The 116,009-nt window shown below is 39.6% G+C and overlaps 3 protein-coding genes across 6 annotated transcripts in view; all 3 read left to right on the top strand.

Annotated features, from left to right (window-relative positions):
- The first annotated feature begins 5,976 nt into the window (after positions 1-5,976).
- Positions 5,977-24,228, top strand: serinc2 (serine incorporator 2). The gene is made up of 10 exons (XM_067425766.1): positions 5,977-6,132; positions 6,596-6,757; positions 11,556-11,743; positions 11,947-12,026; positions 14,091-14,228; positions 14,789-14,958; positions 15,674-15,764; positions 17,045-17,195; positions 18,841-19,059; positions 20,605-24,228. The coding sequence occupies exons 1-10, from the start codon at positions 6,094-6,096 to the stop codon at positions 20,741-20,743; spliced, it is 1,377 nt and encodes a 458-aa protein (XP_067281867.1). The 5' UTR covers positions 5,977-6,093; the 3' UTR covers positions 20,744-24,228.
- Positions 24,229-27,066: 2,838 nt separating this feature from the next.
- hivep3a (HIVEP zinc finger 3a) lies at positions 27,067-99,758 on the top strand. Of its 4 annotated transcripts, XM_067426262.1 has the most exons (9): positions 27,067-27,277; positions 59,744-59,818; positions 77,650-77,713; positions 79,392-83,546; positions 84,042-84,181; positions 93,919-94,094; positions 94,585-94,707; positions 96,809-97,482; positions 99,007-99,758. In XM_067426262.1, the coding sequence occupies exons 4-9, from the start codon at positions 79,761-79,763 to the stop codon at positions 99,577-99,579; spliced, it is 5,472 nt and encodes a 1,823-aa protein (XP_067282363.1). In that variant the 5' UTR covers positions 27,067-27,277; positions 59,744-59,818; positions 77,650-77,713; positions 79,392-79,760; the 3' UTR covers positions 99,580-99,758. The 4 variants fall into 4 exon arrangements, with proteins under 4 accessions (XP_067282363.1, XP_067282362.1, XP_067282365.1 ...); XM_067426261.1 differs by lacking the exon at positions 77,650-77,713; XM_067426264.1 differs by lacking the exon at positions 77,650-77,713 and having other exon boundaries at positions 27,068-27,277; positions 94,606-94,707.
- Positions 99,759-115,060: 15,302 nt separating this feature from the next.
- The window catches only part of edn2 (endothelin 2), a 2,313-nt gene continuing 1,364 nt past the window's right edge, over positions 115,061-116,009 (top strand). Inside the window, exons 1-2 of the mRNA XM_067425992.1 lie at positions 115,061-115,201; positions 115,761-115,914. Coding sequence (XP_067282093.1) covers positions 115,141-115,201; positions 115,761-115,914 — 215 coding nt within the window. The 5' untranslated portion in view covers positions 115,061-115,140. The remainder of the gene's footprint in view (positions 115,202-115,760; positions 115,915-116,009) is intronic.

Genomic DNA, 116,009 nt, shown 5'->3' with positions numbered 1-116,009 from the left:
CCTTTGTCAAATGGTGCTATGTAGAACCCATAAGAGGTGCCATATCACATTTTATTTCTTCCTCAATAATGGTGCTAAACTGCACCAAAAGTAGTTATTTGGTGTGTAAAGAACCTTTAAAAGGGCTTGAAAGGTTCTTTGTATGGCAGTGGTGCTATATAGCACCTTTATCACCCCAAAGAACCACTGAAGAACCACTGAAGAACCATACAGGGGCTTAACAGGTTCTGTATATGGTAACAGTGCAGCACTTCAGTCATCCCAAAGACTGGTGAAGAACTGCTGAAGAACCACTGAATCACCAAGAGTTGGTGCTATACAGCACTTAAAGTGGTTCCCCTATAATTACAAGCCAAAGAACCACTTTTAGTAATATATAGCACCGTTTTTTTTTTTAGAGGGTATGAGTCATGACTGTGAAGAATGAGACTTGTCCTCTGACTCACCATCAGAAACTAGAGAACTGGAGCAATGGTTAAACGGGTTTTTGTGCATTCCTGTATCATTCTCATCTGTCATTCTTACTTTGTGTTAGCAGACTTCAGCAGTATTTCAGTCTGAGTGAAACCATTGTGTTAGTGTGTGCGCAGACTTAATATTAGCAAATGGTGATACGGTTTCAGCACCCTGGACAGCTCTACACGTCGTCTCTCTGAAGCGTAAAGTTTGGGAAAGTCCTGAGTATTACAGTTATATTTCAAATCTCTAAAGCTCAAACCACCAGACTATTCCTCTAACATAAGAGTTTATTTATTATTGATACAATCTTCTATATCGAGGATTCAACATTAAGATTCAATCGATTATTGTGTTCACTTTATTCCTGTAAGTCACTATGGATAAAAGTTTCTGATAAGTACACCAAAGAAAATGTTAATGCATGAAGCTTAGACATGCTTCTTCGACCTTTATGAAAATTCTTAAAAATCAACAAGGATCAAATGCCAGGTTGGGTTCCAAAGAGTTAAATTTAATCTTTAGGTATATATTTCAAAAGTGAAATCATAGTGGAATGAATTGTTTCTACTTTCTTCAATATTGGAACATGTTATATTGGTTTCATGACTGTGGATAACTTTATTAATCGTGATAAGAAAGATCAGCATTTTGCTGAGGTGGGTTTAATGAAACATCAAGAGTTAAATTCCCACCCATATTACAAACATATCTGAGAAGCTGCATTTATTTTAGCGTTTTTATTCTACATCTGTTGTGTGATTTTGTACCAGTTCAATCCACAGGTGACTGACATGACTGCCCTCTGGTGGATGCAATATGAAGATGACCAGCAAACGCCAAAGACCTGACGCCAAAGACCTGTAAGACCTGTTCATCCTCGGAACACAGTTTAAGATATTTTAGATTTTAGACCGAGGCCGTTCTGTCAAGTGTATGCCCACGTGCTGTCCACGTCCAGAAGGGAATGAAAACATCATCAAAGTAGTCCATATGTGACATCAGTTGGTTAGTTAGACTCTTTTGAAGCGTCGACGATACATTTTGGTCCAAAAATAAAAAAAAAATACAACTTCATTCAGCATTGTCTTCTCTTCCATGTTCCTCAAATAAGAAAATCAAACGGCCATGAATCATGATTCAGATAAAACTAAAGACTTTTCGGAGATATGAAGGATGCAATACTACTCTAGGTAGTCAAGATTGACATGAGATTGACTGAATCTGAGTGTTTCACCCCCCCCCCCCCACACACACCCCATAAGTCCATTATCCAGCCTATCCCCAAATCTTCTCAAGCTGATCCAGAAGTCCCCCTGAATTACAGAAGCATCAGTTTGATAAGTACAGTTTATTAAGTGTTCTCTGGCATCTTCAACAATCGGCTTTGTGAAATTCTAGAAATTAATAAAATCTTGGTGGATGAGCAGAATGGATTAAGGAAGCGTGCATCGACCACATCTATGTTTTATTCTCAATGGTGAGAGCAAGACTGCAGGAAGGTAAAAGTGCTTTTGATTGTTTTGTTGATTTCAAAAAAGCTTTTGATTGGACAAACAGAGACCTTTTAGAATATAACTGAAATTATGCGTGGCATTGATGGTCGTTTTTATAAATCCGTTAAAGCCCTGTAGGCCCCATTAGCTTGTATACAGGTGAATGAGCTAAGGACAGGTTGGTTTCATACTCCATTTGGAGTGAAACAAGGAGACGTCCTCTCACCAACTCTATTTGCAGTCTATGTGAATGACTTAGTTCAAGAAATAAAGAGCGTTAACATGGATAGACATTGATGATTTGAATGTCAGCATATTATTGTACGCTGAGGATATTGTTTTGATTGCTGATGAGGAGGCAAAACTACAGGAGATGTTGGATATTATGTATAAATGGTGTAACAAATGGAGACTTGCAATTCATGGTGATGAAACACAAATAACTTTAGAAAGCCTTTTGTACATCAGAGTGATTATTAATTTTATTTTGGACAAACATTTCTCATGTATTCTGTAACTTCTGTAACTGAAAATATGAATTTTTCAGAAGGCAGAAGAGTGTTATCAGAGTCTGCTGGGAGGGCACTTGGAGCTGTGGTTAATAAGATGGAGGTTTGCCCTGAGCTGAGCTTTGACACATTTACTAAATTGTATGAGTCAATGGTTCGATCTGTGCTGTTCTATGCTGATGGAACAAGGGGCTTTGAAGATGCCCCAGAATGTTATATGGTCCAAAGTAGAGCTATGAGATATTTTCTTGGAGTACACAGGTTTACAGCTAGTGTGGCCATAAAGGGTGACATGGGCTGGGAGCCTTGTGTGGTCACACAAAGAGCAGAAGTCCTTAGGCTATGGAACCGCCTTGTGTGTTTACCAGAGGAAAGACTCACACGAAAAGTGTTTAACTGGGATAGAGCTCACGGACATCCCTGGTCCAGCTAGGGAGGTCCTTGAGATCTTCTCATTGGTAAATTTACAACAATAGTTTTTGAATAGTATAAAGTGCAAGATCACCAATATTAGACAAACATTATTTGATACTTATAAGGGACAGTGGAAATTGGAGATATTACGGAAGCCTAAGGAAAATCTCTTTACTGAAGCTCATGTCAAATATAATTTGAAAAGACAGGTCTCAATGTGCTCAGCTAAGAGTTGGTGTGCTGCCCCTAGAGGTGGAAGTGGGGCGCGTTAAATGAGTCCCAGAGGAGGACAGGTTATGTTCTGGATGTGATTTGTGTCGTGGAAGATGAATTTCATTTTATGTTTCATTACCCACTGTATACTAATTTAAGAATTGTTTTGTATAATATGATGCAACAGAAAACCCTGGATTTATTTTGGTTGCCCGAAGGTGAAATTATGTTTTGGTTATTTGAAAATGATTTTTTCTTTTGTAAGGCAACCTTTGTTGAGAAGGCATGGACATTACGACAAAAGTCTTTGTACTCTGACAGGAGGCAATTTAGTTCTGATAATGTCAGGATGTTGTGGCTTAAAATTGTATATTTAAAATACAATTTTGATGGTCATCTTTCCTAATGATTGGATAGTGTCATATAAGCCCATGTGTGGGCTGGGCACCATGCATGACACTTAAATAATATAACCAAAAAAAAATCATATTCATATAAAAAACACCTACTTAACAAATCCCTCCAACATTGCAGTTCATCATCCCATAGGTCCAGTTCAGTTTAAACGGAATATAACTGATCCCGTTCATCAGTCCTCCTTCTCTTCATAACAGCAGTGTCCTCAGGTAAACGTCTTCCGATCAGCTGCCGCAAGATGGCGACAGAGTCTGTACTTGCGTTCAGAATGAAGCAAATGTGAGCAAAGGAATGAACATCCCAATATATATATATATATATATATATATATATATATATATATATATATATATATATATATATATATATATATATATATATATATATATATATATATATATATATATATTCGGTGCATGTTTTGTGCATGTAAACAATCTGAAGAATTTTCTACAACTTGAACTACATAATATTATACATAATATTTGGCATATTATGGCAAAGCATTCTAGTTTCATTATGCCCAACAATGTGTACTTGGTTAGACAAAAATCTGGTAACATGAATGAAGTGTGTGCCATTTTGTGCAAAAGTATAAAGAATAAAGAGTAGATTTACTTACTTTTCTGGACATCAAGGCATCAGTCTTGCAGCTTGAAATCCATGTGCTCCCCCGTGAAATTAGGTTACCATGGCTACCAAATAAACTTTTGATGAAAAAAAGCAGGAAATTGCCTATATGCAGTGTTGATAATGACGGCCAAACCATGGGACAGGTAGAAATTGAGCAAAATGAAGTACAAAATGCATATATATGCTTAATCTGTGCATGTAGTTTTTTTAGTTCAGGTAACATTTCATTCATTTGCATTTTTTTTAAAATTAATTTGTGATAAATAATGTTTGAGATATGGCATATCATGTGAAAACTCTGGTGTTGGACAACACCAAAACACAGATAATGTACCACAAAACACAAATAAAATTAGTTACAATCATTAGTAAGAGCAGCCATAAAAAGTCTAGGCTTATTTATATTAATTAGTGGTGCAAAAAATTATTAGATTTAAGAAATTTTTAATAGAATTACACACTGTGGACAGAAATAGGCCAGAATTCTGGGAAATACCCATATATATATATATATATATATATATATATATATATATATATATATATATATATATATATATATATATATATATATAAATATATATACAAATATATATATATGAATATATTCTTCATATATTATATATATATATATATATATATATATATATATATATATATATATATATATATATATATATATATATATATATGAAGAATTTTCTACAACTTGAACTACATAATATTATACATAATATTTGGCATATTATGGCAAAGCATTCTAAAGATGACAGTGTGTTTCATTATGCCCAACAGTGTGTACTTGGTTAGAAAAAAAAAATGGTAATATGAATGAAGTGTGTGCCATTTCATGCAAAAGTTTGATTTTGATAATGCTATTTGTAGGTTTGGTTAAAGACACGTGCTTTATTTTGCAAGATTTATGAGGAATTTTGCATGACTATGTGCAAAATAAGTGATTTGATATAACCAGCCTAGTTTGCAAAATTGTGTGTTAGCAATTGGAAGAAAAAAAAAACTGTAATGTCCTCAAACATTTGTAAAAAGATTTGCATTGCATTTGTAACATTACATTGCAGACACATTTGCACACATTTATATTAAAATTAAAAGAGTATCATAGGCTATCTGAGAGGTGCTGCCCATATCTGGTGCAGGAATAAGCAATTACAGTTTAGACGTAAGTTTGCGCTGAAACTATATTTTTCTTTTTTTAACCTGCTGAGAAAGGAGTGTGAACTACTAGCCTATTTAATACAAATGTAGATATATCTGAATATTTAATGTAGTAGGCTATTGTGTAGGCTATCAAATGCACATTGATATCAGATTTATTTGTATATATTATGAATAGATACATATATTTATATATATTTAAAAAAACATTTTTAAATCTTGTGCTAAGCTAATAAATGGCTATTAAATCCCGTGCTAAGCATGTTACAATTTAACAGTAAATGCACTTTTCTTACGAAGGTAGGCTATCTTCAGCAAAGTTTCACTTATGGTTTGTGTTTAGGTTTCAATAGTTGTGCAATTTCAAAACCTTTGCATCAAAATCCATATTATGGGATTTTGCGCCATCTAGTGCATCAGACAGACTTTTAGAGTGCATCATGAGACAGACTTTTGCTGATCTCAAAAGTTGCTTTAATAAAAACATAAATATGAATGTAATGCAATTCTAGAAACTGAAATGTGGATATCAGACGCATGCAAAGTTATAAATGGTCTTTGCTTGCGAACCCACCGCGATGCGTGGTTACGCTTACATCCGATTGGTTTCTTACTTCCTGCGATTTTTCTGTACCGTCGTCTGATTGGTCCAATAGTTTTGCGATGTGTCCACCAGCCAATCATTGCTCACTTTTTAGAGTTATTTATAAGAAACCAGAATGTGAAGGAAAGATTGACTTCCGTGTTTTTACTTTAGTTTCGGTGTTTTCTCCGTCATCATGGGCGCGTGTATGGCCTTGTGTTCGCTGGCGAGCTGTGTAAGTCTAACATAATCGTTTTAAAACCGAATACTTTTTTCTCACTTTATGTTTTACAACGTTAACGGGTAAAGACAGCAGCGCATTTTCCAAACATTCGAAACTGTCTTCTTCATAGAGGAGTTTTAGAGACAGTTTCCTTGTTTTGTTTACTATAAAGTTTTAAGAAAACATAAATAAATGGCTGGATATGTGGATATTGCTGACAAATGTTTTCTCTTTGTTTTCTCAAAACTTCATAAACCAATGTTTAACTTTTCTTCACGAGCTTTTCACGGCCATTTGATTTTACACGTTCATTTTTAGACTAAACATTTCAATTTTACCAGTACAGTTTAATATAAATGTTTAACAGGAAGATCCAAACTACTTATATAGGTGACATATAGTAGGTTGTTCCCCCTGTAACAGTTATGACATGGAAATGTATTCGCTGTATTGAGAGAGTTGTCTTGTCCTTTAGGCGTCCTGTCTGTGCGGCTCTGCGCCATGTCTTTTATCAGGATGTTGCCCTTCTTCATACAACTCCACTGTGACCCGCCTGGCCTTCTCCTTTTTTCTGCTGTTGGGCACTATAGTGTCCATCATCATGATCCTGCCAGGCATGGAAACACAGCTGAAAAAGGTACACAGACCGCTGGTGTCGTTCTCGAAGATTCAAAGTTTGAATCTGGCCAGTGTTCTGTCCTGGTCCCATTTCCTCAGTCCAGTTCTTAAAAATAAAAATAATAAAAATAAAGCAATAAAGACCAGTGTCAGACATTGTTTTTAGTAAAGGGCTAATCTGCCTCATGAAATTTCAATCTAAGACCACACTGAAGATTTCTTAATTTAAACATAGAAATAAACACAAATCTGTGTTTATATTTTCACATGTTTATTCAACATATATATATATATACAGTACAGGCCAAAACTATTTGTAATGTTTTTGAAAGAAGTTTCTTCTGTTCATCAAGCCTGCATTTATTTGATCAAAAATACAGATTTGTATTATTATTACAGTTTAAAATATTTGGTTTTCAATTTATTATACTTTAAATTATCATTTATTTCTGTGATGCAAAGCTGAATTTTCAAAATCATTCCTCCAGTCTTCAGTGTCGCATGTGACATCCAGTCTATCACATGATCCTTCAGAAATCATTCCAATATTCTGATTTATTTTGAGTGTTGGAAACAGTTCTGCTGCCTAATATATTTGATGAATAAAAGGTTCAAAAGAACTGCATTTATTCAAAATAAAAACATATTTTCAAATAATATAAATCTCCTTTACTATACATTTTTTATCAATTTAACACATCCTTGCTGAATAAAATTATTGATTTATTTTAAAAAAAGAAAGAAAAAAAGACTGACCCCAAATTACTGACCAGTAGTGTATATTGTTGTTACAAAATATTTTTATTTTTAAAACATTTGCTTCTTTTTTATTTTTATTTTGTTTACTTTTTATTCATCAAATTATTATTAAAAAATATCACAGGTTATGAAAAAATATTAAAAAGAACTGTTTCCAACTTTGAAAATGAATCATCATATTAGAATGATTTCTGAAGGATCATGTGACACTGAAGACTGGAGGAATTATACTGAAAATTCAGCTTTTATCACAGAAATAAATGATCATTTAAAGTATAATAAATTGAAAACCAATTATTTTAAATTGTAATAATATATCACAATATTACAAAAATTGTCTGTATTTTTGATCAAATAAATGCAGGCTTGATGAGCAGAAGAAAATTCTTTCAAAAACATTATAGATAGTAGTGTGTCCAAACTTTTGGCCTGTACTGTATATTTTTCAGATTTTTAAAAATATCAAACTGTTCTTTATTATCTTGATTGTGCTATGCTTTAATAGCTTAATGAAAATATAGCAAGCTTTTTATTGCAAAATAAGTTATATAAAATGATAGGGCTGCACGTTTTCAAGTTTTTCATTAACCGTTAACCGAGGCCCTTAGCGGTTAATACTCGGTTAACCATAGTGTGCGTCAGGGTTATTTTTAGTTTATAATTTGACGACCGCCATCTCCGTAGTGAACGCGCCTATAGAGAGAAATGCACATCATGGATTACCTAATCAGAGAGTAGCCTATTTCTTTTCGTTTTAAATTGTTAAAAGACATTTCAAGCTTTCTTAAGATATCTTTCATGTCTGTGAGGCCTACGCGGAGTTTCGTTAAATTAGGATGAGATGCGCTCCAGTTCACGAGCAACGCAAGTGGCCGCGAGGGTGTCTGCATGATTAGGGCATGTAGTAAAATATGCAGCCGAGAATGATTCACACAGCGTTTGACTCGCGCGGCTGAGCCTCTCCCGGCAGAGAGTTCAAGCATCTGTGGACTCGTTCCTTCAGCTCTGGCCATCTTGCTTTCAGTCCGCGATAAGCTTTTTTTGTTTTCTTCATTACAGTTAAAGTAACGTCTGCTTTTCTTTCTGCTTTTCTCTAGTCATTCACAAGTTTCTTTCTTCAAACTTTGTTTCTTCTGCTCCGTTATGCACAGCGCGCGCGGCTCCCGCTCTGCTTCTGCCCTAATGCGACTTATAGTCCAGTGCGACTTATGTTATTTTCCTCTTCATGACGCATTTTTTGACTGATGCGGCTCATACTCCGGAGCAACTTATAGCCTGAAAAATGCGGTAAGCACTGCATTGCAATACTTGCATTTTGCCCCGTCACTCTCAATTTTAAAGTGCTCCCACGCTTTCTTTGCCCGCTTCATTGCCCGCTTAGAAAGCTGGTCATGACTTCTTCTTGTGGATATTACAAATGTCTGGGAGCGCTCTGGCGGTCTCTAGGAGTGCAAAAATATATTACAACTAAATTCAAAGCACGTCATTGACGCCACTTAACCGAGCAAAATGTTTCACTCGGTTACACAATTTTTAACGGTTAATCGGTTAACCATGGACACCCCTATAAAATGAAACACGGGGCCATACAGACATAATCACAAGAATGCCAGAATTACAAAAATCAGCATGAAAATGTAAAGGTTCTTTTCAACAGACTCAAGGATGTTATACACTTTTAAAGGCAGCTGAGACTGATTCTGTTGGCAGTATTACTTTTTTGTGTGCATTATTATTCATTATCTTAAATGGAATATTTTTTAGTACTGTTCATTAAAGGGATAGTTTACCCAAAAAATGAAAATGATTCCATGATTTACTCACCCTCAAGCCATCCTAGGTGTATATGACATTTTTCTTTCAGACGAATACTATAAGAGTTATATTAATAATGTCCTGGCTAATCCAAGCATTATAATGGCAGTGAATGGCAGCCTAACATTTCAAGCCAAAATAGTACATCCATAACAAACATACTCCAGATTGCTATCAACATGGGGTTAATAAAAGCCTTCTGAAATGAATCGATGGGGTTTTGTAAGAAAAATGTGGCCCTTGACCACAAAACCAGTCACAAGGTTATTTGAAATTGAGATTTTTACACATAATTAAAGGGGGGGTGAAACACTCAGTTTCAGTCAATCTCATGTCAATCTTGAGTACCTATAGAGTAGTATTGCATCCTTCATATCTCCGAAAAGTCTTTAGTTTTATCATATTTATAAAAGAAATATGGGCTGTACCGAGTCTTTCCGGAAAAAACCGAGCGCCTGGAGGCGTATCGTGTGGGCGGAGCTAAAGAATGACAAGCGCGCAAAGCGGTGACGTCCTCAAGCGTGGAGAAACCCATCTATCTCAGCTAATACAGATAATGATCCACAATCAAATCTGAGGCTGAAATAAATTGAACAGGAGAAACGGCAACATCAGGATGTCCGTCTCTGTGGTATGTACTGTATTTAGGGGCCTTTGTGTGCAGTTTATGAGGACATGATTCGGTTTATGGATTATTGTATGTGACTAGACCTTAGAGGTAGCAAGCAAAACGGTTTTGCACGTCAGAGTCAGAATAGTGTAACGTTATACAGAACAACAATGGAGTAACCGTTAGCGCATTTGAATGACGAAGCACGCGATCGTATCGTTTACTGATGTTTACTCATGCGACGGTAGCCAATAGCAGAGACATTTGAAGTTGATTTACTCACCGGCATCTTCCAAAGCAGGACCGCTCTGTCAAAAACACACTTCTTTGGTATGATTTGGTGAAGTCCTGTGACAGCAGTGACCGTGGAAATCCACTTTGCGATGCGACTGAAGCGATGCCTTGAAGCTTCCCGTCATTTCTGCGTTCAAATCGGTTCAAATGCAGCGCTGCCTTCCCGGAATGCTGTGCTGAAGCGTTGAAGTCGCTCGACGTCACCCATAGGAATAAAGTGGAGCGCGGCGCGTCATAAGTGTTCACGGACGATTGGATCTGCACCTGAGAGACTGTTTACAGCGTGCATTTCCTCTCTCTCCCTCTAGTCACGCGCGCGCACCCTACCGGGAGAAGAGCCCGTACGGCCCATACAAGGACCTTCCGCTCTATTTAACGTCAAGTAGACCCATACTCGAAAAAAAACTCGCCGAAACTTGTGAGAAACCGGAAGGAGTATTTTTAACACAGAAATACTCCATCAAACGTCCAACATTAGTTTTTGAAACTTTGTCTATGTTTAGGATGGGAATCCAAGTCTTTAAAGGTGTAAAAAGCTCAGTATGCATGAAACAGCATTTCACCCCCCCCTTTAAGCTTACCATTGATGTATGGTTTGTTATGATATGACAATATTTGGCTGAGATACTATTTCAATATCTGGAATCTGATGGTGCAAAAAAATCTAAATATAGAGAAAATCACCTTTAAAGTTGTCCAAATGAAGTCCTTAGCAATGCATATTACTAAATACATTGTGTTTTATATATTTACGTTAGAAAATGTACAAAATATTTTCATGGAATATGATTATGAATAATATCGTAATGATTGTTGGCAAACGAAAAATATAATTTTTAACCATTCAATGTATTGTTGGCTATTGCCACAAATATCCCCTTGTGACTTATGACTGGTTTTGTGGTCCATCCATATTTAACTTCATAATGTAAAATATCCAGCTTTCGCCAGACCGCCTTCCGTATTCAACTTTCGAAGAAAGTTTAGCACCTCTCGCAGTTCAAAATGCTTACAATACGTCCTCCATCATATGACAGTTACGCTTTTTCCTTAAGTCAAATAAAAAATTGTGGGCTGCCATTTACTGCCATTTATAATGCTTGGATTAGCCAGGACATTTTTTTATATAATCCTAGAAGAATGTCAAATTTTCATTTTCATTTTCGGGTGATCTATCCCTTTAATATCTGAATTTTGTTTTATTTATTTTTTAATTTAAACACACCCACAGGAAGTTTGTAAGATGTTATTGTTAAAAGACATTTAGGATGTGATTACATTTTTTTTTTTTTTTGATCCCTGTGTAAAATGGCAGACTTTTTGGTGAATTTATCCACAGATCCCTGGTTTTTGTGAAGGAGGCTCTTCTATACCTGGCATTGAAGGGAAGGTGAACTGTGAGATCATTGTTGGTTATAAGTCGGTCTACAGGATGTGCTTTGCCATGGCCTGTTTCTTCTTCCTCTTTTCCATCATCATGATCCGTGTGAGAAGCAGCAAGGATCCACGAGCTGCAATTCAAAATGGGTATGTTTTATCTGTTTGCTGTTCCGACTGGCATTCTCACAAAATCTTTACTAACGACAATCTTTTCACTAACAAGTGTTGCCCTCTGCTGTTGAAAGCTGGGTTTTTCAATAAATGGAAATTTGCTTTTTGCACAATAGTTTTTTTTTCTAGGAAGCCTTACATAATGATCCATGCCAATGTGACTACATTTTTTTTTTCAGTTTCTGGTTCTTCAAGTTCTTGATTCTCGTTGCTCTTACTGTTGGAGCTTTCTTCATTCCAGATGGAGCATTCAACACAGGTACATAAGCTAATAAATAAGAAAAAGACCAATAATAATAGTTCAGTAATTGTATGAAAAAAGTTTGTTGCTGTTTTTAATATATTTTTTGTTATGGTAGTTTTCACAAATATCTTTTCACTCAATACAAGTAATGGTAAATGGGCAGTGTGGTCTTTGTGTGGCTATTCTATTAAAGGAATAGTTCACCCAAAAATGAAACAGAAAAGAAGATATTTTGAAGAGTGTCAGTAACCAAACAGTTGATACTGTCAACAATACTGGCCCATCAACTGTTTGATTACCCATATTCTTTAAAATATTCTTCAAAAATTAGTTTGTGTTCAGCTGAAATTCATACAGGTTTGGAACAACTTGATGGTAAGTAAAATGATGACACAATTTTCATTTTTTTGGGTGAACTATACCTTTAAGGATAAGTCACTCTATATTGACATTCACAGCTACCTAGGGTCATTAAAAACCTAGAAATTTCAGGGAATATTATGAAACTGATTTTCAATAAGTCAGTGTTTGGTAATTAATTATAATCATAAGTCATGAATTTTATAATGTTCTCTGAGGTTCACGTATAATGTTATCAATATTTTGAACCCATTAAGTCCTACTGGACCTGTGTCCGCACTCCCATTTGTGTGTCTCTGTTTAAGAGGCAATAGAAACTGAAACCAAATTGGTAGCTCAATCATTCTTTTTGCATACCAAATCAGATGTTTCACCTTCAGATCAAGCCTCCAACATGCTCCTGTTTAGAGGTTTCCAACCTCTAATGAGTCTGCGCAAATTGCGTAAAAAGGTTCTCTTTAAGCCAATACGGAAGTAACTTAAACTCAAATTCACTGACTTGCTGCTAGAGACAGTGGAGCCTACTTCTGGAGCCTATCTCATTGAGCCCCATGTTAAAAAGGCCCAACTTTACAGCAGAAAAAAACGTTTACAGCCTGGTCCAAATTTTGGTTTTGCAACTAAGGGGGTGAGGGGGTGATTTTTAATTTATTTTTTATAACTAATTTATTTATATTATATGAAGACTTAAAGTTCTGCATAATTAAGGGTGTGGCCACTTTGAGTGACAGGTGGATTGTTGTTTGTCTGCTGTCTGTTAGTCGTCACGTCACCTCAGCTGCGCCCATGTCCAGCCTCTTTGCCCATTGTCGTTATCCGGGAGTGACGACCAAGCTAGGAACGGCCAGCTCGACCATACTTTACGCCTCAAAGCTGCTCTTCAGAAGCCTATGGGTGACGTCACAGACACTACGTCCATATTTTTTTTTTAACAGTCTATGATTCAAACGCATGCGAATCCGTCAGACCAGAAACGCAAGCTCGTGTGAAAAGTTTCACCTTTCCTTGCGTTGCATAGTTCAAGCTTGGGAAACTCTGAGCAGTGAATTTGCATCATGTGATGACGTATGACCAGTTGAAGATCGGTTATTTCCTGTCTCTCTTCGTGAAAAGCATATGGTGTCTTGTTTAAAAATGAATCAGCAGAAAAATGAAGCAAACAAACGAATAGTGTCTTACTGATGCGACCTGGAACTTTATTAAAATGAATCCACGCTATCTTAATGTTAGGATCACAAGGATTGTAATACAAGTTGTTTTTCCACAACTTGGCATATCAAAATGTCTTGTACTCGTCTGGAGTAAACTTGGTCTTATTTACTATTACATGACATGCGCAAATCTGTGATTTTTCGCGGTGGGCGCGGCTAAAGAGGCAATGATGTGGAAGTCAGTGTAGACCTTCTGCAATAGGCGGTTTGTCGTCTCACTATTACACCATATTGCTTGGTTTAAATAAAACCTGTTTTTGGACTAACTAGTAAGTTTTGACTGGTTAGGGTTAGGCTTATATGTCAAAAGATCAAAGAAAAAAAAGTATTTCTCAATTAATGACTCCTTTAAAATGTCTTTTAGTTATGCTTAGTTGTGACATATATATAAAAATTGCTCTTTGTAAGTGCATAAAATACTTCAAGTTGTCATGAACAGGCTGGTAAAGTCATGGCAGTTCATTTTGTCTAAAGGAATGGATGTAAAATTATAGTTTGTTCGTTGCAGTGTGGTACTACTTTGGTGTGGTCGGATCCTTCATCTTCATTCTGATTCAGCTCATTCTGCTGGTGGATTTTGCCCACACCTGGAACCAAAAGTGGGTGGAGAACGCAGAGAACGGGAACCGTAAATGCTGGTATGCAGGTATGTTCAGCAACATTGTTTCTGCATGACTAAGTTTTAAAACTGATAAAGGTGAAAGCTGAAAGCAGGCGAAAAGATAAAGTCGCAAGCATTAAAAGCTATCTTTAATCTAAGCTTGTGTCCTAACCAGCTGCAGCATTGAGAAGTATTTTAATTTGTTCACTTAGCTATGATAATGCATTTTCACAGTTACCATTATAAATCTAGGAAACATACTTTTTTTTTATTTGACGTGATATATAACACTGTACATTGTGTAATATTACTTTGGCATTACATTACGGAAAACTAGTTAATGCTGCAGCATGAGTGTTTCTTATACAACGGTTGAGGGAGCAAATTTCATTTTTCTAACCAATGTAATAAATCTCGCTATTTTGTTCCTCTTTTGTAAAGTCATAGAAATGCTATCATCATTTATGTATTTTGCTATTTGATTAAATGGCAATCAAAACTTATATTTGTTGTAGTTTCCGTTATTCACTATTGATGTTTAACCATATTTATTAATTTACATATTTAGAAATGTAAATATTGACAGGTGTGTGTTTTCTCCACAGCCCTGCTCTCTTTCACATTAGTGCACTATATCTGTGCCTTTGCTGCCGTGGTTTTGTTCTATGTATTCTACACACAGCCGGATGACTGCACAGAACACAAAGTCTTCATCAGCCTCAACCTCATCTTTTGTATTGTGGTGTCTGTGGTGGCCATCCTTCCAAAAGTGCAGGTCATTTCAACACTCATTTGATCCATTTATGCTTGCTTGCTTTTCTCTCTTTCTTTATCACTCTAAAGTTGTGTGTCCATTGCAGCGTCAATACATCCCTCAAAGTTCTAAAGCTGTTCCCCTTCGGGCTGTGTCTGAAGCGAGTGTGTATAATTTGCCCCCTCCCTCGACACACAGCATATATAATTCACGTATTCACTTGATTACTGTTGGCATGATGCAATATTAGTTTCCGAATGCCCAAAGTAAAGATACCGTCTCATTTTATTAAACCTTGGTAAACGCTGACCGTATAATCACACGAAAGCATCCAAACCGCAATATCTAACTTATGTATAACAACTGCAAAGCATCCAATGTGTAAATATGGTTTATGTACTAATTCCAGCAAAAACTCCAGCACGGTCTGCATATTTTTAAATGTTTAAAACAGACATCACTTCCTAAACCTCAAAGATATTTGCTGGCACCTGGTGTTATTTTTATAAGATTGAGCATTTCTCAACATTTCGCTGCTCTCGCCCTCTCTCTTTCTCCGGTCCCCTGTCAATTTTGCAATCCACTGTGCGAGTGTAAAGCTTGGCTTCCATAGGAAGGAACTGAAAACACCCTTTTGCTGCGCTCTATCCAGTGGATGCGTATCGGTGGTAAGAATTTTTACATGCGACAAAACATTGTCTGAAATGTGAACATTTGCATTGTATATGTGTTACAGGAAGTCCAGCCGAGTTCTGGTCTGCTCCAGCCATCTCTCATCTCTCTCTACACCATGTATCTCACATGGTCTGCAATGAGCAACAACCCCAGTAAGTCACACAACCAGATCACATGTCCAACATGAAATTCACCTCTTTAATGCTCTTTCACTTTTATTTATTTTATTAGATGTAGTGACTGAATTACTGGACTGTATGTTGACCCTTCTCTTTGAAAGAACGTTTCAGAACAACACTCTCAGTTGTTTACATGTACAATTAAAAAGCTGATACATTTTAAGAATTTGACATTCAAGGAGCCATTTTGACATTTACATTTTTTTTTTTGTACTTTTTTTTTAAATGAACAAATCAGTAAATCAGATGAAAAAAAAAGGATATATTTACTAGGTTTGGGTAAACGTTAAAAATAACACAATGATCTATGGTGGCTACATAGGTTAGAGTAAATTAAATAGCTGTGATTATTCTATCCAATTTTTTAAAATCATTTTTGTATTAGCCTTTATTTACTTTACGCCATGCTGTTAAACTACCGAATAATCATATTCCTTAACGTTATCTCTATTCTGAAATACCAGATGGCCAGACAATGATGTAATATTTTATGAATCATTTATCATTATATTATATTTTATTTAAAAGCGAACCTTAAATGTCTAATAAGAATAAAGTGGTTAGGAAGCAATGTGGGAGAGAGACACAGACAACTGACTACTCTTAATATATTTTGTACATTTTTGCTTACATTTCTGTAATATATTTCTACTTTTTTGCTAATTAACACAGCTTGCTAACTTCAACCACACACACATTCTCTTTAAAACATCAGCCTCCAAATGTGCAAAATGAATGACAAGCAATTATATACAAGCAAAATTTATAAGTATTATTGTGAAATACTATTCTTATATGTTTATAATACAATTCTATTTATTTTTGTGATAACAAAGCAGATTTTTTTTATTTCATATGATATTTTCAGCATCATTACTCCAGTCCTGGACATGATTCTTCAGAAATCATTTGAATATGATGATTTGCTGCTAAAGAAACATTTCTTATTATTATCAATGTTAAAACAGTTGCTGTGCTGCTTAATATGTTTGGAAAAAGGAAACCATTAACATTATTTTATAATGTTCCTTAAAGTTCAGAAGAACTGCATTTATTTGAAATAGAAATATATTGTAACATTATAACGGTTTTGATGTACTAAATGTTTCTTTGCTTGCTGAATGAAAGCAATAATTTCAGGCATTAAAAAAAAGATACTGGCCCCAAGCCTTTGAACCGTAGTTTATATCATTGTCTGATGTTCTCTAAATTATAAACCCGTATGACGCAACTTGTTTTCTCTCTGTGCACAGATCGTAAGTGCAACCCCAGTCTGTTGAGTCTAGTCAATGGCGGGCCAACAGCACCCATTCCAACCAGTGCCCCTGGTATCCATACACAGTGGTGGGATGCTCAGAGCATTGTGGGTTTGGTTATCTTCCTCCTCTGCACACTGTATGCCAGGTGAGCTTATAAACATCTTCCTTACCACTGCTAGCAACAGACAAGGATTATTTAACCATTAGTTAAATGAATACCAGTGAGGCTGAGCATCTATATACAATATTTGTTTACCTTTTGATTGTTTTCAAATAAATATCTGTATTGATGTATTTGCTTTGAAATGGCTTAGTTAAATAATTACAAATAAATTATAATCAAAGCATGAAAACATCATCATAATTCCCTCATGCTCATTACTTTGTCTACTACTCATTAAATGTCCACATATATTTGTAGGAAATACAATGACCAAATAAAAAGAAGAATTGATATATTCATGATATTTGTTTATTTTACATTAATGCTTAAATTTTGATTTAATGATTTAAGGTTTAATGTTTTTTTAAAAGAAGCCTCTTATGCTCACTAAGGCTGCATTTATTTGACTAACATGACAGTGATATTATAAAAATATGATTTATTTTGGTGACAATTTAATGAGATACACATATTCACTTTTAAGTACAACTGTTACCTTAAACTCCTAATTTACTGTTTATTAAAGTTTAGGTATTAGGTAGGATTAAGGGATGTAGAACAAGATAATGCAGAATAAGGCATAATACTAATAAAAAGCCAATATCATAGTAATATGCATGCTAATAAGCAAATAGTTAATAGTGAAAATGTACCCTTAGAATAAAGTTTTAACTTTAAACTGTTAAAGTTGTTGTTGGCAACTGTTTTCTGTTTTAGTATAATTTAAAATATAGTTTATGCCAGGCCAGTACTCTAGTCTTAGTTTCACATGATCCTTCAGAAATTATTTTAATATGCCGATTTGGTGCAATGGATCAATGTTGAAAACTGATGTGCTGCTTTATATTTGGAAACTGTGTGATACATTTTTTTTTTTACAGCTTAATAAATGATTAGAAAGCTAAAAAGAACAGCATTTATTTAAAATGGAAAGCTTTTGTAACATCATAAATATATTAAATTGATAACGATCAATTTAATACATCCTAGCTGAATAAAAGTATACTTTTTTTTTTATCTTTCTGACCCAAACTTTTGAATGACTGTCTATATCGGAATCAAATCATATTCAGTATATTGTAAATGTTCATTATATCGGCCAGCCATATGTAAAATATAAGTTTGATTTATAATGGGAAACAATAGTATACAGCAATACACTCTAAAATAGATACCGATTCTGTTATTAATTTTACACATGCTTACTGGGCTAGAATGCAATGATTCCGAGTTAAAGATGAGGGCCAATAAATGGGACAGTTACACAACATTTTCATACTGTGTTCCACAGTTAAAATGCCCCTTTAAAGTTTAATTGCATTAAATCCTATTACATTTGGCCTGGAGGTTGCTGAGGTTTGTCATTTTTTCCATTCAAGCAGCTCCATGTGTTTGTGTATGCCTTATTTCCCAGCATTCCCTTTTATAAACAAACAACTGGCGTCTAGAATTTTTCCGATGGCTTTCCGAGAATTGATTTGTTCTTTTATAGCTTTATTAAGCAATGGCATGCAATTTTTTTTTTCTGTCGTAATGGAATCATGTAGTGTGAGACAATTATTTCGTATTTTTTTGTAAAATGTCTTAACTAAGCCACATTTGACATGCTTTTTTTCTCTTTTTCTAGCATTCGTTCCTCAAACAACAGCCAGGTGAATAAGCTCATGCAGACAGAGGAAGTTCAAGGTCTGGCGAGCACTGATGCCGGCGAGGGCGTCTCTGAGGACGGCGTGAGACGAGCTGTGGATAACGAAGAGGACGGTGTCACCTACAGCTACTCGTTTTTCCATTTCTCTCTCCTACTTGCATCCCTCTACATCATGATGACCTTGACCAACTGGTATCAGTGAGTGTCTAAAGCAAGGGTATTCACTTAAAGTTCCAAGAGGTCTGGTCTAAATGTTTCCTGTATATATGTATATTTGGAATAGTTATACATTTCCATCTGGGCACCAGTAGTACTTTGTAAAAAAAAAAAAAAAGAATGAAGATGAGAGCCAAAGCATTGGCATCTGATCATTTTTCTCTTAAAATAAAACATTTAACCAGTTGAACCCAATTAGATATGAAGATTAGAAGGTAAGATTAGATGTTTTATCAAGCTATTATTGTTTTTACATGATACATGGCAGAAGGCCAAAAAATACTGTAGTCTAGGCCATTTTTATATTTTACTTAAAATAAGTATCTAGTATCTAAAATAAGTGACAAACAAACAAAACGCCCTTATCATGAGTAGAAAGAAAAAATAACTTGTAATTTCAGTTTAAGTTGTCTTTCCTTGTCATTTACAAATAACTTTCCCAATTAAAACATTGTTTATTATGAAATGCTTTACAATGAATAATAATGCTAAATGTAGATAAAAAATAGTCTTGTCACAAACTTGGCTTGAACAGTCACACCAGATGTGAATAAAGTGATTAATGTTAGGTCAATGCGAAGACGCAAATTGACATTCTGCGGCACAAACTGAGCATTTGACGTGCAAAAAATGCGTGATTTGTGCACTTCGCACCGCTTTAACCAATCAGGAGCTTGCTCTAGCAGTGACATTGAGATGACTTGGAAAAAGTGTCCCAATCACCCTGAATTTACCCTAGTAAGACTTCAATCTAGATAAAGCCGGCAAATTGAGTTTATTTGCCGTAATTTAAAATGATCCATGTCACCATTTCACAAGACGAGCCGCCTGGCAGAAGCCCCTCCCATGATGCGAGTAAACTCAAAATGTTCAAGCGTCCAATTACACACGAATAATGCGATTTACTCTCTTCATTCACGTCTGGTGTGAACGCCACATTAGAGTCCTATGTATGTATGACAGATTTTTTTAAAAAGGAATATTTGCAGCATTGTTGTTTTCTGCAGCATTTTAGCGAAGGTATCAATCAATTTTACTGCTCACTGTGTTTCTGCTACTGTTTTTAAAATAGCAGCGTCATCTGCCGCTCTTAATGTGGCGATTCAGCATCTTTAGCGCGAGTTGGAAACAATGCATGGAATGGGTAGGGTTCTGAAAGGATATAGTGCCAAAAGATCATAGCCATAAACGATGGCTAGAGCGCTTGTGGTGTGAACCGCTCCATTGTTTTTTAATGAGTTGCTCACTTTAATCTGTAGAAACTGTAAAATGGCGCTACAGTTGTGTCTCGTGGTCTAGTTGGAACAGTCTGCCATTAGAAAATGCTTGGTCTAGTCTCTAGAGAATAATAATCTCATTAATCACTTTTTTATGGAGAAAATAAATTGGGTGTTAACCTTAATTACTGGACTTAGCATTTTTGAGCTGAGTACTGTGTATATGTTTATGCGAAAAAAATTAGGGATTGGTAGAGGATTATTCCATACATTTTCTGTTCTTTTATAAACATTTCTCGTTCCTTCTCAGACCTGAAACAGACTACGCTGCCATGAAAACCACTATGCCATCTGTGTGGGTGAAGATCAGTTCGAGTTGGCTGGGACTGGCGCTGTACCTCTGGACTCTTGTGGCTCCCCTAATTCTGGCAGACCGAGACTTCAGCTAAACACCCATTAGATCCTACAAGTGGCTTTATACCGAAGTAATGTATGCTGAGTTCACTTATACCGTACATTACTGAAGTTTTTGTTTCTTAAAATGTTCTGAGCTCTGGAATTATGCACACTCCAAAAAAACACTTTTTATTTACATTTTTGTTGTTACATAATCATAAACCTTTACCAAACCTTTTCAAATGTACCCATAAAGCCTTTCATAGACGATGCTTCTAAGTCTATGCTATGTATAATGTTTTCTGTTTTAAAAATCACATATTAGCCACATATTCTGACATCACACACTTTTATTTTATTGTACTTTATATCTGTCTTGGGTCCAATTTTGTTACAAATTGCACTACGTATGATCGAATCAAAGATGAATGTTCAGTAAAAAATTAAGATTGCCATATATATATACAGTTTCAAAGCTTTTTTCTATGAGCTTTATGATGACGCTGTTCCTAACTAAAACGTTTTTTGTTCTGTTTTGTACATATATTCATTCTTATAAAAACTGATTATTAAAAAAACACAGGTTCTTTAATCCAGTTATTCACAGCCTGTTATTGTGATACACCAAGTTGTTTCCTCTAGATGGAAGTGTTGTTTTTAAGTACACTTCCCTTACCCTGAAGAGACTGTTTATTGAATGGTTCTTTATTGAACAAGTGTAAGTTACAACTGTTTATACTCTAGGGTTACGGATTTGAACAAACCTGTACAAGTAATAAGACTAGGGGACTCCATTTAAGAGCAGTTTAAGGAGGGAGCTAGACTGTTTTTGCTACAGACATAAATTAGCTTTGCAATTACTTTTTTGTACAATATATATATTGTACTGACATTTTTCTGTCCAGAAGGCCTATAAACCTTCAGATTTAAGGTCTTTGCACACTGAGTCCGAAAATATAAAGTCAGAATTGCGAGTTATTAAGAATTGTGAAATATTAAGCCAAAACTGTGAGATTTAAAAGGTGCCCTAAATTGAAAAAATGTATTAACCTTGCCATAGTGAAATAATAAAAGTTCAGTACATGGACATCATATACTGTGAGTCTCAAACACTATTGCCTCCTCCTTCTTATGTCTCGTGCATGGAAAACACGGAAAAAATAGGCAAATCTCAACATATCGCAATCGCTGGGATCATTAATATGTACGCCCCAACATTTGCATATCGAAACAAATGTTCATTGTCAGGCAGAACTTTGCAGCTTAATCATCAGGTATAAAAAAAGCGTCACGCAAGGATAGTGAAAATGGCAGATCATTAGACACAAATATGATCCAGGCTGTCAGGGGACGCGAGGACTTTTCATACCCTTCCCACAGATAATAAATGTCAAAAGTCATGGTTGATGTTTATTATAATCGGATACCGCAACAATTTAAATCAAAATTGTTCATTTGCTCTGCCCATTTCACCGCAGACAGTTTTTCTAACCGGACAATATCAAGCTTCCCGCACTGTCTAAACTGAAGAAAGGGGCAATTCCAACTATATTACTGCAAGCAGTAAGTAGTGATTAATCCACTTAAATTGAAAGATTCTAAGAGAGACAGCATTATCTAGAAAACGCAAGATGCTAGTACAGTAACAATAGGAAACTCCAAGTACCATACACAACTAAATAGTGTGTCTAATGACAAAGGTTAATATTATTTTTTATTTTATATTATCTTATTTTTCAGAGTATATCACAGTCTACCTAGTAGGCTACATTGTGACTAACGTTATATAAACATGCAATATCGTTGACCAAAAAGATGAGTCTAAAATATACATTTAAAAAAATAAAAGCGTGAACAAAAAGCACTGGTTTTGTCGGGGGGAAAATAAGTCTATCCGGTGTTTTACCTAGACGTGCAATTTGGCAACCGCGCACGCCCCATTGATCTGAAAACACCAATAAACAAGTAAGCGGCATTTTAGCAATCTCCATTTGAGATGTTCTGCTCAAAGTGTCATTCAGTCGGTCTGTGTTCTGTCAGGGCTCAGAACAACTGAACTTGTGTGAGCTCCTGAAGTAAGCCAATCAGAGCAGAGCTCAACATTAATATTCATGACCCTTCCAAATAAGGCAAAAACAGCATTACATCCTAAGGACAATTTCTAGCATTGTAAATGGACCTGTAAAACTGTATCTGGACAATTTTTGCCCTTAAATAAGCCACATACCATCTATGTACATATCAGCAAACAATTTAACATATTGTTTCAACTCATTCTAGGGCACCTTTCAGTCAGAAATGCAAGATATTAAGTCCGAATTGAAAACCCATAACCTTAAACTGAAGGAGAGACCTCAAGGATGACATCTCAAGGGTGGATTCTTATAGTGAATAGTATATATTTTAAAATAATTTTATAGACTATATCTATTGTACTGACATTTCTCTGTCCAGAAGACCTATAAACCTTCAGACTTAAGGTCTTTGCATACGGAGTGTGACATTTTTGTATGTCGGAATTGAGAGATATTAAGTCAGATTTGCAAGATTTTAAGTCAGAATTGCGAGATATTAAGTCAGAATTGCGAGATAGTAACTCAGAATTGTGAGATATAACGTCATAATTACGAGATTTTAATTCAGAATTGCAAGATTTTAAGTCAGAATTGCGAGATATAACATCATAATTGTGAGATATAACGTCAGAATTGCGAGATATTAAGTCAGAATTGCAAGTTATTAAGTCAGAATTGCGAGATATAAATTCAGAGATGTGAGATATAACGTCAGAATTGTGAGATATTAAGTCAGAATTGTGAGATATAACGTCAGAATTGCGAGATATTAAGTCAGAATTGTGAGATGTCAGAATTGTGAGATATTAAGTCAGAATTGTGAGATATTAAGTCAGAATTGCGAGATATTAAGTCGGAATTGCAAGCTATTAAGTCAGAATTGCGAGATATAAATTCAGAGATGTGAGATATAACGTCAGAATTGTGAGATATAACGTCAGAATTGTGAGATATAACGTCAGAATTGTGAGATATAACGTCAGAATTGTGAGATATAACGTCAGAATTGTGAGATATAACGTCAGAATTGCGAGATATTAAGTCGGAATTGTGAGATATAACATCAATTGTTAGAAATTTAGTCAGAATTATGAGACAGTCAGAATAGAGATATAAAGTCAAAATTGTAAGTTATAAAGTTAGAATTATAAAGTTAGAATTGCGAGTTATAAGGTCAGAATTGAGATTTAAAGTCAGAATTGCGATATATTAAGTCAGAATTGTTAGTTACAAAGTCAGAATTGCAATTACCTTTTTAATATTTTTATTCTGTGGCGGAGACGAGCTTCTGTAGTGACCGATTGTACCTCTTTGTAGTACAACTGAATATTTTTACTGAACAGTCATTGCTATGCATGCTTGTTTACTATATGATATTGATTTCCTCTTTGTATATGGTCTTATAGTTACTTGTGTTTTTATTCTTATTATTTAGAAATGCATAATAAAAAACAAAAGTTGGATCAATGACAACCAAACAAATGTTTTAACTTGTTCAAAACCCTGCAAAATTGCAACACGTGCCATTATCCTTGAAGAATGCAATTTTGCTAGTGATGTAATATTGCGATCCTAAAGCTTTATTGTGTGACGTGGCTGAGGATCCGTTTCCCCTTACGCATCACTTTGCGGTGACCTCACTAATTGTGCTCTCTCTCACTTTCCACCCGGCGGCTGTCCCACTGCGGGTATCTCCCTGTCTATCTTGTCGTTATTCCTGATGGTTTTATGTCAGCACAGCGGTGCGCACAAGCGCACACACACACACACACTCACTAGGGAGCAGTAGGCAACACTAATTCTGTTATATAACCAGTAACTACACCACAACATAGTTTAAAGTGGGACTGCTTGAGTAAGGTGGCTGCCATCGGGCCGGCACGGGAAGCTGAAGGCCCTAAACGGGCTTTTCACAATATCAAACTCCCTCTTAAGGGACTGACTCAAATAGAGGATGATGCACTGGCTAGGGACCCTATTGCACTGCCTGGATCTGTGTGTTTGCCGTCAGGGTAATTAAAGGTTCAGCTGCCCTGCCGTTGAGACTCAAGTGGTGTGTGGGGAGGCTGCCATGGTTATGTAGCTGGAAAAACAGCAACCCGCCATTTACACCAGTTTCATTATAACAACAGTTATTACTCCTAATGGTGTTCATTGTGTTGGCCATTTGAGCTCATTTTAGGACCTATGGTGTGGATTTTAGTGGCTCTTTTTTAATGTCAGCATGAAATGCTCTTCCGGTGACAAACTTACATCACATGAAGCTAATAAGCACACTGTTAAGATGTGCTTTTGATTACTTTCAGAACAATAAAGGATGTGCCCATGAGAAATGCTAAGCAGGTGCAGCAGTTAGGTGCTTAAAGTGATATAAATAACATGACCAAAACCCACATTAGACCGCAATCGGAAGTTATGGAGAACACTCAACTGTGGTTTAAAGTGAGTTTTGAGAAAAAGCATTGTATTAATCATACGTCTTTGTGCTCATTTTAGCTCGAATGCACCTGCCTGCACAAACCTGTGCCATGTATTTTGTCAAAAGAATTCAGAAGTTTTCAAGATATTTTTTTGTTTTCAATTGTTATAAAGACTTTTTATATAGGTGGATAAATGGATTATGCAATCAAAGCAATGTGAATTGTTTTTTTTCTTTGACATTTTTACAAGTATGCAACTATTTTTGGCCCTTATTAAAAAGCTCGGGCACCTCTGGTTGAGACTTTTGATATTGTGTGTGACAGTAAGGATAGTAATCACATTATACACTTTTTAGATAAAATAAGACTTGGACCTGAAGTTAAACCTGTACAGAAAAACTGGACAAACTCCTCCTATGATGCAAATATCATAAATTTTGCGCCATCGGAGGAATTGTTGTCCAGAGGCTAAAGACTACAGCCAGCAGAGGGAGCCATTTCCGCATGTTTTCAACTCGCGTATTGGGGGATGGGAGATCACACTCACAGCTGCAGCAGGCATTCATGTATAAACGTGCGGCCAGCAGAGCAAAGTAAGTCTTTTAACTTCTCAAACTAATTCCTATGAAAGTTAAGCTTTCAAAGGCATGAACTGAAAACGCGCCAGACTGAACATGCGCTGTGAATCTATGGCGCTGACGCGTTTACCTCAGCTCTCATCACGAGCTCATCCATGTCTGTCAATATATCTGACTCCTGCAGAGTTTTGGGCTGTGAGACTCCCTCAGTGGCTAAATCACATATTGAACAGACACGTTCAGTTTTTAATTGTAGTGTCTGTTCTTAAACTGAACTGATTTTATGAAAATGAACGCGGTCGCGGTGGGAAAGTGATCAGTGATTCAGTAACGTTAGTAGCTTTGCAAGTGGCCTCATAGCGAAGCATTCAGGGAATTATCATGAGACAAAAATACATTTTCTGTCTTTTCTCAGTCTAGAAAGATAATTTCATTATTTTAAAAAATAATTTACTACATTAATGACCCAGTTTAAATACAGAGTCATCCTCCCAGCGCTGAAGTAACCTACTCCTTTAAAGAATCAGCGTAGATAAGCTGATTCATAACGTTTCGAAGCTTTACAAAGCAGTGTTGAAACCGGCCCATAAGTCGTTATTTAGTTGTTGTTGTTGTTTTTGCGCACAAAAACTATTCTCGTCGCTTCATAAAATGATTGTAGAGCCACTGTAGTGAGATGGGCTTTGTAACGACGTCAGTGCCTTTATGGGTCTTGAAAGAGGAAATGACATGGTCAATGGAGGCCTTTGAGACATCAGATTTTAACAAAAATATCTTCATTTGTGTTCCGAAGGAGTGTTGAACGGAGTAATTAATGACAGAATTTTCATTTTGGGGTTAAGCAGTTAAAGCAAGTTAAAGCAGTTAAAATAGTAATTGTTGAAAAGTTAAATTAATAATAAAAAATTGAAGCTATGGTATTGCTCAAAATGAAGCTATGGTATTGTGTAGTTTGTGAGTGGGAATGGACTGTCTAAACATGCTAGGAAGCCTACTGAAATTGAGAGAAACTGACATCCATTAGAACAAGCTGATTGAAAGTCAATGTGGCTCACAAAAGCGAAGTTAGTTCTGATTAAAGCTCTTGCAGCAATTGTTTGTACATGCCTCTCTAGCTATGTTATCTGATTAATTGAATAACATTTTAAGTGACATCTAAGTATCCACACGCGTTTCTGGGCAACTGTAGGTCGGAATGGAAAACAAACTCGCTTAACGATTTGAAAGCATGCAGTGGGACAAGCGCGCGTCTTCACTGCCACTGACAGCTCATTGAAGGGGGCGTGGCGCGGGCCGCTCAATGGTCTCGTGCGGGATAGCGTAGCGCGCGGCGCTTGCGCTCATCGAAGCAGCGTGTTCTGCGCGAGATTGCAGTTCTGCCTGTGCCAGCCTGGACGAGGGGAAAGGCATGTGCCAGCATCTGACAGACCTCTCTGGACCTAAATGCTACAAGGTAATCGGTTGACCGAGTCGTCGTGGGATAATAGATGGAGAGGGAACGGCCACGCTGTCAGGTAAACGTCTTTTCTGACATTGCTTTACTGAGGTTTATTGTGTACACAAGATCTGTCCTGCAGGGTACAGTAACAGAAACATTACATCTGAAGAACCCAAGTCTGCCCCATGCGGTCTGTAAATATTCTTTATTCGGAACATCTTTTACACCGACGCCAAACGTAAACGTTCAGTGCGTCAATTATTTAGATTCCCATGTCTTTGCAGTGAAATCACATTAGCGGTGGAGGGCACATCACTCTAGGTGCCAAGGCACAGGGTGGGTATGTTGCATTGTCAGTGGTGTAAAGGGGGTCACTAAACATGTTCAGTGGCTTCGGTAAGACGACAGTCATTTGTTTCCCAGCTGTTCTCTTGTTGATATCTATTTTAACATGCAAGCTCTTTGTTAGCGGGAGTAAACGTTAATATAGTGGAGTTGAAGTAAATGACATCATCGCTCTTTTCTTACCGTTTATGATTGCAAGTGCAGCTTATACGTCATCGGGAAATCCAGACCCCCAGCACTGAGAACTTGAAGCATTAAATGAAGGGCAAGTGCAGATTATAGCAAATGTAATATACAGAATTCATATAGCGGCTAGTCATCTTTGTGTTATGTCATTTTGTCGCTACCACGCAGGACTGAACTATTGGAGTAGGCTACAGTAGGCACACAGAATTCCCGGCATTGTCCAGAGCGCGATGAAATCATCAATAATGTTACATAATCGCAGAATGCGGGATTGGGTTAAACGGGGGTCGTTGCGTGCCTGTCGATCCTAGAAAGATGCGAAATGTCACTTCATAGACGATTAGTATCAATCTAGCTGTCGTTTGTTCATCGCCTTTGTTACATCGACATGCGCACAGTAGTGCAGCACGCACGTATAGAGTGATTCTCTTCTTTATTGCACGGGATTTCGAGGCGAGCGCCTAACATAATCGCTACGCGACACAAGCGTCGATGCTAAAGGAGCTTTCACACAGCGCTAGTTTGAATTGCTGGTCTCTGTACCCAGTCGCGCCGTTGCGTCGCGTTTTGAGACATTATCGTTGCGGTTTAGACGAGGTGTAATCTCAGAACCAGTTCTGAATGGAACGTTCTGTGTGAAAGCTCCCTAAGGTTAATAGTAGGCTATACGCTTTGCTGAGAGCGTTGTATTTTTGTCGCGTCGCTCTCGCTGTAGATGGGATGACGCTAATATCTCATGTGATTTATGTTAATGTGGCCTAATTATAGCCACCTTTTTGCCACTTCAAGCCATACTCTGCCTGAATAAGTCAATGCACATCATAAAATGAAAACAATATGAGCAAATGTTGTTGAAAAATGAAACCAAGAGTTTGGATTTTATACTGTAAAACTCATATTATCACACAGAAACCTAGACGTCTGGGCTGTCAGACGGAGAGCAATTCAGGACAAACAACCTACATTTCTCGATACCTACAGGTTTTGACCTATTTGTTAAAAAGGGCCTCTTGGTTGACTTGACATCAGTGTAGGTTATGAGAGTATTGTTGTGTATTGTTGTGTTTGAGAGATGTGATAGGCTAAATCAGATTTTTAAAAAAAAATGCATGTTGTGCTTTAATAAAATGTCATGATGTGAATAATAACTGGAGTCCTAGAAAAATGATGTCATAAAAGTGTTCATGATTGGCTGATGATACAAGAACACACACAGTCTCAAACCATTCACTACAAGTAACTGGGAATTGGAGACATTTACACTCCTATTATTATAGTTTTATATTGTTACACAGACAAATATATTTAAAATGTGACCAAAGCATGCAACATGCGAGATGTTCCATGCCACATTATCATGGATTGTTGTTACATATTTTGTAGCCTTTATTAGAACAAATCTTAAAAGTATATATTAAAAAATGTGTTCTTGCAGATAATATAATATCAATGAAAAGAGACTTATGTGTACTTCAAAATAGTACATTTTCTAATAAGTGCAGCCTACTATTTTAAAGCTACAATGTGTGATAGTTCCCCCATCTAGCGGTGTAAAGGAATGCGACAATCCAGTGAATATTAGTTTCTGTTCCTCCTAATTCTGATTTCGTTATAACTCCTACGGTGGTCGATTTAGTCCAAGATTCATGGCAATCCCCCTCTTCATATTCGACACGGTGCCATCGAGTGTTAAAATGCGAAAGGCGAAGCTTGAATTTACGGGTATGTCCCTCTTTGGCTAATGTACTTTCAAGATGGAGGGGCAACATGGCGACCAGCATTCGAACCCCTCACCCGTATGTATTTTCAATGGCATATTATAAACTTACGAGAATACTTTACTTTATTACTTAAAAGAAGTAAATATACATTAATTAGCACATATATTTTTGAACTAAGTGTTTTTAGCTAAGAATAAACTAAAAAAGTTACACAGTGTAGCTTTAAAGGTACACTGAAATCAAAATTTAAGTTTTTTAGCTTTTAGTATGACTGTGTTAGCTTTAAAGTTATGAATAAGCTAGTATGTTCCAAAACTATGACAAAAATTTGCATTTAGGAAATATAAGCATTCAAAATTTACAGTCTCCCACTTCCTTTAAAACAAATCTCAGATTTTGGTGACATCATCGCAGACTTCACTTTCTCGTCTAATCTTCTGTCCAATCAAAATGCACTCTAGAATCTAAAGTCTGCTCCCTACACTGCTGAAGCTGCCGCTGAAGTCGGTCAGTTGTTTACACACATTTACTAATTTCTACATGGTGAAAGGCACACTATATATGTGATAGGAAACCATTCAGTGTAAATATGCTTTCATTTGAGGCGAATTAAGTCTGTTTTCACGTTAGCTTCACACACCGCAGCCGTGCACACACCCCAACGGCTCTGGTCTAAATTTAGACTACAGACACGAGAGCGCAGCGCGGATCATATGCACGAGTCCGCGCAGACAACAAACATATCGACCCATTTGAATTCTGCACAGAATGCTGCATTTCAAAGCGATATGGAGGAGATTATGATGGTAAACAGTGTTAGAGGAAAATGGCTTTACCAAACAGAGAAAGGTCCGCTCTTGCGCTCTAGTCAAACTGTATATTAAAGAAACGCTATTGGCTGTTTCAAAAAAGGGGAGGAGCTGCTAACAGCTGAAGCCATTTCAGGGGAAATTACGTCAACACGTTGAATAATGCAGCTCGTTTCAAGGCACTTCAGTGGGCCTTTAAAGTATACATAAGCGGCTTTTATGTTAAGACATGTTACTGTTTATTTACACAGTAAAGTACACATTTGAAAAGGCTCATTTTAAAAGTTCAGTTAATGTCAAATACAGTTTAAATCTGTGCTTTAATAATCTTGTGTCGTGCTTTAGAGAAGTACACTTATTTCGATATGTTAACTAAAGCCTGTGCAAGCTTCTTATTTTTAATTTTTACAGCATTGTTTCAATATTACATTTAAAGTTAAAGTATTTTAATTTATTGGCAGTACACTTGAACCACATTTCAAAGACAATAGAAGAAATTGCATATAAATATGTACTTAAAGGGTTAGTTCACCCAAAAATGAAAATGATTTCATTTATTACTCACCCTCATGTTGTTGGACACCCGTAACACCTTCGTTCATCTTCGGAACACAAATGAAGATATTTTTGTTGAAAGCTGATGGCTGAGAAAGGCTTCAGTAGGCCTCCATTGGCATTCAGTACATTCCCACTCACAAGACTCATAAAGGCGCTAAAAACATCGATACAAAGTCCTTCTCACTACAGTGGCTGTACAATAATTTTACAAACGACGAGAATAGTTTTTGTGAGCAAAAAAAAATCTAAATAATGACTTTATCCGCCAAATGATTGTCTTCCGTGTAGGTCTCGGATGTGAACTCACGCAATAGCGGTGCTCCTCCTCTTCTGGGTCATGTATCCGAACGGCGGATCTGCGTCATATTCTCGCGTATGCGTCAAGTTCACATCAATAAGTTGGTGGATAAAGTCGTTATTTAGATTTTTGTGCGCACAATAACTATTTTCGTCACATTGTAAAATTATTGTACAGCCACTGTAGTGAGAGGGACTTTGTATCGATGTTTTTAGTGCCTTTTATGGGTCTTGTGAGTGGGAATGTACTGAATGCCAATGGAGGCCTATCTGAAGCCTTTCTCAGCCATCAGCTTTCAACAAAAATATCTTCATTTGTGTTCTGAAGATGAACGAAGGTCTTACGGGTGTCCAACTACATGAGGGTAATTAATGAAAATAAATTTTTATTTTTGGGTGAACTAACCCTTTAAGTTCTACTTAAGTTGTCCCTGTTAAGTTCAGTTTCATTGTCTTGGTTAGTTTAGCCGTGATTTGCTTTGTTACTGTTTTCCCAGCAAGTGTACTTATTTCACATAATGACATGAAAGAATAGTTCAGCCAAAAATGAAAATTCTGTCATAATTTAAGCACCCGACATGAAATATTTTTTGAAGAATATTTCAACTGCTTTTATTAAAGTAAGGGGGGTTCTATACAACACTGTATCTCTGACTTTCATTGTGCAAAAAAAGTACATTAAATTCATACTGGTGTTGAATTACATGAATGCGAGTAGATTTCTTTTATTTTTATGAACTGTCCCTTTAAAGTATTTTTTTGTGTGTAGATGTTCCATTGGCTGTTGTCTCTACAGTTCATTGTAAATAATAATAAATAACCAATAACAATCCAATAAATTCCTGTTATTAATCAAACCCAGTACACCCATGTGAGCCACTAGCCAGGAATGTGGTGTGATGGAATCGGTTCTTCCATGAAGGGCCCACAAAGGCACCTTTCCTTTTGTTTCAGATATCCTGGCTTGCTGACATAAAGATAAGGCAGTCTAAATGACTTTCCAATGAAGAGAAAAGGGGGATTTTTCAGATTGCTCTAAGTCGGACAGGCCATACCTTCTCAAGGAATCTCCCCAGTGGCTACCAGGAAAGCCTGTGCCCATATTTATCTTTCACTTCTTTTTCTAAGAGGCATCCCAAGAGAGCATAAGCGCAATGTTGCTCAAGAACGACGGGGATCTTGCCTCACACAGCTTACTTTCTGTCTACGGCACTGAGCTGCTCCTTTTTGTGCAGTTGGCCTGCAGTTCTCAGCTCAAATCCACACGCAACATGTCAGTCGAGTCATGGCCGAAGTGTATAAACGACTGGTAAACAGAGTCCAGCATTAAAGTAATAGAGGACGATGTGGAAAGGAAACTGGTTTCATAATGACAGCCTTATATTGTGTGTAAAGTGAATGGTATCTGGTTATGTAACCAAATATAAAGATATTTCTTACATCGCTCAATGGCTACCTCAAATAATCCCGATATTCTCTTAAACTCAAACCTGATGCTTAACTGTCCTTCCCGTAACTCCCGTAACTCAGCTCTCCTCTTTGGTAAATGTGTTCTGCCAGCATAAGGTTTAGCTCACAGTGCCTTTTCTCTTTGAGGTTATTTAAGACAATCCCTCTGTAATCATACTTAAAGTCTCAGCCGTTATAGTCCAGAGGAATAAAGCCTCGATTGTGAAGCTGATAGGCCCAGAGCCCAAATGGCACTCTGAAGGTGTGTCATCAGAGCCAATACGGAGTTTGATTTCTTGATACCTGATACAGGCGCAGTTCAGAAGGAATTAAACCCATACTATCCAGACAAGAGCCAAGCAAGGGCCAAATCTGCTTTAGTGCTTGAGCTGTTTGATAAGTGTACGAGAGGGATGACAACATGACTCATATTTGGTGGTGTGCACCATGCTCAAGATCTGGCTTTGATATTGACTCTGCCAAAGTTGAAAACTTGAGGGGATTACGGTAAATCCAAGTTGGCCAAATATGTTGCATTTAGGGTTACCCGCGATACCAAAATGTCAGCAGTCAATACTGATGCCAGTTCAATTTCACTCTTCTTGGTCATTTTAATACCACAGCAAAACAAAAACACTATTGAACTAAAGTGTAAATATTAACAGATACAATTAAAACACAACTTACTGAACTAAGTCATGTATTACATAACTATAAGTACACTTTGAATGCCTGTGTTATTTTGTAAAAAGACTACATAATAATAAAATATAAAGCAAATTTCCTTTAAAGCATTATTTTATTACACAATAACACAATCATTATTCAGTTAATTTTCAATAATACATTCTAGCACAAGTAAGATATTTTAAAGCAATGGATCAAATAGAAACAGCAAAGCAAAGATAAGATAAGGATGAGGAAAAGTAGACATCAAACGATTTTAGTTTTTTTTTTAGGTTTCGGTGTGTCGGTACTGCCGATACAATGATTTTTGCATCATCTTTGTTCTGTGGTTGCATTAATTATGTAAAATTTACCCACAAATATCCCTCAAATCAAAGCAGCTACTGAATTATGGAAACACTACTGTCTATGATTTCAAAGGTTTGGGTGTAGAGCCAACAGCAAATTCCAGTAAAGTCTATATTGATATTCATGTCTCATTCACATGTTGACACTTTGGGTAGCTGTCAGTCAGGTGGACCCTTTGGAGAACTTAGACTGGAGTCCAGCTGTGCAATGCACCGCACAAGAACAATAGCCAGCTGTGCTGTCAACCTTTAACCCCTCAACTGGAATCAGAGAGATGAGTTTCAATATGCACGGCTGAAATTTTGTATATATAGGATAGGAAACTGTAGTTGTGATAGGTAATTGAAAGACTAATCATTCTTAAAACATTGTACCCAACAATTAAAGTTAGGGTAGACAACTGCGGAGAGGCTAGCAATAGCAAGATAGCTTCGAAAGCATGAGATCCCACCCTCCTTCAGAGCCGTCTCCAAAGCCACGCCACCTTTAAAAGGCACAGTAGAGTTTGCAAAGCATCAAAAGCTCTTACTTGTGTCTCCTGACTACTGGAGATTTATTTCAGCATTGGTAGTGTTGACATAGAAAGGCAGGGTCTGAGGACTCGGCTCTGGGTGGAACGTAGGGCTGGGCAGTATGGCTGAAACCTGTATCACGTTATGTTTCATATAGGTCGATATCGATAATTATTGATATTTGTTATAACCTATTTAAAATAAAGACCAGGAGAAAAATATATCACATTTAAACATTTTATTTTAAACTTAACCTTCCTCTGATTCTAATCCCCTTATAAAGGCAGAAATGCCTAGAAATCTAGACGCACCCTAGCGGCAGCAAATTTAATCTGCCCGCAAGTGTCGTCTAGCAACTCTCAATACCCTTCTGAGCTGTATTTCCCAGGGATGTGATTTTTCCGGATTAATCCGGAATTCCGGATTTTCCGACCTGAAAATGTGACCTACGTAAATCATGCAGATCTGTAAAAAAAAAAAAAAATGGCGGGGGCGGGGGGGGGGGGGGAATTGGTGGGTTGACCGTCATCTCACAGCCGTCACCATGGTAACCCGGGTCGAAACCACGATCGCGGGATGGGCAACAAGGACTGTATCGTGACAAGAACATCACCGGATTGGATGATCTGGGTATACTATTTCTTGTGTCTATATATAACCTATAAGTTACTAATTTGACTTTGTTGTCGATTGATTAGATGATCGATTTTGATTGATTTTCCACTATGGCAGGATGTTTAAGCTGCATTTAACATTAACTTGACAGCTAACATTACTTGTATTTGCTAGCACTAGCTATATATGCAAACAGCGCGCTTTTCGGCGCCCCCCGCTTTTTTCACGTCAGTTTGGGTGACAAAGTCATCTGAAGCCATTCCATAGCTTAACCCTTAAATGCATGACTGTTTCGCCAAACATTCTTACATATTGGGGACCCGGTTCTATATTTAACATGGATAACGTTAGACCTCTACCTGTCGCGATAATATATACAACTCCTGATGTTAGAGTAACAGCTACAGAAGAATAAAATAAAACGTATTTCGTTACCTTTTGGAGCTTGGAAGGGTTCAGTTTGAGCAGATGTTTAATACCATCATCATATTTCCTCGTCAGAGCTGGTTTCCCAGTATATTCAGCATCTGCCTCATATTCGCGATCTCACGCATATTCTCCAACTCATTTTCAACGTCTTCAAAATCAATATTTTGCTCACTGACAGCTTCTTGACCACATCCATCATCAAGAGACAGTGACACTAACATATGATTGTGTTTAGTACTTGCTCTCTGCAGTAAAACACTGAGTCATTTCAAGTTTTGCAGATTATAATTATTATTGTTTCGTTTTCTGTCAGAGGTAACTATGAGTGAAACGTCACATCATCATTGTGTATCAGACATTGCCACCTTGTGGAATAAATGTGAATTGCACCCTCATTTCGTCATTATAGATTAATTTATCATCCCAGGCGCAAATTCCAAAAGAAACGTGTAGAGGCTCTAAAAAAGCTTTCTACAAAGGCTAAAGAGTCATAGAAAAATTGAGGCCTTCTTTTGACATGAAAATGTGCATGTTGCACATTTAGCTATTAAAATTGGGTAAAAATGCATCCACCAAATAATTAGTTATTTTCCATACTGTACAAAAAAGTTATTACAATAAAATGTATTTTTTTTTGTTCAAATAAGTTGTTATGGGTCCTGCTTTACTGTCCGTATTGATCCGCCACCAGTTTGTTCGGCGCGGCGGGGGTGGGGTTGGTCTATATTATAAAATATGGTATATTTTCCTGCTTTTTTGTCCTTAGCCAATCACATGCCTGATTTCCCTAACTCTTGCCGGGCCAATAACATCGTGTATAGAGTCGGTGGGCGGGGCCATAATGATGACGGCCGAGTTGCGTTTGCGTGCTTCTAGTAAACACAGAAACTGGCGAACGGCAGCGGTCTTTCGAATCAGCTTTGACCGCGACTCTGGAAGACTTGGAGTTAAGCTTTTCTCTGAGAAAAGAACAAAGAACGGCACTGAAGTCATTCTTAAAAAGGGAAGATGTGTTTGGAGTTCTGCCGACCGGATACGGCTAATGTTTAATATATCAACAAGCTCCGTTTCACCTTCGTTGCTCCGGTTGGTTGTAGCGCTATCCTATCGCGTGTAGAGGGAGTTTGAAAGACAACCGTTTATCCCGCCCCTCGGATAGAGCCCTGTCAATGGTGAGTTTCCAGACCAAACATCTTGATGTGGGTCTGGCTTGTCAGGCTAAGAAATGGCAACACAACCATGGAAAACACTCAAATAATTAAAATGTAAACATAAGTCTAAAATCACAATGAACACTTAACAGTGCTCTTATTTCTTTGTACCGTTTAGATTCTTTTTTTATAAGGCACTGATGCAGAGTAACGTTACCTCCATATAGTTTCAAAGAATAGCACAATGGCGAGAACGTTGAGTATAAACCATAGACTGTAAAAAAAATATGGACGTAGTGTCCGTGACGTCAGCCATAGGATCCTGAAGGGCAGCTTTGAAGCATAAAGTAGAGACGAGCTGGCCGTTGCCATCTTGAAAACGCGTCACGCCTGGATATGGGCAAAGATGTGGGATGTGGGCGGAGCTGAGGTGACGCGATGACTAACAGACAGCGGATAAATGGCTATCCATCTGTCAATCAAAGTAGCCACGCCCTTAATTATGCAGAACTTTAAGACTCTATTTAATGTAAAAGAATGATTCACCCCCCTCGCAGTTGTCATGAAGGGAAAAATTTGCGTAGAGACCCAAACCACAATTTGTAACAGGCTGTAAATATGTTTTTTTTTTTTTTTTTTCTGCTGTAAAGTTGGGCATTTTAATATGGGGCTCACTGAGATTCTGCTCCCTTCTGGAGCCTGGCCCTAGTGGCCAGTCAAGGATTTGTAGTTTAAGTCACTGCCGTATTGGGTTCAAGAGAAATTGCGGGAGGTTGCCGCTTGGTATAAACACATCTCCAAAAAGACAAGGCACATGCGCAGTCAACGGAGGCTCACGCTGTGGGGCCAGACGAAAGTATAAACAAGGCTTAAGGTGGTAAAATATGTTTGTGGTATTACCAGTCTTGGTGGGGACGACAGTCTTGCATAATTTGCAGACGACATTGGTCTGACTTAGGTCAGACTTATAAAATCCCAAAAAACTGCCATACTGGCGAGCTGACTTGTTTCCTGCCGTACTCTGTCGCTGCGGCACTCATTTTCAGGTTGATGTCCAATAGGGATGCACGATATTATCGGCACGACATCGGAATCGGCCGATAAACGCTTAAAATATACAAATCGGCATCGGCCGATATGAAAACATTATGCCGATATGATAACGTGTTGATATGCGCCTGCAATAACTCACATGTGCAAGGAGTGCTACAGCGATAAGACCATGTCAGCACTGCGGTCATTCTTCAAGTGAAAACAAGAAAATACTTTGCATGTACAGTGATTTATATTGACTGTTTTTAAATGCTGCCTTGAATTTCTGAATGCAGTACAGAAGGACGTGACCGTCAGCAGCAGATTTGCCACTTTTTCACAACAAAACTAGCCCAAAACAAGCCCAATCGCGTCTCCCCACTCTCTAGCACGTGCGGCAGCCTCCACAGCAGCAGAAGCTCCTCCAGGTCCCAGTGCCCTCCAGCTAGACCGCTATATATTTATACATGTAGTGGGGGCGCTGTTGTTACAGTAATACAAATTAAAAGTAGAATACACAAATAAATTGAAGTTACTTCTTGTTCTGAATAAACAAATCAGTAATGATGTCATAAATCACAAGCATGATACTTGTAAATTAAATACTTTTATATACAGTGTATTAATCTGTAATAAAATTTTACGAAATGGATGCTGAAAAATATTCCAAGGAGCGCTACAAAAATTGTAGAATTAAAAGACAGCATCAATGGATGTCATGCCACCCCCACTTCATGTGCACAAACGTTAAATCCAAAAATACAATATTTAGGTTACAGCTGCATCTGGGGTGAAAAATTACTGACTTTATTATTGTTATTTTCAGAGCTTTTAATATACTCTTATCATAAAAAGAACTTTATTAACATTTATTTATCTTCAACAAGAATCCTTTTAGTAAGGATACCTCAGAAATCTGAAACCAGAATGAAAAAAAATAGTTTTTGCTCAAAATGGTGTTGTTTCCAAACAAAGGGAAAAAAGAAACATATATCGGCATCGGTATCGGCATCGGCCAAAATGTCGGCAAAAATCCAATATCGTGCATCCCTAATGTCCAAACTTGATACTGTTACATGATTGGCTGTTAGTGTGTCACTTAGAGCTGGGCGATATGGCCCAAAAAAATTATCACGATATAATTTTCCATATCAGTCGATATCGATAAAATCACGATAAATGTAAACATTTTATTTCTTTAAAGTTTAAAGGCATATTTTTGCTCCTGAGGGAAAGATGTAGAAAACAGACAGTTAACTGTGGTTTTAAACTATCCTTTATTGTCAAAACATGACAAACACTTCCCAACAGGAGAACATTTATTAAAACTGAGGTAGATTTATTTATCAAAATATTATTTGTGGCAAGCATTTTTTTTACTCTACATTGTATATCAATAATATCATCACTTAATTTTGTAAGTACTAAAGCGCTAAAAATGCAAACAGGCAAAAAAGAAAAGAAAAGCGTTTTAAGTTAAGAAACATTTTGAGTTCCCCCTCTCTTGCCTCACAGTGGATTGGTCCACTGTGCATCGCTCTCTCTCTCTCTCTCTCTCTCTCTCTCTCTCTCTCTCTCTCTCTCTCTCTCTCTCTCTCTCTCTCTCTCTCTCTCTCTCTCTCTCTCTCTCTCTCTCTCTCTCTCTCTCTCTCTCTCTCTCTCTCTCTCTCTCTCTCTCTCTCTCTCACACACACACACACACACTCTCTCTCTCACACACACACACACACACACACACACACACACCTCACCGACAGTGGGCCAGTCGGGAGATGAGGGAGAGAGAGCAAAGTTCAGTATTTGCATATCTCCAGATCTTTGTCTAGTCTATTTTATTCATTTTAAACATCGGATGTAATTATTTCTCTTTTGATACATGCGATGCTGAGTCATTAATACATCACCAAAGACAAACAATTATGATAGCGATGTACAAGTCCGATGTTATAGTGATTATAGTTTGGTAGTGTTAGCTTGCAAGTCACCCTCTACAACTAACAAGGTGATACGCCTGCTGTGCGTGAATGAAGTTAATGTAGATTTACCGCTGTGTTGGGCTCAATGTTATATGGAAGAACTTCGAAGAAGCACAATAATAAATTCCACGTGGTGAACCTATGATACACAGCCCACGCACGTCGCTCTTTTTTATGTCGGATGGGATCGCCAAAATATCTCCAAACCACTGAAGTTGAGCAAACAAACTAACTTGTCAATGATATCTGTGTCCTCCGAGCTGGTCGTGAGCGCTGCATTTTCTTTACTATCGCTCATTTTTCTCGCTCCACTTCACTCCGATCCTCCAAGCCTGTCAGTCACTGACTGTAAACAATAGCGCGTGCAGCACCCAGAAGCCCGTCTGCAATAAGTATGCGCAGCTTTACGCATAGCGTGTAAGCATTATATCGAGAATTTATTAAACTGTTCTTATCGTTTTATCGAGGAAAATTATATCATGATAATTATCGTTATCGTTTTATCGCCCAGCCCTAGTAGAACGTCACTGGTTGCCATCTTGTGATTACGATTAAGTAAGTATAAGCTCATTGTTTTGGTTTAAGAGGAACTTTAATAAGTGGCTACTGTTTGTTTTTGGTGCTCAGTGACTGAACTCTACATAGCCTGTTATTGATTGCTATCAACCAGAATTACAAAAGGTGTTTTTTAAACAAACTGGCTACCCTACCTTTAAAGGTCCCATTCTTTGCGATTCCATCTTTCAAACTTTAGTTAGTGTGTAATGTTGCTGTTAGAGCATAAATAATACCTGTAAAATTATAAAGCTCAAAGTTCAATGCCAAGCGAGATATTTTATTTAACAGAAGTTCCCTTTCAAAGCCTACAGCGAACGGCCGGTTTGGACTACAGCCCTGCACTTCCTGCTTTAATGACGCAACTAAAACCGTTTGTTGACGAACCCTCCGCCCACAAGAACACGCAAATTCGGGGGCGTGGTCCTTTTGCTCTCGCACGTCGAGAATAGGAAGCGTTGTTTTTGTAGAGTTTGTTTGTCGCCATGCCATTGAAACGCTGTTATTTTCATCCCGGAGTCAAATCACCTTTGTTTGGCCTTCCCACGGACGCTGTACGTAGAGATCAATGGCTACAGTTTATGGTTAACTCGGTTCCGGAAAATTATAATCACAATTTAAAACTATGTGCAGCACATTTTGCTGAGGACTGCTTCCTCAATCTCATGTTATATTGCACACTGTAAACATAATCAAAGCTTCGAAAACACGCCAAGAATGGGACCTTTAAGCCTTTACATTTGACAGATCTGTTTAAGGGGGGGGGGGGGGGGGCACACTCAGTTTCAGTCAATCTCATGTCAATCTTGAGTACCTATAGAGTAGTATTGCATCCTTCATATCTCCGAAAAGTCTTTAGTTTTATTATATTTATAAAAGAAATATGGGCTGTACCGAGTCTTTCCGGAAAAAAACGAGTGCCTGGAGGCGTATCGTGTGGGCGGAGCTAAAGAATGACGAGTGCGCACAAAGCGGTGACGGTGGAGAGACCCATGGCTATCTCAGCTAATAGATATATGATCCAGGCTGAAATAAATTGAACAGGAGAAACAGCAGCAGCAGGACGTCCGTCTCTGTGGTATGCACTGTATTTAGTGGCCTGTCAACATTTCTGTGTCTTTACTCGCAGTTTATGAGGACATGATTCGGTTTATGGACTATTGTATGCGACTAACGTTAAACCCTAGCAGTAGCAAGCAAAACGGTTTTGCACGTCAGACTAGTGTAACGTACAGAAAACAACAATGGAGTCCGTTAGTGCATTTGAATGATGAAGCACGCGATCGTGTCGTTTACTGATGTTTACTCACGCGACGAGCCAACAGCACAGACATTTTAAGCAGTTTTACTCACCGGCTGCTTCCAAAGCAGGACCGAACCTTTATCGCTGCGACCGCTCCATCAAAAACACACTTCTTTGGTATGATTTGGTAAAGTCCTGACAGCAGTGAACGGTGGAGATCCACTTTTAGACGCGACTGACGCGATGTTGTGAAGCTTCCCGTCATTTCTGCGTTCAAATCGGTTCAAATGCAGCGCTGCCTTCCCGGAATGCTGTGCTGAAGCGTTGAAGTCGCTCGACGTCACTCATAGAAATAAAGTGGAGCGCGGCGCGACCGTAGGGGGCGTCAGAAGTGTTCACAGATGACTGGATCTGCACCTTGAAAGAGTGTTTATGGGGCGTGCATATCCTCTCTCTAGTCACGCGCGCGCACCCTACCGGGAGAAGAGCCCGTACGGCCCATACAAGGACCTTCCGCTCTATTAACGTCAAACCGACCCATACTCGAAAAAAACTCTCCGAAACTTGTGAGAAACCGGAAAGAGTATTTTTAACACAGAAATACTCCATCAAACGTCCAATATTAGTTTTTGAAACTTTGTCTATGTTTAGGATGGGAATCCAAGTCTTTAACAGTGTAAAAAGCTCAGTATGCATGAAACAGCATTTCACCCCCCCTTTAAAACAAAGAAGAAAAAGTCTCTGGCTGGTAAGCACCTTCAAACCATTGGTCCATGGTGATAACGTAATAGGTAGGTGTGCTTAGCGTCTGCTTTCTTTGACGTGGAAATTTTCTATGGTTCATTTAAGCTTAGATGTGAAAACACTGGAGTTTAGAGAGCTGCTTTATAGTAGAAACTGAAGTTGTAATTCTAATTGGAATTAATTGTTCAGGATATTTGTTAACAGTTTACCGCTATTTGGATTTTTACCCCTGAGCGAAAAAAAATATTTTGATTTTGTTTATATTGGGGCCTTTAGAAGGTTATCTACTACAAATTTAAAGTTATATTATTATTGATTAAATTCAGTCTCCATTGTTTGCCATTTAGAGTATCTCTTTATCTTCTTGCCTTTTCCTTAATTTATTGCAGATTATTGTTCAGTCCAGAGGATCCCTCCATCCATCTGTCTTATTGTTGCCTAGAAGTTTTATGTCTAAAGCAAGATGAATCATAAGGGTCTGAGGACCTCATTCAAAATGCTCTCGACTTAATCCAAACTCAAGTGGGACCCCTGGTGCTCCTTGAATTCCTGTTATGATTAGGGATGAGTAGTTCAATGTGCATGTTGTGTCCTTGGCCCGCCTGCTTTGCCCCTGTCCACGGTGCTGAAGCACATCTTGTTTAGAACCCATAATAACAATGCTGACAAGACCGGGGCTTGACCAGGACTGTCATGATTTCGTTGGGTCATATTTTGTCCCATAAATAATTGCGAAATGCAATATTATCGTAATTTTAAGACCATTTTACGCCACGCAATATATACTAATAAATAAACATTTGCTAACAAAAAGTGCAAAATAACAAGTAGGAAAAAACACTCTTGCACGTTTTTCCATCTATTTTCCCTGAACTTCTTTTCTCAGTAAAGCAAGGGAATACGAACCCTGTCCATATGAACACAGGCACAGATGCATCAACAGGCCATATCTGCTACTAAATCTCTTTTTTTAGAGACATTTTTTTAAAAGCTGAAGATATGCAAAATTCTGTCATGAAGCACTAATAGGTCCTTTAACTACCTGCTTGTAATCACATTGTCATCTTCAGGGCACAGATGATTGGTTCCCACTGTAAAGCTGCAGCATGTCTTACTTGCTCACAGCAGCATGTTGTGCATGTATTGTAGCAAGTCCCGTACTTACTCTACAGCAGCAGCAGCAGCGTAGCTATTCCACCAAGACCAAACATATCAACATTGTCATACTCATTACCAGGCCAAACACTCAGAGAGTTGTCATGACAGAACTTATTTTAACTCAAGTGGCGTTTTATAGTGGCGCGTCATGCTTGAGATGGTGCGAAAGAGCCTCTGAGCCTTCTTGAGCCTCTGCCCCTTTAATCGTGAAAGTACCGCATTGCCCCAGCGAACGCGATTTCTTGTCTCTACAGGAGGCGATTTAACCAACACCCCTAGAACGCAAATCTTACTGAGATCCCATACAGGATTGCCACAATGCTAGCATTGAGCATACACCATTTTGTCCTGTCATGTTTAGATTTGCACCAGAGTACATTTGGACTTAAAGGTGGGGTAACTGTTATTTCAAAACCGTTTTAGAAAAGGACTCGGGCCGAGTGGAATAACAAACTTGTAGTCAATCAGCAGGTAAGGGGCATGTCTACTAATGATGGTGAGAAGAGCGCTCGCTCTGTGCACGTCATTATTCAAAACACACGAGTCACGTGACACATGACGGACAATAGGGGAGAACTAGCCTAATATATGCTGGCTTTTGCTTGACTATGCTCGTGTGTCATGTTCACTTGTTTGTCCATTTGTGATCATGTTGTGGTGGCTCACTTCAGCAATGATAAAGACCCGGCCATTTCCACACTGTATGGAGCATCTAAATCTCCTCCCTGTGTGCTTCAAGCATCAGCTCACAAAATGTGTCCGATAAGTAAGATACAATACTCCTAATATATGTTTGTTTCCTCATTTCATGATCTATATAATGCTTATCCGGTCATAATTGTAATATGTCGTTAGCTGGACTGTCATGCTCGTGTTCTATAGAGTCATTCATGAGAACGGTTTGTGTTTTTGTGATTGAAGGGATGACTTTTTCATTGAATACTCGACCTGGATTAGTTACACAGAGATTCTGCCTTAGTCGTTGCCTCGGTTTACATATGTGTGGGGTGGAGCTATCAACCCTTTTGGGGGTAGGGGCGTGTTTGTTTTGGTGATTTGAAATATCAACAACGGTTACCAGATAGCACTTACCCCAACTTTAAGCTTGCTACACACTCCACAAGAACAAAGAAATGCATTTGTTTTCTCGAGGTTGCAAGAACAAGAACAAAGTTTGTTCTGGCTAGGATATTCCATACTTCACGAGAAATGCTGGTTCCGAACTTCTGGGTAGTCCTGCATTAACCCCGCCCCCTTTAGATTTATGACCAATCACACAATAGTTCTCGGACACCCGCAAGAAAAAAGTTCTGCTCAGATTGTGTGTCCAGAACTAGCTGTGAGAACTCCCAAACCAGGGCTGTGAGAACAAAATGACGTAATTTTGTTCTCGTAGCCCACTCCTCGGATGAGGTCTTCTTTTCACCTGTCGATGTCCGCTCTGTGTATGAAGGAGCTGCATGAGCCCAGCTGATTATCGCAACAGGCATAAGCTTGACCTTACAATTATGTCATATTCAAGCACTCACAGCATATTTATCTTCCCTTTTTCTCTGTCTTTCTCTCTGCTAGACAGAACTGACCGGTAGGCAGAAGGAAATGCAAAAAAGCACCACAGCACACACATTTCCATTATGTCACTTTGATTTAAAAATACTAAAAAATCCTTTTTCTTCATTGTCTTAGGGTTGCTCAAATGCTTCACGATAACTTCATCAAAAACAAATGCTCATGGCTGTTAGTATAACAATAGTATGCTATTTCTTAAAAAAATAAAAAGATTACAGTATTAAAACAAACAGTTGCAGTATTCATGACTGTACTTATCAAACCCCCATCACCCACCCTAATCTATCTCATACTATGAATGCTATAGATTTCAGGGCAGGAGGGATTTGGAAGTGTGCCATAGCCTGTCTCTTGGTTCAGTGTGGGTGAAATGAGAGAACATATGTCTGGTCCCTCTCCGCATGACATCACCTTGCCATCAGAACTGATCTGTTTGCCTGCGCTGCTCTCGTATTTTCTGTGCTCTCAGGAAAGTCAAAATTGGAATTGTTTTTTTTTTAGAGAATAGATTCGAGCTGCTTTTTCTTTTTACGATAACACCAGTTGTGGCATTAACAACCCAGGCGCATTGGAAAATGCCCCTTTACCTACATTTTAGCAAAATCGGAAATATCGGTAAACATACAATTCACTGCAGTTTCCAGATATAATGAAAACTAGTGGCAGTAAAACCGCAACAACTTTACACAAATTATGATTATATGGACAGACTATTGATTATTCCTTGCACAATACTAGATTATGACCTCAAAATGCTTTTAAAATAGTGCATTATAGATGAATACATTTCCACATTTGCATCAAATAACTCGCTCCTTATCTATGGCTTTTCTGATCTAAACTTTCTTGGTACAGCATTGAGCTCTTTTATAAGCAAGCTAAAATGGTTAGACCAGCTAATGCATTTTTATTTCATGTTATGTATCTGATTTATCTGAACCTCAGCATTATGTACAACAATACACATATTAAAACTTTGCAAGCGTCACATTCTTCTGTTTTGGATAAAACGTAAAAATGCTTTTAGCGCCACTCACTGGACATTTCACTTTGAAAGTGTCACAAAACCCACAAGAAGCTGAAGAATATCATTTTGCAGAACTGTTTCCTCAGGCACGTTTTTCTAATGTGTCTGGGTTGGACGTTACGCAGTGAACGTCAAGATTCAAGGTTGGATCTGACACTGTTTAACGTTAATGCATCCTGCCTGACACCATTAGCATTGATCTATTCAATGGCTCATCTGAAGCAACATAGACTGAGCATATTCAGACAGTTTCAGACGATCACCTTGTGGTATGTTACCTATATACCTCAATCTTGTTTTGCTTTTATATTTTTTATGAATCAAATCACGCTTTATTTTCAGCTCAACTAGTTACTCAGCAGTTGCTCTAAAGACAATACTATATGTAGTTGATCTGCACGTCCATTATGTGTGTGTGCAGGCCTGATATGACGTGTGAAGCAATAAGCTTGTGATTTTTGGATAGATGTAGATTGGGAAAGCTTAGCATAGTAGATTTGTTATACTTTTAGTTCACCTGAGTTTGTCCTTTGCATCTATCCAATCCAAGTAAGCACACACACACACACACACACACACACACACACACACACACACACACACACACACACACACACACACACACAGACACACAGACACACACACACACACACACACACACACACACACACACAGACACACACACACACACACACACACACACACACACACACACACACACACACACACACACACACACACACACACACACACACACACATTTGTTTTTGTGAAATGTGGTGACATTCCATAGGCGTAATGGTTTTTATACTGTACAAACCGTATTTTCTATCCCCCTACATTGCCCCTGCATTTTTACCTTCTCGAAAAACTCCTGTATGATTTATAATTATTATAATGGGTAATGTCCTCATATTTCACCCTCTCCTTGTAATACCTGTTTGTCATACCCATGTCATTATACACATTTGTTTGATATTTCACAAAAACACCCCCCCATGTGGTTTATGGGGACTCTCCATAGGCGTAATGTTTTTTGTACCATACAAACTGTACATTCTATCTCTCTACTGCCTCTACCCCTAAACCTACCCATCACAGGAAACATTCTGCATTTTTTCATTTTTAATAAAACATTTAGTATGTTTTTAAAGCGATTTCCTGTGTCCTCATAATAAAAATAGCTTTAAAAATATACTAAACAATGTACTAGTATGCCACATTTACGTTGTAATACCCATGTCATTATACATTTGTGTCCTCATAAATCACACACACACACACACACACACACACACACACACACACACACACACACACACACACACACACACACACACACACACACACACACATACACACGTTTGTTTTTGGGACATATGGGGACATTCCATAGGCGTTATGGTTTTTATACTGTAAAAAGTATACAAAAAGTATACCCCTGCCCCTAAATCTACCCATCACAGGAAACATTCTGCATTTTTACTTTCTGAAAAAACTCATCCTGTATGATTTGTAAGCATTTTGAAAAGTGGGGACATGGCCAATGTCCTCATATTTCACCCTCTCCTTGTAATACCTGTGTCATACCTGTCATTATACACATTTGTGTCCTCATATGTCACAAAACATGCCCACACACACACACAGAGCTTGCTCAAAGGAACCGCAGTCATTTCCTGTGAATTGAACCTGCAACCTTTGGGTTACCAGAACATTGCCAGAATTAAATCTGTTATCTTATTATTAGTATACAATTATTATATGTTATAAATTAAGTAAGTATACAGTATTCTTTCTAAAATTTACTGTGATTGGGTTGGAATGGGAATGCCCGCATATAAACCATATTTATCTGTATGCTTTTGCATGTGTATAGATTTTCTTTTGATTTTTGTCAAAATAAGTGTAAATATTTTATTTGTTTAATAGTTATTATCCATTACAAAATATCCATTCTAATCCCCACCCACTCTTTTTTTAATGATATAAGCAATTTCCCTTTTTCCATTCAAAGCTTCTCAGTTTCAGTCAGTAACCTACCAGTGTGTTTAGTGTTTAACAACTTGTTCCAAAAACATTTTAATGATTCCCATCCTACAAGTCACTAAACTATAACTTTGTACACTGTAAAGATGCTGAGCATCCCCTTTGGTAAAATAATGAGGGCTTTTCCAGTAAGTAACCCAAGAAACGAGTGGTAAGTCAGGAATGGGACTGTTAGGGTGCTCAGTGAGGCTCTTTACTGGAAATAAGGTGACTCATATGTGATGATGTTTCTTTTTTTTTCTTTTTTTTAGTTCTCCTACACTTTCTGGTTGGATACAGTTGGTATAATCCATCCTGGTTTAATCTCCCAAGGTCCAAACGTGTGATCCTGTGCTGTGGCAGCATTTTAACAGCAGTGACAATAATATGCTGAGCCCACCTTTTCCAAAGACAGACTATATTACTATTGGACAAATATTGGCAGTGGTACATACTCACGTAAACAGTGCTGTTTTTACAGTCAATAACACATCTTCCAGAAAAGCCCCACCACAAGATATGTTGTGGCTACAATTATATGTTTGAAGTTCAGGGGTCCCTTCGTGTACTCATGTACTTTTTTTCAGTGGTCCAGTCTATGGTTTTCTTGTTACATTACCTGGGAAGGCCATCATAACCCCAGTCTTAAGGCTGTTTGTATCTGTGCATGTACATATTTCCGTGTATTAGTGTATGTATGTGAGTTTATAGACAAGGGGTGTGACTGGCCAACACCTCAGACGTCTTTTTTTTTTTTAGCCCTCTCAGGTGCCCATCTGGATGCTTACAAGGAAATGAAAGACCCTCATTTATTGTGAATGCATGGCACATGCACATACACATTCTTTAAACAAACACAGATATATGTTAAAATCGTCAGCTACTGTGATATACACACACTACCAGTAAAGATGTCTGACACATTTAACTGAATATGTGTTTCTCAATATCTTGGACAAGACAATAAAGGTAATTTTTGCCAAAAGTGTCATGCATACATGAAAAATCAAAGATGCTAATTACAAACAACAGGACAAAAAAAAAAAAGGGCTTTAAAAGAAATAAACAGTGCTTTATGTGCTTTATGTATTTTTTATGTATTCAAGTAAAAATATTAATAATCAAACAAATAAGACTGCATTGTCTTCATTGAATTAAATATACATAGTTTAATATTAATGCTATACAAGTTATTCAGCCAAGAGCAGTTGTCCTTTGCTGATTAATTAACATTAAGGGGGTCATGAAATCCAGTGTTAATTTTGACAGCAAATTCAGATTTAGTCTTAGTCTTAGTCTTTTGAATAACACACCATTTAGTTTTAGTCCCATTTTAGTCATCTGAAATCTTTTAGTCTTAGTCTAGTTTTAGTCGACTAAAACTAGACTAAGACTAAAACTAAGAGTTTTAGTCTTCTCACCGGTCGGTTTGTATAACGTTTTAGGTTCACGGTTTCAGTACGGTTCGGTATTTGCTATGTTCACAGAATAAAGGACTATTAAAAATAAAGAAGATAAGAGCAAATAACTTAAATACAAGCAGTAGCATAAATAAATTCTATTAAGCAAAGATACTGATAAAATGAACAATGCATTTCCTGTTTTTCAGGTAGGTCTAACGTTAGTTTTAGGTAGAGAAATAGAATAAATAATCAAATGTAAAATAACTACTTATTTAACTGTTTAAATGAAAGATTAATCCTTATTAAACTTACACAAGCTATTCAATCAAGAGCAGTGAGTCCTCATATTTTCTTTGACATTAAAGGTTGCTGCCCCTTTAAGACAGGGGTATGCGTCGTCTTTCTCGACTGTATAAAGTTCACTTAAGGCATATTCAGACTATGTCTGCTTGGATACTTAACAAGATGGACATGTTGACATACTTTTTGTATGAGTTTGTCCGTTCAAGCGCAAGACTTGAACGATAACTGAATATTTGCGCGCTGTGGGACGCGTGCGCGCTCTCGGATGACAGATCTTCGTACAGCGCGTGCGCGCTCTCATTCGCGTCTTCTGGCGAATATACCCGTCCCGGGTGAGGACGGCGAAATGACTGGACAAACGGCAGCACTCGCATGCATTGAACACAGTTTACAAAGAGAAACCATTTTGCCAGTTTTTCTTTTATTATCGTTGTTGTAGTGTAGCCTATCACTGAGGAGCCAGCACGTGTATCCATCGACAGAAACATACATAAAGCATTATTTTCAAGTTACAACCCATATCAAAGATGCGTCATCATCAGATGTAAGATGGACCGCGGTGCAAGTGCGTTCCCTTTCGAGAGAGGTTCCTCGTATTACGTATGGGAAAAACTCCTTTTCTCGAGAATGTGAAGCAAAACTTTTAATAAAGGTATCTATGTAAAGCGCAGTGAGCTGCACGGCCATAGCCCAGCGCGAGGAGCGCTCTGATTGGCCGGGCTGCGGCAACTGCAGGAACCTATGGTGAGGCGGCTGAGAGGAACGAACCAATGGGGGGCGTTCCAGAAGCCCGCCGAAAAAGGTGCTTATATTTGCATACAGGAGGCTATATAAGACCCTAATTCGCCATAGGTGTCAGATTTTATCTCCTTCAGCGATACCTTCGCTGTCTCCGGAAGAAGCACCGCCGTTGAAAAGGCACCAGCGGAACCTGCAGCTGAGGACGACGGACTCCCTCTCCGCCTTCTCTGCCGTTCCAGCTACGCCATCCGGCGTTATATATCCTTTAAACTGTGTCTATGTTGAGTGTTATATGTGTTTGTGTGTGTGTTGCCGCTAGAGCTTACAGGCTTGTTCTACTCGAGGACTCTCTCGTTCCGCCGCGTCGTTAAGCGCCGCGGAAAGACGGAGCTCTTCTCACTCTCCCTCTGCTCTCGTCCCGTCGCGCTGAATAGCGCCGCGGAAAGAGAGAATGTTAGAGGACATGAGCACACTCAAGCCGAAGCTCTCTTCACTCTGCCGCCGCCGCGGCTCTTCTTCCGCCGCTGCCGCAGAGTTGTCCTCACTCTTCTCTCATTCCGTCGCGCTACAGCCGCGGACAGAGAATACTAGAGTGAATAGGCGAACTCGAGCCGAAGCTCTCGTCACTATACCGTCGCGCTGAGGAGGCGCCGCGGACAGACGGAGTTTTTCCTCAGTCTTCCTCTTCTCTAGTTCAGTCGCGATATCGCCGCGGACAGAGAATACTAGAGTGAATAAACAAACTCGAGCCGAAGCTCTCGCCGTGCTAGAAGCGCCGCGGACAGAGTTTTACCTCACGCTTCCAATTCTCTCGCCCTGTCGCTCTATCGCCACGGACAGAGAATACTAGAGTGAATAAACAAACTCGAGCCGAAGCTCTCGCCGTGCTAGAAGCGCCGCGGACAGAGTTTTACCTCACGCTTCCAATTCTCTCGTCCTGTCGCTCTATCGCCGCGGACAGAGAATACTAGAGTGAATAAACAAACTCGAGCCGAAGCTCTCGCCGTGCTAGAAGCGCCGCGGACAGAGTTTTACCTCACGCTTCCAATTCTCTCGTCCTGTCGCTCTATCGCCGCGGACAGAGAATACTAGAGTGAATAAACAAACTCGAGCCGAAGCTCTCGCCGTGCTAGAAGCGCCGCGGACAGAGTTTTACCTCACGCTTCCAATTCTCTCGTCCTGTCGCTCTATCGCCGCGGACAGAGAATACTAGAGTGAATAAACAAACTCGAGCCGAAGCTCTCGCCGTGCTAGAAGCGCCGCGGACAGAGTTTTACCTCACGCTTCCAATTCTCTCGTCCTGTCGCGCTATCGCCGCGGACAGAGAATACTAGAGTGAATAAACAAACTCGAGCCGAAGCTCTCGCCGTGCTAGAAGCGCCGCGGACAGAGTTTTACCTCACGCTTCCAATTCTCTCGTCCTGTCGCTCTATCGCCGCGGACAGAGAATACTAGAGTGAATAAACAAACTCGAGCCGAAGCTCTCGCCGTGCTAGAAGCGCCGCGGACAGAGTTTTACCTCACGCTTCCAATTCTCTCGTCCTGTCGCTCTATCGCCGCGGACAGAGAATACTAGAGTGAATAAACAAACTCGAGCCGAAGCTCTCGCCGTGCTAGAAGCGCCGCGGACAGAGTTTTACCTCACGCTTCCAATTCTCTCGTCCTGTCGCTCTATCGCCGCGGACAGAGAATACTAGAGTGAATAAACAAACTCGAGCCGAAGCTCTCGCCGTGCTCATTCTACCGCCGCCGTGCTGAAGCGCTGCGGACAGAGAATACTAGAGTAAGTTAGACGAGCGAGCTCGGGCTGTTGGGTATGTCAAGAACAATGTCGCTGCAGCGCGCGCTTACTGCCAAGGAAGTTGTAATGGCTGCCTTGTCATGATAGCGCGCGCCCCTTCCACAGCGCGTTGCTGACTAGAGCGCGGCTTACGTCATAGCACGCGCTCACTGTCAGAGCATAAGGGCGTCGGAAAATGGCTGCCAAGCTAAGCCCTTTTTTCACTCTATCACTTCCAGTCCCCTTTATTCAGGCGGCTGGAAAGGTTTTTACACTGTAGACAAAGTGTCCACTACACAGTGTGCACCCCTACATAAGCACTGTTAATTCAGCCTCACAAAATCACAAATAAATCCCGCCGCGGCCGGATTACACCATATAAAGTCAACTAGCCTTATTGCAGTCAACTAGCCTGTGGTCAAACACGCTTGTCTGCATGCGCGCTTTCAGTCTAGACTAGAGCATAACGGCATTGTGGAATGGCTCACATACCACCCGCACTTCCTTACATTCTCCCAGTTCCCTTAAGTTAAGTGACTGGAGATGAAATATTGCAGTCAACTAGCCTGTGTTAAACACGCTCGTCTGCACACTATGCTGTGTGCGTTTACCCCTGTGGATTTGCTCACTGGTTTGCACCGTGGGTATTCTACGTAGGTTGTGCGCCACTGCACATTGTTTACACTACACACAAAAGAGCTTTCTATGTAGGAAATGTGCCCACTTTACAGTCTGCACTCCTGCACCCAAGCACTTTTCACAAAGTTCACTCTCGCACACACAATATAAATGTGAGGCGTGCGCCCACTGCAAAGCCTGCACCGCCAAAACTAACATTATCCCCACAGTGTTACAAGCAGTGTTACAGCACAAGCAACCCGGCTAACAGGCCCCTATTACTAAGCGGCCAGCCCCCGAATCTAATTCAACCCCTGGCTTTACGAGCCCAGGCCTGGCAGGCCATTCCTGGTATATAATATTGGGTGTTGAACATATAAAACGAGGTTCTCGCTACAGTTTTGCTCGCAGACCCCGCGATTCAAGCCGTGGTCGAGCCCTCTGTAAGAAGCAGTGTCAGTCACGTGCTTCTCGCTGAGGCATTGAGACTGTTAAAGGAGAGAGCGGCGAAAACAGTACACCCGACGCTAGCGAGTCAGGTTTTTACTGTCGCTAATTCCTCATGCCGAAAATGGGTGGCGGTCTCAGGCCCATTTTCCAGGCATCTGAACAAAGCACTTATGACACGCTCGTTTCAAGGTGCTGACGGTGAAACAAATCCTCGCGCACATTCTCAATAGATCTGAAAAACGCATACTTCACGTTACGATAACCCCCCCACCCCCACTACAGGCCATTCTTGAGATTCGCCTTCGAGGGGCAGGCTTATCAGTACAGTCATTGTCATAGACTCAAGACTTACGGCATAAGAACCGTGCATGGCTAAGCATCTCCTTTTATGGGCAGAGCACAATCTGAGCTCCCTAAGGGCGGCTTACGTGCCAGGTATTCTGAATCAGGGTCCGGACATGTTATCCAGAGGACCCATGTCCCCAGGGGGATGGTCCCTTTACCCGCAAACAATTCAGCTCGCACAGCACACGCTGCCCAATATTTTTTCTGCAAACGCAGGGATGCCCTGGCCCATGTTGGCCCAGACTCCCTCTATATGTTCCCTCCGATCGCGATCCAGCTGCAGCCTGTGCTTTTTAATAGCCCCACTTTGGAAGAACCGCACATGGTTCTCCATACTGTTTCAGCTGTCAGACACAGCCCCATGCCTATTCTGCCAATGAAAGGGAAGGTCTGGCATCCCAATCCCGAGCTGTGGGCCCTCCACGTATGGCCCATCAACGGTATCCGGGAACCTCTCTGACAAGTTATGAACACTATTTCGGAAGCTAGAGCCCCTGCTATCTGGCAGCTCTGCTTTGAAGTGGTCAGTGGTTTTCTAACCAATGTGCTACGCGAAACATCGACGCACACGCATGCGAACTGGCGGAACCGCTCGCTTTCTCCAAGAGCTAATGGATGCGGGTCGTCCCCCCTCCATACTCGGGGTGTGTGTCTCCGCCATAGCAGCTAGCCACGCTCCGATCGCGGCACATTCACTAGGGAAAAGTGATCTTATTGTGTGTTTTCTTAAAGGGGCCAGGAGATTCAGCCCGCCTTGCCCCTACCTCGGTCCCTATTTGGGACCTCGCCATGGTTTTGGAGGCCGTGAAGGGTTCCCCCTCCTAACCACTTCAGAACACGAGCTTGAAGCACATATCACTCAAAACCGTTTTTCTGCTGGCTGTGGCCTCGGTTAACCGAGTGGGTGGCTTACCTGCACTCTCCGTGAGCCCTTCCTGTCTTGAGTTTGGGTCCAGCAACTTCAAGGTTGTGCTCAAACCGAGGCATGGTTTTATGCTGAAAGTGCTATCAACCCCTTCAGTATGCAGGTCTTTGCACTGCTTAACCCGCGTCTCAGAGAGAATAAGACGCAAACCTATTCTGCCCAGTCAGAGCATTGAGATTGTATCTAGAGCGCTCCGCCCCCTTCAGGCAGTCGGATCAGCTCTTCATTGCTTCGGTGGCCGCACTAAAGTTTGTGCTGTCATGAAACAGTCTCTCACACTGGATAGTGGATGCAGTCCCACTAGCATATAGGTCCAGGACCTAACCTGTCCTACAGGCATTTAAGCCCACTCCTCTAGAGGCATGGCCTCATCTTGGGCTTGGTCGTGTGACATTTCTTTGGAAGATATCTGTGCGGCGGCAGGCTGGGCCTCTCCGTCCACTTTTATCAGATTCTACAAGTTGGAGGTTCCAGCTCTACAAGCAGGGCTTCTCTCCATCTAGGCTCTATCTTGACCCTGGCAAACAGATTGCCTTACATTTTGGCCTGTACACATTAGTCCTTAAGCACTATTCATTCATCATAAGATCCGACTATGTCCGATCAGCTGTTCAAACGAACCGACTCTTCCGGTTCTTCATTCCCCTTATAAGCCGCCTCTGTCGGTGTCTCGGGGGTTTATAACATGTGCTTTGGGTATACTGGGTCAGTCAGCACACACGGCGCTTTACATTGTGTTCCCATACGTAATACGAGGAACCTCTCTCGAAAGGGAACGTACTCGGTTACTTTCGTAACCTCGGTTCCCTGAGAGAGAGGAACGAGTATTACGTTCCGTGCCGTGTTTATGCTTCTCAGGTATCGCTTCAGTCGATCTTAAAACCTGACACCTATGGCGAATTAGGGTCTTATATAGCCTCCTGTATGCAAATATAAGCACCTTTTTCGGCGGGCTTCTGGAACGCCCCCCATTGGTTCGTTCCTCTCAGCCGCCTCACCATAGGTTCCTGCAGTTGCCGCAGCCCGGCCAATCAGAGCGCTCCTCGCGCTGGGCTATGGCCGTGCAGCTCACTGCGCTTTACATAGATACCTTTATTAAAAGTTTTGCTTCACATTCTCGAGAAAAGGAGTTTTTCCCATACGTAATACTCGTTCCTCTCTCTCAGGGAACCGAGGTTACGAAAGTAACCGAGTACGTTTTACACGGCACCCCGGTTGGAAACGCTGGTCTAATCAATACAGGTCAGACGTGGTTTTCTTTAGCTTCTATTTTATTCCAAGTTTAGCAGCTAGCGGAAACACGGTGGTTTATCTGATAAAATAAACTTGGCGTGCGTGCTTTGGCATGTAACTCATGTGCCTCTGACATTTCTGTTCTGTCTTTTCTGTGTAACTGCTGCTGCGTTTGTTTAGCTGTTGCGCTTGCATTTGCCGCGGCTTTTTTAAATGGCTCTCGGCTGCTTCTGCAATAGATCAACCTACCCTCAAAGATTCGCTCTGATTGGATTTCTACCCAACACGGCCCACAAAAAGAGTACTTATGATTGGATCTCTTCTCCATTCGTCCCTCCCATATATTTTCGTCTAATTTTTATTCGTTGACTAAAGTGCCAGTTATATTTCGTCACGTTCTTCGTCATCATATCTGACTTTTTATTTAGTTTTTATTTAGTTTTCGTCCGTGAAAAAGGTTAGTTGACGAATATTTTTCGTCATAGTCTTCGTCAACGAAATTAACACTGATGAAATCAAATTTTCCTTGAGCACATATAAGAGGTCATAAGGAATCAAGAATATCCTGTAAGTTTCAGAACTTGTTAACCCCAAAACAGCTTTTATTGTAACCAAGTCCAGCAAACAACTCTTTGTGGAATTAGCCTGTCTATAGAAAGAACGCCTCTGTAGAAGAAAATCAACGCAATCTATCAATCATTACAACTTTGTATGTGTGCGTGTACATATTTTCATGTATTAGTGTTACACTAATACGTGTTACACTGACATGTTAGTGAGATGATGAGGAGAGAAGAGCAAAACAGGATTCACTGGACTAAAAACAGCATTACCAACATTAAATATGTGGTTATTTATTTTCAACAATGTGAATGTCTCAAATGAGCATTATTTATTTGTATTCTGTATATTTCACTGCGGATTCTTTGGTAAATCAGGTCGCAATTTCGGCGCAGGCTTTGCAAACAGACTTTTACCATATGGACTGAAGTAATGTGACCGTTACGTGTTGAGGGTGTAGTAAGCGCACAACGCAGTAGATCTAGGCCATGTCCACTCTAATACGTTTGATCTAATTACGTCATTTGAAAACGTATATTTTTCTCTCCGTTTTGGCCTTCCGTCCACACTGAGACAGCCTTTTAAGTCAATGGAAACGTATCCTTTTGAAAACGCTCTCCAAAGCGGATACATTTGAAAATGCCGTCTTCGCGCCGTAGTGTGGACTGTGAAAACGGAGGCTTTTTAATACAATGATGCATTTTTAGCCATGTGACGCAGTCATATGACCAATTCAGCCAAGATGGTGACCGACATTGTACAGCAGTTGTTTTGTATGCTTTCTGTTTTGACAGCCTTGTTAAATATTAATGTCAGTTATTAATGTACATACTGTTAAAAAAATCATGTCTTTTCTCGACATTGCCGCAAAATTTCATAGAGTAAATAAACGAGTAGCGGAAATGACGCAAGTCAAAGCGTCTTGGATTTGCTCATGCGCAGTACGGGGATGTAAGCGTTTTCAGACGTTTCAGTGTAGATGAAATTTTTTGTGAGAACGATTGAAAATGATAGTGTGGACGCGGACCGTTTTTAGACGAAAACTCAGTTTTTAAATTTATCCGGATTAGTGTAGACGTAGCCGAAGATACTACACAGACTTTAATTCTAAAGGAAAAAGAATGTTCACAACAGACGTGTACAACCAACAACCGACGGGGACTGAACAGAACAGGGAGTATAAATACACAGGGTGGAGGGGGGGACTACTAAAACATAGGTGGAGATAAACTAATCACAGACAAACTACCACAGGTGATGACAAAACAGAACATAATTGTGACAGCGACAACGTGTTAACTAGGTTAATTCTGCCTGATGCCTAATGCCTGATCTGTGACCAGAGATTATTATATTTACAGTCAGATGTTCTATGTGTCAGTAAATCAAACCAGTCACTGCTAACTGTTAAAAAAAAAAAAAAAAATTATATATATATATATATATATATATATATATATAACAATCAAAGAATGCTCCCTTTATAGTCACTGGAGCTGTGGGCTCTCTGTCTATTGACTCTCGTCAAAACTCCTGTAATAATCAAAAATCTCTTATTAACATCATGTTTGCACTGTTAGTTATGATGAAAGCATTCAATAGTGTGAAAAAAATCGAGGTGCAATGACGAGATCACTGCATTCATGCGCTCAACATCTGTAATCAGGCTAAAATGCTTATAACTGCAACCTTTCATGCTACAATCAAAATAGAATGCCATAGTGAAACCCCTGTGCCTTGTTGTGACGATAGACTATTGTGCAGGCTATTGTAGAGAGATATCGAATGCATCAGCTATCTATGTATAAAAATTATTATTATTATTAGAGTAGGCCTACTTTTATTATTAAAGCTACACTGTGTGATATTTTCCCCCATCTAGTGGTGAAAAGGTATATGACCATCCAGTGAATAATAGTTTCTGTTCCTCTCAATTTCGATTTCGTTTCAACTCCTACGGTGGCCGATTTAGTCATGGCTTCCAGTTCGACCTCTTTGGTGAGTGTTGCGTCAAGTGATGAGGTTACTTGTGAAAACTATTATAATTTGCAGTTATTTAATTTGCCAAATGATCTATGATCAAATTAATCTATGTAAAATAGTTTTATGTTTTTGTTATTTTTTACCATTTCATTGCTAACATCAGCTATCAGGTTCCCAGACGAATGCAAGCTAATCTTAGTAAATTAACTTTTATCAGTGCTATCGTTATTCTGTATATTGTACGACATCACTAGCGTAAGGCAAACAAATTATAATGCAATTAAAATATTAATCTCATGTTATCCGTCATAGAACACGGATTTATGTTATAAGGTAAACAATACTTTTTCATCATTGACGTGAGGAATACTATCCTAGACGTCGTTCTAGTGTTATGCACAGCACACCATGATATAATTAGCCAAGCAACAATACAACTTCCAATATACACAAATAGGCTGAATTAATATTACCTGTCGAGAAGAAAGCAGGCAACGTCGCCGTTCTTTTTAAAATCGTTGCTCCTCATGAGCTCTTTCCATCTTGGAAAGGCCACTCCAGTATTTACTTTTGTCTTGTTGATTTGCCTGTTGCGTTGCCGTCTTAATTCTCTTTTCCGCTTCCTTGGCAACTCAGATACATATCCCGCAATGTTAGGTCCCCGACCCGGGTCGAATTCGGTAATCAATTCCGGGACGTGGTTGCTTTCACACAAAAGGCGACCCAGCAATGTTCCGGGAATATTGCGGGTCCGATGTGCAGTGTGAAAGGGGCTTAAGAGTGATCCTCCATCATCATATAGCAGCCTCAAGCAATCCTCCTCTTCACATTCGACACAGTGCCATCGAGTGTAAAAACGCGAAAAGCGAAGCTTGAATTTACGGGTATGTCCCTCTTTGGCAAATGTACTTTCAAGATGGAGGAGCAACATGGCGACCACCTTCCGAACACTCAACACGTATGTATTTTCAATGGTATATTATAAAATTACGAGAATGCATTATTACTTGAAAGAAGTAAATATACATTAATGAGCACATATATTTTTGAAAGAACTAAGTGATTTTAGCTAAGAATAAACTAAAAAAGTTACACAGTGTAGCTTTAAATTGATATTACATTATAAAAGGGGGAAAAAAATTAATAATGTGACTTGACATTGTGTCAAATGATGGACAACGGTTCACATTTCCCGTCATAAAATTAAGTAGAAGTAGGCTTAATATTAAAAGTAAATAAACAGCTAAATAAAGTGTGAAAGTAAAACAAGTAGCCCTAAATTAATGATCAACTAGCTAAATTAATAAAAGAGGCACTGGATATGCTATACACGGTGGTTAAGAATACTTATTATCCATTTTACAACACAAACTGGAGGCACAACAGTTTACTTATTTTATTATTTGATAGCTTCCTACAGAACTTAAAGATCTCCCTCTTTTCATTTTCTTTCTTGCTGCTTTAAAAATGAAATGTTTCAACTTCTGCTTTCACGCAGGCGCAATGAGGGAAAAACGCTCCAGCTTAAGTACAAAGCAAATGAGAACAACAAGGTGAATGATATAACTATTTAACAAGACACAGCTAGGACAAATTAACTAATGAGGGTAACCATGGGAACACAGGGGTGGCGGGAAAATGAACAAAGGAAAACGTGACTGAATCAAAACACAACATGACAGGGGGTCTGTAACATCTAAAAAATTACAAACCCCTGGTTTAGACTACATGTGACAGTGATTATTGCTCTCTGTTTTGCAGGTGACATTGAGCCCAGAGTTTTCTCCTTTGGTGCAAAGTACAGGATTTTCAGACAGACCCATCTGGAGTACACTGGTAAGACAGACTCACCTTGTGTCTGATGTTCTAGTCTAATGTGACATGACAGGCAAGGACGGGTTGATGTTGAGTAACTTAGAGTATATTTATTCTGTCTATATCTGCTGTGCTGTTATCCTAGTACACATCTTATAATTGTGTAATAATATGTATTATGCAGGGACTATGCTTTTACACTGTTTTTTTAAATATACTTTTGTTTTTGTAAAATGACTAGTAAATTTGACCGTTGCACCACATCTCATAGGTGAGCGCACATTTTTAATAACTTGTTATTAATAACCCTTCCACACACCGGTCTAATGCTATTTCATGCATTGTGACTTATTTACACTGTTAAAGAGCTTGATTATCATGCTAAACATGGACAAAATTTCAAACAATTAGTTGGACGTATGACAGAGTATTTCTGTTCCAAATACACACCTTCAGGATTCAAACAAGTTTGAGAGAGGGTTTTTTTTCCAAGTATGGCCATGTTCCCTTTATCGAGGGAACTCGCACTGCGTCGTCGAGTGACAACGCTCTGGGAACGCCCCCAGCTTTACGCTACTGAAGCATGAATGAAATTTATCCAACTGTGATTGGTGCTGCGTCATGACATAGTAGATGACGGCATAACCGGAAGATACAAAGCGACGCTGACACACACACACACTAGCTTTTTGCTCTTCAGCGAAGCGCTCTGTGTTTGAATTGTTTGTCTATTTGGTGTTTTTTGTCCAAAAAAAATAAATATTTTGTGAAGCTGGCAGGCTCGCGTCTGTTGAGGCAGCGCGGTGGCGATCAGTGGGCTCGCAAATGAACTTGTCAGCGGGTCTTGGGACTGCGGAGGCACCTTCTCAGCCTCGCTGACAGTTCAGATGTTCTCCTTCCCTGCGTGGAAGCCCGCGTTGCGGCCTCTTCCCCCGGGGTGGAGAACCCGATGCTTGAGCAGTCTGATTCTGAGGAATTAGACGTGCACAGTATCGAGACAGTTGACGTTAAAGCACCCAACACGCCACTTCATTCATATCAGAGACCAGCATCGGAGGCTGGTTCCCATAGTAGAGTATGTCGGTATATGGTTATGCCTCCCCGAATATAGCTAATTTGGCCCTGTGCACCGTGGGCAAAGGGTACAGACTGCAGTTCAGTGTACCAATACCGAAGTCATCGGTGTGGTCTGAATGGTGGTGTGCCCAGCCCTGCTGGCCAGCCCCCTCTCCCAGGGGGCGATCAAGGTCACCTCCTCTGTGGAGTTTTCTGGAAGTCGATTCTGCGATCCGCCGTCTACGACGCTCGGGCCACATTGACTTCCAGCGAACGCATGCTGCTCCAGCCGCCTCTAGGAAGACTTACAGCTGGGCAGCGAATGCGTTCGTACACCGAAAATCCTCCCCGACTAAGCTCTGCCGGGTGGCCACTTCAGGGGGTCAGGCAGGAGGCTCGGTGGGTACCAGAGACCAGCATCAAGAGGCTGGTTTCCATAGTAGAGTATCTCGGTGTATGGTTATGCCTCCCGAATATATGTACTTTGGCCCTGTGTACCGTTGGGCCTGGATGCCATGACACAGACATGGCCGAGGCTACATCTGTATGCATTTCCCCCGATCACTCTGCTCCCGGGAGTTCTGGAGTGGACCGCCAGGAGGGTGTCAACCTGCTCTTGGTAGCACCCTGGTCGCCATCCAGAGTATGATTCTCCGACATCATCGACCTGTTAGACGGCCTTCCGTGGTAGGTCCCTCTGAGGAGGACCTGCTGACTCAGGCGGGGGCACGATATTCCACCCCTGGCCAGAGTTGTGGAACCTATGGGGCTGGACAGTTCATAGAGGAGGGTCTGTCAACAAGTGTCGTTGAGACCTTGCTCAGCTCCAGAGCTCCTTCCACCAGGAGACTGTACAACCTAAAGTGGAGTGTTTTACTCCACTTGGTGTAGAGGGCGTGAGGTGAACCCAGATAACTGCCCAGTGGCTTCAGTGCTGGAGTTTCTCCAAGATCGCTTCTCCGCCGGGCTTACCCCTTCCACACTTAAAGTGTTCGTGGATGCCATTGGGGCTTTCAACTCACCTATAGGTGATGGACCGTTGGGGAGGCATCATCTGGTTGTACGGCTCCTCCGTGGGGCTTGGAAGATGAGGCCTGCGGCTCATTCCAGAGTCCCAACCTAGGATCTGGCAGTGGTGCTCGAAGGGCTGGCTGAGACCCCCTTTGAGCCGCTGGAGTCGGCCGAGGCAAGGAACCTGACCCGCAAGGTGGCTTTTCTCCTTGCTATCCCCTCTCTGAGGAGAGGGGGGGATCTCAAGGCCTTGGCTATCACGCCAACCTGCCTGGAGTTTCCCCCTGGTGAAGTGAAGGCCATCTTACATCCTAGGAAAGGATTCGGGCTATGTGCCTAAGGTGCCATCTAATGTGACGGCGGAAGAGGGAAGACTTCATCTGCATTGCTAGCAGCGCTCTAAGAGTTTATTGGAGAGGTCTCCCCAGTGGAGGAAGTCAGAGGTTTCAACAGTCTGCAACTCCCAGCGACACATGGCAGCTAAGTGCTCGCGTCCTAAGTGTGCCTGGTCCCCCAGCTTCACACTGGGACGAACGTGATCACGGTGTGGCATAGTGGGTAGTTCGTTCCCAGAGTGTCGTCACTCGACGACGTAGTGCGAGTACCCTCGATAAAGGGAACGTCTCGGGTTATGACTATAACCCTGAAAGGATCGAGACACTGCATCCCGTCGCCACACCTATCACGGGCAGAGCGCTTGCTTCATCGCAAATAAGCTAGTGTGTGTGTGTGTGTGTCAGCGTCGCTTTGTATCTTCCGGTTATGCCGTAATCTAGTACGTCATGTCACAGCACCAATCACATTTGGATAGATTTCATTCATGCTTCAGTAGCGTAACGCTGGGGGCGTTCCCAGAGCTGTCTCGTTCCCTCTCAGGGAACAAGGGTTATAGTCATAACCCGAGACGTTTTTCGACATAAAGGGTGGAATTACTATGTGCACGTCTCCCAGATGAGCGCATGCGCACACATCAACTTGCTTTATTCGGGTTACAGAAGCCGTCGGCAGCGATGTCATTTTAGACCATGAAATCAGTGACACTAAAGATACTAGTGTGTTTCTAGTTGTGAGGGAAAGATAACATTGTTCAGCTTCCCAAATAATCCAGTGTTAAGGAAACAGTGGATGCAGTCTCTTTTTCCAACAGAGTTCTGCTGTTTGTTTGTGTGTTTGTTTGTTGACGGTCATGAGTAGAAACCGCAGGCGGTGAGTGAAACTCCATCAAATGTCTGTGTTTTGTTGGCAAGCAGCACGTGCATATAATGTAAACACGAACGTATAGTAAATTGAAAGTTATCCAGGGATAATGTGATGATGAATTGTGTGTGTGTGTGTGTGTGTGTGTGTGTGTGTGTGTGTGTGTGTGTGTGTGTAGGCATGTGCTTGTGAGTGACTCTTTAGCTTTGCCCACTGCTCGTGCTTATAAGTTTAGCTGTTTTCAGAAAGAATCGATACATGTATCTGTTTTTTATAAATATGATAAAACAAAAGAATCTTCAGAGATATGAAGAATGCAGTACTATTCTATAGGTACTCAAGATTAATGTGATTGGTGTGTGTGGACGCATGCTTAAGACACCAGCTAATGCAAAGTGTTCCCATAGATTCAACACCATTATGTGCTAAGTACCACTGAACGGGAACAAGAGCTGTCTGCTCTGGAAATGCCTGATGTAGTCATCTGCCATTGACAGACATTCTATTCTTGTGTTTGTTGCATTGCACAGTGGCTCTGGTTGAGCTATGAAAAGAAGTTTCTGATAGCATGAAATAAATTAAATTAATTTCAAAGAGTAAACAATGTGGGGAGCTTATTTAGTAGCTTATTTGAGTTATGTCATTATTCAGAGAGGTTTAAATTTTCCCCAGTTCAGTACCAGCATAAGCACCAGCCCCATTTCAGTGGAAAAGGTAAGTGTTTACTGAGGACAAAAATTTAGTCCTAGCGCTGTTCATACTGCTAAACCTAACTCGACCCATGAATTATCCTTAAAACCAGAGGGAAATGATAGATGAATAACACCAATGTAGAAGCAACTAGACTTGACGTAAACCATAAACTTCCATCAAATCTGATTGGTTGTTTGGAATGTTGATCCAGGAGTAACAAAGATGTGGATCCAGGAACATGTTGTACTTGGTGAAATCACGTTCACATAGTTAGAAGGAAGAAACAAAACAAAACTAAGGCTTCCGGTAGTGTGACGTCTGACCCAGATGGAGCCAATGTTTCGAGGGAGTTTCAACGCCCGGCAAGGCCAAATACCCGACGGTCACTGCCGGAGTTGAGGGTGGATAGAGCATAGGTGACCGGTCGAAGTGGACCAGAGCACTCTGAGGCTGAAGATGGAGCCATGGGCTCATCACACCCAGGAGGCGATGGTTCCCAGAAGATCAGGGGTATTACCACATCCACGAGAGAAGGCTAAGGTAAAATTGAGGGGCTGATGGGAGACAGCGATGACCGGGTGACAGGAGTTGGTTGAGGACTGAGGAGTAGAATGGAGAACAGCACAGAAACCAACCAAAAACAATGCCTTCTTAATGGAAGAGGGAGTGGGAAAGGGATGCTAGGTGGGGTTAAGAGGACTGAAGAAGATAATGCACCTTTATCTCTCATACATAGATTTCCCTTTAAGTCCAGGACGATGACGATGATTCACAACCCTGGTCAGACTCTTTGAGATGCTTCAGCTCCAGGGGGGCGATGGTGGGCAGTGTTTTAACAGTTTGTTTCCCCCCTAACGGGGGAGCATTAATGTATACAATATCCATATTTTCCCATTTTCAGGTTCTATATTTCGTAACACTAAAAGTAAGATCAGGAAGATTAAAAGTCCACAAAGATTAAATTAAAACAAGGTTTTATTACTAAACTCAAAGGCTGGTAAATCCAAGAACAAGTAGGCATGCAAAAGAGTGATAAGTGACAACCTAACAGAGATAATGAACTACTGTAAATGATAAGCAGCTGTGTTGATTATTCAGTGTCCATAGAAACTAATTATTGGCTGGAAACTAAGAAAAAGGGAGAAGGCATGACTGAAAAAAAAAACCCAACCTAAGGCACTGTCCACACTAACATGGGTATATTGAAAACCACAGCTTTGGTTCTCTATGTGAAAAATTGTAGCTGTTACTGACTCAAATCAACACTCAGATAAAAATCTTTGAAAAGTATTCAGAAACACCAAAACAACCTGAACAAGCATTGAACTCATTCTAGTCTAAACTGGTCTTTTCAACAGAGATGTGTTTCAAGTTTGCCCTTTCTTACCCAGCAGCCTATTACCCTCAGTACCGCACAAAGTACTGCACACTGAGCTTCAGATTCCTTAAAACCGTATGAATGGAAAGAAACAGAAAACTGTGGTGATGTCAGAGCTCCTGATCCTATTTCAGCTGGAGAAGAGGACATTCTCCAGAGCCACTCTAACTGGACCCCCTTTTTTCCACCTGTGGCCTGATTCTTTCCATCTTGTGCAGATTCAGGGCTGATGGGAGCAGCTGAAAGCTCAATGGGAAAGTGTACTACCTCACTCTCTCCACAATAGAAAAAAACAAACATAAAGATAAAAATAACTAGAAATGTCCAGTTCTGTCCGGAATGAATGAGGGAATCCTTACATTAAATATATTATTTAATGTAATGTAAGCTGAATGTCTCGGACATGTTCAGGTTTGTGGACTATTTAGGTATTGGGTTCCGTTTCCTTTGTTTCCCTGATATGTTTCCATGGTTATTGATTTAATAATGCACCTGTCTCTAATTCTGTCAATGATCTAATGATCTAAAGTGTGCAATCTCGTGGAATGTATATATAAAATGAGTTTTGGCGTGCATATGCTATGCAGTTTTTCGCGTGCATGTGATACGCACTTAATGGCGTGCATATGACACGCTCTTGGGTAGGTTGAGGGTGGTGGGGTGGCTGGTTCATACGCATAATACGCTATAAATTGCGTATCATATGCATGTAAAAAATAACGTACCATAAGCAGGCCAAAACTCATTTCGGCGTATACATTCCATGAGATTGCACAATCGTACTATTTATACGCATTTTCGTGAGATCGGGCTAGTAATTTCTGAAGCTAAAGTAGGCATCCATCAGCTTAACAGGTTGACGGCTTCATTGCTGTAGACCAGGGGTGTCCAAACTTTTTTAAAGGGGCCAGATTCAATGTTGTGGATATACCTGGGGCCCGGATACTTCTCCTTCATTATTGTCACATGCTAGCTTGACTTGTTAATCCACCAAAGATACTTGAATCAGAAGAACAGTGAAATCAAGACCAAGAACAAAGGTTAACCAAAGGTATAAATACACAAAGGGAACAACAAGTTAAGTGAAAAACAGGTGTAGGGGATCATTTAACAAAGTAACAAACAAGGGTTTCTATGGAAACTAACAAGTTTACAACGGAGATAAGGGAACAAAAACTAAAAACAGGAACTGACAAAAAAGAATATCAAGAGTCCATGAGAACTCACCACCACCAGTCTGACAGGCAGAGAGTTCATAGATGGCCTCCTTGGTCATGACAGGGCAGGTTGAGAGTTCATAAATGGCCTTCTCGGCCATGACAGGGCAGACAGAGTCATATTCGGCCTCTTTGACCGTGATAGAGATAACAGCCTCAGGATGACCTGTAGCAGCCGTTGCTGCCTGTGGAAGTGTTTGCGGTGGCACAATATGACGCTAGCCATCACAGACAGTGCAGACAACAGTGGCAGTAACTCTGGGACCACATGACTTGGATCACTGTACTAGAAGGCGCTGCGACCACTGGACTCGAAAGTGCTTTGTTTGGAAATGTTTTTTCTCTTGGAAATGTACATGTAGTAAAGTTCGTTGTGTATGGAAGGAAGAAGACAGGGGTCGGCTTTGACTGGGACTTGCTTTTATTCAGTCTCTTTGAATTCAAACAAAACAAACACTCTGTGGCGTGACTCTCTATTCCTTCTATCTCGATCGTTCCTTTAAGGATCCTCTTTTAACCGCTCAGGTTCACTTTCTCAGTTGCAAGCAGTCGCGAAGTCCCAGTCCAACTCTCTCTCCCAGCTCTCTCCTGGCCGCTTTAAATGCGCTCTCTCCCTGCCAATTACTGCAATCAGAAACAGGTGTTCGTCATCTGTGCTTGACCTACTTACCTGCCGCTCCGCTCTGAGCTCTCTCTCCCGCTGCAGACCTCGCAGAACCACGCCCCCTTTGCCACATACCCCCACCGCCCGACTCAGGCCGGGGAGCCATCCGGCCTGCAGCCTCCCCCCCCCCCCTCCCCGCCTACGGGAGAGGAAGTCAGCCGCAGCCATCTGAACACCCGGCCTGTGGATCACCTTGAACTTAAAAGGCTGTAAAGCTAGATACCAACGGGTGATCCGCGCATTGGTATCCTTCATGCGGTGGAGCCACTGCAAGGGGGCGTGATCCGAACAGAGGGTGAACTCCCGCCCCAGGAGGTAATAGCGAAGGGTGAGGACGGCCCACCTGATGGCCAAACACTCCTTCTCTATGGTGCTGTACATCGTCTCTCTCTTAGAGAGCTTTCGACTGATGTACAGCACCGGCCGTTCCTCCCCCTCCACCTCCTGGGACAGGACCGCGCCCAGCCCCCTGTCCGAGGCGTCAGTCTGCAGAGAAAAAGGGAGAGAAAAGTTAGGAGCTTGTAGGAGCGGCCCACCACACAGAGCCGCCTTTAACTGAGTGAAAGCCTGCTGGCACTGCTCCGTCCACCGAACTGTATCTGGTTCTTCCTTTTTAGTTAGATCAGTCAGCGGGCTGGCGAGGTCCGAATAATTAGGTACAAACCTCCTATAATATCCCGCCAGCCCCAGGAACTGTCTAACCTCCTTTTTGGTCTTGGGTCTTGGGCAGGCCGCAACCGCTGCGGTCTTATTAATTTGGGGACGCACCTGCCCATGACCCAAGTGGAAGCCCAGATATCTTACTTCCACCCGCCCAATTGCACACTTCTTCGGGATGGCTGTGAGCCCCGCCCTTCTCAGCGACCTGAGGACTGCTCGCAAATGCTGCATATGACGCTGCCAGTCACCACTATAAATGATGATATCATCCAGATAGGCAGCGGCATATGCAGCATGCGGCCGAAGAATTTGGTCCATCAGACGCTGAAAAGTCGCGGGTGCCCCGAACAGCCCGAAAGGAAGCGTAACAAATTGGTGTAATCCAAACGGCGTGGTAAAAGCGGTTTTTTCTTTGGTTACTGGAGACAAGGGGATCTGCCAGTAACCCTTTGTCAAGTCCAGTGTCGAATAAAAACGAGCAGTACCTAGCCGATCAAGCAATTCGTCAATCCGTGGCATGGGATATGCATCAAATTTCGACACCGCGTTGACTTTTCTGTAATCCACGCAGAAACGGACCGAGCCGTCAGGTTTTGGAACCAAAACGATCGGGCTCGCCCAGTCACTGTTGGATTCTTCTATAACCCCCATCTCTAACATTGCCTCTAATTCTGCCTGAACCACTTTTTTCTTGTGTTCAGGCAATCTATATGGTCGGCTGCGTACAACCACACCCGGCTCGGTCTCAACGTGATGTTGGATGAGGTCTGTCCGACCCGGTAGGGGCGAGAACACGTCGGCGAAATCCGCCTGTAATTGTTTGAGGTCTATGAGCTGGGAGGGTGAGAGGTGATCTCCCCCCGGGACCAGAGCGGGAGATTGTGACTTTTGAACCGCCTCTGGTCCGAGATCATCCTCTCCACTCACTACCGTCGCCAGCATCACAGCCTCTGCCTCAACCCATTTTTTTAATAAATTGAGGTGGTATATCTGACGTGCCCCGTCCCTGTCGGATCGAATTACCTCATAGTTCAGATCCCCTACTCGTCGTGTGACCTCAAACGGTCCTTGCCACTTGGCGAGTAATTTGGAACTAGAGGTGGGGAGTAATAGCAGTACTTTCTCTCCCGGTGAAAATTGTCGTAATCTAGCCCCTTTGTTGTACAGCTGTCTTTGTTTGTCTTGAGCCTGTAACAAATTCTCCATTGAAAGCCGCCCCAGTGTGTGGAGTTTTGTTCTCAGGTCTAACACAAACTGAATTTCGTTTTTACTAGCGGATGGTCCGTCCTCCCAAGCTTCCCTAATGACATCCAAAACCCCTCGGGGCTGGCAGCCATAGAGAAGCTCGAAGGGGGAAAACCCCGTGGAGGCTTGGGGGACCTCGCGGACAGCGAACAAGAGAGGTTCTAGCCATTTGTCCCAATTTTTGGCATCTTCGTGAACAAACTTACGAATCATTGTTTTCAACGTGCGATTAAATCTTTCTACCAGCCCGTCTGTTTGTGGGTGATAGACGCTGGTCCGAATAGATTTAATGCCCAATAATTCATAAAGTTCGCGGATTGTCCGTGACATGAACGCCGTGCCTTGATCGGTGAGAATCTCTTTTGGGATTCCCACCCGGGAGATTAGGGAGAACAGTGCACTCGCAACACTTTTCGCCGAAATGTTACGCAGTGGCACTGCCTCGGGATATCGTGTTGCATAATCCACTAGGACTAATGCAAAGCGATGTCCGCGGGCTGACCGCTCTAATGGCCCGATGAGGTCCATACCAATTCTTTCGAAGGGGACCTGCATCAACGGGAGGGGGCACAATGGTGCTTTTGGTTGGGCCGGTGGGTTTACCAACTGACATTCACGACAAGACGCACACCACCGGCGTACATTCTCGTGAATGCCCGGCCAAAAGAATCGGGCCATGAGGCGGTTTAGTGTCGCTGTTTGCCCTAAATGCCCGGCCATCGGATTGTGATGAGCCGCCTGGAAAAGCATTTCCCGACGGCTTTTAGGAATTAACAACTGGGTTGTAGTCTGTTTTGTCTGGGCATCTTGGGTCACCCGATACAACCTGTCCTTTATCAGAGTAAAATAAGGAAAGGTGAGCGGTTGATCAGGACGGAGGGGATGGCCGTCGATGGCACAGACCTGATTGAACGCATTTTTGAGCGTTTCATCCTGGGACTGTTCCAGGGGAAAGTCATCGCGTTCCGAAAACACTGGCGTTTCCGGAGCGCTCGGTTCCCCCAGATCAGTGCCCAGTGGTCTCGGTTCCACCTCCCCCGCCTGCGCGACCGCCACCTTCCCTTTCTCTTTTTTCCCCCAAGAGGCATCCACACACAAACATCCCAATAATTTATTAAAACCTGGCCAATTTGTCCCCAAAATCAGTGGATGCCGGAGGTGTTGGTTAACGGCCACCTTTTGACCCCTGAATAGAAAATCCAACGGGACTAAAGGGTATTCTCTCACCTCCCCGTGCACACACCTCACCATAACCATGCGGCGCTTATCCCATGCCCCGGATTGAATCAGGCTTTGGTGTATGGAGGTCTGGTTACAACCTGAATCCACCAAAGCTTGATAAATACCCCCCTTGATACTCACGGGTATTTGGTACAGGCCAGCCTGATCGGGGGCGGCGTGCGGTGCGTCGGGGATCCGAACCAGTGTCCCCACCTCCATCCCCAGACACTGATCAATAAACTGTCCGGGGTCCCCGCAACGCCAGCATGCCGGCCCAGGTTTCCCCGCGGCCCTAGTGGCTGGCAGTGGGGTCATGAATTGGCGTGGAGAGAGCGGGTGCCGGGAAGGCGGCAGACCGGGATCCTGAGCTCCTCCCCCTCCTCTCGCTGACGGCTGGTAGCCGGCGGCTGGATCGGCTGGAGCTCCCGATCTCCACCGTGGAGCCGGCCGGGGCGTCAGCGTACTGTGGGACCTGGGTAGAGGGACAGGTTTAGAGAGAGAGGAGGGGGAAAAAGAAGAGAGAGAGAGAGGGAGAGAAGCTGATGGTAGGGTTTCGCCGACCCCTCGGCACGCCACCATTTCGTCCTCCGCCAGCTGGATGGCCTGGTCTAGCGACGCCGGGCGGTGGCACTGGACCCATTGTGCAGTCCTCCTTGGCAGCCTTGCCACAAACTGCTCCAGTGCCACACGATCGATGATGTCCTCGACGTCACTCCCAGCCGCCATCAACCACTTGCGGCAGGAGTCCCGGAGCTGGTGCGCGAAGACGAAGGGCCGACCGAACTCGTCCAGGGTTAGCGTCCGGAACCGTTGCCGGTGTTGTTCCGGAGTCCGGCCGACCCTCTGGAGGATCGCGCGCTTCAGGTCGTCGTATACCAGGAGATTCGGGACTGGCAGTTGGTGGGCGGCTACTTGTGCCTCTCCGGACAGTAGAGGCAGCAGCCGCATTGGCCAGTCCGTTTTGGGCCATTCCCAATACCCGGCCGCCCGCTCAAAGAGGTCCAGGAATGCCTCAGGGTCATCCTCCGGACCCATCTTGGCTAACGTCATTGGGGCGGCCGAGTCGATGGTCTGTCTCTGGGGAATGGCCCGAACCTCCCGGTCCATCCAGCTCCGGAACAGCTCGCGGTCTTCATGCTGGGCCGTGAGGAGAGCTTCGAACCTTTTCTGTTGTTCCTCCCTCACGGCCAGCAGGTCCTGGTGGTGTTCTTGGTGAAGACCCACGAGCGATTGGGCAATGTCCGCAAGTGGCGTCCTCGGCGGAGTTTGCATGGCGGCGGCTCTCTTCTTCCTTCCCGGGTTTCGGCACCAGTGTAGTAAAGTTCGTTGTGTATGGAAGGAAGAAGACAGGGGTCGGCTTTGACTGGGACTTGCTTTTATTCAGTCTCTTTGAATTCAAACAAAACAAACACTCTGTGGCGTGACTCTCTATTCCTTCTATCTCGATCGTTCCTTTAAGGATCCTCTTTTAACTGCTCAGGTTCACTTTCTCAGTTGCAAGCAGTCGCGAAGTCCCAGTCCAACTCTCTCTCCCAGCTCTCTCCCGGCCGCGCCTTAAATGCGCTCTCTCCCTGCCAATTACTGCAATCAGAAACAGGTGTTCGTCATCTGTGCTTGACCTACTTACCTGCCGCTCCGCTCTGAGCTCTCTCTCCCGCTGCAGACCTCGCAGAACCACGCCCCCTTTGCCACAGTAGATTTGACAGTAGATTGAATCGGCTATAGTTTGGGACGCAAATGTACATTTATTTTCATTAACACAAACAGTACCATGTGTAAAAATAAACAACCTCATTTTAAAAGGTACAATATAACTATTCTTACTGAGTAAAAACTATACTCTTATTAAAACTAACCATTGGTCTTCCATGTATCATTCATTTATATAATTATAACCACAGTTAAAACACACACGACACCTCACTAATATAAAAAGTAACAATATGGTTGTTAAGAACCTTTTATGCTAAAAAGGTTCTATAATGACAAGAAAAAACTTTTTTGGCACTTAAAAGGGTTCTATATACTTGAACCTTTTAAGGTTATATATAGAACCTTTTCTTCTATAATGTAGACTAGTTAGAAAACCACTGTGTTCGCTTTATTGCATATTTGGCTCCAACAAGTAACCTTTTGGGAAGGAGACCTATAATTAATTTATAATTCTTGCACAGGAGAGATTTAGTGATGTTCTCTTAACGAGGGAACTCGCACTGCGTTGGAACGCTGTGGGAATGCCCCTGCATGATTGCGTCATGAAGCACTCGTGAAATTAGTCCAATGGCGTGCACGAACGTCACGGGCGGATGACGTGATTGACCAGGAAACTATATATAGCACCCCTGAACCAAACAGTGTCAGCTTCTGTGTCTTCACAAGCGCTCTAATTGAAATTGTTCTGTCTATTTATTGTGTGTTTGTCTCTCTCTAAAAAAAAATGGCGAATCAGTTCATGCAGTGTTTTACTTTTTGCCCTCGTTTCATTACGGGTGGGGATACACACGAGCTTTGTGTAATGTGCCTGGGACCGGAGCATGCCCAGGCAGCTCTTGAGGGGGCTGCCTGTGTGCATTGTGAGAGCAATGAGAACTCTGGTCCCACCGAGCACTCTTTGAGGAGGGTGCTTCGGCTCGCGTTCCCCAGGGGGCGGGTCCCGCTGCTGCCGAGGCACAGCGAAGGCTTTCTTCCTGGGGTTCGCAGATGGATCTAGCGGCGCGGGCTAGCGACGGGTGATCCCCTACCTCTGCCTTTACCCGCTAGATCTGACGCTTCAGTTCGCGAGTCAGAAGCAGGCGCTGCGGTTTCTTCTGCTCGTGCTGAAGCGCAGGTGCAGCGATACTCTAGCTCTGAGGAGCTGGATGTTGTGAGCCTGGGTGAAGAGATTGAGGATTTTTCACCACCTCAATTACAAAGCACACACGCACAGGAGGAGCTTATTGAGGTTGTTACTCGCGCTGTTGCCAGATTAAATCTAAATTGGCCAGCTGATGAGCGGGAAGCCCGTCAAACAAAAAGCAAACTAGACGAGCGCTTTCTGCCATCAAGAGTGCAGCCTCAAAAGCGGGGCTTACCGTTTTTTCCCGTGGAATAAACCAGCATCATTTAGAGTTTATAACCCTATAACATCAGAATATTCAAATATTGTGGGTTTAAAGAAAAATGGTTATGCGGCGATGCCTCGGGTGGAAGAGAAGCTCGCGAGCTATCTCTCTCCCAAGTCTGCATCATCGCTTAAAGCCCCGCAGCTGCCCACTAAGCCAGTAAAAACAACGTCTGTCTTAGTGGGTAGGGCGTACTCGGCAGCAGGTCAGGCCGCCAGCAGTTTACACACTATGGCGGTCCTTCAGGCATATCAGGCTGACCTGCTGAAAGACATAGATGATGAATGTGAGGAAGTGGGGAGAGAGACCATAGCAGAGATTAGAAGGGCAGCTGATTTATCTCTCCGGGCCACCAGGGAGACGGCAAAATCCATCGGCCGCTCTATGGCAGCACTGTTGGCCACGGAGAGACACCTTTGGTTAAATTTGTCTGATATGAAAGACAGGGACAAGAAGGTCGTTGTTAATACGGTCGTTGAGAAGTTTCAAGTGGCAAAAAGGCAGGCGGCAGCATTCCAAAAGTTTCTCCCCCGCAAAGTCTATGTCTCTGGCGCTGCTGGGCGTGAGTGCATCCTCCTCCCATAGAGCACAACAAAAAGTGAGCGTGGCTTCCCGAGTAATACCCATACTTCTGATGGCTCCCTTCTGATGGACTTCTCTGGCTCCGTTAAGACTCCAGGGCATCTGCGTGCTGAATTATATAGACTTTGGCTTATCCCAGCAGAGTCGGAACAGATGGCGGTCAGCATCGAGATGCTGTCCTCGCCCATATGAGAAAGTTGGGGTTAAGGCTAAACAAGAAGAAAAGTGTGTTGTCACCCCTTCAGGTCACCACTTTTCTGGGTGTAGTGTGGGATTCGAAAACCACGAGGGCTCGTCTATCGCCAGCCAGCGTCGATTCGATACACCGTACACCGGGTCCTGATATGGGCTCAGGGGAAGTTATTGTCAACTCGTGCAATATACATTCCGGGGCATCTAAACAAGGCGGCAGACTTCCTGTCGAGGCAGGGGGCTCTGCCAGGGGAATGGAGACTCCACCCTGAGGTGGTGGGTCTCCTCTGGGATCGCTTCGGGCAAGCTCAGGTGGATCTGTTTGCGTCGCGAGAGACGTCTCACTGTCCATTGTTTTATTCCCTCATGCATCCAGCTCCCCTGGGGCTGGATGCCATGGTGCAGACGTGGCCGAGGCTGCGTCTGTACGGCTTTCCCCCTCTGCCGTTGATTCCAGGAGTTCTAGAGAGAGTTCGCCGGGACGGGGTCAGGCTATTGTTGATAGCCCCGTTCTGGCTGGGCCGAGTATGGATGTCCAATATTGTGTCTCTCCTGGAGGGTCCTTCTTGGGAAATTCCGGTCAGGGAGGACCTCCTGTCTCAGGCGTCGGGGTCAATCCTGCACCCGCGTCCAGAGTTGTGGAAGCTGTGGGCCTGGCCCCTGAGGGGGTTCAGTTCATAGGCTCGGGTCTCTCTACTGAGGTAGTTGAGACCATGTTACATTCTAGAGCTCCTTCTACGAGGAGGCTTTATGCCCTAAAGTGGAGAGTTTTTGTTGCGTGGTGTACAAACCATTCGTTGAATCTGCTTAACTGTCAAGTCAATTCAGTGCTTGAATTTCTCCATGAAAAGTTACCCTCAGGGTTATCCCCGTCCACTCTAAAAGTGTATGTGGGGGCTTATCAGCTTACCATGTTCATTTGGATGGTGCTTCGGTGGATAGACACCCATGGGTAACTCGCTTCCTCCGTGGTACTTTGAGGTTGAGTCCTGCGGCACGTTCAAGGGTACCGACCTGGGCTTTGGCTATAGTCCTAGAAGGCCTAGCATTGGCTCCCTTTGAACCAATCAAAGAAGTGCCGGAGAAATTTCTTACACTAAAAACACTTTTTCTTCTAGCTATTTCCTCATTAAAGTGAGTAGGGAATCTACAAGCATTGTCAGTTGCTCCTTCTTGCTTAGACTTTGCACCGGGTATGGTGAAGGCGTCCCTCTCAGGGAACCATGGTTACATACGTAACCTGAGACGTTTTCAAACAAAGGGAAGAATATGTATGTTTGTATAAGCATTGGCTATCGCCAAGTGAGTTAAAAAGTATCGATCAGATATCGACAAAAATATAATATCATGCATCCCTCATTAGAAGTATGACTTTAAACCTATTTACAATTAATAATATGAAAATAATTTTTTTTTAATATATAATATGAAACATTTAGATATTTTACTACACAAGATTGCCTGGACAACTGACTATCAACATTATTATTGGTCCCGACTGGATGTCATGCTTCACTGGGAGAAAAAAATGACAACGAATATATGATATCTGAGCAAATATATTAATCTTTGCATTTGCTCACTGACAGCCTTTAAGATTTAACAAAACAAGTCATAGGATGTGGTTAATCAAAGTCTTTTTGCTTATCCATTCGATTTTTCTTTGTGCTTGTGTAATGAAATGTATTTCTGAATGAAAACAAAATGTTCAATGATAAAATAATGTAGACAGAGACTTGATTTTGTCCATGTTATGCCAGGAATTGACTATATTGCGAAAAGTAATAATAATAATAATAATAATAATAATAATAATAATAATAGATTTTATTTATAATGCACTTTTAATTTCAAAGAATCTCAAAGTGCAAAAAAAATTGGACAATACATACTAGGATAAAGCCAGTCCTAATTGCAAGTTTGCCAAAACGTTACCCAATAGATTGCATAGCCTATATGTGACGTCAGTGCAAAAGCACATTGATTTCTGAGGCAACAACCAATGAATTAACATGAATTGTTCGCAGTAATACCAGGCGATGTGTTAAGAAAGTAAACATGGTGCTTTTTTAATCCTCCCCCCCCCCCTTGCCCGCTCACTGAAAATATATGTAACATTTTGCATTGATAAGTGGCGTCTATGCCTCCCCACTCATAAAAAATCTTCACTGTCCATCCACAGTAAGCATAATCTCACCTCCCCTTTCCCTTACGGTTACCGTGCTAGACTACGGCACTTCATTCATACATTCAGCCTCTCTCTCTCACTGTCTCTCTCGCTATGACTCACTCGCTCTCAGCCTCGCAGCCTTCACTCAAAGCTTGACTACTCTCACATGTTAGCAGGGCTGAAGAGGAGACCTGCAGCTTCCAGGTAAATAAAAAAACAATGATGATTACTAGTCTAATCTGCTTAATTAACAGATTTCATACACATCCACTTCTGCAGAGCTCGCATTAAAAGGGTTTTAATGCTGCTTATCTTAAATGGCTCTCAGCTATCTGTATGGATCGTATTATGTGTTATGCTGAATTGCGAGAGTTTTATGTCTGGTTGTACAGTATGTACTAACTGACGTGGAGTCTGGGAGGCTGTGTGCTGCCTGTAGTGTACTGTGCGTGTGTTTCAAATGGCTGCCAGTACAGAAGGCAAGCAAAGAGAGAATGAATGGACTGACTGTACTGCGTATGTGTCCTCCTCTACGCTGCTCTGCCGTATGAATGAGACTTGGGGCGGATGGATGCCGGGGGTGGCCCAGGGCTCTTTCACTGGAGGGAGGGGAAATTTAAATCCCGGGAGATGGACGTGAACATGAAGTCATTGGGATTGGGCTTATGATTTGCTAATGTGATAAGCGTAAGGTGTACGGAAGAGACTTGAAAAAATAGATGCATAGGAAGAAGGGTAAAAGATTGCTTATCTGGAATGCCCGACACTGGTGTTTAGTGCATCAACAGATTCAAAATGACTGCAGAGCATGCTTTATGTAGTTTAGCTATGTCTGCATGAGTAATGTTTATGTAATGTGAAGTTATACAGAGAGATTTCAATATGAGTGTGCAGTGACTGCAAGTAAAAGACAAAAAAAAACAAAAAAACACAACTTGATCTTTTTAACTTTTGACCATGTAGGCGACCATTTTAATGCTGTGTTTATTATTTTATAGAGCCACCATATTCTTTGGAATATCTTTGCTAATCCTGGGATGATAATTTGTTTTTAAAATGAAAGAAATCCTAAAATGATTTAGTTTTTGCATTCATCTTTTAAAATTGAATTAGAAATGTATTTTATTTTATATGAAAAGAAGTACTAGATTCTGAAATAGTTTTTCTTGTCCGTCACCTCGTGTCTAGAGAGATAGGGATTTTTGGAGGGAAGAGGGGCACCTTGGCTTGTCAGGCGCTCACTCTGTAGTCAGTGAGGATGCTGGGAGATAAATTTAGCCCTCCAGCTTTGCTTCCATCTGCCATTGCATGGTTTAGGGCCGTTGCTATAGGAACCACCATGGGTGCCCATTAGTGAGTGAAAGGGAAATTTGGCGAGATTTCTAAAATGTATTTAAGCAACATATTTTAGATTTGGTTAAGTACAGTGTAAAGCTTCTGTTTTGTGTGTTTGTGGTTTTAACAGAGTGGACGGAGCTTTATTCCCAGTTTCTAACCATCTGAGCCTGGCAGGGTTACGCTGTGGTTTGGTAAGACTCGTCACTGACCTTGTTATGAAATATTTTAAAATGCTCACAGGTGCCCAGTGACTATTCACAGTGCAGCTGGATGATTCTCTTTGTCACATACAGTATTGAATGTTTACATGTTCTCATGGTTTTCTGTACAATTATGGCCCATGGTTCTTCCCTTTTGCTGGCACAATCCCTTTAAATGTTCGTTTCATCTGCGGTCTAGGAGAACATCATGATTTGAGCTAATTACCTGCAGAGCTTTTATGAGTTCACCTCAAATACTTCCTTGTGTGTTTCAAGTTAAATTGGAATCCTGTCTCTTAATCAAGAACATATTTGAAAAAACAGTTCAGAGTCAAGAACATGTTTGAAAAAAACAGCTCAGAGTCAAGAACATGTTTTGAAAAAAAACAGCTCAGAGAGGACCGATCAGTCTCTCTGTTGAAGCAATATGTGTAGTTTGAATACAGAATTGTGGAAGTTATAGAACTGTGTTCGAGCTAAAATGAGTCATTATGATGTGCCACTGCAGTCTGTGATTCAAGGTCGCCAGTGTTTTTGAGTGGGAGGACGGAACAGGTGGTTCTAGAGAGATGAATGCTTGCTTGACTCACATCCAAGTCCAGACAACCACAATGTTTTAGGCCTCCTACACTATCTGTCCGACCTACATATACTCATCAAACCTAACAAACCATGAGCCACAGAATGACATGTGAATACAATCCGGGTAGTTTTATCTAACTTTGTTTAAAGTCTTCAAATCACAGTGCCCTTTTGTTAAAACAAAGAAGTTTTTTTTAAACATTTTTCCATGAATCAAATCTTTTAAATATAATTGTCCCTTGTCACATTATCTACTCTCCACAAAACAGGTTTCTTAAATCATACACCCATCAATATGTTCCGTTTTAAATATAATTGGAAGCCTGTGATCACTTAGATTTGGATTCACACAAGCATTGTGCTGGAATGTATAGTTGGCAGGGATTTTGATATGTACCAGCAGGATCTCCTGTGATTCCACACCTAACCGCCCCCTAAAGCAAAGCGTGGGTGCCAATACCAGCTGGTCAGTGAGTGGGATGCCTAATTCCTTATTGTGTTCTAGTGAAAGTAGTGTCAGAGTCAGTGAGTGCTTTATTAAATTGTGCTTTGGTACCAAAGAACCTGTAGTCTTCATTCGTTGTTACATACTAAATAATTTGTATTCTCTTTTATATGCACATACATGTACACAGACACTTCAGTGTTACTTTTAGTCCAGTTAAACCATTTTTTTAACCATTTAACCATGTAACAGTCAATGTAGACAAGTGTATGTCTAACAGGAAGAAGGTTAGCTATGATCCCATTAGATGTAGTTCATTAAGTGATTTAGTGATTTCAGAAGTTTTGGTACTTTGGTACCAAAGTCGACTAAAATAAAATAAAAAAATTAACATGCCAGTCTTTCTGCAGTACTGGTAATGCCTAGTACAAACTCAGGTCAATAACTTTGATCTGTCTCACTGACAGGCTACTGCTTTCAAATGCTCACATATTTATTTTGTGTGCATGCTCTGTGTGGTCTGGAGGCTTTGAGCTTTGCTACACACATGAGTATAGGGTGTGTTGTGTATTGTATTCTATCAGCAATTATTATGTAGAATTGACAGTCTGACTAATTCTGTTGCTTTCTGGTATTCCCCAGAATTTGAATCGCTGAAGTGGATCATCACCTGAACCAGGCATAACATAAAGCATCTTCAGAACACAGGAACTTGAGAACCAGGCAGGGCACTCATGGGAAAACATAGTTGCCATGGATTTCCAAGGACAAGAAAGCACAAGAAACAGAAGAGGCAGAATTATCTGTAACTGAAAAAAAAAGTTTAGCACTGGTATTCCATACAATTAATTTGAAGAAACTCTTCTCACACCAAGCAATAATGTATACAGAATGCTCCAGTTGTGACAAATATGTACAATCCATGTATATGTTTAATGAAACAAAGTGTTAAGGGATGCTCTGAATTAATTTAATTAATTGGTCAGTCATAGTCTGGATTAATCCCATTTTATGGAGGCCTTGCATAGCCAGTTGAACACAGGGGAGCAATCTGGAGGTTTAGAAAAGCAGAATGAGACTCCAGTGGACAGCCCCCAGCCACATTCAGTCCCACAGTATCATGAACAGAACAAGGTTACCAACCAGCAGCATCATGCACAACAGCAAAAACGTATTAATCTTGAGAGAAAGCGTCTCAGATTACAGAAGAAAATTGTTCAGGAGACAGACACTGTTGAAGAGGGAAAGCCACCAAGGGCATCTGGCGGTTTTGAATATCTTGATGATAACTTGAGGCAGACTAGTAAAATGCCATCTGGAGCTTCATCATCAGCAGTATCAGCTATACCATCCTGTTCCATGGATGAGGCCCTTGAAGGTACACCTAGACAAAAACGTGAGCGTAAACCTCAAAAGCCTGGAAAGTATGTGTGCTCATACTGTGGCCGTGCTTGTGCCAAGCCCAGTGTGCTTCAGAAACACATTCGTTCCCACACTGGAGAGAGACCTTACCCATGTGCACCATGTGGATTCTCCTTCAAGACTAAAAGTAACCTGTACAAGCACCGGAAGTCACATACTCATAGGGTGAAAGCTGGTCTGACTGCAGACAGGGAGGGACCAAGTATAAGTTGTTCAGAAGAGCCACTTACAGAATCAGATGAAGAAAGCCTACAATCTTCCTTTTTAGAAAAACAAATGATGCCCATTCAAAAGCAAAATACCCCAGAAAAGTGCTCTGAGGGACAGTTACAAGGTACAGAGGATTCCCATGCAGTTAAAAAGAGACTTGCAATGAGACTTAGCAGAGGAAGACGTACACCTGTAGGATCATCTGATGAAACATCCTCGTCATTTGGTCTAAGTAGCAAAGGTAGCACTGAGTCAGGCTATTTCTCTCGATCTGAGAGCACAGAAGTCTCTCAAGATAGTCCACCAAACACAAGTGCCAAAAGCTATGCAGAGGTCATCCTTGGAAAGTTTGGACGTCTTGGTCAATTGCAAAGGACTGCTCATCAGCAACATGCCAATCCTGTTGGACAAGAAAGTACAAGAATTCCATTCTCTGTGCCTAAAAAGCAAGTTATTGACCACATAACAAAACTCATCACCATCAATGAGGCTGTGGTAGATACCAGTAAGATTGACAGTGTCAAACCAAGAAGGTTCTCACTCTCTAGGAGAAGCAGCACAGAACTGAAGCCAGCTTCTTCTAAAGAGCATTTTCTTCACAGTCCAAAAGAAATAGATGCGAGTACAAAGAGTAGTGGTTCCATTACTCTTGGTGTACCTTGTGAGAAATTTCAGCAACATTCTTTCAGTATGCAACAAACTGACCCAACATCAACTGCTCCTCTTCTGAGAAGTCACTCCATGCCCTCAGATGCAAGCGTTAATGATGTGTCTGAAACTTCTCGTAGCCTTCGCCTTAGCCAATCCTTTGACGACCAGCAACCAGTTCAGAATCGGCGTCATGGTATGCTAAGACGACAGCCAGCCATTGAATTGCCTATTGGTGCTGAAATTACCATAGACGAACATCCCTATTCTAGCTCATCATTTCATCCCTCAGTTTCTGCAGTGCCTAATCCCAATCAGAAACAAGAGCCACTTGAGTGTGATGCATGTGGTATAGCTTTTAATGACTGCGAGAGATATCAAACACACAAACAACACTGCTGCACGGTTCATATTTCTCAACAAACTGAAATTCCAGTCTATCAAGCGGAAGAACACACAAGAACATTCACAGCACGTCCTGGTGCTTTTGCATTTAGAAAAAGAAGAAAAGAAGAGAGTATTGAACTTGACGATCCTTCTTTACCCTCGGTTTCTTATATATCACTTAAAGGATTTACACCATCTTGTGAACAGCCTATTAAAGGGACTATTGAATTAGGTCAAGAACATGGTACAGAATGTGTTTTGAAAGGAATATCTGTCATACAGCATACTAGTTCATTTGAGAAACATGATAGTACTTTAAAAACCACTGGACCAGATGAGGTCTCTCACTCTCATGATATATCCCATTGTTCTCCTTGCTCACAATCAAAGGAGCAGACAACTAAACCATATTTCCGTAAACTTGTACGGCAACACAATGTCCAAGTGCCAGAGATTCTGGTCACTGAAGATTCAAACACCAACACCATGGAAGTATCATCCCCTCCAACTGTCCCTAAAATCAAGGATGCTGAAAAGGTCAGTGAGTTCCAATGGCCCCAAAGAAGTCCAACTTTGGCCCAACTTCCAATTGAGAAGTTGCCGCCTAAAAAGAAACGTCTCCGTCTTGCAGAAGCCGCCCAGTCATCAGGGGACTCAAGTTTTGAATCGATGTCCCTGCCTCACAGTCCAAGTCAAGACAGTTGTGTGTCTCACACCTCCAGTCGGTCAACATCATTTGAAGAGGCTTGCAAAGCTGATGCCGATATGACACCAACTAGGAGATCAAGAGCCACTCATACTTTGACAATTCCCACAAATTCTCACAGAGAAATGAGGCGCTCTGCATCTGAGCAGGCACCCCATGTTCCTCAACATGTTAACCTTATTAAGGAAACTCGCAGTAAGTCATTTGACTACAGCAGTTTATCTCCAGATCGGACCCCTGCAGGATGGAGAGAAAGGCGGAAATGCCTTCTAATGAGGCATAGTGCAGTGAGAGAACCTGAGGAGGAGGATCAATCTTCTAAAGTCTTCAACACCAATTCTCAAGCTCAAAAGACTAGTACATCACCTAGCCATAGCCCAAGCAGCTCTTACAGTCCAACCACACCCCATCGTGTGTCTTTAAGCAATACTGTACACTCATTTAGTGAGAAGCAGATAATACAATCACAGGATGTTTTATCAGAGAATACCCAGCAGAATGTGTTGCAGTTGAACCCACTGATTCATACTGACCAGCCCACAACAATGGGAAGTCTGCTTTGTCCATCAGGTGCTGCAAGAGCTCATTATTCTTCAATGTCGACAGGACTCAAGCTTGAAATTCCAATGGAGAATGACATGGTTAATTCTGATACAAGGATCAACCAACCATACCTCACTCATTATCGCCACCATCAGAATCTTTGTTTTGATGTTACTTCAAACACAGAACTACTGAGACCTTTACCAGCCCAGATAATTCCAGTCCGTCTTGATTCATACCTTTCACACCATTCAGGCTCTATATATACTACAGTTTCACAAACATTTGCCTCAAGGTCTCAGGAACCTTGCTGCTCTGGAGTCAGTTCAGTTGCAGTGGCCTCAAAGTTTGAAATCATGGACCAACAACCAATATCTGATGGATCGAAATCAGTATGTGCTGGATCAACCAAACGTGTGCTGTCCCCCACAAGCAGTGAGGAGCTCAGCCAAGAAAGTGAGCAACAGCAGAAACGGGTAAAAGAGGAGGAAAACAACCAGGAAAATGAAACGGGAAATGATGAAGTGTTGATTGAATGCAAAAAGGATGAAAGACTGGGTGAGCAAAGTGTCATCTTACCAACAGAACACAAAGAACCACCATTTCTGACTCTTAACACTAACCTTACTTTTAGCTGGTGCTATCTAAACTACATAAAGCCCAATCCATCTATACAGAGTGAACAACAAAACTCAGTCTATTCTTCATGGTCTACAAGTACCCGCAATCCAAACCCTCCTGGCCTGACAAGCAAGGACATGCTAGCCCTGTTGCACTGCAGGCAGAGACAAGAATCACTCATCTACACCATGGCAGATATGTCACCCACTCTGGACAGGAAACAAGATACACCTGAATCCCCAAAGCCTGACGTGACTGAGGTAAATGTAACAACTCTTGCATTTATTAACAATTATTTCTGCCCTGCTTGGAAATTCAGCGTAAGCGTGTAGCTGTGTTTTGGAACATAGTAGCTGGTTTCTAGCTGCTCCAAGCTGGTCATTAGTTGGTTAACCAGCTACCAGGTTACCAAAACAGCTTGACCACTTTAAACTAAATTTTCAATAACTGATATGCTAGCTGACATTGATATTATTAAATTGAGGGATTATGTTTTTTTAGCTCAGTATTGTTAAAGGCAGTTTTTACGTAATACAAAACGGTAAGTAGCTAAGAAATCTTACAATTAGCTTCACAGTCCCCACTCATTTAAACTGTTGTTAAATTTAATCTTCACAAGACAACGCAAATGTAAACTTGTTCATTTTATTTATAAAAGTAATCTTAAAATGTTGAATGAGACTCCCCCCCATCTCTGTCTCCCTGGGCACCTGGAATAGGGTTGGTGAACTTGCCCGTGTCTCTCTCGAGTGTAGGTACATGCCACTCAGCCCACAGAACCGAAAGAAGCCCAGCACGCTGAGTTGACAGAAGTAGAAAAGAAAACATTGGTGGAGAAGGAGGACCAACTATCTACCTCCAAGTACAGCTCACGGGTACAGATTTGTGAGGGAGGGTAAGTATTAATAATACATAACACTTGTATAAATGCAACAAAAATAAACTGAAAAGGCATAATGAATGATTTTTAGTATATCGATGTTACTGTGTTTGCAAGGCAGAATTGTATAGATTTTGTTGTTGCTTTTCTACACACTTGTCTTCAAGAAATTCAGCTTAAACATACATTTAATCTTTGTTTTGTAGATACATTTTATTCCTAGGTGTACTGTAATGTGCTGTCTATTTTTGCTTTTGTAAACATTATACTTGTAAAAGTTAATAAAAATTGACTTACATCATTAGAATTTGGCCATTCAAAATGAAACCCAGAGGGATAATGACATTGTAATATTGGCATACTTGTTTGTGATTCATCCTCTATGTTGCATTTCTTTGCATACTGAAATTATGCAAATTATGGTCTTCTTTCTTGCATTTGTTTTTGGTCGTTTCTGTGTTGCATTTATTTAACCATCTATATCTGTCTTGACACTGGAAGGGTGGCTCTGATATACCATTGCTTTTAGCACCAAAAACAAATCTATAGCTTTTCTCTTTTCTTTTTTTTTGCTGCCTTGCCAGCAATGTTTTTTTAAAGCAAATCCAGTGTTTAATACTTATATACAGCAGCAATGAATGTCCTCTTCTCCACACCCATCTAAAAGCTAGAATCTTTGTAGTTCCTGCACTGTGTATCCTGCTCATACTGTATGTGTGGTGGCTTTCTGTCACTAGTTTGTCAGTATTTTGAGCAGTGTTGTTCTTGCCCCGCTGCAGGAGATCGGTTGGCTGTCAGAGCCAACACGGACCGTCTGTTACACAGCCCGAGCCAGGAAACTACCTAGCCTGGCGGTCACTTCCTGTGGAACCCCACAGAGTCCCATTTACACCATACTGCATCAATGATTTTGGTCATTGAGCCGAAGGCATATGGAGATGGCCAAGAGGCAGTAGAGTCACATTTTGAGGTGTTTTCAGATGAATGAAAAACCAACATCTAAGATATTGAAGTGGTTTTCAGCTGGATTTGCTTTAATACCCAAATTATCAGTGGCAGCTAAACACAGTACAAAAATAGTTTTTACAAAAATTTAAATATATATTTATTAAAAACTGCATAGGCTCAAGAAAATGCACAATTATTTACATGAATAGCTGATTAAGAAATTTAGGTCACAAATTTTGGTCACGTCATATGCATTTGCAGGTCAGCATTCACCAAAACTTAAACTTTTTTGCTTGCTACACACTGCAAAACTTCTTTGCATTAGGTTATGTATTCGGTCTCCCATGTTAGCATTCATATGAATGAAAGACAATTGAGGAAAAAATATAGTGTGGCTGTTTTGACCACTCTTTTTAACCCTTGTTGCAGTTGAACCCATATTATTTAGATGCAGTTTGATTGGATGCGTGGATATGTATAGTATATATATTTTTTCAATCAGTTAATAAGCCTATTTATTTTACTCTCTTACTTTGCACAATTATACAGTAGTTACTTTTTATTATTATTTTGCATTTAGCATTCTCAGTCCTGTCAAAACCTACTTGTGACCTACTTTAGGTCTTGACCAACCAGTTGAAAGCTACTAGTGTAAAGCCCAAAGTACACTTCTGTTTTAATTTGAGCACTCAACGTATGCATACAGTTGAACGCATACATCCCAGAGTATACTTAAGTTTTCACATGAACACTAGCATATGCATACAAATGGATACATAAGCTTTCAAAATATACTTAATTTAATGTCTATGGAAGTTAAAGGGATAGTTCACCCCAAAAATTTAAATTACCCCATGATTTACTCACCATCAAGCCATCCTAGGTGTATACTGTGTGACATTCTTCTTTTAGACAAATATAGTCATAGTTATATTAAAATATTTCCTGGCTCTTCCAAGCTTTATAATGGCAGTAAATGGCTGCCCAACATTTGAAGACCAAAAAAGTGCATCCATCCATTATAAAAGTGCTCCACATAATAACATAATAAAGGGCATCTGAAGCAAATCAATGGGTTGTTGTAAAATAAAAATATTCTACGATGACGTCAGGTTTGAAAGGTGCTAAACTTTTGTAAGTTGAATCAGATGGTGGTCCGCTGGAAGCTAGATACAGTGCATCCATATTAATGGCTCTTCACTTTTTCCACATTTTGTTGTTACAGCCTTATTCCAAAATGGATTAAATATCATTTTTTTCTCAATTCTACAAACAACACCCCATAATGACAATGTGAAATATGTTTGTTTGAAATCTTTGCAAATTTATAAAAAAAAAAAAAAAAAAACTGTGTCCATAAAGTATTTGCAGCCTTTGCTCAATACTTTTTTGAAGCACCTTTGGCACCAAATATAGCCTCAAGTCTATTTGAGTATGATGCTACAAGCTTGGCACACCTATTTTTGGGCAGTTTCTCCCATTCTCTCTGGCCTCTGGCTGGGCCACTCAAGGCATTTACAGAGTTGTCCTTTAGCTACTCCTTTGTTATCATGGCTGTAGGGTCGTTTTCCTGTTGGTAGATAAACCTTCACCCCAGTCTGCTCAGAGCAGGTTTTCATCAAGGATGTCTCTGTACATTGTTGCCATCACCTTTCCCTTGATTCTGACTAGTCTCCAAGTTCCTGGTGCTAAAAAAAACATCCCCACAGCATGATGCTGCCACCACCATGCTTCACTGTAGAGATGGTATTGCAAAGGTGATGAGTGGCGCCTGGTTTTCTCCAGGTATGATGCTTGCCCTTCAGGCCAAAGAGTTCAAATTTTTGTTTCGACCTGAGAATTTTGTATCTTATGGTCTGAGAGTCCTTCAGGTGACTTTTGGCAAACTCCTGGCAGGCTGCCATGTGCCAATTGGCCACTCTATCATACAGGCCTGATTGGTGGAGTGCTTCAGAGATGGTTGTTCTTCTGGAAGGTTCTCCTCCCTTCACAGAGAAACGCTGGAGTTTTGTCAGAGTGACCATCGGGTTCTTGGTCACCTCCCTGACTAAGGGCCTTCCCTTCTGATTGCTTTGGTCGGGCGGCCAGCTCTAGGAAGAGTCCTGGTGGTTCCAAACTTCTTCCATTTATGGATGATAGAGGCCACTGTGCTCATTGGGACCTTCAAGAAATTGTTCTGTACCCTTCTCCAGATCTGTGCCTTGATACAATCATGTCTAGGAGGTCTACAGACTATCCCTTGGACTTCATGACTTGGTTTGTGCTCTGACATGCACTGTTAACTGTGGGACCTTATATAGACAGGTGCGTGGCTTTCCAAATCATGTCCAATCAACTGAATTTACAACAGCTGGACTCCAATCAAGTTTTAGAAAAATCTCAAGGATGATCAGTGGAAACCGGATGCACCTGAGCTAAATGTTGAGTGTCATGACAAAGGCTGTGAATACTTATGTAAATGTAAATGTAATGTTATTTATATATATATATATATATATATATATATATATATATATATATATATATATATATATATATACATTTGCAAAGATTTCAAACAAACTAATTTTACAATGTCATTATGGGGTATTGTACAAGAAAATATTAATTTAACCAATTTTGGAATAAGTTACATAACATTTTGTCACATACAAGTCACATACAAGTTACATTTTTGTTACATAACAAAATTTGAAAATACAGGCATCTTCTTTGATGCACTGTATTTTACTTTATAACTTACTGTTTAATTGTATTTTACTTTATAACTTGTTAAATGTGGATATTTTTCTTACAAAAACCCATCGATTCATTTTTTTTTTTTTTTTTTTTTTGGTCTTTATTAACCTCCCAACGCTGAGTGGATAACTTTTATAATGGATGGATGCACATTTTTTGTCTTCAAATTTGTGCTGCAATTCACTGCCATTATAAAACTTGTAAGAGCCAGGACATTTTTTTATATAACTCCAATTCTTATGGGATATTGTTAATTTTTGGATGAACTATCCCTTTAAGTATTTGTATCTGTTTAACCCCTTAAACCCAAAGTGTACTGCCGGCAATTTTACTTAACTCCTAAGTAGTGCTGAGTTATTTGCTGTAAAAAAAAAAAAAAAAAAAAAAAATGCTCTCTTAATTTATGAAATACTTTTTTGTACTACTGTAATATGTCAAAAACATCATACAACAAACATAACTGTCACGTTTTTGCTCGTAACTTTATAATTTTCATTATTTTCATTATTTACATTGCATTATTTGCACATATTCTCATGATTAAAATTAGTCAAAAATCAACATAATCCATTGCATCAATTAAAAGACTTGCTCACTGAGAACAAAACTCAGATTTCGACAGTTGGGCTGTGTTAATGACAAAATGTGTGCACTTTAAGTATACTTGCATGCATACAAATCAAAGTATATTTAGTCTGAAGCCCAAATGCGCTGAAGTATTCTTAGGTACTCGACTAGGAGTGGCACGGTTCACAAAACCTATGGTTCGGTTAGTATCACGGTTTTAGGGTCACGGTTTTCGGTTCTGTACGGTTCTTGTTGTTTTTTCTTTTAATTGTTAACACTCCAGAAATTGACTTCAGCAAATTATATATAGTTTAATTATCCACAATTTAGGATACTAAAAAATGTAGTATTTAAAAAAAAGTTATATCTAGTAGAAGTTGCTTCCTAACTGGCTGTCTCCTGCTTACGCTGTCCAACACATTGGCGTAACATTTGTCATGTTATCATGTCATTTTTGATCAGAACAATACACTGTGGCTTTAATTCAGTGTGAGCAGCTTTTTGCCACCGCTTAAAAGGCCTGTTTAAATTATTAAAACTAGAATCTTATCTTAACTTTAATGTTACATTCATCATGTGAACTATACTTATACAACATGTTATATGCATGTGTGTTTGGGACAGAGGGGAACACGATCGCATTTGCAGCAGATATATGCTGCCCATCATAAATCAAAGCAGGAGAATGACCGGAAAAGGTGACAGAATGGACGAATTTCATCTGTATTTGCTACACACGAGCCGCGGTTCAGCTGCGCGAAAACAAACGCGGGCAGTGTGAATGCACAACAGGTGTGCGCTGCTCCCGCTCTCCATACACACTTCTTCTGCGCTGCCAACGCACTGCTTATACGACGCTGGCGCGTCCTCCAACTCCGGCCAGCCTTCCTTATCACTCCCACCTGCCATTTCTACACGTGACGTGACCTGCAACACTCCACTTTTAGTGTATTTCCACACACACCTCTAATTTTGCGCGAAAAGTACACCCAATGTCTAAGGTAACATACTAGCACGAGGCTACATTGCACATACGTCGAACCTTGTGACGCACACGCTCCGAAAAAATAAAAAATAAAAAATAATAAAAATAGATCAACCTTAGCTATGATTTAAAACCATAAATCAGTCTGGTTTCAAGCCCTATGTTAACTACGAAGGTTATGTAGTCTGTAACTTAGTCTGTAGTGACTGAGATCAGTTTAAAGAAACATGTCTTAGAAACAACCATCTGTGGCACTTTTGGAGAATGTTAGCACTTTAAAAACACAGCATTACTCTTCACAGCAGCCATGAAATCAACTTATAATTTGTGCTGTGCTTTTTCACCATCCAAGTATTTGGGGAGCATTGAATCAGTTTAGGAGACATTTCTGTCTCTTCAGAATGAAAAGACACCTTAATGTGGTTAAGGTGGTTTGTGCATCTTAAAATAGAAGCTCTGAGGTTTTAGTTGATGTATGAGAGGAGTGATTTTGCATGAAAGTTTGGAAAATGAATTGAGCCAGCGTTTCAGGTGAAGGGTAATTATGTGGTTTCTGCTCAATTCATCCTCACTTAATGCATGACATAAATGTTCACATGTGAGTTCGTGTAACATGATTGATGCCCTTTCTTCAGGCCATTTCTAACCTCTCAATATTTAGTTGTCACTATTGCTCATACTTCAGTGCATAACTCATCCCACACCATGCTTTAGACATTAATGTGATTGAAAAATCGAATTTTCGAAACAAATTGTGAATTTTCTTGCATACATTGAAGGTTAAATACAGCCTGGATGCCAGCCGAACTCAGCCCCGCCCACAACATTTGAACTCGGGTAGTTCTCTGGAAAAAAATGGCATTTGGGGGGTAAAATGTGTTATTTTGGCAAGGTTGCCTGTTAAAATTGGCATTCCAGGGTCTATCACATAATTGAGGTCGCTTCAACCCGCGGAAATAGAAAATAAAAAAAACGCAGATTTGGCAACACAGTGTAATTGAGTTCTGTTCTGACATTTGACAACTAACGTTATGCGTCACTCCGTTGCTCTGATTGGTTGTAGGCCTATCCAGTTGATGTCTTTCCTGGTTCGGTTGAAACACGCCCCATAATTACAGCCCAATGGAGCAGTATCAGACTCATATTCTGACTAGAATTGAGTATGACCACGTAAGGCTAGGATAAATACAGATGTAAACAGGGTCTAAATCGTTTAGTGCATGTCCTCTTTCGACCAATACCACAGGTAGTCAAAAACGCATTCGATCGGATTGCGTTTGAACATTTAAATGCATTTGAACAGCCACAAAAGGCCGCCTTCTAACTGCCAACTGGCCTACCATGTGACCTTTCTGCTTGCTTGCAAGCAGCGTAATTGCTTCATATACACTGCTTAAAGGGTTAGTTCACCCAAAAATGGAAATTCTGTCAATAATTACTTACCCTAATGTCGTTCAATACCCGTAAGACCTCCGTTCATCATCAGAACACAAATTAAAATATTTTTGTTGAAATCCGATGGCTCAGAAAGGCCTCCATTGACACCAATGTCATTTCCTCTCTCAAGACCCATAAAAGGCACAAAAGATGTTGTTACAAAGCCCATCCGCCCAAACATTTGATTTCCGGGTCTTACGGGTGTCGAACGACATTTGAGTAAGTAATTAATTATTATTTTTGGGTGAACTAACCCTTTAAATGGCAGTGTAATGGCTTTGCACTGCGCTCCTCCCTCAAAAGTGATGTAGAGTGTGACAAAATAAGAAGGGAGAGTCTTCTACAAGTGCTCACAGGAGGTATAGATATGCATGTTGAGACAAGAAGTAAACGATAATTTGTCGACTGACCACTTGTGGATCATTGAAAATGCATCTTAACATTAAGTATAAAAAGGGCCTAAGACTTGAAGGTGGCTTGAGCAAGGACATTACATTGTTTTAGCAACCACCCAAAGCACCTTCGCAACCATGTAGAAATATGCTAAAAACTCCTCAGAAATGCAATTTTTGCATGCGTGCATCACTCATATTTTCTTCAGAAAATTTCAAATTATATAATGCTGTGCCTTTAAAGTTCTGGAATCCCGGTATGTTTAAAATGACGTGTTATTGGATCATATTAATTCTGTCTTAACTGTGTGGTGAACAGTAGTCTGTTACTTTGGGAATATATCGCACCACAACCACAAATTAAATAGCTGCACGACCTAAATCTAAAAAACGAAACCACCCAAAGTTGAACTTTATTATGGCTGTTATTTTTTAAGAAAGCTGGCACACAGTTCTTGATTTGTACTCATGTTATTGGTTATGAGCTGCTGGTTGGGTCCCCCCTCCTCAGCTGTTTGCATTGGCACAGAAGCCCGGGCTCTGGGCACAGAGCGGCATTGCAAGATCCCCATGTTTGAGTCGGGGTGGTGGTGAAGGGGGTCGGAAGGGAGGGGGGCGCTAGTTCTTGACATTATAAATGGCGCTCTGTTTGAGGTCAAGTGGAGGCCCCGTTTTGGGACTTTCTGGACACAAACAGGGTGGATACCCAGCCAGACTACCCATGTGTGTGTGTCTGTGGGTAGGCGGAGGTTGTGTGTATGGATATATATGAATGTGTGGTGTCTGAAAGAGGGTCTGTGCCAAGCATACCAAGTTGTTTAAGAGCACCTTTAAAAGCACACTATGCAGGTGCTATAGATTGGAGATCAGATCTCCCACACAGACCCGTGAGATCAATGTATAGGCCTCTTTATGCACATAGTCTATCCCAGAGGCTTTGCTTTGCTGGTATTTTAATTAACCTAAAGGTGATGTTGAGAACTTGCAGTGTCAGTGTCAACCTACATGTGCTGCCTTTCAGTTCCATTCTGTTTGTTTAACTTATTAAACATTGAAAAAATAGTGCTAGTCAGATATGATTCACCTTTTTTGTTGCACGCATTTCAGCCAGTTAAAGGTTTTGTTTAGGCAAACATTGAAAATGCTGTCTTTATTTAATCACCCTCGTGTTTGTTCAAAACCAAATGAGATGTGTTCCCTTGTGAAAAAGAAGCGTGCTTAATAAATGTGCAACTGTAGTGTACGTCAAATCTTATAAAAGTACTAAGTCATACATTATATATATATATATATATATATATATATATATATATATATATATATATATATATATATATATGTGTGTGTGTGTGTGTGTGTGTAGGCGTGCTTTAAAGACTCTTATTTTGATGTGTTTACAAACATACTAAAAGTCATTAGTAAAGATTAAAAGATTATGTAAAGATTATAATTTTAACTGTACCCTGTTATTTTATATTTCATTTAAAGTAGGGCTGTCAAATGATTAATCGCAATTAATCGCATCCAAAATAAAAGTTATGTGTGTACATGTATAATTATTATGAATATTTGAATACACATACATACATACAATATTTGCATGCATAAACTATATATGTCTATGTATGTATATATATGTATATATATATATGTATATATGTATATATATATATATATATATATATATATATATATATATATATATATATATATATATATATATAATTTTATTTTTTTTTATTTTTTATTTTTTAATCTTAAATATATACATGCATGTTTGTTTTTATATGTACTTAATAATTATACACAATACACACGCATATATTATGTAAACACAAACTTTTATTTTGGATGCGATTAATCACGATTAATCCTTTGAGAGCAGAACTAATTTAAAGTAAATATATTTTATATATAATTTTTTATATAACATTTATATTGTAAATTGTCTTCATTACAATACAATCAGCAGATCCTTTTAATCATATTTCAAAGAAAATAGAGTGGCTCAAAAATACTTTAAAACAATATATATATATATATATATATATATATATATATATATATATATATATATATATATATATATATTTATATATATATATATATATAGTTATAATACATTTTAAATTATAATACATTTTAATTTGATTATAATTAACATGCAATTAAGTGCCAGAAAACATTACATTCACTTTGAATAGTCTTTTACAGTATTTCATTTCCGTAATAAGTACTTCTTTTTCACAAGGGTTCCAAAGTGCAATTTTTTTCATAATGAGAACTATATCAAGCTCCAAAAAAAAAAGTATAGTTTATACGGCTTGTGTGAATAATTGCAAGTCTTCTGAAGCCATATGGTCGCATGTTTGGGGGGAAAAGTGAATTATTTAACCTTTTAGTAAATAATTTAGGTAATTATTTAACCTAAAAGTTAATTATTAATTTGCTAATTAAAACATGGTTGTCATCAGTGATTATATATTGTTCTCAGCAGACTTACTTTTTTCTGTTTCACCAAAAAAAGGCAAAAAATAAAGAAAGACATTTGTTGGTTATCTATAATCTTTCCCTTTAGTAGTTCATCTTATAAAGGTCAGTCTGTTATCTGTCAGTGATCATGGGCAAAGCCCAGTGAAGGTTCACACAACATATTCTTTCAGCTTGTATGTTTTGTTTTCCAGCTACAGGTCAAGTGAGGAATATGTGTATGTACGTGGCCGGGGGAGAGGACGATATGTATGTGAAGAGTGTGGAATACGCTGTAAGAAACCCAGCATGCTGCGCAAACACATACGACTTCACACGGACGATCGACCTTACGTCTGCCAGCACTGTAACTTTGCCTTCAAAACCAAAGGTATGCTGCACAAGAGATGAATGAAGATTTGTGGCTTTAAATTAATGTCTGTCTATATTATGTTTTATTAATATTACTAATAAAATAAAATATAAATGTATAAAAATATTAGGCCTAATGATAACTTTGAGCCCATCTACTATTATATAGTGTACACCTAAAAGGCAAAAATAACGTTTAGCATGCAAATATACACAATTAAAATGTATAGTCTTTCACTAAATTCATCAACAAAATATAGACGACAATCTCCTGCTCAAGGGCATATGCAAATATTTGATCAAATAAAATGCACTGTAGAATAAGATCATCAATAAGCGCCTTGTCCTGTCATAGAAATATTTTCAACAATAGATGTTATTATATCACTAGTTCAGTGACATCAGGGGTTGTTTATATGGACATGGCTAACTAAGTCTACACCTGTACTCTCAAAGGGACTCACTTGATATAAATAAGTTTCTTCTTTTTTTTCGTTCCCATGTTGAAGCTCTCATACTGCTTTCCTCAGGGAATTTAACCAAACATATGAAGTCAAAGGCTCATGGGAAGAGGTGTCCAGAGGGAACTGCTCCAGGACCAGTTCAGTGCGAGCTTGAGACAGATGAGGGAGGTGAGAAACAAAACATAATAATGTTTTTGAAAGAAGTCTTTGCTTCTTGCTCACCAAGTCTGCATTTATTTGATCACAAAATATTGTTGCACTGTTTTTTTTTTTTTTTTTTTTTGATTTTAATATCTTTTAAAATGTAATTTGTTTATTTTATGGCAAAGCTGAATTGTTTATATATATATAAATTCAGACATGTTTTGTCTGAAATATAAGTTAATTAATAACTTATTTTTTAAAGTAGTGTTTGTTGAAAGCATTAAAGGTTTAGTTCTCCCAAAAATGAAAATTCTGTCATTAATTACTAAATAATTATCTTCGGAACACAAATTAATATATTTTTGATGAAATCCGAGTGCTCTCTGACTTCTCCATAGACAGAAATATAATGAACACTTTTAAGATCCAGAAAGGTATTAAACCTCCATGTGACTACAGAGGTTCAATCTTAATTTAAGAGAATACTTTTTCTTTGCAAAAACCCCCCAAAAATAACGACATCATTCAACAATTTGTATCCCGCTCATGCGTCGTGGTGCTCATGTGAGCAGCATCAGCTGCTGTAGATTTACAACAGAAACTGTGTAGGAGACTGACACAGGCTAGAACAAAATTGTTGAATAAAGTTATTTTTGTTTGTTTTTGCGCACAAAAAGTATTCTCGCCGCTTCATGAAATAAAGGTTGAACCATGTAGTCACATGGGCTATTTTAACAATGTTTTTAATACCTTTCTGGATCATTTGTGTTCCGAAGATGAGCGAAGGTCTTACGGGTTTGGCCTGACATGAGGGTGAGTAATTCATTGACTTGTCAATTTGATTCAAAGCAAATTATATGATTAAATGGTTTAATCTGATTATTTGGAAATAATTGCATATACCAGTTTATGGTAAAGTAGCCTATCCCTTTAAAAGACATATGCTAGCTAAAAATGTGTACCGTGATGCCGTATTATTCTGCTTGTTAAAATTGTATTATGCAGTTGCCTAACTTATAACATTATTCTTTGCGTGAGACAGTGATTCATGCGCATATAAGTCACTCAGCGCGGCATCGCACGTAAGGCTCGTAGAGAGAGCTTTATTCAGGCCATTCTGTTTTTTTGGCTGCTTCTGAAACCATAGATAGACTAGGCAGTTCAAGTAAATAGGCATGACCATATTTTAGGTTCCTTAATATTATAGGCACAGTTTTATAATCACTGAGATTCCAAATGTGAGTTAGGGGGGTTCGGGGGCATGCTTCCTTCGAGAAAATTTTGATTAGATGTTCTGAAGGCCAACAATTTAAATAACAATAGCTTGAAAACCATGTTAGTGGGAAAATATGACTCATATTTGTTTTCCATTTTCATCAGTTAAAGAAAGTAAATCTGGTTATTTGATGTTTATCAGTTTATATCGCACATGCGGCTGCAGTGTCTGTAGTTACGGCCCTTTTTTAACAAAATATTTTGTTTATTAAATGCCAATTTTTCAACTTCAAAGTATTTCTGAATTCAGTTCATATTTCTAAAAAAAGAAATTCCAAGAAAAAATAACGAAATGGTAAACAAAAAAAAAAAAAAAAAATACCACCAAATACCACCTCTTTTAATTTTAATTAATGCTTGGATATGCGGTGGCTGAGATATATACATAAACCCACCAAAATGCATGGCATACATTTTGGAATGACTTATTACGAAAGGAAAAAAATACATTTTAGATGCATTACGGCGTTTAATGGAAACGCAGTCATTTCACAATAGTTTTTTATCGACATTTAGGAATGATCTGTAATGGAAACGCGGCTACTGAGAGAGCAGTCCAACTAATTCAAGTGGATTCAGGCCGTTTTGCAAGAGCGTTTGACCCATTCATAATTTACAACATAATTTAAGCGTCAAAATGGCCTGCACTATTGGCTAATTTTTTGGGGGGACACATCCAGCATTTTCCAATATTGGGGGGACACACGTCCCCCTCGTCCCCCCTGGTTCCTACGCCAATGGGCGTATGGATTAAGTATGTTTACTTAATCTGTGATTGAATTGGTTAAATGGATTTGTATAATTAATCGTACCAAATGAAAGCTGATTCAGTGACTCTCTTATGCTGTAGGTGACAGTGATAAACGTTTCCTTGAGACGGATCCGGTGGAAGAGCACCAGTTCTCAGATGCGGAGGAGACAGATGTGGAAGAGGCTGATGATTATGATGAGGGTGACGAGCAAGCTTCATGCTCATCGTCTTCGTCTAAGAGTGCGTCTCTCTCCAGAGAAAATGCTGGCTCCTGTGACATCTCAGGCCTTTCAAACCCAGGCTGGGAACAACATCCCAAACCGCCAGTCAGCATGAGCCCTCGAAAACCAAGCCACTATGGAGAAGCTGCCTCTCCGAAGACTACAAAGTCTATAGTAACCCTTTCACACCTCGAGCCCACCACAGGGAAATGCTCGTCCCCTATCCGCAGCCTTTCTCCTGGCCTGCAAATGTCCCCTGCTTTACCACAGTCTCCTCAACGAGACATGTCTCCGCTACGCTGTCCCTCTCCACGACATAGTCTCTCTCCATCATCCTGCATGTCCTCTTTGTCTCCTTCTAAACACCCAGCCTCATCGTTCCCAGAGAGACACGTGTCCCCCATTAGAGCCTTGTCCCCTATACTACCTTCATCTCACAGTTGTCCACTTGCATTGACTGTTGGGGCCAGTGTGACTGTTCAGTACCAAGCTGATAGACCCAGAGATTCTACTAAAGTCTCACCCAACAGATTAAACCTCAAGACCAAACCGGTGAGTGTCTTTATGTAGCTCTTTCTTTCTGAATGTAAGATGTAACAAGTAAACATAATACTAATAAAAGTCTAAAAGAGAAATTGACTAGTTTAAAACAGCAATGAAAAAGTGAAACAGCCGTGCCATTTATTTAAAGTGCATATTTATATTGGTCTGATAATGGCTTCCTTTAAATATGATAATTAATTATGAATAACTTAAGTGATTTTATATAAATAACATTTAGAAGCATTCAGTATTTGAAACAACATTAATAAGGATTAATCAATAAATACTGGGGAAAAAAAAAAAAAAAACAACATAAGAAATTACTTTTATTGATATTGACTGATTTTATTTAAACTCTATTCCTGTTTTGTTCAGTTGTCTAAATGCACCTTAATGCACCTGAACACCCATAGAAAAAGAAAAAAAAAGATAAAATTATTAAAATAGTATTTTCACTTGACAACAGAATGTTTATGTGCAGAAAACATACTGGCCAGCTTTACTTACTGCTGAAGTTGTGTTTTTCATATTTTTCATATTTTTGTTTGTTTGCTTTATTTAGTACATTACAGAAAAATATGCATATTTTAAAAATACATCAAAATAAACATTAAGGTATTTCAGTTGTCTTTAATTATAGTAAGTAAACTTAAATATACTTTATTTTTTATAAATAAATAAAAATGTTTTTGTCTTTTGGAAAATAAATATTTTTTGATTAATATTAAATCACAAGTTTAAACTGAACCATAACATCTGAGAAAGTATTTGATAAAAAACTACTAATTGTGGGCCGTAACAAATATTTTTAAGTTGGTCCAAAGTAAAACATTTCAGTGAGCGTAATTTATTTATATATAACCATTTATGTTATATCATTTAAAATAGTATTTATTCAGATTTTGAATTAGCTTTTATTTCTATAGTTGCAGTTTCCTCAGAGAATACACAGTTTATTAGAATGAGCCATGTTCTCTTTTAACATCCATTCATCCTTGTTTCAGCAGTGAGTAAATTGTGGGTTTCTAGTCTTAATAGCTAAATATGTAGATGCTTCTTTCTTTGTCTAAGTTTATTTTACTCCACTTATAGAACTTTTTTTTATTATTAGTGCACAAAAACAGCAATTCGTCTGAAAACAAGCACCCAAATATATCCAAGATAAACATCAAAAAACAAATATCTTGATTCTAAAAGCACACAGTGTGTTATGTTAGTGTCGCACCTACAATTACAAATAGTCAGGCCACCGGTCTTTACATACAATTAAAGCCAAAACCTTAGATACTAACCCATGAAATGATGAATATATACTCATCTGTTTACCATCTACTGTATGAAGTGCAAATTTAGGATGAACCAGGACTATCTTTAGCTGTCGAGACTGTAGCCGCAAAATAAAAATGTAACCACACTGTTTAGAAATAACGTCCTTTGCCTAGAATAAAGATGACTGCACTAGTGGTTGCTCTACAATATCCAACAGACCAATTGGTGATTTAACTAAAAAATGTCTTTCCTGCTTCCCTCAAGGAGAAAACACACAGCCCTCAGAGAAGGACCAACATGACACAGTCTTGGCCTCTGTCACATGGGCGTCTATCCAGGAACATGCAGCCGAAGGAAGGTCAGCGTGTGTTAAGTCACCTGCCCCTGCACTCCCAGCCCCAGGTGATGATTCCCAATCTCAGCCTCACGATTCCTATAGGCGGGATCCAGATGGTGCAGCCACGCTCCAATATGCTCCTCCGAAGCGCGTCTCTGAACCACAGTGTGGCCCAGATGACGGTCACTGTGCTGACAAAGGAGAAAGGGGCTGATGGGAGTCCTACGGTTCAAGTTCCTCATCGTAAAAATCAGCTGATAGTGTTCACGGAGCCTACGGTGGAGATGAGCTCTAAGAGTAACACTTCCTCCGATGAAGACAAGGAGCAAATCCGGGGAGTGGTTCAGTCAGAGCTAGTATCAAAAAAAAAGGAGGTTCCCAGTGTTCCAATGACGACCTGGAAGTGTATTTCTCAAAGAAATAACAGAAAGCATTCCCGAAGTCCCAAGAAAGCTCAGCCAGTAGACAGCTCAAGAACGTCCATGGACACTAAGTGTTAAAGAAAAAGTTCAGCCAAAAATGAAAATTCTGTCCTCATTTATGCATATATCGTTCCAAAGCTGCATGTTTGGCAGAATGTTCAGTTTTGCTCTTTCTACATAGTGGCATTTGATATTATCCAGAAGGCCATGAAAATTCACAAGGCTACCTTCATAGACACAAATCAACATCTACATCTTCATCTGGCGTGTTTGATATGCATGCAGGAGAGATAATAAAACAGGATTATTTACATCATGTTTCCATTGTGTTCGTTAGAATGAAAGCCTTAGTCAAAGTGCAGATATCTAGTTGCGCTGGCATGACTATGATAGGCCACAATGCTCAGCCCTGCAACCTTTTATGCAATAGGAGTAGATATGAATATGATGCTGTAATCAATGCTTTTCACTATTAGATAATCACGGCAATTAGGGTTGCACAATTAATCGAAATTCAACTAAAAATCAAGATATGGCTTAGTGCGTGCCGTTATCAATTAGCAAATTCTGTGATTTCATTAAATAAATATATGCGTTGCGCATTTCAGAGTGAAGCGCAGCACTGTGTTCTTACATGTGAGCAACTTATTATATTATTATTGTCTTGGAGCGGCTCAGACCACAGTATTCTGCTCCACACAAACTCCATCTCTGCTTCTGCTCTCGGTTTGTGTCGTTTTAACGTGCATTCGAGGACGCAACATGCGCCAACCATCTTTCTAAACTTGTACTAAGCGCTTAACACAAAAGAGAAGCTTTAAGGGTGCCCTATGGTTCATGATTTAACATTTAAAAAGGAAGAAATTAAGACAGTTGTAATTTTACTCTTAATGTTTTTTCTTTAATACAATAGTCATTTTACAGTGAAATATTACAATAGTAGTATTTCTTGTTTTTTAATTTATTTTGTAATTTTACGTACTACTCATTTTAATTAATTACTTATAACATACTACTACTACTACTACTACTACTAATAATAATAATAATAATAATAATAATAATAATTACTATTATTTTATAGTCATTGATCCATAGACCTATTTTGGGTTTGCAAACAATGATGACATCTTTTGTGGGCGGAGCCTACCTGGTGACAGAAAATGACAGATCTGCAGTAGCGATCTGTGAAAGCTACAGAATAAGAGACTAAAAACGTGATTTTTGAGTTTATATCTCTGAGATATTATGACATAGAATGTTATAGGCTAAAAGTTATCTAAAAAAATGTAAAGTTATCTAGCCTATATAGATGTTATAGGTTTGAATATTATTTAATTTTGTAACTGCTGTGTATGCATGTCCCCTATGAACTGCTTATGTCAATATCATGTAGACTTACTGTTTACATCAGATTCATGCTTTAATATTAGACTAATCATTTCAGGTTTCATGAATCCAGTCTGTGACTTGCAACATAAACATTTGAGTTTAGTTTCAATGATGAAAATTCAATGATAAATTCTATAAAAATGAAGACCAATTATTTATTTTGTTTTCAATTCTGATATACAAAGGCATAAAGTTTTCTCTTATTCTGTGGATTTTGCCCATTTTCCTCCACTTTTCCTCTATTTTTCTGCATCCAAAAATGCAGAATGCAGCATGCAGTTGCAAGTGACGTAACTTTGATGTCTGCTCAAAATTGATCTATATTATCACCTAAATACAGGCCAAATTGTGCATCCCTAAAAACAAGAACAGCAAACCTGGATTTTTTAAAATCGCATTTTAAATTGCACATCACTTTTTGTTTTTGTCCCCAAATTGTGCAGCACTAACAGCAGCTGTAATACTTTAACTAGCTTTAAAAGATTTCCAAATGTAATATATTCTGATTCGTAAAATATTCCGATTCGGATTCCGGTTAACACTTTACAGTAAGGTTCCACCTGTTAACATAACATTAGTTAAAGCATTAAATACCTTTAACAGACAATGTGCAAGAATATGTATTGAACTTTTTTAATGTTAGATAATAAAAATACTGTGCATTGTTGGTTCAACAGATACAGCTTTTAATTTAAATAATACATTAGTAAATCTTGAAATTGACATAAACAAAGATTAAGAAATGCTTTAGAAGTTTTTCATTGTAAGTTTACGATGTAGTGAACAAATGGCACCTTATTGTAAAGTGTTACTGTTATTTGTTATTTCACGTCAGCCAATCACAGCAGTGGGCGTTTACATTGACGGTTTAAGGGAGACACGCCCCCTTTAAACAGATTGTTCAAATCAGATATTTCCATATACTGCAGTGCACGGCAGCGGCATGGTTTCAGAATACTTTGTATGGATCACTTAGGCTTTTCTGTAGCTTGAACATTCTGCATTACATGCCAGTTTGGATGATGATGATGATGATGATGATGATGATGATGATGGTGAGTAAATGATGACAGAACTGTCATTTTTGGGTGAACTATCCTTTAATGGGTCTGTCAGATTCAGTGTACCACAGAAAACGTTTCAGACCATGATTCAAGTCCCTGGGACTAAAGCTTAGCTGAATAACCGAAGTCATTTTTGCTTTGTTTAACCTAGTTATGTATTGTAGACACATTATGTTCCTGATCTATGTATATTTACTTCTCTGCAAGTCTACATTTTACACACACCAAACACACATGCACATCTGTGTGTGATGAAATGAAAACATTTATAACATATTGAATACAATTATATAAAAGGTGCCAATATAATTCAACTCCCATTTTCACGTTTTATTGTGTTACAGCATGGAACCATTTAATGGAAAAATGTTCCTCTCATCATGAATATTACATTAAAAATCTATATCCTACTGTAAATCTTAATAGAAATCCTACTGTACAAATGTATGGTTTTATATGCATTTATACTATATTCTATGGCATTGCAGTGTACATGTGTTTTTCTTTGTTGTATGTGATGGTCGGTAGAATATTTTTGGCCAGCAGTTTAAACACTCATGCATTTCCAGTTATTAGTCTAGAATGTGGTCAAACCCTGAAGATGGACAGCTCTGGTTGATGGTTCTGTTGTTCTTGCTGTGTTGATTATTTAGATGTGGGAAGATGTCAGTATGGTGTTCCTCACGTTGTGATGTATCCAGATAGACGGAGATCTCTTGTGTAATCTTACAGACAGGACAAAGTATTACCAGAAATATAAGAACAACATGAATTTACAGTAAATTTAGAGATGTTACAAGAGTCTGCTGTTGCTTTTGCTATGTTTATTTATTCGATAAACTATGCACAAAATAATTTTGTGTTCTGTCATAACTGTATTTCAAACTATATGCAAAGGTATTGTTAATGTATGATTTCTAATAATAAATGCTATTCGTAGCATTTTTATATTCATGTTTACAAATGTTTGTACAACTGTTTAATTTGACTTGTCAATTTGATCATAATCTGTCATTTTAAAGGTGTCATGAACTGGGTTTTTAATTTTTTTATCGGTTGTCTGAGGTCAACTTATGACATTTGCGTGGTTTTTACATTCAAAAACATCATAATGAATAAGTCATAGGCTATTTTCTACCCTGGTTTTGAGGCTCTCTCCTGAACGCTCGGTTTTTCATAGGTGTGCCGCACTGAAAACTTAGAAGTAAACGCTCATGGATAGATTTGCATATTTAATGAGCTTCAGCTCCTGTCAGTATACATAAAACGGCAACCAGAATGATTCGCCCACAGGGCTCGCAACATGTCTTTATCAAGCAAACACATTGATTTATCTCATCCACCCGTGCTTGATTGGAATGTTATTTTTTTATTACTTGGCCCGCCGATCGAAGGATACCACGAATGCACACAAGCCCTTCAAATATCAGGTCAAATAAGTCAAAAATGCACACCTGGAATGTGATTTCACTATTTAAGATAGCCCGTCAGCAGACTGGGCTTACGTTTTGGCAGCCTGGAAAACACATAGTCCCGGGATGTTGGACTTTGCGAGCCCTGGCCGATCCCGACTCGCAATCAACCAACAAATAAAATATTCTCCAGTCTTTGACAGCGTGTTTAGGTATGTTCAGTGAGACACGTACACATAATCAATAGATCTATAAACAATCTGTAACAATGCAATATTATCACATATAGTTGCTTCATTCATTCATGTGATATCATCCTGTCTGCAAATCCAGTCTCTTGTTTACAAACGCATCCATGGTGATTTGAAGGAACAAACCCAGAATGCCTTCCCCACGTGAGCTGGATATTCATTCAAAATAAAGTTCAACCATGCATTCATAATATTGGAATCCGAATGAAGATTATGCAGTAGGTTTATGCTTAGAAGTTTGATTCAGTTTAGCATGTAGGCCTATATTATCTCAGGCACGAGTCGGAGGGCGGAATCAGGCGTCCTTCTGTTTAGTCAGAGATTCGTGTTTAGTTCAGAAGATCTCTTGTGTGCTGGGCTTGGTGTCTTTGAATATCAAGGACGTTTTCAGCTCTGAAACTTACAGGATATTCTTATATTACCATGACCTTTTATATATCAAAAGCTCAAGGGAAAGTTCATTTCTCAATTCATCACCCCTTTAAATACAAAAAAGACTGTTGTGAAAAGAACGTGCACATAATTTAATCAAGTCCTCACTTGTAGTGTACTTCACTACAACTGATTTACTATGATTAAGTGACAATAGCACATTATATTAAGTAAGTTTTAAGCGTTTTCAGTGTGTTAAAAACAAACTGTGTAATGTATTGTATAATAGATTGTCACTTAATCATAATAAATCAGTAATTACAATGACAGGTTTCAATATAAATTTTATAAAAGCATATTTTAGCCGACCATTAATGCTTGTAATTGTAGCCTACAGTTTAACCATTTAATTACGAAATGACAAATAAAGATGTGCTTACATCTTTAAAAAGCTTTAAAAAGGCACACGTTTAAGCTAATTACTTCAATTAATTAATGTAAATGAACAGTATAATAATTTGTAGTAATTTAAATTTAATTGATACTGACAATACTTTGAACAATTTTATGTCAACAATTTAAACAATTGACATGCAATCAAGTCTGTAAACATGACATTGTTTAGTATAGGCCTAATTCATTCAGTTGCAATCAAAATGAATTAAACCCCTTGACCTGCAAAACTTTTTGCTGCTTAGAACAACATTTTGTGAAAACAATACAACAAAGGCATCCGTAAACTATTAACAACAAATGCATCATTAACTATAATAGAAAGTTTATTAATAGATTCTGAGAATGTAAAGTTGATGAGAAATTAAAAAAAAATCTAATTGGCTCTAAACATTTATGTTCAAAAACACTGCCTGTAAGTGCTTAGAAGCTTCTGTCACCTCTCTACTGCAATCTTGGCCCATTCCTCGCTTTGAAAAAGCTTCCCAGGTCACTGATAATCTTTGGTTTTCACATTACCACTGCTTTCTTTAAATTACCAAATATTTTCAATCAGATTTAAATCTGAAGACGTACAGACCACGCAAGAGCGTTCTTTTTTGCACCGAACCGCTGATCCATGGGTCCAAAAAGTTCCAGTTTGTTTACATTACTCCATAAAACATTCTTCCGGAACTACACAGGTCTGTCCAAATGCATTTTAGCACATTCACACAGTATTTTATGTTCTTGGTTAAGGTAAGATTTTCCAACATGAAGGCCATTTCTTATACTCTGCATTGAAAAGTTTTTTTCCTCCTTTCATCAGGTCATCTCGCAAGTCTTTGGCAGGAAATTAAGGGTATTTCTTAGTTGCCCTGATCAAACATTTTATTCCCCTTTAATAATATTGTGCTTTTTCTTCAAAACCCTCTAAGGTTTCTGGTCTCAACTTCAGCACATGTACATGTAACAGCACAAGCAAAATCAAGTTTTAACACAATTTTGTACCATTGATTAGAGGTTGAATAATTTACAAATCATATAACTCAAAAGCTTTACATTATATATTGACATTATCACTCACCATTAAATTTGCCACTGAACTGTTATTGGTAACAGCACCAGTCACGACCTCAAAGCCCTGCAAAGAGTGGTGCGCTTGTCCGAGCGCATCTCAGGGTCAGCTCTCCCGTCTCTGCAGGACATCTACATCAAACGATGCAGAGGCAGAGCTACAAAAATCATCAAGGACATTAATCACCCGGCCAACCCCCACTTCACCCGGCTGCCTTCTGGTAAGCGCTTCCGTAGCCTGATGGCCAAAACTGAGAGACTCAGGAGGAGTTTCTTCCCACAGGCCATCAGACTCCTGAACGCGGTCACTTAACAACATGTGACTTCACCTCACTTCAGTACTAACAAACTCACATACTGATATTGCACTGCACTTTATTCTTGTGTTCATGTAACTACTCATTATAATGCTGTTTGCACATTACACTCCTGCACTTCTGTTATCCACGTATTTATTTTTAATCCAGTCTCCAGTTTACTTTATCTCACTTATTTTATTACACATCTCTTATTTCTTTACTTGATTTATTCATAATTCTACATATGTATATATATATATATATATATATATATATATATATATATATATATATATATATATATATATATATATATATATATATATATATATATATATATATATATATATATATATATATATATATATATATATATAGCACCTTATCCTATTCCTATTTTATCCTATCCCTATTTTATAATTTATTGTGCTTTTTTTTGTTAATTGTTATTTGCTGTCCATGGAGCGGACCTGTCTACATTTCACTGCCGGTTGTATTCTGTATAACTGTGTATGTGACAAATAAAACTCTTGAACTTGATATTAAAGGGTTAGTTCACCCAAAAATGAAATTGATGTAGTTAATGACTCTCTAATGCTTCAAGAGATTCTAATTAACCAACTGATGTCACATATATGGACTACTTTGATTTTGTTTTTATTAGCTTTCTGGACATGGGCAGTAGGTTATAGTGTGCATACACTTGCATACGCTCTCGGACTAAATATAAAATATCTTAAACTGTGTTCTGAAGATGAACGGAAGTCTTACAGGTGTGGAACGACATTAGGCTGAGTCATTAATGACATCAATTTCATTTTTGGCTGAACCCCTTTAATAAAAAGTCGCTGTATCTTTAGAAAAGCCTACATTTGTTAAATATTAGTCTCTCTCTCTCTCTCTCTCTCTCTCTCTCTCTCTCTCTCTCTCTCTCTCTCTCTCTCTCACACACACACACACACACACACACACACAAACGCTTTAAAGTATATTTAGCTGTATTAAATAGTTTTTTAAAATATGTAGGCTACCTTTAAAAATCCTCAGCCAGTGAAATGGCTTGGTGTTACATGTAGGTGGGGGAACAGGTTCTTGTATAACACCAGACTATTTCAGCAGAGGCTAACAGTGTCATGCTAACCAGCAAAACCTTAGTCTGCACTTAAAACACACATTAAATATAACGATATTTTTTGACTCGATTTGAAGGCCGCATTTGTGTGTGCTCAGAAGATATACCATAGAACTTGGTAATACCGCCCCCTACTGGCACATGATGATCATAGTTTTAAATAATGCCCACGCTGAAATGATCATAGCTCGTTACTGTCTGTGGAAACGACTGAACTGTTTGCAGGTCAAAGATATTTTCATTAATGTCTTGTTCGGGTAAGTTGTCAAATGTTATTGTCACATTCGTTTTATAGAATATTATAAATGTTTTACAACGACAATTAGCCTTCCTCATGAAGTGCGACATCATGCCTCACCAATCACTATTACCCCAGCCTCCCTGTATTTATATTAGAATATCAGGCGTTATTACAGTTTTTATCAGTCGCTCTGGTACATTTCTCAGATCAGAATTGAAATGTCCACACACGATTGGCACATCAAAAAGCAGTTTCTCATTTCTTTGAAGTTGCAAATGCTTTATCCATGCACATGATTATACACAATGATCTGCTGTTTCCTACATTATTAATTGCTTATGTCATGTTGATCAAAATGTATTAATGGGTGGGTCTCTGTAGTCTCACCTTCCACAACATTTAGGCATTAGTTCACAGCAGTGAAGTCTTTGCATGCAAAATGGTTGAACAAGTTGTCATAATATTAGGCTATGTCATGCATATTTTTATACATTTCTATTAAACTTTTTTTTTCTAAAAGATATCCGTTGTGAGGTGGATGAGAATTCGTGGCCCAACAGACAGGAACGTCAGGAGGTGTAAGACTCCACTGTAATTCCTACACCTCTGCATAGGCTACAAGTGTCCCTAAGGAGATAGTTCACATTTCTTTGCAGTGCTGTCTTTTCCTTTCTGTGTCGTAATGACATGGTCTGTCAACAAGTCACAGTATACAAACAGTAGCGTAAATGGGAATCTTGTCCAGTCACTCAAACTCCCGATTTACAATAATTGTCATCAAAACTAGCCATAATTTACATCAGAACATCCTTCCAGAGTAGGCTACACTGTTATTTTGACAACACTATGCAGCAATTTGACTGTGCTATCCATATAATGACACAAGGACATGTCATTCTGATGGCACTGACATGCTAATTGACATATATTTAATTTTAAGAGATGAACTAAGGATTTTGAGGAAGAGACTGGCTTTTGCAGTCCAAATTGTGTTTCGCTATTTGAACGAATTGTTTTTAGAAATGCACTTCCTGTTTTGCCAATGTCGAGGATGGTTCGAGAAATGTACCAAAGCGATTGAGAACAACTGTAATAACACATTTCATTACACTTAAATCTTTTTCGAAGGGATTGAGAATGCGAATGTATCACATCCAGTGTCTAATCTAATTTCGTCACTAGAGGGCGCTGTAAATGCGATGAAATGGAGAACTTGCTGTAAATGTAATGTTATCATGCGTAAAGTCAACAGTGTTATCAATGGAATGGCTATAAAAAAATGAATGGCTTATTTTCGACCCTACAAGTTCAGTCCAAATAAACTAGCTAAACTATCTTATCTATGTTTCAATTAAAAATGTAACTATACAGTAAATTGCATACATGGAGCAAACACACACACACAATAGATAGATAGATAGATAGATAGATAGATAGATAGATAGATAGATAGATAGATAGATAGATAGATAGATAGATAGATAGATAGATAGATAGATAGATAGATAGATAGATAGATAGATAGACAGACAGACAGATAGACAGACAGACAGACAGACAGACAGACAGACAGACAGACAGACATTGGTTATGAGTTTGGTTTGATTAAAACATAATGTTTAGGCTACTGATGTTTCTTTAGAATATATGTATGAACGTGTTTCAATAAGACAGGGAGGGTGATTCATTCAGGCCCATATTGTGCTCCTGTTCCAGACACATCAAAAAAAATGTTTACGTTCTTGACTGAGATGCAGGTCATAGCTCACAACAGAGGAATGTACAGGAAACGGAAATGGACATTGTGGTTGTGTGTGTGTGTGTGTTTGTGTGTGTGTGTGTTTGTGTGTGTGTGTGTGTGTGTGTGTGTGTGTGTGTGTGTGTGTGTGTGTGTGTGTGTGTGTGTGTGTGTGTGTGTGTGTGTGTGTGTGTGTGTGTGTGTGTGTGTGTGTTTGTGACATATCAGGACATAAATGTGTTTAACGACATGGGTATATAACATAGGTTTTACAAGGAGAGGGTGACCTATGATGACATTACCCCATGTCCCCATTTTTCAAAATGCTTAAAAATCATACAGAATGAGGTGTTTTTTTTTTTTTTTTTTTTTTTTGAGAAAGTAACAATGTGCAGTTTCCTGTGATGGGTAGGTTTAGGGGCATGGCCAGTGTAAGAGGATATGAAATACAGTTTGTATGGTATAAAAACCATTACGCCTATAGAATGTCCCTAAAATTCACAAAAACAAACGTGTGTGTGTGTCCTTGTTTATATTACATTGTGGGGACCCCATGTCCCCATAGGGATAGTAAAACCTGAGATCACTAGCCAACAGTCCCCACTTTTTTTTTTTTTTTTTTTTTTTTTGAGAAAGTAAAAATGCAGAATCTTTAATGTGATGGGTATGGACAGGGGCAGTGTAGGGGGATAGAATGTACAGTTTTTACGGTATAAAAAACATTACGTCTATATATGGAGAGTCCCCACAAAGATAGTGAACTTGACATATATGTGTGTGTGTGTGTGTGTGTGTGTGTGTGTGTGTGTGTGTGTGTGTGTGTGTGTGTGTGTGTGTGTGTGTGTGTGTGTGTGTGTGTGTGTGTGTGTGTGTGTGTGAGCCTGTTTATGTGGTTTATGAGGACACAAATTTGTATAACTACATGGGTATTACACTGATATTACACTATAAAGGTGGTTTATGAGGACATATCAAATGTCCTCATAATTCAAATGGCCTTAAAAGCATACTAAATGATGTTTTTTTGAGAAAGTAAAAATGCAGAATGTTTCCTGTGATGGGTAGGTTTAGGGGCAGGGGCAGTGTAAGGGGATAGAAAATACGGTTTGTACAGTATAAAAACCATTACGCCTATGGAGAGTCCCTGTAAACCACATAGACCACCATGTGTGTGTGTGTGTGTGTGTGTGTGTGTGTGAGTGTGTGTATCCTGTCATCTACCGTCATTGCCCTAAATAGACATTTGTTAAAGATAATGAATCATCTAATGCAGCATTCCAAGAAAGTGAATCCATTTGGCTTTGTCATTGTTTGGAATTCCTCAAACACCTCTGTTATAGGGGGGCATAAAAATCAAAGCGATTGTACTTGCAGGTAGCCTGTGATAAGGAAAAATTTTGCAATTTTGAAGGTGTGCCCATCTTCTGATGTATTCCAAAACACCTAGATTGATGCATAATCATTATATAAGCATAGCTATATTACTCATTTACAGAGAGTTAGTGTTGTGACTATATTAAACTGTGCTCATCCTTTACCGTTACACCTAAGCAACCATCTACTGTATTAGCAATGCCCTAGCAACTACATAACAACAGACTGGAAACCAACCCAACAATCGTAATTTGTTTATTTATTTATGACATTTCTATAAAAGGGATTTGTAAAGGGCATTGTGAGAAGACATGCCTTTATTTGTTTAAAAGCTACTTATTACAGCGATAATATACTTTAATTCGAATTAAATGAAAATGCATCATAGTTTCAATTGATATTAAATGCAGGTAGCTGAACTTAAGAGTGCTTTATTGACTCACTAAGTAGGACTTATTAATATGTTATAATTAAATCTATAGTTTTTAAAATGTAGTTAAAGTGCACTGCACTGGTAAATTACGACATAGTTCAATGTAATTTCTATCAAACTATTTACATTTAGAATTAGAACGATGAAGCTGCAATTAAGTACATTGAAAATATATAAATACTTTACATGTGCTTTACACATTTAACACATTTATGACAATATATTGGTTTATAATGAACTTGAAGTAATTTAACATTATCTGCAAGTACAATAATAAAATTATATATATATATATATACATAAAGTTCATTATAAACCATTATATTGTCATAAATGTGTGTGTATATATATATATATATATATATATATATATATATATATATATATATATATATATATATATATATATATATATATATATATATATATATACTACATATACTACAAGTGCACAATCAATAGGTTTTAATCTTTTTCACAAAAGGATTGTTCACCCAAAGGAAAATTGTCATCATTTACTCCTTCAGTTCATTCCAAATCTTTCTTCTGTGGGACACAAAAGAAGTCATTGTGTCTTTTTGTCCATTTAATGAAAGTCAGTGGAGTGCAAAATAACCCTATTGGACCACATATGAACCAAAAGCCCAAAACAAGTTTCTGTTTCACAGAAGAAAATGATGATTGAATTTTCCTATAAGGTCAACTATCCTTTTAATATGTCGCTGATATGTTTTGGGTGGGTATATGTGGAAATCACACTTAACATATCCAAACATAACTCTCTCTCTCTCTCTCTCTCTCTCTCTCTCTCTCTCTCTCTCTCTCTCTCTCTCTCTCTATCTCTCTCTCTCTCTCTCTCTCTCTCTCTCTCTCTCTCTCTCTCTCTGTCTCTCTCTCTCTCTCTCTCTCTCTCTCTCTCTCTCTCTCTCTCTCTCTCTCTCTCTCTCTCTCTCTCTCTCTCTCTCTCTCTCTCTCTCTCTCTCTCTCTCATTGACCAGTTTTGGTCAGGAAAGCCTAATGGAGCATACGCTGTCAAAGTGCAGTAGAGCAGTACATTCCTGAGAGCTTCCAAAGGAATTCCACAGGCGCTTTCAGTTGTTTTGTGTTTGTCAAAGCAGAGTGCAACATTCCTTCAAACAGCCACCGCGTCAAGTGGAAGAGGAAATGGATAAGGCGGCATAGTTAGATTGTGACTGTAGAAACAGAGAAAGAAAAACAGAGTGAGAAAATCTGAGGTGTATTATAAATGTACTGAGCAATTATTAACTTATCAAGCGCATTAATCTGTATAAGAGTACATTGTTTTAAACATTTTAAGGGATAGTACACCCCAAAATAATTGCCAAATGGTATAGCCATTGACTTCCAGACTTCCACAATTCAATGGCCACAGTCATCTGTTTGGTTACCACCAACATTATCTAAAATATATTTGTTTATGTTCAACAGAAGAAAGAAACTTATAGAGGTTTGGAACAACCTGAGGGTGAGTAAATTGTCAAATGTACGAAATACACTTGATTGGGAAAGTAGCAGTATGTAATGATACAAGATGGGTCATAATCTTCAAAAATGATGACCAACTTTTGATCATCTCTCTGTGATGGGAGATTTAACAAACATTTGCTTTAGTTATTGCTGTACGTTCTTGACCCCTACATTTCCAGCAGGACAAATAATCTGTGAGGTGCCATTGTTTGGTAGATTGTGACATCGCTCTGGCATTTCCTGCCCCCTGCAGTGACTCCTGACTGTTTAATATTTGTCCAGTTTATTGGGGGGCAGGGGGCATTGTTTTGCAGGGCAGTTGCTGTATAACTTTTCATGAAAAATTCTTCCAACCTCTTTAAACTAGCCCCAAAAGTCCCACTTAAAACAATTGTATTCCATTGCATCACATAACAAAATACGCAGTGTCATGGTTTGCTATTTTCAATGCATAACCATTGGTTTTTAGATTTTCATTGCATAGCCATGCCTTTTAATTATCATACCTAAGAAACTAAACTCCCCAAATAAATACATATTTTAGTTATATTCTATTCTATTATATATAAATGATCAGCTCATATCTGCCATTACCATTATCATTATATATTATTATTATTATTACTTTATATAGTCATAAAATAAATCAATGCTGGACCAGCAGCTAATATGAGAGGACACGCTTTTTTTCCCTCAACTGTAACACAATGTGTGTACATTTCCAGTGTTTTAATAAAATCCCTTCCTCCTGGTCACAGTTTTGCATATTTGAATCAATGACATTTGTTAACAGGAGTGTGTTGATAGGATTAATGACAGGCAAATGATGCTGTCGTGACCTCCATTGATGGGATTTCTTGTTTAATTTGCATATTTTATGGATGTTATGTCATGCAGTGGTCAAATATAGGTTAGGTTAGGGAACATGTCAACTGTCAATGTAAAAAAGTCAATGTCAAAAATGAGTTATGAGCTTTTATATGATATAGCAAATGTGTGTGAACAGAGTAAAAGGTAATTGCAAAACAAATTCACAGACGACAATGGCATTGCTATATACACTATATTGCCAAAAGTATTGGGACACCTCTCCAAATAATTAAATTCAGGTGTTCCAGTCACTTCCATGGCCACAAATGTATAAAATCAAGCACCTTGGCATGCAGACTGCTTCTACAAATATTTGTGAAAGAATGGATTGTTCTCAGGAGCTCAGTGAATTCAAGCGTGGCACCGTGATAGGTTGCCACCATTTCCTCACAACTAAATATTCCACGGTTAACTGTTGGTGGTATTATAACAAATGTGGAACCAATTGGGAACAACAGCAACTCAACCACGAAGTTGGAGGCCACATAAAATCACAGAGCGGGGTCAGCACATGCTGAGGTGCACAGTGTACAGAAGTCGCCAACTTTTTGCAGGGTCAATAGCTATATAACTCCAAACTTTGTTCGGCCTTCAGATTGGCCCTGGAACAGTGTGTAGAAAGCTTTATGGAATGGTTTTCCATGTTTGAGCAGCTGCATCCAAGCCTTACATCACCAAGTGCAATGCTAAGCGTCGGATGCAGTGGTGTAAAGAACGGACTCTAGAGCAGTGGAGACGTGTTCTCTGGAGACGAATCACGTTTCTCTGTTTGGCCATCCAACGGACGAGTCTAGGTTTGGTGGTTGCCAGGAGAACGGTACTTGCCTGACTGCATTGTGCCAAGTATAAAGTTTGGTGGAGGGGGGATATGGTGTGGGGTTGCTTTTTTTAGGGGGTTGGGCTTGGCCCCTTAGTTCCAGAAAAAGGAACTCTTAATGCTTCAGCATATCAATACATTTTGTACAATTTCATACTCCCAACTCTATGGGAAAGTTTGGGGAAGGCCCCTTCCTGCTCCAACATGACTGCGCACCAGAGCACAAAGCAAGGTCCATAAAGACATTGATGAGTGATTTTGGTGTGAAGGAACTTGACTGGCCTGTACATCCGATACAGTCCTGACCTCAATCCGATCGAACACCTTTTGGGATGAATTAAAGTGGAGACTGTGAGCCAGGCACTTCTTGTCCAACATTAGTGTCTGACCTCAGAAATAGGCTTCTTGAAGAATGGTCAAAAATTCCCATAAACACACTCCTAAACCTTGTGGAAAGCCTTCCCAGAAGAGTTGAAGCTGTTATAGCCAACTCCACATTAAACCCTACGGATTAAGCATGGGGTGTCTTTAAAGTTTATGTGCAGGTAAAGGGTAGCCCAAAACTTTTGGCAATAAAATGCACACATATACAAAATTCAATGTACATTATATTAAATTAAATATATTATAAATAAAAACTACAAAAATAATTGTAATTTTACAATATTACAGTCTTTACTATATATAATTAATATTAAGAAATGTACCCTAACCCTATGTGATTTTATTATGCCATGACATATCCATAATCTGTGGTTCTGCTCTGGATATCCTGGGCATGCACTATCAGTCCTGCTTTTTCCGCCAGGAGTTTCTGCACTTAAGTGGAATGTATCCCTGGACACATGCAAAACATGCCATTAAATGCTATCACCTCTGGTGCTGACAGCACGTGGGCTCCCCTGCGGAAAAAAAACTAAGTTTCCTGTTTCTGTGACACTGACTTATCCAGTGGGAGTTAATGACATCACTCCCCGTTCCGTACCTTTCTTTTAATCTCCCCCCTCATCATACATGCCTCGAACCAATCAGCAGGCAGGAATATCTGGATTCAGTGGGATAGGCACTGTTGTGTAACCGTGTTTCCAAGCTCTGTAGGAGTGGGCGGGGCATTCGGGAGGATAAATGGAAGGCGGGCAGGTTGAGTTGAACACAAGCACCTGTCATTCTCTCTCGAGCACTGTGACTGCAGACACTATCATCACTCAGCTGGATTAACAGGCGTGTTAAACTCTTGAGATACTATAATGGCTTTCTCTCTGCGGACTGCTGTCTTTGTCTCAGTTACACTATGTGTGCTGCAGCAAGGTGAGACACTTCTACCTTTCTTTTTTTCATCTAAAGTGGTCTGTCCTCTTGTGTGGGTCACAAAAGTATGAGCTGTGCACGTTCTGTTTCAAAACGATTCGATTAATTACACATGTCAGTGTTTTTAGCTTGATAGCAATGAGATTTTATGGATTTTTCTCCTTACATTTTTCATTTGAGATGCCACTAATCAGATGTAAAGGTTAAATAGCCCTGCATTCTCTTGCACTTTGTGACCCCACTGTTGGACATCTGCCAAAATCGTAACACACAAAGAATACGATTGTCTTATTATCTTTACAGATAAGTAAAGTGTCATATCTATATAGAGTAGTGCTTTTATACTGCACCTGTAGAATTTGTGCATTCATCAGATTACGTGGGAAGAAATTCAGACTTCTAGAATAATATGGAACACCACTATAAAAAGGGAATTTGTGCAGTTGGATCCGATCTGTACTTTTGTTGGTGTACCTAATGTTTTAGTCATCTGAAACGTTAATAAAATCAGTAGATTTAGAGATGACCATACATAGGTTCCTTTCTGTGTGTTTTCTAGGGTTTGGATATCCCTTGTCTGAACAGGCTGAAGCATCTAGCAATCCACCTGCTCGCAAACGGGTTCGTACCAAGCGCTGCTCCTGTAGCGATTGGTCAGACAACGAGTGCATCTATTTCTGCCATTTGGACATCATCTGGGTCAACACACCAAGGTGAGTGTGTGTATAAGATGATTTAAGGAATGAGGTTGATGATTTTCAAAAGACACAACTTTCACCTGAATTCACAACATACACAAAAGCTTTAA

This window comes from Pseudorasbora parva, chromosome 19 (genome assembly GCF_024679245.1).
Source record: "Pseudorasbora parva isolate DD20220531a chromosome 19, ASM2467924v1, whole genome shotgun sequence".
Classification (NCBI taxonomy): Eukaryota; Metazoa; Chordata; class Actinopteri; order Cypriniformes; family Gobionidae; genus Pseudorasbora; species Pseudorasbora parva.
The sequence above is the reverse complement of the archived record's forward strand: the minus strand, read 5'-3'. Positions and strand labels throughout refer to the sequence as shown.

Excerpts from the sequence above, each read along its gene's own strand:
- serinc2 (XM_067425766.1), top strand. The coding sequence starts at position 6,094 with ATGGGCGCGTGTATGGCCTTGTGTTCGCTGGCGAGCTGT. Across the intron at positions 11,744-11,946 it reads CGAGCTGCAATTCAAAATGG|TTTCTGGTTCTTCAAGTTCT; the intron begins GTATGTTTTATC and ends TTTTTTTTTCAG. Across the intron at positions 12,027-14,090 it reads AGATGGAGCATTCAACACAG|TGTGGTACTACTTTGGTGTG; the intron begins GTACATAAGCTA and ends TGTTCGTTGCAG.
- hivep3a (XM_067426261.1), top strand. The coding sequence starts at position 79,761 with ATGGAGGCCTTGCATAGCCAGTTGAACACAGGGGAGCAATCTGGAGGT. Across the intron at positions 84,182-93,918 it reads GTACAGATTTGTGAGGGAGG|CTACAGGTCAAGTGAGGAAT; the intron begins GTAAGTATTAAT and ends TTTGTTTTCCAG. Across the intron at positions 94,095-94,584 it reads CTTTGCCTTCAAAACCAAAG|CTCTCATACTGCTTTCCTCA; the intron begins GTATGCTGCACA and ends CCCATGTTGAAG.